General features: G+C 44.1%; 5 protein-coding genes and 2 long non-coding RNA genes across 71 annotated transcripts; 3 read left to right on the top strand and 4 right to left on the bottom strand.

Moving 5' to 3' along the window:
* Nucleotides 1-248: 248 nt before the first annotated feature.
* LOC118357694 (mitoferrin-2-like) lies at nt 249-15,793 on the top strand. The gene is made up of 4 exons (XM_052477911.1): nt 249-882; nt 6,546-6,774; nt 10,869-10,925; nt 14,488-15,793. Exons 1-4 carry the CDS (start codon nt 541-543, stop codon nt 15,042-15,044), a joined length of 1,185 nt encoding a protein of 394 aa, XP_052333871.1. The 5' UTR covers nt 249-540; the 3' UTR covers nt 15,045-15,793.
* Nucleotides 6,918-10,909, top strand: LOC127911407 (uncharacterized). Of its 14 annotated transcripts, none has more exons than XM_052477908.1 (5): nt 6,918-8,020; nt 8,141-8,261; nt 8,384-8,421; nt 9,804-9,886; nt 10,359-10,909. In XM_052477908.1, exons 1-5 carry the CDS (start codon nt 7,555-7,557, stop codon nt 10,728-10,730), a joined length of 1,080 nt encoding a protein of 359 aa, XP_052333868.1. In that variant the 5' UTR covers nt 6,918-7,554; the 3' UTR covers nt 10,731-10,909. The 14 variants fall into 14 exon arrangements, 3 of the variants coding, with proteins under 3 accessions (XP_052333868.1, XP_052333870.1, XP_052333869.1); XR_008078322.1 differs by lacking the exons at nt 8,141-8,261; nt 8,384-8,421; nt 9,804-9,886; nt 10,359-10,909 and adding exons at nt 8,262-8,302; nt 8,460-8,540; nt 8,623-8,663; nt 8,703-8,894 and having other exon boundaries at nt 7,932-7,980; XM_052477910.1 differs by lacking the exon at nt 9,804-9,886 and having other exon boundaries at nt 6,918-8,060.
* Nucleotides 15,794-39,060: 23,267 nt separating the features above from the next.
* LOC127911497 (uncharacterized) lies at nt 39,061-44,218 on the bottom strand. 12 transcript variants are annotated; one of them, XR_008078740.1, is made up of 4 exons: nt 40,469-44,218; nt 40,305-40,345; nt 40,059-40,099; nt 39,061-39,894 (listed from the first exon to the last, which is right to left on the bottom strand). It is a non-coding gene; the product is annotated as an uncharacterized LOC127911497 (long non-coding RNA). The 12 variants fall into 12 exon arrangements; XR_008078739.1 differs by lacking the exon at nt 40,059-40,099 and adding an exon at nt 40,018-40,058; XR_008078742.1 differs by lacking the exon at nt 40,305-40,345 and adding an exon at nt 40,223-40,263.
* An 11,313-nt stretch (nt 44,219-55,531) lies between these two features.
* Nucleotides 55,532-62,367, bottom strand: LOC118402785 (homeobox protein zampogna-like). Its single transcript, XM_035801034.2, has 2 exons — nt 61,808-62,367; nt 55,532-61,249 (listed from the first exon to the last, which is right to left on the bottom strand). Exons 1-2 carry the CDS (start codon nt 62,154-62,156, stop codon nt 60,726-60,728), a joined length of 873 nt encoding a protein of 290 aa, XP_035656927.1. The 5' UTR covers nt 62,157-62,367; the 3' UTR covers nt 55,532-60,725.
* A 5,279-nt stretch (nt 62,368-67,646) lies between these two features.
* On the bottom strand, nt 67,647-70,599 carry LOC118402784 (homeobox protein Nkx-2.5-like). The gene is made up of 2 exons (XM_035801032.2): nt 69,888-70,599; nt 67,647-68,860 (listed from the first exon to the last, which is right to left on the bottom strand). The coding sequence occupies exons 1-2, from the start codon at nt 70,255-70,257 to the stop codon at nt 68,223-68,225; spliced, it is 1,008 nt and encodes a 335-aa protein (XP_035656925.1). The 5' UTR covers nt 70,258-70,599; the 3' UTR covers nt 67,647-68,222.
* Nucleotides 70,600-97,285: 26,686 nt separating this feature from the next.
* On the top strand, nt 97,286-112,824 carry LOC118402783 (aspartate aminotransferase, cytoplasmic-like). The gene is made up of 9 exons (XM_035801031.1): nt 97,286-97,578; nt 105,588-105,769; nt 106,057-106,180; nt 107,945-108,057; nt 108,297-108,401; nt 109,588-109,738; nt 109,819-109,984; nt 110,356-110,498; nt 110,829-112,824. The coding sequence occupies exons 1-9, from the start codon at nt 97,470-97,472 to the stop codon at nt 110,966-110,968; spliced, it is 1,233 nt and encodes a 410-aa protein (XP_035656924.1). The 5' UTR covers nt 97,286-97,469; the 3' UTR covers nt 110,969-112,824.
* LOC127911406 (uncharacterized) lies at nt 112,821-117,484 on the bottom strand. Of its 41 annotated transcripts, XR_008078312.1 has the most exons (14): nt 117,365-117,484; nt 116,805-116,924; nt 116,325-116,724; nt 116,165-116,244; nt 115,805-115,924; nt 115,565-115,684; nt 115,165-115,404; nt 114,405-115,124; nt 114,285-114,364; nt 114,085-114,164; nt 113,685-114,004; nt 113,285-113,484; nt 113,085-113,164; nt 112,833-112,964 (listed from the first exon to the last, which is right to left on the bottom strand). It is a non-coding gene; the product is annotated as an uncharacterized LOC127911406 (long non-coding RNA). The 41 variants fall into 41 exon arrangements; XR_008078275.1 differs by having other exon boundaries at nt 113,085-113,244; nt 113,405-113,484; nt 113,685-114,364; XR_008078283.1 differs by having other exon boundaries at nt 113,085-113,204; nt 113,405-113,484; nt 113,685-114,364.
* Between the last annotated feature and the right edge of the window lie 4,412 nt (nt 117,485-121,896).

Below are 121,896 nucleotides of genomic sequence, written 5' to 3'. Positions count from 1 at the left end.
GTTTTTAAAATGACCACCAACCAGCTCCATAGGGCTGTATTGGACAGGATCCACATGGCCATATCTCCATAAATAATTGGTATTGTATGTATCCTTTAAAGATTTTGTAGAAAAGTAGCGAAAAAGTGCCAAAATATATACCCAAATTACTGATTCTTTAACATCTAGCCTGCATTTACATTTTATCAGACACTCTTATCCAGAGCGACTTACAGTTGGTGCATTCATCTTAAGATACCAGACAACCAACCACATTACGTTAACGTCCAAAAGCGGCCGTCGCGTCACAGGCTCTCTTCCCACTTCCCCTGAAAACCGGAACATCCGGTTGTTGGGGTTTCGGCAGAGGCAAGCCTTTCTCAAACACTGCGTGGACCTGTCCGCTCTGGGGACTGAGGGAGGCGGGGGCGTGGAAACGGTGTACGACCGGTAAACATCTGGGACGGGAATGTAAAAAACTACCAACGGTACGCGAACACGAACCCGCCTTAGACGGAGTGCCATCGGGGCATAAAGTAAAGACTGTCCATCGAGATTCCAATGGAAGCGGATGGTTTCCCGAGAAGGCATCGGATGACAGCGGAGACAGCAGGCGGGAACGCCGGGGTTGCTGGAGCCTCAGCCGGCGCAGAGGTCCGATGGTTCAGTGGAAGGATCTGGGGAGTGTCGGAGAGCCTCGTTGGGAATTTGTCTCCCCGAATCGGAGGCGAGGCAGAGATCCAGACTGTTCAGTTTAGCGGTGGCCCTCCTGAAATAGCAGATGCTTCGGAACCGGAGTATGAGGGTTTGCCGCAAGGCGCTTCCACCAGCACCCACATGTTTGCAGGAGCAGTGGCTGGGATCATGGAGCATTGCCTGATGTTCCCCATCGACTGTGTCAAGGTAACGCGGTAGGCTATGTTGGGCTAGCGTTAGCCGCTAACTTAGATAGTTAACCGACTGGTCTTGGAGCTTGGGCACATTACATTGGAGGGTTAGAAATTACTTTGCTCGTCATGATGTGGCTTCAGCAATCATGCGAATCCGATTGCTGGCCACCTTGTCAATAAGTTTGTCAGTCACAGCACATATGAGGCAAGGTCGAAACCAGACAGGCTAACATTTCAGCTAGGACGCTAACTTAGCATGCTAACGAGCTAACTTCCATCCACTACGAATATCAGTGGATTGAGCCTGCTCTACTTGCTAGATTAGGTAACGTTACCTAGCTAGTCAGTTACTGCAGTGCACACAAGTTAGATTTGTCACATAATTAGTCGCCATATTCATTAACTTAACTTTGGCATACAGATTTTTTTTTTTAAATGGAAAGGTAAACTTTTAGGAAGTGAATATTGCCGTTGTTGTCATCTTATTAGCTAGCTGTCTAACGTTAGCCATTTTAGCTGGTAGTTAGCTAACCAAAACCGCAAGGTCGGCCTCTGGCTGTGCATCGGCTCGAGTCTGGGGTTGAATGATGATTAGCTAGTACTGTAGCCAGCTATTTAGTTGGCGCCTGATATAATGGGTTTAGTTTAGGCTTAACATTTTCCTACTGCAACTTACTATGGTCCCTATTGCCATTAGTGTGCACCCCCAGGTAGTTTTCATACTAATAACACGCAAAGTTATTATTCGCTTTGAGAAAGGAGACTGTTAGGTGGACTGAAGCAGCACATGTGTGTGTATACATGGACAGGAAATGGGGCACATCACCCGCTGACTGTTGCCCACCAGCTGCCCACCAGCTAGCGAGGTGAACAGTAACCGTATGTGATCGATTAGTAGCTAACGTTACATTTGAAAACGTTCTAAACTGCTTTTAGCATGCAATATGGCTTCGAGGTGTAACTCCCTGTATTTCCAAACTGTCCCTGTATTCAAAGAAGAGAACCCATAGGTTAGTACAGGCACCCTGAATTCTGTCAAAAAGTATTTGATTGTCAATGGGTGAGTTAGTTTTGCATGGCCCGGTTCCCCGGTGGAAAGGAGATTCAATAGAAACCAATGGTGTACAATGTGGGACTCCGCCCACCCAGGGCATCGGGCCATGCAAAACGAACTTGCAATGCTAATTGCTACCTGGCAGCATTTAGATGGGCTAGAACTGTTCTTTGTTTACAGAAAATACCAGGCTGGATGTCCTGGGATTAAGAGCACAATGCTTCTATGTTGCTGTGCTCATTATGCAGAATTAGGCTGACAGGTTGGCTCTACCACTGCACACTCTTAGAACCATAGTTCTGTTTATTGTTATAAGACTTTAAATTTGTGTTGGATGAAGTGCTTAGCTGGGATGACTTAGGTGTTATGTAAACAAGATGTGTTTACGTTACATTAGCCTATGCTGTTTTGACAGGCCCACTCACTGATTTAGGTCTGCTCTGCACATGAGAGCCCAGCGTTTTGTCTGGTATATTTTGTGGTCCCTGTAGAGAGACTCATGAGTTGGTCACTGATGGAAATGATTGGTGGTGTTTGGGAGCATCAAAACCGTGATATATCATCGGTAAATTGTGACTGACTGATCTACAAATAATATTGAGTAGTTAATTAAGATTCCGGGAGATTTGTAGACCGCTGCGGTCATTGTGTACAACTATGCAGTTAGCAGAGACAGAGCAACCGAGTCAGAGCGGTCAGGTAGGGAGACAAGTCAGCTGTTAGTGTCAGGTGGGAGAGCAGGGCTCTCTCAGAACAAAGCGGAGATTCATCTGTCTTTCCCAGCTGTATTTCCTACCTCTGATCCAGGTGCTGCTCACACAGCTTGGGCTTCGTCTCAGTCGTCTAAAATGGCTTCCTCTCCCCGTCTCCTCTCTTCAACGACATGAAAGAACAGGACAGTCGAAAAAAAAGCATGTTCCCAGTTGGCATCCAGCCACCGTGTTGCTTTCACATATACTGAGTTTTCAAATGCGCGCAGACGAAGTAAAGGAGACTAGGAAAGCATGTGTCTTTTAAAGTATTGAGGTGCAGCCCAGACAGTGAAACAGTCTGCTTGCAGAGGAAGGGCAGCCTGAGACAGACTCACTGATCTATAAATCATGTCACCTGTCAAACAACATGGCATTGACCGTCTTTACTTATAAACACATTAGCAGATCTCTACAGAGGGGACCTAGCTCAAGCTGACAGCTGACCCCAGTGGACTAACAGTTGATAATCCTCTGAAAATAGCTTGCACTGGTTGTCACACAGATTGCACAGTAGAGATAATGTCAACTCGTTGTTTACACTCATTCCAAAGGTTGAGGTTAGAAAGGCTCTTTCTAGACAAGCTAAGCTCTCTGCAATACACAACCATAGGCTACATATCGTGTGTCGTGGCTGAGAGAACTGTTCTCATTTCCTTTAACATTGATTCATACCGAAGTCTCATTGAAACATTGACATCAAATATCTTGCAAGATGGCGATGTTCTAAAGGTTTCCAACCCATCCTGGTACTGCTACATTATGCATGGTTGGTTGACGTGTAGGAGTCTGCTCTCTTACAGGCCCGGCATTCCACAGTGCAGTTCCTGTAACACACTGACATACACAGTGCAGCAAGCAATCAGCATGTGTTGTCCATTCAGCTGTAGCCCGGGCCTCTCCTTTGGACGTTATTAGAAGACCCTCTATGCGTTTCACAGCACTAGCTGGTCCCTAGCCTCACAGAGAGAGGATGAACCCTGAACCTTGACACTGGCCCCTAGCCTCACAGAGAGAGGATGAACCCTGAACCTTGACACTGGCCCCTAGCCTCACAGAGAGAGGATGAACCCTGAACCTTGACACTGGCCCCTAGCCTCACAGAGAGAGGATGAACCCTGAACCTTGACACTGGCCCCTAGCCTCACAGAGAGAGGATGAACCCTGAACCTTGACACTGGCCCCTAGCCTCACAGAGAGAGGATGAACCCTGAACCTTGACACTGGCCCCTAGCCTCACAGAGAGAGGATGAACCCTGAACCTTGACACTGGCCCCTAGCCTCACAGAGAGAGGATGAACCCTGAACCTTGACACTGGCCCCTAGCCTCACAGAGAGAGGATGAACCCTGAACCTTGACACTGGCCCCTAGCCTCACAGAGAGAGGATGAACCCTGAACCTTGACACTGGCCCCTAGCCTCACAGAGAGAGGATGAACCCTGAACCTTGACAATGGCCCCTAGCCTCACAGAGAGAGGATGAACCCTGAACCTTGACACTGGCCCCTAGTCTCACAGAGAGAGGATGAACCCTGAACCTTGACACTGGCCCCTAGCCTCACAGAGAGGATGAACCCTGAACCTTGACAATGGCCCCTAGCCTCACAGAGAGAGGATGAACCCTGAACCTTGACACTGGCCCCTAGCCTCAGAGAGAGGATGAACCCTGAACCTTGACACTGGCCCCTAGCCTCACAGAGAGAGGATGAACCCTGAACCTTGACACTGGCCCCTAGCCTCACAGAGAGAGGATGAACCCTGAACCTTGACACTGGCCCCTAGCCTCACAGAGAGAGGATGAACCCTGAACCTTGACACTGGCCCCTAGCCTCACAGAGAGAGGATGAACCCTGAACCTTGACAATGGCCCCTAGCCTCACAGAGAGAGGATGAACCCTGAACCTTGACACTGGCCCTTAGCCTCACAGGGAGAGGATGAACCCTGAACCTTGATACTGGCCCCTAGCCTCGCAGAGAGAGGATGAACCCTGAACCTATCTCTGATGGCGGGCCGAATGGTTGTGGGCAAGGAATAATTAACTAGATCTCCATCCCTCCACCAGTATTCTACAAGAGCACAGACACAAGGGACAACAGACACACCGGTCTCTACATTGCAGATGAGCTGAAGGCAGTCATCAATGACCTTGGACCACAGAAGGTATTTGCACTGGTGACAGACAATGCTGCCAACATGAAGGCTGCTTGGTCTCAAGTGGAGGAGTCCTACCCTCACATCACACCCATTGGCTGTGCTGCTCATGCATTGAATCTGCTCCTCGAGGACATCATGGCACTGAAAACACTATACAAGAGAGTCAAGGAAATGGTTAGATATGTGAAGGGTCATCAAGCTATAGCAGCAGTCTACCTCAAAGCAAAGTGAGAAGAATAAGAGCACCACATTGAAGCTGCCCAGCAACACTTGTTGGGGTGGTGTTGTCATCATGTTTGACAGTCTCCAGGATGGGAAGGAGTCTCCAAGAAATGGCCATAACACAGTCTGCCGATATGAACAGCCCCATCAAGAGGATCCTCCTGGAAGATGTATTTTGGGAGAGTGGTAAGCAGAGGGAAACCTATAACAGTAGCCATTGCACAGATTGAGGAAGACAATGCCATCCTGTCTGATGTTCAGACTCGGGCTTGCAGATGTAATATAATAAATCCATACTGCCCTGCCCACTTCACTGTTGTGCCCAGCAGAGGGAACTACAGTTTTGAAATGCATCAAAAAGCATGAAGACTTCTGCCTGAAGCCCATACACACTGCAACGTACATGTTGGACCCCAAGTATGCTGGCAAGAGCATCCTGTCTGTTGCAGAGCTCAACAAGGCCTATGGTGTTATCACTATTGTGTCTCGCCACCTTGGCCTGGATGAGGGCAAGGTTCTTGGCAGTCTGGTGAAGTACACTTCCAAGCAAGAGCTTTGGGATGGTGATTCATTATGGCGGTCATGCCAAGATATCTCATCAGCCACCTGGTAGAAGAGACTTTGTGGATCTGAGGGTCTTTCCCCTGTTGCCTCCATCATCCTCCAAATCCCACCAACATCAGCCACCTCAGAGCGCAACTGGTCCTTGTTTGGGAACACACACACCAAAGCACACAACAGACTGACCAATACAAGTTTTTGGGCAATACGATGGATCATTGGAGATAATTCAATATTCCCTTTTGTTGTTCAGTGAAATCATCCCATGTGAGGAGTCAACTCATTTCATTAAAGTTAAATTTGTCACTCAATTGTTTTTTTCTATTGGAAGGATTTAATCATTTGCAATTATGTCTTATGATAAGGTAAAAGGTTTATGTATCTGTATGATATGGTAAATATATCCAATGCAAATAATTCCAGTTTAAATGGTATTCATTTTCATATATTTCTGTTAATTCCCATGGACAGTTTCCACCTCTGGATATTCCCCAAAATGTGCGACCCCAAGCCTCACGGGATGAACTCTGAACCTGGACACTGGCCCAGCGAAAAGGAGTGTGTGTAGGGGCAGGGCGTGTGAGTGCTGCTGGGGGGAGCGGCTCACAGAAAGGCAGCTTATGTCCCTCTGACCTTGGGTCTCCTTATTCAACACGTCCTTCTGTTTAACACTAGGGGTGGGCACGACCACTCAAAATGTTCAAACGTGAAACTATTTAGCATGTGGAAGCACTGCCAATATTATGACTTGGCTTTTTTAATATATTACAACTACTGCACTCATCCCACCTCTGCTAAGATTTTATTCCAACATGGAAGTTTCTCAAATGTAATTTAAACATTCTGGTTAGATTATGGTATGGCGAGAAGTGTGTGGTTAGGTTATGACTTGGGTAACTAGTAGGTCTGTGACCTCTAACCTCTCCCCTGTGTAGACGCGAATGCAGAGCCTACAGCCTGAGCCTGCCGCCCGCTACCGGAATGTGATGGACGCGCTTCGACGAATCATAACCACAGAGGGTGTCTGGCGACCAATGAGAGGGCTGAATGCCACGGCCGTGGGGGCAGGACCGGCGCATGCTCTCTACTTCGCCTGCTACGAGAAACTGAAGAAGAGTCTGGGTGACATCATCCATCCCGGTGCTAACAGCCACCTGGCCAACGGTATACCGGGAAAACGCAGCACACACAAGGCATATACATGCAAAGCACACGCACAAAATGCACCTGTGTGCACCAAGCCTGTACATCTCCTATGCAACCTACATACAGTAAATTACCTTGTTTCTTTCTTGTAAACACTCATTTCATTTAGTGTTTCCAATATTATTCTTAGCAACTCAATCAAGTAGTGAATTATTTAGTTCTGTAGTCCTGTAATCTTGGTTCACACTGCAGAGAGGGAGAGGCCCTTTTCTCCCCTGGGCACTAAGCAGATGCTACTTGGACTAACCTAGATGAACCTTGCTCTCAGACACTGAGTTGGGTGGGTGAGTCAGCCTGCCACCTGGAGCACAGTGGCTGAGGAGTGGTGCTACATTGTTCCTATAGCCCCATTCTGTGGACAGTAGACAGGACTACTGCTTGAGCTCCAGGCTCTCTCATACCCAGACAGTAAGCAGGCCCTGGTTTCTCTCTTGGTTTCGTCCTAGGTTCCTGTCTTTTTAGGGAGTTTTTCCCTAGCTACCGTGCTTCTGCATTTCTTGCTCTTTGGGGTTTTAGGCCGGGTATCTGTATAATTGCTGATGTAAAAAGAGCTTTGTAAAATACATTTGAATTGATTGATTGGCCTGAAACTAACTTGTTGGTCCACTCGCCAGTGTGATGAAAAACATCACCAGCCACTCTGGCGGGGTATGAGCTGGTGGTGGGTTCTAATTCTGGCCCTGCAGGCTAGTAGGAGTGGTATCTATCTGGCCGCGCGGCTGATATGACCCCGTATGAATGGTCAGCATTCTGCCGAGTCAGCCACATTCACAGACTGACTGCATCAGAGACCTTCAGAGGGTAAAGAAAGACACTATTATTACTGCAGGAATTGTTTCTGTCCCCCATAGAGTTGTAACTAGCTTTATTAGAGAGCATGTGAAAGGAAAGCAGACTGCAGAACCAGACAAACAGTCCTCTGAGAGTTCACTAAGTAGCTGCCATCAAGGTCTGTCCACACACAGTTCTAATTTGCACGACAAGAAACTTGAAACACAGTTTGCTCAGACAAAGCAAGTACTAGAGAATATTTCTCTATTTATCCCTGTTTCTGTTCTCTGCTTTTCCTCTCTCTTCTTCCCAGGTCAGCTGTCTTCTTTGCTTTTTCTCTCTCTTCTTCCCAGGTCAGCTGTCTTCTCTGCTTTTTCTCTCTCTTCTTCCCAGGTCAGCTGTCTTCTCTGCTTTTTCTCTCTCTTCTTCCCGGGTCAGCTGTCTTCTCTGCTTTTTCTCTCTCTTCTTCCCGGGTCAGCTGTCTTCTCTGCTTTTTCTCTCTCTTCTTCCCGGGTCAGCTGTCTTCTCTGCTTTTTCTCTCTCTTCTTCCCAGGTCAGCTGTCTTCTCTGCTTTTTCTCTCTCTTCTTCCCGGGTCAGCTGTCTTCTCTGCTTTTTCTCTCTCTTCTTCCCGGGTCAGCTGTCTTCTCTGCTTTTTCTCACTTCTTCTTCCCAGGTCAGCTGTCTTCTCTGCTTTTTCTCTCTTCTTCTTCCCGGGTCAGCTGTCTTCTCTGCTTTTTCTCTCTCTTCTTCCCGGGTCAGCTGTCTTCTCTGCTTTTTCTCTCTTCTTCTTCCCAGGTCAGCTGTCTTCTCTGCTTTTCCTCTCTTCTTCCCAGGTCAGCTGTCTTCTCTGCTTTTTCTCTCTTCTTCCCAGGTCAGCTCTCTTCTCTGCTTTTTCTCTCTTCTTCTTCCCGGGTCAGCTGTCTTCTCTGCTTTTTCTCTCTCTTCTTCCCGGGTCAGCTGTCTTCTTTGCTTTTTCTCTCTTCTTCTTCCCGGGTCAGCTGTCTTCTTTGCTTTTTCTCTCTTCTTCTACCCAGGTCAGCTGTCTTCTCTGCTTTTTCTCACTTCTTCTTCCCAGGTCAGCTGTCTTCTCTGCTTTTTCTCTTCTTCTTCCCAGGTCAGCTGTCTTCTCTGCTTTCTCTCTCTTCTTCCCAGGTCAGCTGTCTTCTCTGCTTTCTCTCTCTTCTTCCCAGGTCAGCTGTCTTCTCTGCTTTCTCTCTCTCTTCCCAGGTCAGCTGTCTTCTCTGCTTTCTCTCTCTTCTTCCCAGGTCAGCTGTCTTCTCTGCTTTTTCTCTCTCTCTTCTTCCCAGGTCAGCTGTCTTCTTTGCTTTTTCTCTCTCTTCTTCCCAGGTCAGCTGTCTTCTCTGCTTTTTCTCACTTCTTCTTCCCAGGTCAGCTGTCTTCTTTGCTTTTTCTCTCTTCTTCTTCCCAGGTCAGCTGTCTTCTTTGCTTTTTCTCTCTTTCTTCCCAGGTCAGCTGTCTTCTTTGCTTTTTCTCTCTCTTCTTCCCGGGTCAGCTGTCTTCTTTGCTTTTCTCTCTCTCTTCTTCCCAGGTCAGCTGTCTTCTTTGCTTTTTCTCTCTCTTCTTGTCTTCTTTTCCGGGTCAGCTGTCTTCTTTGCTTTTTCTCTCTTCTTCTTCCCGGGTCAGCTGTCTTCTTTGCTTTTTCTCTCTTCTTCTTCCCGGGTCAGCTGTCTTCTTTGCTTTTTCTCTCTTCTTCTTCCCGGGTCAGCTGTCTTCTTTGCTTTTTCTCTCTCTCTTCTTCCCGGGTCAGCTGTCTTCTTTGCTTTTTCTCTCTCTCTTCTTCCCGGGTCAGCTGTCTTCTTTGCTTTTTCTCTCTTCTTCTTCCCGGGTCAGCTGTCTTCTTTGCTTTTTCTCTCTTCTTCTTCCCGGGTCAGCTGTCTTCTTTGCTTTTTCTCTCTTCTTCTTCCCCCGGTCAGCTGTCTTCTTTGCTTTTCTCTCTCTTCTTCTTCCCGGTCAGCTGTCTTCTTTTTCTCTGCTTTTCCCGGGTCTCTCTCTTCTTCCCAGGTCAGCTGTCTTCTCTGCTTTCTCTCTCTTCTTCCCAGGTCAGCTGTCTTCTCTGCTTTTTCTCTCTCTTCTTCCCAGGTCAGCTGTCTTCTTGCTTTCTCTCTCTTCTTCCCAGGTCAGCTGTCTTCTTTGCTTTTCTCTCTCTTCTTCCCAGGTCAGCTGTCTTCTTTGCTTTTTCTCTCTTTCTTCCCAGGTCAGCTGTCTTCTTTGCTTTTTCTCTCTTCTTCTTCCCGGGTCAGCTGTCGTCTTTGCTTTTTCTCTCTCTCTTCTTCCCGGGTCAGCTGTCGTCTTCACTTTTTTCTCTCTTCTTCTTCCCGGGTCAGCTGTCTTCTCTGCTTTTTCTCACTTCTTCTTCCCGGGTCAGCTGTCTTCTCTGCTTTTTCTCTCTCTTCTTCCCGGGTCAGCTGTCTTCTTTGCTTTTTCTCTCTCTTCTTCCCGGGTCAGCTGTCTTCTCTGCTTTTTCTCTCTCTTCTTCCCGGGTCAGCTGTCTTCTTTTTTCACTTCTTCTTCCCGGTCTTTTCTCTCTTTTTCTCTTCTTCTTCCCGGGTCAGCTGTCTTCTTTGCTTTTTCTCTCTTCTTCTTCCCGGGTCAGCTGTCTTCTTTGCTTTTTCTCTCTCTCTTCCCGGGTCAGCTGTCTTCTTTGCTTTTTCTCTCTCTTCTTCCCGGGTCAGCTGTCTTCTTTGCTTTTTCTCTCTTCTTCTTCCCAGGTCAGCTGTCTTCTTTGCTTTTTCTCTCTTCTTCTTCCCAGGTCAGCTGTCTTCTTTGCTTTTTCTCTCTTCTTCTTCCCGGGTCAGCTGTCTTCTTTGCTTTTTTCTCTCTTCTTCTTCCCGGGTCAGCTGTCTTCTTTGCTTTTTCTCTCTCTCTTCTTCCCGGGTCAGCTGTCTTCTTTGCTTTTTCTCTCTCTTCTTCCCGGGTCAGCTGTCTTCTTTGCTTTTTCTCTCTTCTTCTTCCCGGGTCAGCTGTCTTCTTTGCTTTTTCTCTCTTCTTCTTCCCGGGTCAGCTGTCTTCTCTGCTTGCTTGCTTGCTTGCTTGCTTGCTTGCTCTCTCGCTTGTTTCCAAGTCAGGGGAGAGGCAGGGTAAGAGATTGCAGACATGCCCAGTAGAGGAAGATAAGTTTTAACTCTGGTCCATCAGCAGTGATGATGTCCTGTTTTACCACTAGAGAGAACTAGAGGATTTCTCCTCTGCTTTTTCGTTCATTCTCTGCAATCTTTCTCTCTCTCTTGTTGTTCACCATTGGGGTGTGTGTGTGTTACAGGTACGGCAGGGTGTGTAGCCACATTGCTTCATGACGCGGCCATGAACCCATCTGAAGGTACATTTCTCTGTCTATAAATAATCTATCTTTTTCCCTGGGTGAAGGCCAGGTCTCGCGGCACTGCTTTTCTCCTTCTGATGGGGTGTATTAAACTTCTTGACCACCCATCCCTTTAGCGGGATCATTTTCATCAACACCCGCTGAACTGCAGAGTGCCAAATTCAAATTAAATTACCAAAAATATTTAATTTTCATGAAATCACAAGTGCAATATAGCAAAACACAGCTTAGCTTGTAGTTAATCCACCTGGCGTGTCAGATTTCAAAACAGCTTTTCGGCGAAAGCATAACAAGCGTTTATGTAAGAACATCTCTCTCAGTAGACAAAATATTACAAATAGCTCGCAGCCAAGTAGATTGGTCACGAAAGTCAGAAAATCAATAGATTAAATCGCTTACCTTTGATGATCTTCGGATGTTTGCACTCACGAGACTCCCAGTTACACAATAAATGTTCCTTTTGTTCCATAAAGATTATTTTTATATCCAAAATACCTCCATTTGGTTGGCACATTATATTCAGAAAGCCACAGGCTCGAGCGGTCACGACATCGCAGACAAAAATTCCAAATAGTATCCGTAATGTCCACAGAAACTTGTCAAATGTTTTTTTTATAATCAATCCTCAGGTTGTTTTTAAAATATATAATCAATAATATATCAACCGGGACTGTCGCTTTTTCAATAGGAGAGGGAGAGACAATGGCTGCCCCACTCTGTTGCGCAAGCAAAACTCTGCGAACACCCAGCTATCCACTGACGCGATGTTATCTTTCTCGCTCATTTTCTCAAAATAAAAGCCTGAAACTGTCTAAAGACTGACACCTTGAGGAAGCCATAGGAAAAGGAATCTGGTTGATATCCCTTTAAATGGAGGCAAGTCATCCAATGGAACAGAGAGCTCTCAGGAAAAACAGCACTTCCTGGTTTGATTTTCCTCAGGTTTTCGCCTGCAATATCAGTTCTGTTATACTCACAGACAATATTTTGACAGTTTTGGAAACTTTTGTGTTTTCTATCCTAATCTGACAATTATGCATATTCTTGTTTCTGGGCCTGAGAAATAAGCAGTTTCAAATGGGTACGTCTTTTAGCCAAAAACGGATATCCTGCCACCTACACTCAAGAAGTTAAGGACACTGAGATGTTGTTTGCTGCAGATAAACCACTGTGTCAGAGCTCCCTCTGCAGGTGTAGCACCTTGTACCTCTAGGGCCTAGCTTGTTTACTCTACCTGCTAGCTAGGTGGAGGGGGAGATTGGGGGTGGGGGGCAGGTTGAGGGTGAGGTGGGGGAGCAGGTTTTTAGCTTCAACAGCCTAAATAAATCTGTTAAATCCTTTGAGGAAGTTATGACTGTGCAGATTTTTTATTTGGTCAATCATTTTGGTATTTCTTTTTCATTCTCTGGACTCTGTTCCTGGTCCCTGATGATGGAAATACACCTGGCAATCCTGTCTTTCTAATGCTCCATCCCTCCCTCCCCTCTACTCACCTGTCCCTTCCTCCATCTACCACCTGTCCCTTCCTCCCTCCCCCTCTACCCACCTGTCCCTTCCTCCATCTACCACCTGTCCCTTCCTCCCCCCTCTCCCCTCTCACCTGTCCCTTCCTCCCTCCCTCTACCCTCCTGTCCCTTCCTCCCTCTACTCACCTGTCCCTTCCTCCATCTACTCACCTGTCCTTCCTCCCTCCTCCATCTACCACCTGCCCCCCTCTGTCCCTCACCTGTCCCTGCCCCCCCCTCCCCTCTACTCTACTCACCTGTCCCTTCCTCCCCTCCCCCCTCTACCCTCCTGTCCCTTCCTCCCTCCCCTCTACCCTCCTGTCCCTTCCTCCCTCCCCTCTACCCTCCTGTCCCTTCCTCCCTCCCCCCTCTACCCTCCTGTCCCTTCCTCCCTCCCCTCTACCCTCCTGTCCCTTCCTCCCTCCCCTCTACCCTCCTGTCCCTTCCTCCCTCCCCTCTACCCTCCTGTCCCTTCCTCCCTCCCCTCTACCCTCCTGTCCCTTCCTCCCTCCCCTCTACCCTCCTGTCCCTTCCTCCCTCCCCTCTACCCTCCTGTCCCTTCCTCCCTCCCCTCTACCCTCCTGTCCCTTCCTCCCTCCCCTCTACCCTCCTGTCCCTTCCTCCCTCCCCTCTACCCTCCTGTCCCTTCCTCCCTCCCCTACCCTCCTGTCCCTTCCTCCCTCCCCTCCTCTACCCTCCTGTCCCTTCCTCCCTCCCCTCTACCCTCCTGTCCCTTCCTCCCTCCCCTCTACCCTCCTGTCCCTTCCTCCCTCCCCTCCCTACCCTCCTGTCCCTTCCTCCCTCCCCTCTACCCTCCTGTCCCTTCCTCCCTCCCCCTCTACCCTCCTGTCCCTTCCTCCCTCCCCTCTACTCCTCCTGTCCCTTCCTCCCTCCCCTCTACCCTCCTGTCCCTTCCTCCCTCCCCTCTACCCTCCTGTCCCTTCCTCCCTCCCTCCTCTCCCTCTTGTCCCTTCCTCCCTCCTGTCCCTTCCTCCTCCCCTCTACCCTCCTGTCCCTTCCTCCCTCCCCTCTACCCTCCTGTCCCTTCCTCCCTCCCTCCTACCCTCCTGTCCCTTCCTCCCTCCCCTCTACCCTCCTGTCCCTTCCTCCTCTCCCCCCCTCTACTCACTTGTCCCTCCCCCCCTCTACTCACTTGTCCCTCCCTCTCCTCTACTCACTTGTCCCTTCCTCCCTCCCCCTCTACTCACTTGTCCCTTCCTCCCTCCCCTCTACTCACTTGTCCCTCCCCTCTACTCACTTGTCCCTCCCCTCTACTCACTTGTCCCTCCCCTCTACCCTCTTGTCCCTCCCCTCTACTCACTTGTCCCTCCCTCTCCTCTACTCACTTGTCCCTCCCTCCCCTCTACTCACTTGTCCCTCCCTCCCCTCTACTCACTTGTCCCTCCCTCCCCTCTACTCACTTGTCCCTCCCTCCCCTCTACTCACTTGTTCCTCCCTCCCCTCTACTCACTTGTTCCTCCCCTCTACTCACTTGTCCCTCCCTCTCCTCACTTGTCCCTCCCTCTCCTCTACTCACTTGTCCCTTCCTCCCTCCCCTCTACTCACTTGTCCCTTCCTCCCCCCCTCCCTCTCCTCTACTCACTTGTCCCTCCCTCTCTACTCACTTGTCCCTCCCTCCCCTCTACTCACTTCTCCCTCCCCTCTACTCACTTGTCCCTCCCTCCCTCTACTCACTTGTCCCTCCCTCCCCTCTACTCACTTGTCCCTCCCTCCCCTCTACTCACTTGTCCCTCCCTCCCCCCTCCTCTACTCACTTGTCCCTCCTCTCCCCTCTCTACTCACTTGTCCCTTCCTCCCTCTCCTCTACTCACTTGTCCCTTCCTCCCTCTCCTCTACTCACTTGTCCCTTCCTCCCTCTCCTCTACTCACTTGTCCCTTCCTCCCTCTCCTCTACTCACTTGTCCCTTCCTCCCTCTCCTCTACTCACTTGTCCCTTCCTCCCTCCCCTCTACTCACTTGTCCCTTCCTCCCTCCCCTCTACTCACTTGTCCCTCCCCTCTACTCCCTCTTCCTCCCCTTTTCTCCCTGCCCAGTGGTGAAGCAGCGTTTGCAGATGTATAACTCTCCGTACCGTGGCGTGATGGACTGTGTGCGTGCCGTGTGGCAGAGCGAGGGCCCTGGGGCCTTTTACCGCTCCTACACCACCCAGCTCACCATGAACGTCCCCTTCCAGGCTCTCCACTTCATGACCTACGAGTACCTCCAGGAGCTGCTCAACCCCCACAGACAGTACAACCCCTCCTCACACATGGTGTCTGGAGCCCTGGCCGGGGCCATCGCTGCTGCAGCCACCACCCCTCTGGATGTCTGCAAGACCCTGCTCAACACCCAGGAGTCCCTGGTGGGGCTCCCCGCTGCAGGCCAGGGTGGAGGTCAGGGGACACACAGACACATCACGGGCCTGGCCCATGCCTTCCGGACAGTGTACAGGCTGGGTGGCCTGCCTGGGTTCTTTAAAGGAGTCCAGGCCAGGGTGATCTATCAGATGCCCTCCACAGCCATCAGCTGGTCCGTCTATGAGTTCTTCAAGTACGGAATCACCAAGCACCAGCACGAGAAGAGGGTCGCGCTGCAGCGGGAGGAAAAATAAATCATGTCCTATTTCATTTCAGCCATATCTCTTCACCATCTCTTCCTTTTTTAATCTATCAACCTCCTTCCTATTCCTTTGGAGCAGGTGTTCAGAGCGAGGGAGAAATGAGGAAGAATCGATACGCACATAAACCAACCAATACCCACCTGTTATTTACCCCGTTCAGACTGCCAATAAGACACTTCCATCTGTGGCTCAACCATCAACATCTCTGCTAAACTGTTTGAAACTGAGGATTTACAATACACTATGAAAGTGAATATGTGATGTATTGACAGTACGTGTTCAATGTATACCCATATAACGCACATAAACGTCAACCTGAAAGAGATGCTTCTGTTTTACTCCAGCGGATTTAGTTGTGAAATATGTGAAGTGTCCAGCAGCTTTCATTGATTATTGTTGGGATGAATTTGACGACAGCTGTTCTGTCGGTGTTCTTAAAGGCAGACTATGACCTCATCATACAGACAGTTGGCCACTTCCTGCTTTCGGAAATTAACAACAAGATAGTCTAAATTGAGGTGCAGATTGGAAATGGCCAGTAGTGGCGGTCATCTTGGCAGATTTGGATTCTGTTATTGTAATGTGTTAGCGGGAAGTCGCCCAGCTTTGTATGATGATCTATTACGGAGTCTACCTGTAGTGTTAATTCTTGCGTTTTAATGTATCTGGATGAGAATGTTGTTCACTGTAAGGCCCACCAGGGGGCACTGTGACCATCCCAATAAAGCTCTTGAGTTATATCATTTGGCCAGGTGTGAGTGACAGTGGACCTTTAGGGGGCATTTGTGTAAACCCAGACAATTGTTTATAGGCTTCAGGTACAAGATCACCTTAACCCCAGACCTAGTATCAGTTTGTCATTTCGTGAACTGGTAGAGACGTAAACCTCGAGGTTTGAAATCAGGAATTTCTCTCAAAATATAGACTTAAATATATAGCTGCCAGTAAGTTGTAAAGTACAGTAAATATATTCTGAGAGGAACTATTGAGTTAAAGTGATTCCTGAACCCCTACAGTACTAACGTTGGTTGGCGTTGGCTTTGGAGTATAGAAAGAATGGAGAGAATCACCATGGATCTTTGGACAATTCATTGGAAGATAAATTCCATCTTGCCTTGTTATTTGCACTGATGTAAGGAGAGGGGGGGTTGCCCAGATCTCACTTTGTACTTTTGCTTTGAGTAGATCAAATTCTTGGATGGGTTAGCCCACACAGGTGACAGGTAGCTTAGCGCTTAAGAGCGTTTGGACCGTAACCGAAAGGTTGCTGATTCAAATCCACGAGCCGACCAGGTTTTAACATGTACTGATGAGACCTTGAGCGACGCACTTAATCCTGATTGCTCCTGTATGTCGCTCTACATTTGACTAAAATAACTCTAATGTAAACACACTTCAGTTTACAGTCACACCCTTGTTTTACCTGACTGGCTGTTCCTGTATTAAAGAGAACACATGAAGGTTTAGACAGGACGGGTTGGCTAAAACAGGCTGACTGGCACACACACAGAATATGGATTCCCACGCATGAAGCAAAATCCACACTACAGAAACATGTTCACATCATGTGAATGTTACGGTCTGGCTCTGACTCGAAAGGGTCAAGAAGGAAAGAGCTCGTGCTTCAGGGGAACTTTGAAACATTGAAAGGTTTCTGCACAAGTCATCTGTTTGTTTAATAAGCCGTTCTGAAGACTTCAGGTAGAAGTAACTGTTGGACACAGATCTAGGATCAGCTTCCTCTCCCGAAATACTAACTTAACCATTGGAGAGAATGCTAAACTGGCCTTAGATCAGTGGCTAGGGGTGTGACATCATTATACTGTTGTGTATGAACTATTACATGAATTGATTGATTAAGGGACGTATCCATGACACTCGGTGTGTATGGCTGTGTTTATACAGGCAGCCCAATTCTGATCTCTTAACAATAATTGGTATTTTTACCAATCGGATCAGATCTTTTGCCGATAATTGGACACACGGTCAGAATTGGGCTGCCTGTGTAAACGTAGCCTATGTGGCCTCAGCTGTGTGTGTGGATGATGAATGCAGCTGATCAGTCTTCTTAACCTCTGTCTGACTGTCCCCTGTAATCCTGTCTGATCAATAAACAGAGCAGTAGACTCCCTCAGGTTGCCCACAGCTGCTGTTACACTTGTTTGCATTGTTTGTTTTCGTACACACAGACACGTATACCTTTCCTCTCAGCAACAACAAAACAACGCAGTAGACTCTCACATACTGCGATCAAAAGCTTAAAGGACGTTTTTATATCGATATCAAATCATTTGTGGGTAACAATTAAGTACCTAACTGTAATAGTTTTACATCAGAATGGTTGAAAAGAAGAACAAATATTTATTTTTAGCAACAAAGAATTATACTATTCCTCAAGCAAGAATTTTGCTGGGAGGGGAAAACTATCTGTTATTGGCAGAGAGGTTTGGAACTCTTAACTAATGTACTGCTTGGTGAAGTCCCAGGCAAGCTGAAACTCCACCTTTGCAAAACCCGCCGATTAGAAGGTCCATTGCATATTCTAGTTTCAACCAGAAACGAACAGGAAATAACACTGATTAAATGTTTTCAAACTTTTACAGTGTTATATTCATCAGCTTTACAAAATGATACTAGACACAGGATTAACAGGATTTTGACTGCAATGGACCTTTAAACAGCTGTTTGTGTCACCTATATATCTCTATTGTCATAGTAACACATATGGCAGGGGAATACAGAAAGTTTGAAGTACTTCCTGGAAAGCCTGCTGATAAGAAAATAAAGTCATAAGCAGTTGGATGATGTTAGAGAGTGATCTCCCCCAGTGTTTTCCATTGTAAGGTTATTTGATGTGTGTGTAGGGTTTATTTGTCTGTGTCAAGAGGATGAAGGGTCTGATGCATCCCACCCATAAGATGTGTCTGTCTGGCTGTCTGGCAACCAGGCTTGTGTCTGATATTTATCTTTTTTATAATTCAGGTCAGTTGCTATTATGTTTTAAAAATAGTAATAATATGTGTGTGTTTGTGTGTGGACTTGTACATGGCTCAGGTATTTGCTCCCCTGTCACACACACACACACACACACACAGCTCTAAAGGCTGTCTGTTGGTGACAGGTATTGTGTTTAGGCTGAGGCACAGGTGCAGATCTGAACTTTCACCCTGCGACCCAAAACATAACCGCCTCGCTCACACAGCTGGGTCTCCTTTACCTGTGAGTGTATCACAGGAGGTTGGTGGCACCTTAATTAAGATACCTAAATAGAGAATGACTCAAGTAAAAGTCACCAAGTAATATACTACTTGAGTAAATGTCTAAAAGTATTTGGTTTTAAATATACGTAACTATCAAAAGCACATGTACTGACTAAAATATACCACAAGTAAAAGTATCAAAAGTAAAAGTATAAATAATTAAATGCCTTATATTAAGCAAACCAGACGGCACCATTTTATTTGTATTTTTTATTTACAGAGAGCCAGGGGCTCCAACACTAAGACATAATTTACAGATAGCCAGGGGCTCCAACACTAAGACATCATTTACAGATAGCCAGGGGCTCCAACACTAAGACATAATTTACAGATAGCCAGGGGCTCCAACACTAAGACATAATTTACAGATAGCCAGGGGCTCCAACACTAAGATATAATTTACAGATAGCCAGGGGCTCCAACACTAAGACATAATTTACAGATAGCCCGGGCTCCAACACTAAGACATAATTTACAGATAGCCAGGGGCTACAACACTAAGACATCATTTACAGATAGCCAGGGGCTCCAACACTAAGACATCATTTACAGATAGCCAGGGGCTCCAACACTAAGACATCATTTACAGAGAGCCAGGGGCTCCAACACTAAGACATCATTTACAGATAGCCAGGGGCTCCAACACTAAGACATCATTTACAGATAGCCAGGGGCTCCAACACTAAGACATCATTTACAGATAGCCAGGGGCTACAACACTAAGACATCATTTACAGATAGCCAGGGGCTCCAACACTAAAACATCATTTACAGATAGCCAGGGGCTCCAACACTAAGACATCATTTACAGATAGCCAGGGGCTCCAACACTAAGACATCATTTACAGATAGCCAGGGGCTACAACACTAAGACATCATTTACAGATAGCCAGGGGCTCCAACACTAAGACATCATTTACAGATAGCCAGGGGCTAACAAAGACATCATTTAAGATAGCCAGGGGCTCATTTATCAGACAGATAGCCAGGGGCTACAACACTAAGACATCATTTACAGATAGCCAGGGGCTCCAACACTAAAACATCATTTACAGAGAGCCAAGGGCTCCAACACTAAGACATCATTTACAGATAGCCAGGGGCTCCAACACTAAAACATCATTTACAGATAGCCAGGGGCTACAACACTAAGACATCATTTACAGATAGCCAGGGGCTCCAACACTAAAACATCATTTACAGAGAGCCAGGGCTCCAACACTAAGACATCATTTACAGATAGCCAGGGGCTCCAACACTAAAACATCATTTACAGAGAGCCAGGGGCTCCAACACTAAGACATCATTTACAGAGAGCCAGGGGCTCCAACACTAAAACATCATTTACAGAGAGCCAAGGGCTCCAACACTAAGACATCATTTACAGATAGCCAGGGGCTCCAACACTAAAACATCATTTACAGATAGCCAGGGGCTACAACACTAAGATATCATTTACAGATAGCCAGGGGCTCCAACACTAAGACATCATTTACAGAGAGCCAGGGGCTCCAACACTAAGACATCATTTACAGATAGCCAGGGGCTCCAACACTAAGACATCATTTACAGAGAGCCAGGGGCTCCAACACTAAGACATCATTTACAGAGAGCCAGGGGCTCCAACACTAAGACATCATTTACAGATAGCCAGGGGCTCCAACACTAAGACATCATTTACAGAGAGCCAGGGGCTCCAACACTAAGACATCATTTACAGATAGCCAGGGGCTCCAACACTAAGACATCATTTACAGATAGCCAGGGGCTCCAACACTAAGACATCATTTACAGATAGCCAGGGGCTCCAACACTAAGACATCATTTACAGATAGCCAGGGGCTCCAACACTAAGACATCATTTACAGATAGCCAGGGGCTCCAACACTAAGACATCATTTACAGATAGCCAGGGGCTACAACACTAAGACATAATTTACAGATAGCCAGGGGCTCCAACACTAAGACATCATTTACAGATAGCCAGGGGCTCCAACACTAAGACATAATTTACAGATAGCCAGGGGCTCCAACACTAAGACATCATTTACAGATAGCCAGGGGCTCCAACACTAAGACATCATTTACAGATAGCCAGGGGCTCCAACACTAAGACATCATTTACAGATAGCCAGGGGCTCCAACACTAAGACATCATTTACAGATAGCCAGGGGCTCCAACACTAAGACATCATTTACAGATAGCCAGGGGCTCCAACACTAAGACATCATTTACAGATAGCCAGGGGCTCCAACACTAAGACATCATTTACAGATAGCCAGGGGCTCCAACACTAAGACATAATTTACAGATAGCCAGGGGCTCCAACACTAAGACATCATTTACAGATAGCCAGGGGCTCCAACACTAAGACATCATTTACAGATAGCCAGGGGCTCCAACACTAAGACATCATTTACAGATAGCCAGGGGCTCCAACACTAAGACATCATTTACAGATAGCCAGGGGCTCCAACACTAAGACATCATTTACAGATAGCCAGGGGCTCCAACACTAAGATATAATTTACAGATAGCCAGGGGCTCCAACACTAAGACATAATTTACAGATAGCCAGGGGCTCCAACACTAAGACATCATTTACAGATAGCCAGGGGCTCCAACACTAAGACATCATTTACAGATAGCCAGGGGCTCCAACACTAAGACATCATTTACAGATAGCCAGGGGCTACAACACTAAGACATCATTTACAGATAGCCAGGGGCTCCAACACTAAGACATCATTTACAGATAGCCAGGGGCTCCAACACTAAGACATCATTTACAGATAGCCAGGGGCTCCAACACTAAGACATCATTTACAGATAGCCAGGGGCTACAACGCTAAGACATCATTTACAGATAGCCAGGGGCTCCAACGCTAAAACATCATTTACAGATAGCCAGGGGCTACAACACTAAGACATCATTTACAGATAGCCAGGGGCTCCAACACTAAGACATCATTTACAGATAGCCAGGGGCTACAACACTAAGACATCATTTACAGATAGCCAGGGGCTCCAACACTAAGACATCATTTACAGATAGCCAGGGGCTACAACACTAAGATATCATTTACAGATAGCCAGGGGCTACAACACTAAGACATCATTTACAGATAGCCAGGGGCTCCAACACTAAAACATCATTTACAGAGAGCCAAGGGCTCCAACACTAAGACATCATTTACAGATAGCCAGGCGCTCCAACACTAAGACATCATTTACAGATAGCCAGGGGCTCCAACACTAAAACATCATTTACAGATAGCCAGGGGCTCCAACACTAAGACATCATTTACAGATAGCCAGGGGCTACAACACTAAGACATCATTTACAGATAGCCAGGGGCTACAACACTAAGACATCATTTACAGATAGCCAGGGGCTACAACACTAAGACATCATTTACAGATAGCCAGGGGCTCCAACACTAAAACATCATTTACAGAGAGCCAGGGGCTCCAACACAAAGACATCATTTACAGATAGCCAGGGGCTCCAACACTAAGACATCATTTACAGATAGCCAGGGGCTCCAACACTAAGACATCATTTACAGATAGCCAGGGGCTCCAACACTAAGACATCATTTACAGATAGCCAGGGGCTCCAACACTAAGACATCATTTACAGATAGCCAGGGGCTCCAACACTAAGACATCATTTACAGATAGCCAGGGGCTCCAACACTAAGACATCATTTACAGATAGCCAGGGGCTCCAACACTAAGACATCATTTACAGATAGCCAGGGGCTCCAACACTAAGACATCATTTACAGATAGCCAGGGGCTCCAACACTAAAACATCATTTACAGAGAGCCAGGGGCTCCAACACAAAGACATCATTTACAGAGAGCCAGGGGCTCCAACACTAAGACATCATTTACAGATAGCCAGGGGCTCCAACACTAAGACATCATTTACAGATAGCCAGGGGCTCCAACACTAAGACATCATTTACAGATAGCCAGGGGCTCCAACACTAAGACATCATTTACAGATAGCCAGGGGCTCCAACACTAAGACATCATTTACAGATAGCCAGGGGCTCCAACACTAAGACATCATTTACAGATAGCCAGGGGCTCCAACACTAAGATATAATTTACAGATAGCCAGGGGCTCCAACACTAAGACATAATTTACAGATAGCCAGGGGCTCCAACACTAAGACATCATTTACAGATAGCCAGGGGCTCCAACACTAAGACATCATTTACAGATAGCCAGGGGCTACAACACTAAGACATCATTTACAGATAGCCAGGGGCTACAACACTAAGACATCATTTACAGATAGCCAGGGGCTACAACACTAAGACATCATTTACAGATAGCCAGGGGCTCCAACACTAAGACATCATTTACAGATAGCCAGGGGCTACAACACTAAGACATCATTTACAGATAGCCAGGGGCTCCAACACTAAGACATCATTTACAGATAGCCAGGGGCTCCAACACTAAAACATCATTTACAGATAGCCAGGGGCTACAACACTAAGACATCATTTACAGATAGCCAGGGGCTCCAACACTAAGACATCATTTACAGATAGCCAGGGGCTACAACACTAAGACATCATTTACAGATAGCCAGGGGCTCCAACACTAAGACATCATTTACAGATAGCCAGGGGCTACAACACTAAGATATCATTTACAGATAGCCAGGGGCTACAACACTAAGACATCATTTACAGATAGCCAGGGGCTCCAACACTAAAACATCATTTACAGAGAGCCAAGGGCTCCAACACTAAGACATCATTTACAGATAGCCAGGCGCTCCAACACTAAGACATCATTTACAGATAGCCAGGGGCTCCAACACTAAAACATAATTTACAGATAGCCAGGGGCTCCAACACTAAGACATCATTTACAGATAGCCAGGGGCTACAACACTAAGACATCATTTACAGATAGCCAGGGGCTACAACACTAAGACATCATTTACAGATAGCCAGGGGCTACAACACTAAGACATCATTTACAGATAGCCAGGGGCTCCAACACTAAAACATCATTTACAGAGAGCCAGGGGCTCCAACACAAAGACATCATTTACAGATAGCCAGGGGCTCCAACACTAAGACATCATTTACAGATAGCCAGGGGCTCCAACACTAAGACATCATTTACAGATAGCCAGGGGCTCCAACACTAAGACATCATTTACAGATAGCCAGGGGCTCCAACACTAAGACATCATTTACAGATAGCCAGGGGCTCCAACACTAAGACATCATTTACAGATAGCCAGGGGCTCCAACACTAAGACATCATTTACAGATAGCCAGGGGCTCCAACACTAAGACATCATTTACAGATAGCCAGGGGCTCCAACACTAAGACATCATTTACAGATAGCCAGGGGCTCCAACACTAAGACATCATTTACAGATAGCCAGGGGCTCCAACACTAAGACATCATTTACAGATAGCCAGGGGCTCCAACACTAAGACATCATTTACAGATAGCCAGGGGCTCCAACACTAAGACATCATTTACAGATAGTGTTGGAGCCCCTGGCTAAGACATCATTTACAGATAGCCAGGGGCTCCAACACTAAGACATCATTTACAGAAAGCCAGGGGCTCCAACACTAAGACATCATTTACAGAAAGCCAGGGGCTCCAACACTAAGACATCATTTACAGAAAGCCAGGGGCTCCAACACTAAGACATCATTTACAGATAGCCACGGGCTCCAACACTAAGACATCATTTACAGATAGCCAGGGGCTCCAACACTAAGACATCATTTACAGATAGCCAGGGGCTCCAACACTAAGACATCATTTACAGATAGCCAGGGGCTCCAACACTAAGATATCATTTACAGATAGCCAGGGGCTCCAACACTAAGACATAATTTACAGATAGCCAGGGGCTCCAACACTAAGACATCATTTACAGATAGCCAGGGGCTCCAACACTAAGACATCATTTACAGATAGCCAGGGGCTCCAACACTAAGACATAATTTACAGATAGCCAGGGGCTCCAACACTAAGACATAATTTACAGATAGCCAGGGGCTCCAACACTAAGACATCATTTACAGATAGCCAGGGGCTCCAACACTAAGACATCATTTACAGATAGCCAGGGGCTCCAACACTAAGACATCATTTACAGATAGCCAGGGGCTCCAACACTAAGACATAATTTACAGATAGCCAGGGGCTCCAACACTAAGACATAATTTACAGACAGCCAAGGGCTACAACACTAAGACATCATTTACAGATAGCCAGGGGCGCCAACACTAAGACATAATTTACAGATAGCCAGGGGCTCCAACACTAAGACATCATTTAGAGATAGCCAGGGGCTCCAACACTAAGACATCATTTACAGATAGCCAGGGGCTCCAACACTAAGACATCATTTACAGAGAGCCAGGGGCTCCAACACTAAGACATCATTTACAGATAGCCAGGGGCTCCAACACTAAGACATCATTTACAGATAGCCAGGGGCTCCAACACTAAGATATCATTTACAGATAGCCAGGGGCTCCAACACTAAGACATCATTTACAAATGAAACGTGTGTTTAGTGAGTCCGCCCGATCAGAGGCAGTAGAGATGACCAGGGATGTTCTCTTGATAAGTGCGTGAATTGGACCATTTTCCTGTCCTGCTAAGCATTCAACATGCAATGAGTACTTTTGGAGTAAAAAGTACATTATTGTCTTTAGGAATGTGGTGAAGTAAAAGTAAAACATTTCTAAATTATCAATAGTAAAGTACAGATACCCCCCAAAATGACTTACGTAGTACTGTAAAGTATTTTTTACTTAAGTACTTTACACCAGTGCCTTCCAGCCATTCTTCAGACTTTTCCCCTCAGCAGCCTCTAATGGAGTGTGTAACTGGTCACAGACCACATTCAGAACAATAGAATATTACCAATTCATGAATTTCTCAACCTGGACAATAACATTATTGATGAAACGATTGTGATGATCATGGTTTTCCCCCTTCCTGATGAATGAACTTATTGTACAGTGAATCACTGTAGTATCTGCTAACTGATTTGTTAACGTTGAACAGAGAGGGGTATATAGAAGTAGCTCAAAGCAAGGGGTCCTCTCTGGTTTGCTACAGTAAGGCGAACAGTGATGTTTAAGACAAGCAGCTTTAAGAAGAATCAGCTCCTTTTCACACAGCTTCAAGTGTAGAGTGATGTCTCACTGGCTAATCTCACACACACACACATGCTCACACACACACATGCTCACACACACACACATGCTCACACACACACACATGCTCACACACACACACATGCTCACACACACACACATGCTCACACACACACACACACACACACACACACACACACACACACACACACACACGCTCACACACACGCTCACACACATGCTCACACACTGTCTCTTGTCAGCCAGACACCTATTCAAACAGCGAGTGTTAATGAGCCATCTGTCTGTCTGTCTGTGTGTGTTTGACCCGTCACTTCTCTTCCTGTCTGTGGTGTAGCTAGCTGAAGCTTGCCCCACCAGGCCGCTGCAGATACTCCTCATGAGAGCCTGACTGCGTGTGTGTGTTGTGGGGGAGGGGGGATTTGTGTGTTTGCCGTCTCTTGCCTACCTATCTCCTAGCCTAATGTAAACTATTTAGTCTGAAGCTAAGCCCTGTTGATGTGTGTGTGTACATGCGTTTGTTACTAGTTTGAAAAGGATGAAGAGGAAGACCACGGGACAGCAGTAGTAATGGTAGCTGACAGTGTGCCTGCTGTACAGTATAATTTTGAGTCAACAGAAGCTGTGGCTGGAGGAGCCCACAGCAGGTCTGTCACTGTGACTTTATTCATGATATAGCACAGCCTCGTGTGTCTTACTGCTGTCACTGTGACTTTATTCATGATATAGCACAGCCTCGTGTTACTGCTTAAAGATGTGCTCTGGAACTTTGGTGACGACTAAGTATTTTGAAACTTCTCGCTTTAGTGGGACTGTCATTTGTTTTTCAACAGGACAATGACCCAACACACCTCCAGGCTGTGAAAGGGCTATTTGACCAAGAAGGAAAGTGCTGCATCAGATAACCTGGCCTCCACAATCACCCGACATCAACCCAATTGAGATGGTTTGGGATGAGTTGGACCGCTGAGTGAAGTAAAAAGCAGTTAACAAGTGCTCAGCATATGTGGGAACTCCTTCAAGACTGTTGGGAAAGCATTCCAGGTGACTACCTCATGAAGCTGGTTGAGAGAATGCCAAGAGTGTGCAAAGCTGTCATCAAGGCAAATGGTGGCTACTTTGAAGAATCTAAAATCTAAAATATATTTTGATTTGTTTATCACTTTTTTTGGTTACTACATGATTCCATATGTGTTATTTCACAGTTTTGATGTCTTCACTATTATTCTACAATGTAGGAAATAGTAAAAATTAAGAAAAACCTTTGAATGAGTAGGTGTGTCCAAATATTTTACTGGTATTGTCTATTAAACTATATTTGCATTCGTGGATTATTCTAGCCTACGACAACCCGATGGCTTTCATGAAAGTTTTTGCTTGCGTATTCGTAAATGAAAACGTTCATAAAAGGCATCGGGGAGATGTAAATTATCCCACAAATACTGTACAAATATAATTTGATGTATATCTTAAACAACCACATGTTCATGCATTTGACGAGACAGACCTCTTACAGTATGTATAACAACTCTCTTTCTCTCTTTATAAATAAACTACATGACCAAAAGTATGTGGACACCTGCTCGTCCAACATCTCATTCCAAAATCATGGGTGTTAATGTGGGGTTGGTTCCTCCTTTTCTGCCACAACAGCCTCCACTCTTCTGGGAAGGCTTCCCACTAGATGTTGGAACATTGCTGCGAGAATTTCCTTCCATTCAGCCACAAGAGCATTAGTGAGGTTGGGCACTCATGTTGGGATTAGGCCTGGCTCGTAGTCGGAGTTCCAATTCATCCCAAAGGTATTCAGTGGAGTTGAGGTCAGGTCTTTGTGCAGGTCAGTCAAGTTCTTCGACACCGATCTTGACAAACAATTTCTGTATGGACCTCGCTTTGTGTACAGGCGCATTGTCATGCAGAAACAGGAAAGGGCCTTCTCTAAACTCTAGCCACAAAGTTGGAAGCACGGAATCGTATAGAATGTCATTGTATGCTGTAGCATAAAGATTTCCCTTTACTATAGCCCGAACCACTAAAAACAGCACCAGACCATTATTCATCCTCCTCCAAACTTTACAGCTGGCACTATGCATTCAGGCAGGTAGCACTCTCCTGGCATCCGCCACACCCAGATGGTGAAGTTTGATTCATCACTCCAGGGAACGTGTTTCCACTGCTCCAGAGTCCAATGGCGGTGAGCTTTACTCCACTCCAGTAGACGCTTGGCATTGTGCATGGTGATCTTAGGCTTGTGTGCGGCTGCTCGGCCGTGGAATCCCATTTCATGAGGCTCCCGACGAACAGTTCTTGTGCTGACGTTGCTTCCAGAGGCAGTTTGGAACTGGGTAGTGAGTAAGGCAAACCGAGGACAGGCTAATTGTACGTGCTATGTGCTTCAGCACTCGGTCGATCCCTTTCTGTGACTTTGTGTGGCCTACCACTTCACGGCTGAGCCGTTGTTGCTCCTAGACGTTTCCACTTCACAATAACAGCACTTACAGTTGACCGGGGCAGCTCTAGCAGGGCAGAAATTTGACGAACGGACTTGGAAAGGTGGCATCCTATGACGGTGTCACGTTGAAAGTTACTGAGCTATTCATTATGGGCCATTCTTCTTCCAGTGCTTGTTTATGGAGATTACATAGCTGTGTGCTTTATTTTTATACACCTGTTAGCAACAGGTGTGGCTGAAATAGCAGAATCCACTCATTTGAAGGGGTGTCCACATACTTTGGTGTATCATCTTGAAGCCCAAAGGCGGTCACTTTCCCACCGTATTTTACCACAGCGTTGTTAAATAATCATTTCTGATTTGCTAAATGGTTAAATGGTGTACTTACACTGTGCATTCATGTCAGATAATGGGACAATTCTAAAAGTTATTGTATAGATCCATTACTCTAAATCACTGCACCAACGAGACAAGAGACAGAAAACGACAGCAACAACCACACAAACACAAATTGAATACGTCGTAAATGCAGGTCCAACAAGGACGAAATTTGCTAGCATGCATTTGTTGTTGCAGAGAGCAACTGCCGTTGGCTTTACGTAGCAGCCAATGGTGGCGGCTGCATTTTCTTTTATGCTTCTGATTGACCAGCTGCTGACCCATAAGCAGTGGACCATAAAATGTGGATGGGGTGTGAGACAGTATGTCCTGCCCTCACGGAAAAACAACATGAATGTCACGGGATCACATGTGAAGTGTTCCAAAAACACGTTTTCATGTGATCACATGATCTTATGTGAAGGCAATGTATTATTGTGACAACATGTAATGGAACATGTGCTGACATAAAACTACACGTGATGACATAAAACTACACATGTGCTGACATAAAACTACATGTGATGATATAAAACTACACGTGATGACATAAAACTACACATGTGCTGACATAAAACTACACGTGCTGACATAAAACTACACACGTGATGACATAAAACTACACGTGATGACATAAAACTACACGTGATGACATGATTATTGTGACAACATGTTATGGATCATGTGCTGACATAAAACTACACGTGTGCTGACATAAAACTACACACGTGCTGACATAAAACTACACGTGATGACATAAAACTACACGTGATGACATGATTATTGTGACAACATGTTATGGATCATGTGCTGACATAAAACTACACGTTTGCTGACAAAACTACACATGTGCTGACATAAAACTACACGTGATGACATAAAACTACACGTTATGACATAAAACTACACGTGATGACATAAAACTACACACGTGCTGACAAAACTACACATGTGCTGACAAAACTACACATGGGCTGACAAAACTACACGTGATGACATAAAACGACACGTGATGACAAAACTACATGTGATGACATAAAATTACACATATGCTGACATGAAACTACACGTGATGACATAAAACTACACATGTGCGGACATAAAACTACACGTGATCAAAAAAACACACATTTTCACACCATTTAAAATGTGCTATTTCTTGTGAGATGTTCCATGTGAAATCATGTGGTTTTTCTGTAAGTCTACAGTGCCGGTCTTCGCAAGAGAATTAAAACAGGGGAAAGTGTTATCAAGGCCTCAAACACACCCACACCCTTCTCCCCTGTGTAAAGGGGAGAAGGAAAGAAGGCCCCACACACACACACACACTCTCTCCCAGGAGTCATGGTGTAAGCCCCTGTTTTGGAAACCAAGCCTCGGGTCAGTGACATTCACAGCTCACACCTGTGGAAGGGGCTGGTGACACACACACCACCCCCAGGCAGGCACGCACGCACGCACACACACACACACCACCCCCAAATCAAATCAAACCAAATGTTATTGGTCACATACACATGGTTGGCAGATGTCAATGCGAGTGTAGCGAAAGGTAACAACATCTTCTAGTTTTTTTAAAATTATTATTATTTTTTTTACCTTTATTTAACCAGGCAAGTCAGTTAAGAACATATTCTTATTTTCAATGACGGCCTGGGAACAGTGGCCTGTTCAGGGGCAGAACGACAGATTGTCAGCTCGGGGGTTTGAACTCGCAACCTTCTGGTTACTAGTCCAACGCTCTAACCACTAGGCTACGCTGCCGCCCCGACCATGCAGTAAAATCTAACAATTTCACAACAACTACCTTATACACACAAGTGTAAACGATTGAATAAGAATATGTACATATAAATATATGGAAGAGCGATGGCCGAACGGAATAGGCAAGATGCAATAGATGGTACAAAATACAGTATATACATATGAGATTAGTAATGTAGGGTATGTAAACAAAGTGGCATAGTTTAAAGTGGCTAGTGATACATGTATTACATAAAGATGCAGTAGATGATATAGAGTACATTATATACATATACAAATGAGATGAGTACAGAAGAGGGCTCAGAAAGCACCCTTGTGGGGCCCCAGTGTTGAGGATCAGCGGGGTGGAGATGTTGTTACCTACCCTCACCACCTGGGGGCGGCCCGTCAGGAAGTCCAGTACCCAGTTGCACAGGGCGGGGTTGAGACCCAGAGTCTCGAGCTTGATGAGGAGTTTGGTACTATGGTGTTAAATGCTGAGCTGTAGTCGATGAACAGCATTCTCACATAGGTATTCCTCTTGTCCAGGGTTATGGCAGTGTGTAGTGTGGTTTTGATTGCGTCGTCTATGGACCTATTGGGGTGGTAAGCAAATTGGAGTGGGTCTAGGGTGTCAGGTAGGGTGGAGGTGATATGATCCTTGACTAGTCTCTCAAAGCACTTCATGATGACGGAAGTGAGTGCTACGGGGCGGTAGTCGTTTAGCTCAGTTACCTTAGCTTTCTTGGGAACAGTAACAATGCTGGCCCTCTTGAAGCATGTGGGAACAGCAGACTGGGATAAGGATTGATTGAATATGTCCATAAACACACCAGCCAGCTGGTCTGCGCATGCTCTGAGGACGTGGCTGGGGATGCCTTCTGGGCCTGCAGCCTTGCGAGGGTTAACACGTTTAAATGTTTCACTCACGTCAGCTGCAGTGAAGGAGAGTCCACAGGTTTTGGTAGCGGGCCGTGTCAGTGGCACTGTATTGTCCTCAAAGCGAGCAAAGAAGTTGTTTAGTCTGTCTGGGAGCAAGACATCCTGGTCCGCGACGGGGCTGGTTTTCTTTTTGTAGTCCGTGCCTTGCGGAGGGAATAGCTACACTGTTTGTATTCGGTCATGTTTCCGGCCACCTTGCCCTGATTAAAAGCAGTGGTTCGTGCTTTCAGTTTCGCGCAAATGCTGCCATCAATCCACGGTTTCTGGTTTGGGAATGTTTTAATAGTTGCTGTGGGTACGACATTGCTGATGCACTTGCTAATTAACTCGCTCACTGAATCAGCGTATTCGTCAATGTTGTTGTTTGACGCAGTGCGGAACATATCCCAATCCACGTGATGGAAGCAATGTTGAATCGTGGAATCAGATTGGTCGGACCAGCGTTGAACAGACCTGAGCGCGGGAGCTTCCTGTTTTAGTCTCTGTCTATAGGCAGGGAGCAACAAAAGTCGTGGACAGCTTTTTCAAAACGAGAGCGGGGGAGGGCCTTATATGCGTCGCGGAAGTTAGAATAACAATGATCCAGGGTTTTACCAGCCCTGGTAGCACAATCGATATGCTGATAGAATTTAGGGAGTCTTGTTTGCAGATTAGCCTTGTTAAAATCCCCAGGTACAATGAATCCAGCCTCAGGATATGTGGTTTCCAGTTTACATAGAGTCAAATAAAGTTAGTCCAGGGGCATCGATGTGTCTCCTTGGGGGGAATACAGTATCGCAAAAAAGTATTTAGTCAGCCACCAATTGTGCAAGTTGTCCCACTTAAAAAGATGAGAGAGGCCTGTAATTTTCATCATAGGTGCACTTCAACTATGACACGCTTCTACCTCTCTTTCTCTCTTTGCCTCTACCTCTCTTTCTCTCCCTGCCTCTACCTCTCTTTCTCTTTTTCTCCCTGCCTCGACCTCTCTTTCTCACTCTACCTCCCTTTCTCTCTCTGCCTCTACCTCTCCTTCTCTCCCTGCCTCTACCTCCCTTTCTCTCTCTGCCTCTACCTCTCCTTCTCTCCCTGCCTCTACCTCTCTTTCTCACTCTAACTCTACCTCTCCTTCTCGTTCTCACTCTACCTCTACCTCTCTTTCTCACTCTAACTCTACCTCTCCTTCTCGTTCTCACTCTACCTCTACCTCCCTTTCTCTCCCTGCCTCTACCTCTCCTTCTCTCCCTGCCTCTACCTCTCCTTCTCTTTCTCACTCTACCTCTACCTCTCCTTCTATTTCTCTCTCTGCCTCTACCTCTCCTTCTCTCTCTACCTCTACCTCTCCTTCTCTTTCTCTCTCTACCTCTACCTCTCTTTCTCTCTCTACCTCTACCTCTCTTTCTCTCTCTGCCTCTACCTCTCTTTCTCTTTTTCTCCCTGCCTCGACCTCTCTTTCTCACTCTACCTCTACCTCTCTTTCTCTCTCTGCCTCTACCTCTCCTTCTCTCCCTGCCTCTACCTCTCTTTCTCACTCTACCTCTACCTCTCTTTCTCTCTCTAACTCTACCTCTCTTTCTCACTCTACCTCTACCTCTCTTTCTCTCTCTACCTCTACCTCTCTTTCTCTCTCTCTCTGCCTCTACCTCTCTTTCTCTCTCTACCTCTACCTCTCTTTCTCTCTCTACCTCTACCTCTCTTTCTCTCTCTGCCTCTACCTCTCTTTCTCTCTCTGCCTCTGCCTCTCTTTCTCTCTCTGCCTCTACCTCTCCTTCTCTCCCTGCCTCTACCTCTCTTTCTCACTCTACCTCTACCTCTCCTTCTATTTCTCTCTCTGCCTCTACCTCTCCTTCTCACTCTAACTCTACCTCTACCTCTCTTTCTCTCTCTCTCTGCCTCTACCTCTCTTTCTACCTCTACCTCTCTTTCTCTTTCTCACTCTACCTCTACCTCTCTCTTTCTCTCTCTGCCTCTACCTCTCTTTCTCACTCTGCCTCTGCCTCTCTTTCTCTTTCTCACTCTGCCTCTACCTCTCTTTCTCTCCCTACCTCTACCTCTCCTTCTCTTTCTCGTCCTTATCCTATCTTTTGTCTTTCTCATCTAGCTTTATGTATGCCCCACTTTGACACTCCCCCTGACTCCTAACTCCCTCACCTACTCATAATGAGTTAGAGGGTGAGTCTCTCTCTCTCTCTCTCTCTCTCTCTCTCTCTCTCTCTCTCTCTCTCTCTCTCTCTCTCTCTCTCTCTCTCTCTCTCTCTCTCTCTCTCTCTCTCTCTCTCTCTCTCTCTCTCTCTCTCTCTCTCTCTCTCTCTCTCTCTCTCTCTCTCTCTCTCTCTCTCTCTCTCTCTCTCTCTCTCTCTCTCTCTCTCTCTCTCTCTCTCTCTCTCTCTCTCTCTCTCTCTGTTCAAACAAACATGTTTACATTGCCAAAGCAAGTGAAATGGATAAACAAAAGTGAAATAAACAAAAGTGAACAGTAAACTTTACACTCACACACATTCCAAAAGAATATAGACATTTCAAATGTCACATTATGTCTATATACAGTGTTGTAACAATGTGCAAATAGTTAAAGTTAATAAGGGGAAATTAATAAACATAAACATGGGTTGTATTTACAATGGTGTTTGTTCTGGTTGACCTTTTCTTGTGGCAACAGGTCACACATCTTGCTGCTCTGATTGGACACTGGTATTTCACCCAGTAGATATGAAAGTTTATCAAAATTGGATTTGTTTTCAAATTCTTTGTGGATCTGTGTAATCTGAGGGAAGTATGTGTCTCTAATACAGTCTTTCATTTGGCAGGAGGTTAGGAAGTGCAGCTCAGTTTCCACCTCATTTTTGCACATAGCCTGTCTTCTCTTGAGAGCCAGGTCTGCCTACTGCGGCCTCTCTCTCTCGCTCTCGCGCGCGCGTGCTTTCGGCCAGCTCTGGCGTTAATGTGCTGCTGCCTGGCCCTGTATGTATTGGATGAGGGGTGAGTCACACACATACACACACACACACACACACACACACACAGATTGTGGTCCCACGCGTTCTTCAAGGGTGATGCTGGATGGAGGAGCTTTGGATAATAACCCACCTGCCTGTTTCTCTCACTCCCACATCAGGAGCCAGGAGAGGACAGGAGGGGGTAGTGATGGGAGACTGGTGCTCTTAGATGTGCTCTGTGTCTGTGTGTGTAAAAGCTGTAGCTAGTTCTTTCTCAAGAGGGGCTGTGTGGACTGTAATGCAGATCACTGTTAGTCTCCCTGTACTAAATCTACTCTCTCAGCCTTCAGCTTGTCTCTATTCAAAAACCCTAATGGATGTTAAACTGCTAATGGGTGACGACTACGGCTTTATGATTAATTCCTTACTGGCAACAAGCACAATATCACACACACACACTGGACATATCTGACCACAGAGACAATGTGTGGTGAGGGAATGAGAGAGGTGTGTTTTATGTTAAATCCCCGTTATTGACCACAGGAGCAGGCAGGACAACACAACCTGTAACCATCAGACAAGATAGAGTTCACATCAAGTCACATTTTAGATTAACAGTGTAGACTAACAGTGTAGACTAACAGTGTAGACTAACAGTGTAGACTAACAGTGAAATGTTTACTTACAGTTACTCTGAACGAAGAGCAAGCTTTTCCTGCATACAGTCGAGGAGAGAGAAATAAAGTAATCATGAGTTTCTCTGGACAGAAAGCTGTAACTTCAATATTGGCAAATTCTTCCCACCACCACACACACACACACACACACAGAGAGAGAGTGAGAAACACACACACACACACACACACACACACACACACCTGTGACTTCATCTGACCTTGAACTGTAGAACAATGGGGCACAGCTGGCTTATCTGTGTGTCTATGCTATGGAAGGTGTAATGGAATCATGTGCGTGCGTGCTTGTGTGCGCGTGTGTGTGCGTGCGTGCGTGCATACACGTTTCTGTGTGTGTGTGAAACAGGATACTTCACACTTCTTCCCCATTAGAAGACATCATGCTCGCCTTGCAGTGAATAGACGGCCCAATGAATCCAACTGTTCAGAAAGACATGCCACAGCTAATGGGCTACAACCGGGAGGGTACAGTCAATGGTGTGTGTGTATGTGTGTGCGTGTGCGTGTGTGTATGTGTGTACGTGTGTACATGTGTATGTGTGTGTGAGGAAGAGCCCCCATACAGGTGTGGGTTGTACAGTGAATGGTGTGTGTGTGTGTGTACGTGTGTGCGTGTGGGTATGTGTGTGTGAGGAAGAGCCCCCATACGGGTGTGCGTGGTACAGTGAATGGTCCTGCATTAGCTAAACTGATTTATTGCCACCCCACAGCATGCTGGCTTCAGCAAGCAAATACTAATGGTGGTCCCTCTCTGTCTCTCTCTCCCTCTCTCTGTCTCTCTCTCCCTCTCTCTGTCTCTCTCTGTCTCTCTCTCTCTCTCTCTGTCTCTCTCTCTCTCTCTCTCTCTCTCTCCCTCTCTGTCTCTCTCCCTCTCTGTCTCTCTCTCTCCCTCTCTGTCTCTCTCTCTCCTCTCTCTCTCTGTCTCTCTCTCTCCCTCTCTGTCTCTCTCTCTCTTTTCCCTCTCTGTCTCTCTCTCTCTCTGTCTCTCTCTCTCTGTCTCTGCCTGATTCTCTCTCTCTCTGTCTATGTCTGTCTCTGTCTGTCTCTGTCTCTCTCTCTCTCTCTCTGCCTGTCTGTCTCTCTCTCTGTCTGTGTCTCTGCCCGTCTCTCTCTCTGTCTGTCTGTGTCTGTCTGTCTGTGTCTGTCTGTCTGTGTCTGTCTGTCTGTGTCTGTCTGTCTCTCTCTCCCTCTCTGTCTTTGTCTGTCTCTCTCTCTCTGTCTCTGCCTGTCTCTCTCTCTCTGTCTCTGCCTGTCTCTCTCTCTCTCTCTCTCTGTCTCGCTCACCTCCCTGGGCATTAAAGGTGAATGCAGATGAATGCAGGTGTCCACCACTCTCTCTTTCCACCCTTTCATAAACTCCTCCTCTTCCCTCTGTCCCGCCAACCCTTCCCTCCATCTCAGATGTTGTGACAAAATTCCTCAAATCTTCTGACAAGCTCTTTAGTGAGCAACAGCACACGCACACACACAAACCCCGCCACAGGCTTAAAACAAGGTCACTGATCTGTCAGAGGTGTGGACAAGACTGAAAGGTGTGTGTGTGTCTGTCTTTCGCACAGGTGCAGTCAGGGACACAGAGAGAGGCTGTCTGCACTTTGAATTTGAGCTTTAAAAGAAACAGTCTTCCTCTCCTGTCGAACAAGTACATCTGCCTGAAGCACTAGTCAACCGATGAGGCCAGGAGGACCGAAGTAGGCTATTCTGTAGGTGATGAGGATATAGAGTTTATAACTTTAACTAACACCAGTCTGGAATACTTCCTCATTCCTCAACACATTTTTGCTTTGGCTACTCGAACTGCATAAATAATCTCTGTCTTCTCATGAATACCGTTTAAAGATATGTTTAGAGACACTGGATTCTAACATGTAACCTTTGGCTCTTTGGAACCAGAGCCAAATGCTTGTGTTCATCCATCATCCCAATCCACAGCAACTAGCAAAATCAAAGCCTACTTGAAGGTAACACTGCTCACTGCTGCCCCTAGAGGCTGGTGTCCCTGTCATCTCCCGATGTTCTCAGACATGGATGGACGTCGAAAAAAATGACTTGTATCACAGGCAACCTGGCTGTTATCACTCCGTGTCCTAAAATGTACAATAGCAGTTTTATCTGCAGCACTCCTTTCCTGCAGAGTCTTACAGAGGAATGTGTAGTAACCTCCCTGTCTCGCTCTGCTACCCCCTAGACTGGTGTGTGTGTGTGTGTGTGTGTGTGTGTGTGTGTGTGTGTGTGTGTGTGTGTGTGTGTGTGTGTGTGTGTGTGTGTGTGTGTGTGTGTGTGTGTGTGTGTGGGTACCGGTGCGTGCCTGCTTATGTGTGTTTGTACCTTCTATGTGACTAGGGACAACTTTAGTTCAAGGTCAGATGTGAGCTCTCACACACACACACTTGTCCAGGCCTTGACCTGTCCGTCACTGTGTATCTCTGTCACCTGACCACACTCACTCAGGGGAGGAGTAGAAGGATAGAGGGAGGGAAGGAAGGAGGCTATGAGAAGAGGAGGGAGGGAAGGAAGGAAGCTGTGAGAATGGAAGAGGAGAGAGGGAGGGAATGAAGGAAGGAGGCTGTAAGAATAGAAGAGCGAGGGAAGGATGATCTGAGAATAGAAGAGGAGAGAGGGAGGGAGGGAATGAAGGAAGGAGGCTGTAAGAATAGAAGAGCCAAGAGGGAGGCTATGAGAATGGAAGAGGAGAGAGGTTTGGAGTCTCAGACCTGTTAACCAGTCGTGATTCGTGAGAGGCAGTAGGTAAGGCCTGAGTCGGGAGGACTAGGCGGACAGGGGGAGTAGAGGGAGAGAGGGATGTCTCAGGTCTGTTAGGCAGTCCTGAGAGGTTGTAAGTAGTTTCTGTGTAAATACGGCTGCTATCTGTTTGTGATAGTGTATGTTACTCTGTGTCAGAGCTTCTCAATGCTTTCCTTGTCTCTGCTTATCATCACTAATTAAAACATCTCAATTCCTCTGGCCAAACTCTAGGGCTGAAGGAGTGTGTGAGTGTGTGAGTGTGTGTGCGTGTGTGCGTGCCAGTGTTCGTGCATGTGTGTGTGTGTGTGTGGTGTGTGTGTGTGGGAGCGGTCGGAGGGAATGTAGCAGGTTGGAGGATATCGTCCACTTAGCTGGCCTTCTATGGACAGGAGGGCTCTCAAATATTCAACCAGGTCTGCCCTGCCAAGAGAAGGTCCGTTTCCACACAAACACCCAACGCATGTCCAAGGAAAATACAGATTTCTGTGAGAGGATCCCTCCTGAGAGAGATTCATTTAAAAAGTGTAGTCATGAGTTTCTTTTTAAGTTGGGAAAGATTTCTTTATACAGTATGTCCAAGCGAAGTAAATAAACAACACATGGGGCTCTATTTCCCTACCAGCTCTCACAGTCTCACATCAGAATTAGATGTTCATCCATTTTTCTCAAACGTCAAATTTAGTGTTTACGGTTAGGTTTAGACATTAACTCCAAATTCTTAAGGTTACACATTAACTCTGAACGGTTAAGGTTAGGCATTAACTCTGAACGGTTAAGGTTAGGCATTAACTCTGAACGGTTAAGGTTAGGCATTAACTCTGAACGGTTAAGGTTAGGCATTAACTCTGAACGGTTAAGGTTAGGCATTAACTCTGAACGGTTATGGTTAGGCATTAACTCTGAACGGTTATGGTTAGGCATTAACTCTGAACGGTTATGGTTAGGCATTAACTCTGAACGGTTATGGTTAGGCATTAACTCTGAACGGTTATGGTTAGGCATTAACTCTGAACGGTTAAGGTTAGGCATTAACTCTGAATGGTTAAGGTTAGGCATTAACTCTGAATGGTTATGGTTAGGCATTAACTCTGAATGGTTATGGTTAGGCATTAACTCTGAATGGTTATGGTTAGGCATTAACTCTGAATGGTTATGGTTAGGCATTAACTCTGAATGGTTATGGTTAGGCATTAACTCTGAATGGTTAAGGTTAGGCATTAACTCTGAATGGTTAAGGTTAGGCATTAACTCTGAATGGTTAAGGTTAGGCATTAACTCTGAATGGTTAAGGTTAGGCATTAACTCTGAATGGTTAAGTTTAGGCATTAACTCTGAATGGTTATGGTTAGGCATTAACTCTGAATGGTTATGGTTAGGCATTAACTCTGAATGGTTAAGGTTAGGCATTAACTCTGAATGGTTATGGTTAGGCATTAACTCTGAATGGTTATGGTTAGGCATTAACTCTGAATGGTTAAGGTTAGGCATTAACTCTGAATGGTTAAGGTTAGGCATTAACTCTGAATGGTTAAGGTTAGGCATTAACTCTGAATGGTTAAGGTTAGGCATTAACTCTGAATGGTTAAGGTTAGGCATTAACTCTGAATGGTTAAGGTTAGGCATTAACTCTGAATGGTTATGGTAAGGGTTAAGGTTTGGGATAGGCTTAAAACAAAAATATAAAAACCAACTTTCTATTGCTGTATTTGTAGTTAGTAAACCAAGCAAAACCCAAACTTACTTGAAGGTAACAGCGCTCACTTTTGCCCCTGGTGGCAGGTTTCCAAGCCATCTCCCGATATCATCAGACATGGATGGATGTCGAATACTCACTTGTAATCACAGGTGACCTGGCTGCTATTTACCTAACACAGATAGTTTGCAATTTCAGCATGTAAAAACTGTCGCTCTGGCGTTTTCCAACCCATGCACCAGGTTCATCAATTTACCTGTCAATATCAGCTCGCTTGCGCTAAGGTGGGAAGAGTGGAAATATTTCAGATGTGTCATTTTAAAATAAGTGGCAATTTCATGTGGTGCATATTGGGAGATTTAAGACCAATGAAAAGCAGGTCTTAAGCCTCATTCACATTACCCATAAGCACTCTGTTACGTTGCACCGCATGTCATGCATTTCAATGGAGACGTCCACAATGGTGTGAAAACGCAACGCCCCCTTGAGGTTCAAGACTCCGTTGTGAGACGGACACCGCAACTTTTACATTTTTAAAACTTTGAGTCGTCTTCAGTAAAGCCAGAGTCCATCGAAGAACAGGGAGTTACCAAAACATAGAAGAAGATGAAAATATGTGTTTTCTGTGATGGCTTTATGGGATAGCTAGCAATTTGTAAGCAATTACCAATTTCTATAAGTGAATACCATTTTAATAGTAATGTTAAATAATAAACATGGACTGTTAAGCCAAGTACTATATATGACTTTTTTTTTTATATTTGTGAAGTTATTTTTAATGCTAATTGTTAGGTGGAGGTCGCTAGCCACAATTTAATCTTCAACCTAGCCTGGCTTTTAGCTCGCTAGCTGCTCTGCGGTGCAACCTAGCCTGGCTTTTAGCTCGCTAGCTGCTCTGCGGTGCAACCTAGCCTGGCTTTTAGCTCGCTAGCTGCTCTGCGGTGCAACCTAGCCTGGCTTTTAGCTAGCTAGCTGCTCTGCAGTGCAACCTAGCCTGGCTTTTAGCTAGCTAGCTGCTCTGCAGTGCAACCTAGCCTGGATTTTAGCTCGCTAGCTGCTCTGCGGTGCAACCTAGCCTGGCTTTTAGCTCGCTAGCTGCTCTGCAGTGCAACCTAGCCTGGCTTTTAGCTCGCTAGCTGCTCTGCGGTGCAACCTAGCCTGGCTTTTAGCTCGCTAGCTGCTCTGCAGTGCAACCTAGCCTGGCTTTTAGCTCGCTAGCTGCTCTGCGGTGCAACCTAGCCTGGCTTTTAGCTCGCTAGCTGCTCTGCAGTGCAACCTAGCCTGGCTTTTAGCTCGCTAGCTGCTCTGCGGTGCAACCTAGCCTGGCTTTTAGCTCGCTAGCTGCTCTGCGGTGCAACCTAGCCTGGCTTTTAGCTCGCTAGCTGCTCTGCGGTGCAACCTAGCCTGGCTTTTAGCTCGCTAGCTGCTCTGCAGTGCAACCTAGCCTGGCTTTTAGCTAGCTTGACTTGCAATAAAGTTACAGAAACAAGTTGAGGAAAAATAAACTAAACATATCATGTTTTATTATCACCTGAAACTATATATTCATCCTGTCTCGAATGAAAAGGTCATACTTTGCAATCTCCCCAAATAAATGTGATCTCTCAGCAGAGACAAGCTCTCCTCCATCTTGCTTTACAAACATTACCTTTGTCCATTCAGTACTCTGTTCAATGCATTTTGGTACACCACAAGTACATTCATTTCCAATGGAATGCTGCAAACACAACATTGCATTGCAGAGGCAGTTGCAGTGTGTTCTGTGTGTTGTATAAATTTGATTTATCGAATGTATGTGTCAAACTGTATGTGTAGATGGCTTGACAGAAATGGTAGCAGAAGGTGAATGTTGAACTTTTGTTGCAAACATATCCAGATGGCGCTGCTTTGCACCACACCAAACGCAGCGTTTAATTGGATATTAATGTACTTCTGGTGAACCACATCTGGTACACCACATCATTGCATTTTGGTACACCATAATTACATTAATTTCCAATGAAACGCTGCGTTTGTGCGTTCGGTGTGGTGCATATGTTGGATTTACCAAAATGCAAAAACACTGTCGGTGTGATCGAAGCGTTAACATGGTGGTTTGTGACGGCATGGATTTTGTGAGTGAAAGCGCAACCTATCCAGCCACAATGCACAGTGCCCAAGAGGAGATGGTAACCCTCACATTAATAAACATCAAAAACGACTGTTTTTCTTCTCCATTTGGTTTTATTTGATTTAAAACCAAGCGTTATATGCCCTCAATGAAGGCATTTTGGGGGGGTCCTGCCCAATGCGTTCGCAAAGTAGTCAAGCTTATCAATCAAGGATTTGACTCGTAAGACTGCTTTGAAATAAATCTTAATTAAAGTTAAGCAAAAAAAATGAACGGAAATCCCTTTTGATCTAGGCCTACATTGTTTTAGCCCGTGCGTAAAACCCCTCCATGTAGGCTATCTGTCCATTTGCCATCATGAAAAGAGAGATGAGATGATGCTGGTGACCCTTGTATTCAGAACTTATTTTCCTGAAACAATGGCTTGTTTTTCGTTTAATTTGATTAAAAAACAAACACCGCCCTGGCTTTATGATGAAAATGTCCAGCTCGCATGCAATGGAATTTAGGAACAGTCTGCTATTTCTGGAGAAGCGTGAACACGATCTGTAAAATGGGGTCCAATATGTTTATATGTCAATGGAGGTTTATTTACCCGAGTGCTGTCCTAATTCTGTTCTTTGGATTATATACGAGGATCTAGCACCCGATGTAAATTCATATAAGGTGGAGTCGTGCACGTTTATCTTTCCATTATGTTTATAAAACATTATATTTGGGATCAGTAGAAAGGTGAGTGGAAATGCTTTTTATATTGGATCTTTGCCCAGCGTCTGTGAAAAGTTGGGAAATGCATAAGAAGCTCCACGTTCTGCGTTACGGCGATATTATATGCCCACGGGGAGCAATTATGGTGTCTGTAGCTGTATTTAGCCTATTTTAAACAAGTTGTTTCGTTTTTAATTTGATAAGAATGATTCACTCTTTTTTTATGCCTTATCAATAGTGAATTTCATCTTGCTTATTGACTATGGTTGGCATGTCCATGGCTCAGCCTTTGGCTCAATCATCCAGTTTGCTGACAACATCACAGAGCCTTGTTCACACTGTTTGAAGTGACTCAAATCCTAGTTTTTTGCATATCTAATTCTAATCTGTTATTTTTACCTGCAGTCTGAACAGCCAAAAGGCACATGGAATCAGATATTTCAAGCAACACCTTCATAGGTGGTTTAAAATCAGATTCAAATCTAATTCCTGGACATGTGACTTGTGTCTGAACGGTCAAATCTGATTGATTTGCCCTCAAGTGTTTTTTAGACTGTCATTTGGCAGATCTTGTGCTTGCTACTCAATTGGCAGTTTGACAAGAACATTTGGTAGCTAACTAGCTTGTTAATTGTTTACGAACAAATGAGTGAGTGACTGTGCTAGAAAGTTAAATAGCTGTACCTAGCTAGATAGTTGATTACAGATTAGTGTCCCGCTCTTTGAAAGCGACAGCTCTAGCCCTTAGCTCAATAAGGATGTTGCCTGCAATCCATGGCTTCTTGTTGGTATATGTACGTATGGTCAATTAAGCCGGGGACTGATGTCGTAAACTCCTCAATGCCATCAGATGAATCCCGGAACATATTCCAGTCTGTGATAGCGAAACAGTCATGTAACTTAGCATCCACTTCATCTGACCATCTATTGATCACGCCCCTGGTACTTCCTGTTTGGAAGGAAGATAGAGTTATGGTCATATTTTCCAAATTGAGGGCAAGGGAGAGTTTTGTATGAGTCTCTGTGTGTGGAGTAAAAGTGATCGAGAGTTTTTCCGTCTCTCGTTGCACAGGTGACATCATGGTAGAAATTAGGTAAGATGAATTTCAGTCTACAGATTGTCATGAGGTAACTCAGACGAACAGAATCTCAAGACTTCCTTAATATTAGAGATCACGCACCAGCTGTTGTTAGTAAAGAGACACACACCACCCTCCTTCGGACATGACGCTGCCATTCTGTCCTGCTGATGTATAGAAAAACCAGCTAGATGTGCAGTATATTTATATTTCCCCTGTCCTTCTTCAGCCATGTCCCGGAGAAACATAGGACATTACAGTTCTTCAGATCACGTTGATACGATAGTCTTTAACGAAGCTCGTCCAGTTTATTCTCCAGTGATTGCACGTTCGCCAATAGAACGGAGGGTAGAGGCGGTTTATCTACTCTACGACGTAGTCTCATCAGGTATTCCACATGCCTGCCTCTATAACGCCTCTTACTGTGGTTATAGATTTTTATCCTGCATATCTTCATGTGTATGTAAAGTGATTTTGGGTGTTGTGAAAAGTAGTATGTATTATTGTTAAAACACACAAGCTAACACACGCACACTCCGCACTCACATATACACACGCACACACATCCAATGCTGCTGTCCCATGTATATATATGAATATACATTCAACTCTGGAACTTATCTTTTATACAGTTTTCACACTGTCTATTCATATACTGTATTATTGTTAAACTGTTTATATACACCACCTGTATTTATATACTGGATTCTTGACATAGCTCACTCTAATATATCTACTGCTGTACTGTACATATAATTCGTAGTATATCTTTTTGGAGTATACACATATATTTAATTTGGATAACTGATACGGTGTTCTTTAGGTTGTAACTGGTTTCATCCTGACATTTGTGATTTCTTGTTTTTTTAATTATTTTTATTATTATTTGTTAACTTGTTTGACATGTTTACTGCCTTTTTAGGAGCTGGTAATACAAGCATTTCGCTGCAACCATTATAACATCTGCTAAACTGTGTACACAACCAATACACCTTTATTTGATTTACAGTAGGCCGAGCCAACTGTTATGTTTATCAATACATTTCCATATTGAAGCCATGCAATTACTTAGAACAATGTGGACAACAAAACATGTTCAACGTAGTTAGCAAATATGGGATAGGCCTACATTTTGTAACTTTGTTTCTGTATGCTCTTTAAAGGTCCAATGCATCCGCTTTTATCTTAATATCAAATCATTTCTGGATAACAATTACATACCTTACTATGATTGTTTTCAATTAAAACATTTAAAAAGACTCAAAAAGTGCTTATTCTGTCACGTTCTGTCCTTAGTTCCTTTGTTATGTCTTTGTTTTAGTTGGTCAGGCCGTGAGTTGGGTGGGTTGTCTATGTTCCTTTTTCTATCATTTGAGATTTCTGTGTTCGGCCTGGTATGGTTCTCAATCAGAGGCAGCTGTCAATCGTTGTCCCTGATTGAGAATCATACTTAGGTAGCCTGGTTTCACTTTTGAGTTGTGGGTGTTTGTCTTCCGTGTCAGTGTTTGTTGCCACACGGGACTGTTTCGTTTATTCACGTTTATTGTTTTGTTCCAGTGTTCTGTTGTGTTTGATTAAACATTATGGACACTTACCACGGTCCTCCGATCCTTGTTCTGTTGTGTTTGATTAAACATTATGGACACTTACCACGGTCCTCCGTTCCTTGTTCTGTTGTGTTTGATTAAACATTATGGACACTTACCACGGTCCTCCGTTCCTTGTTCTGTTGTGTTTGATTAAACATTATGGACACTTACCACGGTCCTCCGTTCCTTGTTCTGTTGTGTTTGATTAAACATTATGGACACTTACCACGGTCCTCCGTTCCTTGTTCTGTTGTGTTTGATGAAACATTATGGACACTTACCACGGTCCTCCGTTCCTTGTTCTGTTGTGTTTGATTAAACATTATGGACACTTACCACGGTCCTCCGTTCCTTGTTCTGTTGTGTTTGATTAAACATTATGGACACTTACCACGGTCCTCCGTTCCTTGTTCTGTTGTGTTTGATTAAACATTATGGACACTTACCACGGTCCTCCGTTCCTTGTTCTGTTGTGTTTGATTAAACATTATGGACACTTACCACGGTCCTCCGTTCCTTGTTCTGTTGTGTTTGATTAAACATTATGGACACTTACCACGGTCCTCCGTTCCTTGTTCTGTTGTGTTTGATTAAACATTATGGACACTTACCACGGTCCTCCGTTCCTTGTTCTGTTGTGTTTGATTAAACATTATGGACACTTACCACGGTCCTCCGTTCCTTGTTCTGTTGTGTTTGATTAAACATTATGGACACTTACCACGGTCCTTGTTCTGTTGTGTTTGATTAAACATTATGGACACTTACCACGGTCCTCCGTTCCTTGTTCTGTTGTGTTTGATTAAACATTATGGACACTTACCACGGTCCTCCGTTCCTTGTTCTGTTGTGTTTGATTAAACATTATGGACACTTACCACGGTCCTCCGTTCCTTGTTCTGTTGTGTTTGATTAAACATTATGGACACTTACCACGGTCCTCCGATCCTTGTTCTGTTGTGTTTGATTAAACATTATGGACACTTACCACGGTCCTCCGTTCCTTGTTCTGTTGTGTTTGATTAAACATTATGGACACTTACCACGGTCCTCCGATCCTTGTTCTGTTGTGTTTGATTAAACATTATGGACACTTACCACGGTCCTCCGATCCTTGTTCTGTTGTGTTTGATTAAACATTATGGACACTTACCACGGTCCTCCGTTCCTTGTTCTGTTGTGTTTGATTAAACATTATGGACACTTACCACGGTCCTCCGTTCCTTGTTCTGTTGTGTTTGATTAAACATTATGGACACTTACCACGGTCCTCCGTTCCTTGTTCTGTTGTGTTTGATTAAACATTATGGACACTTACCACGGTCCTCCGTTCCTTGTTCTGTTGTGTTTGATTAAACATTATGGACACTTACCACGGTCCTCCGATCCTTGTTCTGTTGTGTTTGATTAAACATTATGGACACTTACCACGGTCCTCCGTTCCTTGTTCTGTTGTGTTTGATTAAACATTATGGACACTTACCACGGTCCTCCGTTCCTTGTTCTGTTGTGTTTGATTAAACATTATGGACACTTACCACGGTCCTCCGTTCCTTGTTCTGTTGTGTTTGATTAAACATTATGGACACTTACTCACCTTGTTTAGCGCGCACTGCGCCCGGCCCGCCACAGGAGTCGCTGGTGCACGATGAGACATGGACATCCCTACCGGCCAAGCCCTCCCTTACCCGGATGACGCTAGGCCAGTTGTGCGTTGCCGCACGGACCTCCCGGTCACGGTCGGTTACAACAGAGTCTGGGCGCGAACCCAGGGTCTCTGATGGCACAGCTGGCGCTGCAGTACAGCACCCCTAACCACTGCGCCACCCAGGATATTCTTCTACATATTCTTAATCTCCAATTCAGCTATGACTGTCTTGAAGTGGTCTAAGTGGGGAGAGGAAAACTGAAAACTACCAAAACAGGCTGATAATTCAGGGGGTGTTGTCAAACACTAATATGGCATTATTATAATTTTCACAATTTCACAGTATTATTACAACATAGTGTGAAATTATATATAAAATACACACAGAAGAAAATCACATTTTTCACTGCACTGGGCCTTTAACGAACAAGTAAACGGTCAAGAAAAAGTATAATTAGGTAATACCTCTGGGTTTTGAACCAAGATCAACTGCACAACTCAAGCTCTTTCAGATCTACTGTTGCTGTTGTTATCAGACTGAGCAAATGTCTGTCTGTCCAGTCTAGTGCATCCTATAGTGTCTATCTACCTGAAGATGCATACTTCCTCATAGTCTAATGGACTCCACTCACTCACTAGGGCCTTTCTAGCGATCCTAAATAACCCTGTTCTCTCCTTACCCTGGGTGGGGTCACCTCGACTGACCCTCGCTATGACCCCTCCCAGTGCTTTGGGACACACACACATACACACACATACATACATAACTGAACTGCCATTCACTGCTGTTACTTCCAGCACTATGGGTGCAAACAAGGTAGAATTGCAGGTTTAAATAGAAGGGGGGTGACATTTCCAGCTTCCGAATGACAGGAAATCAGAACAAGTTAGTTTGAGAAAGGATAAATCCTTCAAACATATTTAAGACAGAATGTGTGAATTCAATCAAAGCTGCATCAAGGAAATGTTAGCGAGTATGGAGTACAGTCAGTTTGGAATACAATCTAAAAGATATGTTTAAATCTAAATTGTTATTCAACAGCATAAAATAAAATCTCACTGCTGCCACCAATTAAGAATTAGAGGAAATCGTGTATCATGAGAAACCATTCAATAAACCATCCATTTAGTGAAATATGAAAGAAAGTCATTGTCGGGGGGAAAGTGTGGTTGTCTGTGATGGATACAACACACCCAGGGGGGACTAAGATCTCTTATGGTTTTACTGTAAATGTTTACATTCCTACGTGCTGTGATGCTATCAGCTAATAGTTTCTGGAACACAGCAGAGCAGTCCTGAGTGGGAATATTGGCCCTGTGTGTGTGTGTGTGTGTGTGTGTGTGTGTGTGTGTGTGTGTGTGTGTGTGTGTGTGTGTGTGTGTGTGTGTGTGTGTGTGTGTGTGTGTGTGTGAGAGTGAGGAGCCATAATGCGGCAGGGGAGACAGGGTCAGGGGGAAGCAGCTCTGTCTTTTAAACAACGCTATTAACCATGACCTGTCTCCTTCCTGAGTCCTGACCCAAGTCTGCCGTGGGACAACACATTAACGCCTACAAGCATGCACACACACGCACACACACACGCACGCACGCACGCAGGCACACACACACACACACACACACACAAACACACCACCCTTTTCAGCTTTAAACAATACACACACTCCACCTTTAGTAGACCTAGTTAAATCTCTTTGGACAGATTTATGTTGTTCCATCCTCACTCAGCATCAGCGTCATGTGAGGTTTGTAATGGAAGTATCCATTGACAGTCAGTGAGCAGTAGAAGTGCTGACAGCCATTGTATACAGATCATCTACTGCAGTTTCAAAGAGAAAATAATTACTGTTGCAAAATATTTACAGGAAATGCTAGTGTAATTACAGCTTGGGAACAGTGTGAGATCTCTGAGCCTAGCTCTTACACAAGCATTGTAGCGTAGCAGAGACTGCAGACAGTGTGTGCGTACGCACGTCCCTGCATGTGTTTTGTCTGTGTGTGTGTGCTGACTGGGTGGGGGTTTCATCGTATCTGTCTCCCCCTCTGTACATTTCACCAAGCTGAGAGCTGAGCAACTGTAGCAAAGACTTTTAAGACAACAATGGATTAGTGTTTCCACTACAGATAATAAATCTATCAACTTTAAATCATCGTCATTTAATTTAGCTAAGATCAGGTACATTCTGTCCAGGCATTTTGTTAAAACAGGTTGAATATAAATCTTGCATTTTTTTCTATACATCGACAGGACAGAACAGCTGCGCCTGGGAAGCTTAGTGGAGGGGGTGTATCTCTTTGTTAACAACAGCTAGTGCGTGATCTTTAATATTATGGCAGTCGCAAGGTTCTGCTCGCCTGAATTAGAATAGCTCATGATAAGCTGTAGACCACACATGTCACCTGTACAACTAGGGTTCACTTTTACTCCACACACAGAGACACATACAAAGCTCTCCATAAATATATCCTCCTGATACCTGCTTAGAAGCAAAAATTCTAAAAGGAAGTACCAGTGATGCCAGCAGCATTGGGAAGTTTGGATGAAAAACATGCCCAGAGTAAATTGCCTGTCACTAATGCATATAATGCATATAATTATTTGGATAGAAAACACTCTGAAGTTTCCAAAACTGTTAAAATAAGGTCTGTGAGTATAACAGAACTCATATGGCAGGCAAAAACCTGAGAAAAATCTAACCAGGAAGTGGGAAATCTGAGGTTTGTAGTTTTAAGTGATTGCCTATCCAATATACTGTGTCTATGAGGTCAGTTTGCACTTCCCCGGGCTTCCACTAGATGTCAACAGTCTTTAGACAGTTGTTTCAGGCTTCTATTGTGAAAGGGGAGCGAATAAGAGCTGTTTCAACAAGTGGTCAGGATGAAAGTCTTTAGTTTAGTCTCGCACGTGGCAGTGAGTGTGAGCTCCGCTCCCTTTCCTTTCTAATGAAAACAGTATTGTCCGGTTGAAACATTATTGAATATTTATGATAAAAACACCATGAGGATGGATAAGAAACATTGTTTGACATGTTTCTACGTACTTTAATGGAACTTTTTTGACTTTTCGTCTGGACTTTGTGAGTAAACTTGGTGCATTTGGATTACTGGACTAAACACGTGAACAAAAAGGAGGTATTTGGACATAAAGATGAACTTTATCGAACAAAACAAACATTTATTGTTTAACATGGAGACCTGGGAGTGCCATCAGATGAAGATCATCAAAGGTAAGTGATTCATTTTAACGCTATTTCTGACTTTTGTGATACCTCTCCTTGGTTGGAAAATGGCTGTATGGTTTTCTGTGGCTAGGGGCTGACCTAACATAATCGCATGGTGTGCTTTCGCCGTAAAGACTTTTTGAAATCGGAGACTGTGACTGGATTAACAAGAAATGTATCTTTAAAATGGTGTGTAATACTTGTATGTTTGAGGAATTTTAATAATGAGATTTCTGTTGTTTGAATTTGGCGCCATGCAATTTCACTGGCTGTTGGCGAGGTGGGACGCTCACGTCCCGAACGCTCCCAGAGAGATTAATATGGAAGTGGTCCGATGAAACGGATGCTAAACCACAGGACTGTTTCACTAGCACAGACTGGAATATGGACCGAGGTTCATCCGATGGCATTGAGGAGTTTACCACATTAGTCACCCGCTGCATTAATAACTGCATTGATGATGTCGTCCCCACAGTGACCGTACATACCCCAACCAGAAGCCATGGATTACAAGCAGCCTCCGCTAGAGCTTTCGCTTTCAATGAGCCGGACAATATTCCAGAAGCTTGTAAGAAATCCCACTATGCCCTCCAACAAACCATCAAACAGGCAAAGTGTTAGTACAGGACAAAGATCGAATCTTACTACATTGGATCTGATGCTCGTCGTATGTGGCAGTGCTTCCAAACTATCACGGATTACAAAGGGAAACCCAGGCGTGAGCTGTCCAGTGACGCAAGCCTACCAGACAAGATAAACACCTTCTGTGCGCACCTTGAGGCTAACAACACTGAACTATGCATGAGAGCACCAGCTGTTCCTGACTATTGTGTGTTCACGCTCTCTGTAGCCGATGTGAGAAACACCTTTAAACAGGTTATCATTCACAAGGCCGCAGGTCCAGATGTATTACCAGGACACGTACTCAGAGCATGCACTGACCAGCTGGAAAGTGTCTTCACTGAGATTTTTGACCTCTCCCTGACCGAGTCTGTAATACCTACATGTTTGAAGCAGACCACCATAGTCCCTGTCCCCAAGAACGCCAAGGTAACCTGTCTAAATGACTATCGCCCTGTAGCACTCACAACTGTAGCCATGAAATGCTTTGAAATTCTTGTCGTGGCTCACATCAACACCATCATCCGAGTCACCCTGAACGCACTCCAATTTGCATACCGCCCCAACAGATCCACAGATGACGCAATCTTTATTGCACTCCATACTGCCCTTTCACACCTGGACAAAATGAACACCTGTGTGAGAATGCTGTTCATTGACTACAGCTCAGCATTCAACACCATTGTGTCCTCCAAGCCCATCACTAATCTAAGGACCTTGGGATTAAATACTTCCCTCTGCAACTGGATACTAGACTTCCTGAAGGTCCGCCCCAGGTGGTGAGGGTAGGTAACAACACATCCGCCACGCTGACTCTCAACATGGGGTCCCATCAGGAGTGTTTGGTCCCCTCCTTTACTCCCTTTTCAACCACGACTGCATGGCGGTGCATGACTCCAACACCATCATTAAGTTTGCAGATGACATGACGGTGGTAAGCCTGATCACCGACGATGATGAGACAGCCTACAGGGAAGAGGTCAGAGACCTGGCAGTGGGTAACAGGACAACAACCTCCTCCTCAATGTCAGCAAGACAACGGAGTTGAGCACACCCCATCCACATAGACGGGGCTGTTGTGGAACAGGTTGAGAGCTTCAAGCTCATCGGTGTTCACATCAATAAGGAAATATCATGGTCCACACACATCAACACAGTCCAAGAGGACAATACAAAGCCTCTTCCCCTCATGAGGCTGAAAATATTTGGCATGGGCCCTTAGATCCTCAAAAAGTTCCACAGCTACACCATTAATTAAGAGCATCTTGACTGGCTGTATCTCCGCTTGGTATGGCAACTGTTTGGCATCTGACCGCAAGACTCTACAGAGGGTAGTGGGTACAGTCCTGTACATCACTGGGGATGAGCTCCCTGCCATCCAGGATCTCTATAACAGGCGATGTCAGAGGAAGGCCCTAAAAATGGTTAAAGACTCCATTCAACCAAGTCATAGATTGTTCTCTCTGCTACCGCATGGCAAGTGGTACTGATGCACCAAGTCTGGAACCAACAGGACCCTGAACAGCTTCGACCACCAAGCTATAAGACCGCTAGTTAGTTAAATATTCAACCAATAACTACCTGGAATATCTGCATTGACCCTTTTTGCACTAATCTCTTCTGACTCATCACATATGCTGTTCTTACTGTTAATTATCTATCCTGTTGCCCAGTCACTTTATCACTACGTACAGGGCCTTCGGGAAGTATTCAGACCCACTGACTTTTTCCACATTTTATTATGTTACAGCCTCGTTCTAAAATGGATTAAATAGTTTTTTCCTCATCAATCTACACACAATACCCCATAATGATGAAGTGAAAACAGTTTTCTATACATTTTTGCAAGTGTATTAAACATATAAAACAGAAATACCTTATTTAAATGCAGTGATAGTTTTCTACGAGACTCGAAATTGAGCTCAGGTGCATCGTGTTTCCATTGATCATCCTTGAGATGTTTCTACAACTTGATTGGAGTCCACCTGTGGTAAATTAAATTGAGTAGGCATGATTTGGAAAGGCACACACACTGTCTATACAAAGTCCCACAGTTGACAGTACATGTCAGAGCAAAAACCAAGCCATGAGGTCAAAGGAATTGTCCGTAGAGCTCCATGACTGGAGGCACAGATCTGGGGAAGGGTACCGAAACATTTATGCAGCATTGAAGGTCCCCAAGAAAACAGTGGCCTCCATCATTATTAAATGGAAGAACTTTGGAACCACCAAGACTCTTCCTAGAGCTGACCGCCCGGCCAAACTGAGCAATCAGGCAACAAGGGCCTTGGTCAGACAGGTGACCAATTTCCCAATGGTCCCACTGACAGTGCCAAGCTTGTAGCATCATACACAAGAAGACTCGATGCAGTAATCGATGCAAAAGATGCTTCAACAAAGTACTGAGTAAAGGGTCTGAATATTTGCAAAAAAATTGCTAAAATTTTAAAAACCTGTTTTTGCTTTGTCATTATGCGGTTTTGTGATGTCATTATGGGGTATTGTAATGTCATTATGGGGTATTGTGATGTTATTATGGGGTATTGTGATGTCATTATGGGGTATTGTAATCTCATTATGGGGTATTGTAATGTCATTATGGGGTATTGTAATGTCATTATGGGGTATTGTAATGTCATTATGGGGTATTGTAATGTCATTATGGGGTATTGTAATGTCATTATGGGGTATTGTGATGTCATTATGGGGTATTGTAATCTCATTATGGGGTATTGTAATGTCATTATGGGGTATTGTAATGTCATTATGGGGTATTGTGTGTAGATTGATGAGGGGGGGGAAACTATTTAATCCATTTTAAATTAAGGCATTAACATAATAAAATGTGGAAAAAGCTAAGGGTCCTGAACACTTTCTGAATTCACTGTATACTGTATGTACATATCTACTTCAATGACCTTGTACCCCCGCATGAACTTGGTACTTGTACCCCGTGTATATAGCTAAGTTATCGTTACTCATTCCTCTTATTTTTCTTCTATTTTTTTTCTTCTCTCTTTTTTCTCTCCCCATTGTTGTGAAGGGCCAATGAGTTTCCCTGTTAGTCTACACCTGTTGTTTATGAAGCATTTCCCTGTTAGTCTACACCTGTTGTTTATGAAGCATTTCCCTGTTAGTCTACACCTGTTGTTTATGAAGCATTTCCCTGTTAGTCTACACCTGTTGTTTATGAAGCATTTCCCTGTTAGTCTACACCTGTTGTTTATAAAGCATTTCCCTGTTAGTCTACACCTGTTGTTTATGAAGCATTTCCCTGTTAGTCTACACCTGTTGTTTATGAAGCATTTCCCTGTTAGTCTACACCTGTTGTTTATGAAGCATTTCCCTGTTAGTCTACACCTGTTGTTTATGAAGCATTTCCCTGTTAGTCTACACCTGTTGTTTATGAAGCATGTGACGGATAACATTTTATTTGATTTGATCCCTAGTCTGTCTGTCTTTTTGTCTGTCTGTCTGTCTCCGCCCCTCCCCTCGTCTCCCCTACCCTCTTTTTCTCCCCCTACCTCTGTTTTATGAGCCTCTTCAAGTCAAACAGCTGGGAAGCGTGAAGCTGATGCTTTGCTTTCTCTCTCAGACTAAATGTTTACAAACTTGTGAATTATACACTATATATACAAAAGTATGTGGACACTCCTTCAAATTAGTGGATTTGGCTATTACACCCACACCTGTTGCTGGCAGGTGTATAAAGTCGAGCACACGGCCATGCAATCTTCATAGACAAACATTGGCAGTATAATGCCCTTACTGAAGAGCTCAGTGACTTTCAATGTGGCACCGTCATAGGATGCCACCTTTCCAACAAGTAAGTTGACCGGGCCAGCCCTACTAGAGCTGCCCCGGTCAACTGTAAGTGCTGCTATTGTCAAGTGAAAATGTCTAGGAGCAACAAAGGCTCAGCCGCGAAGTGGTAGACCACAATAGGCTCACAGAACCGTACTACCGAGTGCTGAAACGCATAGCGCGTAACACGTTCCCTGGAGTGATGAATCACACTTCGCCATCTGGGTTTGGCGGATGCCAGGAGAACGCTACCTGCCTGAATGCATAGTGCCAACTGTAAAGTTTGGAGGAGGATGAATAATGGTCTGGTGCTGTTTTTAGTGTTTCGGGCTATGCCCCTTAGTTCCAGTAAAGGGAAATCTTTATGCTACAGCATACAATGACATTCTATACGATTCCGTGCTTCCAACTTTGTGGCTAGAGTTTCAGCATGACAATGCGCCTGTGCACAAAGCGAGGTCCATACAGAAATGGTTTGTCGAGATCGGTGTGGAAGAACTTCACTGGCCTGCACAGAGCCCTGACCTCAACTCCATCAAACAGCTTTGGGATGAATTGGAACGCCGACTGCGAGCCAGGCCTAATCACCCAACATCCGTGCCCAACCTCACTAATACTCCTGTGGCTGAATGGAATCAAGTCCCCACAGCAATGTTCCAACATCTAGTGGAAAGCCTTCACAGAAGAGTGGAGGCTGTTATAGCAGCTAAGGGGGGACAAACTTCATATTAATGCCCATGATTTTGGAATTATATGTTTGATGAGCAGGTGTCCACATATTTTTGGTCATGTAGTGTATATTTATACATAAACACAAAGTTAGATTGCTGTCCCAGGTCTTCTCTCACCTGTCCAGCACCAAATGGAGCTGTAGGGTCTAGACCACTGGTCTCTAACTTCAGTCCTGGACAGCTAGTACATGTGCAGCCTTTTGTTCCAAGGTCCGAATAGCACTAACACACCTCAACAATCCCTTAATCATGGTCTTCAGTTGGGAGTTGGGACCATGACCAGGATCAGGTATGTTAGTGCTGGCTGGAACCAAAACCTGCACACCCATTAGGTCTCCAAGACCGGAGATCAACCAAAAAGCAAGTACTCTCCTGTGCCATAGTGGTCCAGACATCTTGTATATTTTACACTATGCTTATAGGGACCCTACAATAATAATAATATTATAATAATATATAATAATACATGTCATTTAACTGACAAGCTCTTGTATTCAATGTGTTATAGCCACATAAATATAGCTACCCAGAGATATGATCTTTGTCTTTAACATTTCAAGTTGACAAGGATGTTGTCAATTCTATAATGATAACTCTAGTCACCCATGTTACTAGTCACATGAATGTAACCTCCCTGTAAATGTCAGTAGATAATAATGATGGATGGGCTCGTTAGTCATGGTTCGTCAGTCACAAGGAGTTGTGTTGTCTCTTTTTCCGAGAACCATGTGTGTGCAATGCCAGCCACGTGCGATAGCTTAGAGTGATTAGTCTGATCTGAGAGAGATGAATGAAGCTTGGGCAGCTGTCAGTCATGCCCAAGGAGAAACTCTGTCTGACAAACAGGTTGGAGGCCTAGGTGGTGTGTAACGTGTAGGAAGCCAGACAGGGTGTTGGAGTCTTTCACTACAGCTGCAATACTACCACTATGACAATGCATTGGAATACTTCAATTAATGATGAATACTTTATTTATGTGGTTAGGGAGAAAAAAACGTGTGAAATAGTACTGATATAGCACCTAACTAAGTGATGCCACGGCAGCCATTTTGTGCCCCATTTTTCACCACACATCAGCTACGAGGGAAGTGAATCGTGTTCTACTCAAGTAGCAGACATAGCATGAGGTGTGAGAAGCACTCTAAAACCTGACTAAACTGGATAGCTGCCAACGCAGGAAATCTGTGTTTGTTTCGGGCTTTTTAATGCAAACCTCTAAATCTGCATTGAAAACGCAATCATTTAGCCTACAGCCCCATGCACTCATCATTTATGTTATGAGAGTGATACAAAACCCTATGTAGAGTTTGTATATATATATATATATATTTTATTAAGGATCCCCATTAGCTGCTGCCAAGGAAGCAGCTAAACTTCCTGGGTTCCAATAAACTTAAGGCAGTTCTATACAATTATAAAAACACTACAATACATTTCACAAGATATTTCTCAGCACATTAAGTATATACCCTCAGACCACTACTCTACTACCACATATCTACAACACAAAATACATGTGTGTGTGTGTGTGTGTGTGTGTGTGTGTGTGTGTGTGTGTGTGTGTGTGTGTGTGTGTGTGTGTGTGTGTGTGTGTGTGTGTGTGTGTGTGTGTGTGTGTGTGTGTGTGTGTGTGTGTGTGTGTGTGTGTGTGTGTGTGTGTGTGTGTGTGTGTGTGTGTGTGTGTGTGTGTGTGTGTGTGTGTGTGTGTACATGCTTTACAAAGTTCCCATTTTGAATTGGCCTAATGCTTTCAGCATTCCTCATTCCATTTTGTCTCCCCCACCAGATATTCCATTGCCACTTAACTCCATCCAACATAGATATTTATATTTGGTTAAACTGCAGCAGCTAACTCCTAGGCAGGGTATTTTACAGTGAGGTGAGGGTTTAGTCTGCACAGTCTTTTCAGCATAGCATGATGATAAATGTGGTTCTGTCCTGAGGAGAGAGGCTGTATGGTGCAACATCAACTTGCTCCATCTGACTCATGCATCTGGGCCAGAGCAGGGGATTCACAACAGCAGTAAACACATTCATAACCATAGAATTGAAGGATTAATGGTATGGGATGGTGTTTGTCAAATTGAACAGCACTCTATATGACTACACACCCAAAATTAGCATGACAATTCAATTAAGTTTTTGCTTTTGGGTAGAGGGATCTTTGTTATTTTATTTTAACTATTTATGTATTATTATACAGTGCCTTCGGAAAGTATTCAGACCCCTTGACCTTTTCCACATTTTATTACGTTATTTTAAAATTCATTAAAAACAAATTCTTCATCAAACACACAATACCCCATAATGACAAAGCAAAAACAGGTTTTTAGACATTTTTGCAAATGTAATACAAATAAAAGCTGAAATATTACATTTACATAAGTATTCAGACCCTTTACTCAGTACTTTTGGCAGTGATTACAGCCATGAGTCTGTAATGCTAAAAGCTTGGCACACCTTTATTTGGGGAGATTCTCTTATTCTTCTCTGCAGACCTCAAGCTCTGTCAGGTTTGATGGGGAGCGTCGCTGCACAGATATTTTCAGGTCTCTACAGAAATGTTTGATTGGGTTCAAGTCCAGCCTCTGGCGGGCGGGGTCACTCAAGGACATTCAGAGACTTGTCCCAAAGCCACTCCTACATTGTCTTGGCTGTGTGATTAGGGTCATTGTCCTGTTGGAAGGTAAACCTTAGCCCAGATCTGAGGTCCTGAGCGCTATGGAGCAGATTTTTATCAAGGACCTCTCTGTCCTTTGCTCCGTTAATCTTTGCCTCGATCCTAACTAGTCTCCCAGTCCCTGTCGCTGAAAAGCATCCCCACCGTATGATGCTGCCACCACTATGCTTCACCGTAGGGATGGTGCCAGGTTTCTACCAGACACAATGATTGACATTCAGGCCAAAGAGTTCAATCTTGGTTTCATCAGACCAGAGAATCTTGTTTCTCATGGTCTGAGAGTTTTTAGGTGCCTTTTGGCAAACTCCAAGTGGGCTGTCATGTGCCATTTACTGAGAAGTTGCTTCCATCTGGCCACTCTACCATAAAGGCCTGATTGGTAGAGTGATGCAGAGATGGTTTTCTTTCTGGAAGGTTCTCCATTCTACCCATAGGAACCTTAGAGCTCTGTCAGAGTGACCATGTGGTTCTTGGTCACCTCGCTGACCAAGACCCTTCTCCCCCGATTGCTCAGTTTGGCCCGGGCCGGCTTGCTGTAGGAAAAGTCTTGGTGGTTCCAAACATCTTGCATTTAAGAATGATGGAGGCCACTGTGTTCTTGGGGGCCTTCAATGCTGCAGACATTTTTTGGTACCCTTCCCCAGATCTGTGCCTTGACATAATCCGGTCTCAAAGCTCTACGGACAATTCCTTCGACCCCATGTCTTGGTTTTTGCTCTGACATGCACTGTCAACTGTGGGACTTTGTATAGACAGTGTGTGTGCCTTTCCAAGTCATGCCTACTCAATTTAATTTACCAAGTTGTAGAAACATCTCAAGGATGATCAATGGAAACAGGATGCACCTGAGCTCAATTTCAAGTCTCATAGCAAAGGGTCTGAATACTTATGTAAAAAAGGTATTTCTGTTTTTCATTTTTAATACATTTGCAAAAATGTCTGAAACCCTCTTTTTGCTTTGTCATTATGGGGTATCATACTGTGGGAATGATTTCATTGGCAGGGACTGGAGACTAGTCAGGATCCAGGGAAAGATGAACAGAGCAAAGTACAGAGAGATCCTTGATGAAAACCTGCTCCAGAGCGCTCAGGACCTCAGACTGGGGTGAAGGTTCACCTTCCAACGGGAGAACGGCCCTAAGCACACAGCCAAGAAAACGCAGGAGTCTGTTTTTTTTATTTTATACATTTGAAAAAAAAAATCTAAAAACCTGTTTTTGTTTTGTCATTTTGGTGTATTGTGTGTAGATTGATGAGAGACTGTTTTTTTTTGTAAGGCTGTAATGTAACAAAATGTGGAATAAGTCAAGGGGTCTGAATACTTGAATTCACTGTACATGGTGATTTTCAGTCAAAACTATTATAGAACATCACCTTTTAAATCCACCCCTCAACTACTCTTAGACCATCCCCCTCTCCTGTCTGTAGACTGCCCACTCATGATTTCCATGTGACATATATTTTTCAACTGTGCTGTGATGTTTCAAATAAATTCAGAACCTGTCTAATCGCATGGAATCTACAGATTGCAAGTTAAAGATGACTAAAAGTACTAAAAGTATTATTATATTGTTGATTGACTGTGGCTTTCCAAATTCTCCAACTATGCTATTTGTTGTGTTATTTTAAGATTACTGTTGTGATTTTTCAGCCATTAGTGAACTTGTGACCAGAAATCACAGGGGGCTATTTTACTTGTTGTTATTTTATTTGACCTCTCAGACTCATGCAGCTGCAGAACTAGCATAAAATCAAATCTAAATGTATTTGTCACATGCGCCGCATACAACACGTGTTGTATTGTGATTGGCTCTGGATAAGAGCGTCTGATAAATGACTAAAACGTAAAATGTAAACATGTGTGCTTAACACGTTTTGCCTTTCGTGTAAAGTTCACGTTTTAAATTCCTGAACATTTACACGTTTTTTTATGTAACTTTTTTTATCAAGGTGTATTAGGTCAGGATTAAAGTTAGTAAATGTAGCCTATGTTTAGGGTGGTTTGCATTTTTGCTACTCAAATTGTACATTTGAATATGTATCTAAATGATCAACAATTATGATTTTATTACGATTGGTTGTATCTGTATTATCAATGAGTGAATAGGGAAATGTATCAGTATATTAATATGACATTGATTTACCATTCAACCACGGTCACTATTTATGGTCCATAATGTCAATACTATCAGAGATCTGTTTGGAAAATCCCTTGGAGAAGGTAGAAGCCATATTTGCACACTTGAACCACAAAACAAATCGGGGCAGTGTAAGCAGCAGGTACCGTATTTACATGAATTATTTTGGCTCAACATTTTGAAAACGTGAAATCTTCTGGAATTTAAATTAATAAAATATAAACTTGCCTAATTAGATAGTTCATAATAAATTACCTTTACATTCTAAGCCTCATATTCAATTATAAAAGTTGATTATTTTCAAACCCAGCATTTTTAGATTGTCTGTTGTTAGATGTAGTTACTTTAACTTGTAGGCTTCATTCAGGCTTCGCGACCATAATATTAACAGCCATATTCACACTCATCACGTCCTCATCGGTGCAAAGTCGTTTGGATCATCTTGTTGAGGGCTACAGATTTCTGTCCTTGTGGGTTCAATGTTTAACAAGCACGAATATAATATCTCGATATCCATGTTTTTTTGCTGATTCGAATATGATAATGAAGATGGCTGTTGGCTTGAATCGGAGAAAAACAACTTTAGTTTACCAAGATATTTGTTATAACGAATCTACTGCATGTATCCGAATGTGAAAAGTTATTTTAAAGTTCAAGGCTTAGATCGAAAATACTGTCAAAAGTGTATTAACATTTTAGAAATGTAAATTGGTTTTCATTTCGATTTTAGCACTTGATATTAGCCTATATTGTTTCATAATCCTAATCCTACATTCCTCCTGTTTTATAATAAGAGTTATATGTGTTTGTGTGAGTAAATAAATTAAATGGGGATATTTTAATTTTTTATTTTACCTTTATTTAACTAGGCAAGTCAGTTAAGAACAAATTCTTATTTTCAATGACGGCCTAGGAACAGTGGGTTTAACTGCCTTTTCAGCGGCAGAACGACAGATTTGTACCTTGTCAGCTCGGGGGTTTGAACTTGCAACCTTTCGGTTTTCTAGTCCAACGCTCTAACCACTAGGATTCCCAAATTCTATACATTCCTGCGTAATAATTTCAATATTATTATCTAGGCCTTCTACGTTATTCAGGACCTGTATTTCATTTATCTGTATCCTCAATGTTGTCTGAGGGATGTCGATAGGATTGTCCTTGCAGGTGTAGGCTACAGCATCAAAAAGGCTCTCCACGAGAGAATAAAAAAAATATTTACACAGAAACGCATGTAGAAATCTCGACCCAGTGTCTTTGTCTTCTTCTAGTAGGCCTAAATCCATAAAGTTAATGAATGTCATGTTTTTGAGGCCTGGCTACGCCATTGTGTCAATGCATGCCCCCACAAAGTGCATTGCTAGAGAGCCATGGCTGGAAGCAGAACATGTAGGGGTAGTATCCATATTGGTAGGCCGGGTAGAGAGGCATAGCTGGCGGACTGGACAGGTCATCCTCACTGTACTGTCTTTGATCGTCTCGAACCAGGACCTTCACCGCAACTTTCTTAGCTAGTGTGGCTGGTGCAGAGTAGTTACGGGAGGCTAGTTCGGCCGCCATCTGCCGCCGTTTGGTCTTATATCTCCGGTTCTGGAACCAGATTTTCACCTGGGTTTCCGTGAGCTTCAGGGCGCCCGCCAGGCCCGCCCGTTCAGGACCAGACAGGTAGCGCTGCACGTTAAACCGGCGCTCTAGCTCGTAGATCTGCGCGTGGGAGAAGGCCGCACGGGAGCGCTTCTTGTTACCAGATATGGGTTGGCCTACGGTGCTGTAACTACTTTCCCTCTCCTCCTCCTCCTCCTCTTCCTCCCTCTGTTTGTCTTGATCCAGACTGGGTAGTTGTTTGTTGTTTATGTCTGTATTGGAGGAAAAATGCCTTGTTGTTATTTGGCAAACAGGCGACCTCTTTATGCTTCAAACACCAACAACGTATGCTAGTCTATGTCGCTCCAACACAGCTTGTTTCCACATTACGTCTTTCTGGTAAACATGTCCACAATTACTTTCACTGATGTTTATTACTCAATACATTACAAGTTCAAAGCCAGTAAGTAGGGTTATAATTTGACTCGTAATCATGTGATTATTAAGCATGATTCCTATTATATACAGCCTATAATACAAATCGAAAGCCATATCAAATGTAGGCCTGGAAATAACCAAACAGATCGGACATTTTTCACTATATATGGAATTTAGTTTGTTCAAAGCTGAATTGATTTTGTTCACTGTCGGCCGATATAGGACAGTTTGCTCACTGTATATGACTATGGTTTAGTGAGACAAAGCGTTATAGTCTGCAGTAGCCTATTGATCAGCATAATCGCATTCCATCAACAAACCTATGTCATGATTGCATTTAGATTCCTGGTCGATATCAATAATCTTATAAACAGACTGAGACGGTGACGTACCTTTTCTGCATGACATGTATTCCGTCTCTTCTCCGGTGGACTCTTCACTACCGGCCTCAGACGTGGGGTTCCTGATGTCGCCCAAACCGGGAGAGGAACGAATATTTCCTTGGCGGATGTGTATCATCTCCATCTCATTCCGTTTGTGCTCCTCACTGCAGTCCGACGTGGATGAACCGGGGCCCCTAGATGTCCCATCTCTGCTCTCGGTTGGCTGATCCCGGTTGATGGTGGCCAGTTTTAACGCGCATAGATCTGTCAGATCCCGTGAAATTTGAATGTTGTCTCGTGTGTCACGTCCCCGGGTGAGGATGTCGTTGATGGAGAAAGAGGGGCGGCCCAGCGCCATGATGACATTTACGCAAAACCAACTTTTATCACAACGCAAGTTTTATTAGGATATCCTCTCAACCCACTCTCGAAAGTAGTGCGGCCCGCAGATACAGAACCCCTCAACAATGAAACCTCTCCAGGTATTGATTGGGTTGTCCCCTCTGCTCTTTTCTCTCGATCTTCTCCTGATGTCATTTAATTGCGGTGAAACAGCCTCTGGTCTAATCAACAGCGGATGTGTCAGTATATGTCATGTCTGCTTTACAACTCTCACTACTGCCAGTGAAGCCTGCGCTGATTGGCTGTGTGAGCTGATTATCCCCGCCCTGGACCGCCTTGTCGGGTAAAGTCTATCCCTCAAGCGCTTGACTTTAATTGATGACGGAGAGATAAACTGGCTACTTGGGCGTCATTTGGAGACCAGGAGCAAAAGCCTGTAGTGATTGTATAAGTGTTATGGACTATGATGGATGGAGGTAGCACAAATTCAGCCTTTTTTACACTTTTGTTTGAGTTTGACACTGTTGTTAGGAATGAGGAGAACTTAGTGACCCTCAGGCAGTTAGGGGAACGGCCTGTTGTTATGTGAGGGGATTTTGTTGGGGGCAATATGTGAAGGGCTATTGCAAGATCTAAGAACATTGTATTTGTGTACTGTATGGCTCTTATCTGGTTTTAATGTGTTTTGAAGGATTAATAACTATTGATGTGGAGACTGTCGTACGCTATTGCCTCACCGCCTCTGGCCTCTTAGGCTATCCATACTCACTATAGAAATTCCATGGGCCTACGCATTTCAAGATTAGTCTACATTAATTTGTTTGGTAAAGAGTGTGACATGAAAACAGTATTTTATTTATCTTATTTTAGTCCACAAATGTGTACTGGGAGCCTCTGTCCATTTTGTTGTAAGTAATAACAAAAAGTTACGTTCATAGAAGGTTCCTTGTGCATTTTTATCATGGTTTTAGAGTTTTTTTCTGACACTAATTTGAATTTGTACTGTCTTTATCACCTATCTTGTGCTTTTGCCTTGATGTGGATTTGAAGCTAAAATGGTGCTTAAAATGTTCCCACAGTCCTACAGCTATACAGTACATGTCCCACGTATCAAATGTTCCCACAGTCCTACAGCTATACAGTACATGTCCCACGTATCAAATGTTCCCACAGTCCTACAGCTATACAGTACATGTCCCACGTATCAAATGTTCCCACAGTCCTACAGCTATACAGTACATGTCCCACGTATCAAATGTTCCCACAGCCCTACAGCTATACAGTACATGTCCCACGTATCAAATGTTCCCACAGTCCTACAGCTATACAGTACATGTCCCACGTATCAAATGTTCCCACAGTCCTACAGCTATACAGTACATGTCCCACGTATCAAATGTTCCCACAGCCCTACAGCTATACAGTACATGTCCCACGTATCAAATGTTCCCACAGTCCTACAGCTATACAGTACATGTCCCACGTATCAAATGTTCCCACAGTCCTACAGCTATACAGTACATGTCCCACGTATCAAATGTTCCCACAGTCCTACAGCTATACAGTACATGTCCCACGTATCAAATGTTCCCACAGTCCTACAGCTATACAGTACATGTCCCACGTAACAAATGTTCCCACAGTCCTACAGCTATACAATACATGTCCCACGTATCAAATTTTCCCACAGTCCTACAGCTATACAGTACATGTCCCACGTATCAAATGTTCCCACAGTCCTACAGCTATACAGTACATGTCCCACGTATCAAATGTTCCCACAGTCCTACAGCTATACAGTACATGTCCCACGTATCAAATGTTCCCACAGTCCTACAGCTATACAGTACATGTCCCACGTATCAAATGCTTCAAAACTTTCAGCGACATAACTGTTCAATCAAAGTAATATTATAAGTTTACTTGTGTGGCCTTCATAACGGATCAAATGTCAGGTGAATATAATACGCCTATATACATCAATGTTGGGTACAATGCGTGAAGCGGTTATTACCGTCGTGGTTTTCTCTTTTCTTAGGCCTTAGTCGTTTGTGTGTGAGAGGACTTGAGATGTGGAACTGTATTAAGAATTCACTATTGTCTGCAGATGGTTTTCAGAGTTGTAACAACAACATATCTTAGTTGGTCCAGTGGAGAAAAGGATGAAGAAACCAATGTACACCTCATTTACGCATTAGCTTTTTTTGAAATGTGAAAGTGAATTAATTGTAAGCGACTGCTGTTCGTTTAGAAACTATACAATTTCAACAACAGAAAGAGCTTGGTCACCCATCTTACAGTAGCTCTTCTGGTAACCATGGCGAAGAGGCTGATGCATTTGGAAACGAGAAGACGAAGGGGATCATTACGTGTAAATGTAAAACATTCTTGAAGTAATCCGCTCACTTTCATTTGAATAATAATTGTTAAAAACACCTGTAGCTAGCACCTGTAGTCTTAACTAGCTGTTCATGTTAGTTAGTTCATGAGTAAGTAGCGTCACCCTGTGGTAGTAATGATTACCACACTCAGCATAATTGCTCAGCTATTGGGTTTGGGAGAGTATGCAAATACAGTCCGGTGCCTTGAGGAGAGGCTCCACCCAGAACTGACGGGTCTTCACGATAGAACAAAATAGTTTGAATAAAATCAAGACAATACTGCAATCAGTATCTCAAATTAAATAGGTATGGGAGACTGTTTACATAAGACTTAATAATTGTTCTGCCTTTCTTGGATTTTTTAAAATAACTTTTTGTCTTACATTTTCAGTTCTATATATTTTTGTCCTGTCATTAGCCCTATCTCAAGTGTCATTTTCCGGAATAAGCAATTAGAAAAATTATCAATAGCATTTGAAATAGTATTCATTTGAAAAAATGTAACAGATTACCTTGATGGGCAGCAACTTGCAGTCACCCTCCGCATGCGCGCACACACTTCTCTGTGTCTATATTGTGCAACCTTCAAGCCTACGTTTCATTGATGAGATGATGTGATGACAGATGACTGAGCTTGCACCTTGGTTGTGTTGTATTTTCTTCCACTAACTAAACAGAGAGTCTTTCTCTCTCTCTCTGCTCTGACTACAGAGAACACACAGCCCAGAGGTGTCAAAACATGTCTGGAGGAGAAGTCATGGACATGTTGTGAAAGTAAACCTGCAGGTGTTCATGGTATCCGAAATGACTGGATCTATGTAGGCTATTATATGATTCACATTTAATTCAGAAGCATTGGCAAACCTATTACAAACATATAGCCTACATAGGCCTATGCAATTTTCAAACATAGACATGTTTATCTATGCCTCTACTCTTTCCATCTTTGTGGGGATCCGGTGCGCATCGCTGTGGTTCCCTAACTCCTCCGACAGTTTCTGCTGTTCGGGTAGACCAGGCGGAGAGAGTGAGGTGGGCCTTCAGTATTTCAGTTCCTCCGCCTGTAGCTGTCTGTATACTCTATTCTATATTTGGCCTTTGTTTTCTGTAACCCTCTTGAAGGGTTGCCATGGGTGACTTTGTTTTGGGAAACTCCGTGAGCGCCGTGCTCCTTGTGGATGAGCTGCTATCTTTGGCAGCGGTAGATAGCAATCACCGCTCTGGCACTCTCTCTCCACACACGCATGCACGCACACACACAGACACACACCGCGTCCTCAGGCATCGCCCTCCTGTCGCCGACTCTATTTACTTTAAGGTCTCCCTGCCACTTACCCTGACACAGGTATGTCATCTACCATCTACACGCAGTGCAGTAGCCAGGGGAAGCGGCCTCGCGCCTATCGCTGGAGACAAACACTTTGTTTACGTTTCTATCCATCTCCATTAATGGCGTCCCGTATTGGATCAGTTCTGTGTATAGGGAGAGACAGGGCGTTTGTTTAAAACGGTTAACTATCTCTAATGAGCGGTGATATGGAGACCTCAAAGTGATAGGAGTTCCTCTGTGTGTAAACCCAAACCCTGTTACTCTCTCCTCCCATTGAACTGCATCCTTTATTTGAGAATCTGTAATGGAAGACCATGTTTACCATTGTATAGATTGGAAATTGGGTGGAAGTTACCATGAGAACACAGCAACATTTCCTCAACGACAAAAAGGAATTGAATAAGTGGCAATCGTCTATGTAATCAGTGTTTTTAATTGGTCTAGGCCTACACCCAGGATACATCGAATAAAGGAAAGTCAGTCGGCATGAATCTGATGAGTGAATATGGTTTGAAATTATGTGTGTACCTATAGCTGATTTACGAAATTTAAGTTTCCAGTTTATCATTCTGAATTTAAAAAGTATTATTTTTATTCTTCATCACAATATTCGTATCTAAATGATAATAAATCGCTTTTTAAATTGCATTTTAACATTACAAGGCTATTAATACGAGATCAGTTCAGACTAAGCAGTATCCGTGTGGGCCTCACGCCCTCCGTGGATGCGCAACCAGACTGTTGTAGCGCGTTGTCTGGATAATGTCCGTCTCTGGCCGAAATTCCCCATTCTCCATTATGTATGTCTGAGTTCTGGCTCTTGTCTGTTTCTGTCTGTCTTCCTGGCCTGCTCTTCTATCTGACTCTCCCCTCTATCTGACTCTCCCCTCAACTCTCACACAGCGAGGGCTGGAAAACGGCCTTCAATGGCGATCAGTATGCTGGCAGAGCCATATCTTTTGGCAGGACTTTAACATATGCTCAGTAGAGAATAATTAGCATTTTGGGGGGAAATAAAATAGGCCTAATTATTTTTGCTTTAATCGTATAATATTAAATGTTTCCAAAGTTGAATTGTATCTTTAGATTACAAATAATCAGCATAGGCATAATTGACGGCCTGAATTTGTCTAAAGCAAACCAGAGACCAAACGCTCCTCCTCGAATACCTCTAAAAACCCAAAGCCGATAAGAAGAACATATCACGAAATAGGCCTACCCCTTCAACCACCGTCAACCAAAGCATTTAAATAACTGTATACATATATCCGAAATTAGTGCGCACATATGTATGTGTGGGCCTACTACAAACACAGCACACCTTTTAGAAATGAGATTGAAAGAACGCGGCTATTCATTTCTTTATCAACTCAAAACCAGCCACAAACAAATGTCATAAGGAATTTGCAAGGTTTCTTTCTCTTCCTTTCTTTCTTTCTGTCTTTCTTTCTTTCTTTCTTTCTTTCTCCCTCCCACACACACACGCACACGCACACACACAATTGCAAGTGTATTGTGTTTCCCTTAGCAAGTTCCCAAGAGAACGTTTATGCCCTTCGTGGTAATGGAATTTGGCGGTCCTATAGACAAACAAAGCAACATAGGACACTGAACTGTACCAACGCCCTCTTTCAGTTACAGTATATATCAGCCGCATTATAAACTATTTTCGAAACTGCGACCGTGAGTGTAAGGATACGGCAATTTTATTTTCCCTCAGAAAATATTATCAACTCGTCTGATTTTTGATACCCAAATATTTCACTTTATTTGTCAATATATGCTAATTTTCTAAAAACCGCAGCGGGCATTGTTTAAGTGCAGAATATCTCAAATAAGTGACTAAAAAGGCAGCAGCAAATGGTCAATTCGAAGTAACAACAAATAATCCTCACACATGTTCGGTATTTTATTTAAGGAGTTTATGTTATGTTGTTGAAGAATAATGTTTTCACTGGTAAAGACCAAGTAGGCTACTGGTAAAGTCATATTTTAGATGTAAATAGCTCAGATATAACCATTGCCAATGTTTGCCATTCACATCCTTGGTTCACGAGCACCCAACAGCTTTAAGGCCATATTACGCACGGTTGCGCACGCGTTTTAGTCCGTCTGCAATGTTGCCATAGTATATATCTATCTATATCCAACAGTGACTCTGGAATAGTCCAAACATGTTTTTGCCGCGTTGATGAGGAAACAACTAATATATTCGTACAAGGTGATCGAGTCTCAATATGACGGTTTTCAATGAGAAATCCTTCTATTTTGCTGCATGGGACACAGACAGGTTTTCCCTTATCCCAAAAATACTGTAGGCAAGTGATCGACGTGATCAACTATAAATCAACAAGCAGATCATCACATTCAGCTACCAGGCCCGAATGCCCTGCAGAGTTCCTTGGCAGGCTGTTCCCTGCGGTGTTTGGGCCTGAGATTGCGACGCGCCCAGGTTCGCCAGACCCATATTCATAAAAGCGTTAGCAGTAGAGTTGGGTGCTAGAGTAGGCAGGCTAGAGTACGTGCATGAGTATGTGTTAGTATACACTGGATTATTGTAGGAATAAGCCGGATAGCCGTTATAACTATAGGGGCTGGCCGCTCCAACACTGTAGGATGTATTATAGTTCTGAGATCCAGCCAGGCAGGGCTTCCCATCCCGCACCAGCACCGGGACTGCCACTCTCCTAGGTGGGGGAAGATGGTGAGGGTGTCCGGCCATTTCTAGGGTCTTGTCCTGCCGCTGCCGTTTACACTTATACCTCCTGTTCTGGAACCAGATTTTGACCTGTGTGGAGGTCAGTTTCAAAGTGTTCGCCAGGTGTTCCCTCTCGGGGGCGGATAGGTAACGCTGCTGCTTGAAGCGCCGCTCAAGCTCGAACACCTGCGCCTGGGAGAAGAGCACGCGCGGTTTCCGCCGGGTCCTCTGCTGTTTTGGGAGTCTCTCCAAGTCTGAGTGCGCCTGCGGGGACTCTTCACAGGCCCTCACCTCCATTGCGCCACAAGCTTCTGTAGAAATAGAGGAGAGAGGGATTTTAGTCATCTAACTTTGACAGATTAATCGAAATGTGCTATACATAACAGATATTCTAATCCTGGAGGTCCGCAGTAGGCTACATGCTGTTTTTGCCTGTGTTTTCTATAATTCCCATAGGCACTGATTCAGACATTGGATACCAGCAGTGAGGATTATTTGCCTAATCAATTACACGAATATCCATTAACCACAAGGGGAAATTAAATCAGATACCCATGTTTGTTCTTGAAATATAGTTGTTTTCATGTCGTCATGTCCTATGTGTTTATTTTTTTTTTATCTTAATGGAATCCTCTCAATAAAGGGTAGGCCTAAATACATTAAATAATTAGGTAATATTCAAACATATTCAATCAGTAAATACATTAAATAATTAGGTAATATTCAAACATATTCAATCAGTAAATACATTAAATAATTAGGTAATATTCAAACATATTCAATCAGTAAATACATTAAATAATTAGATAATATTCAAACATATTTTATCAGTAAATACATTAAAAAATTAGGGCCTAGTTAAAGTTGGTTCAATAACAAATACGGTAGACTAGTCTAGTCATTTCAGCCCATTGTGTAGCCTAAGTGTGTAGCTGACAACAACAAAACATGGCTCTTTAAATTATTTTATAAAACTGATCATTTAGGATTGTATTATATCTGGTGATTGCATAATTGTCAAAAAACGTTTTTTTTCTTCTCCAAAACGATGTATCCTTTATTTACATATGATCCCTGTATGTAGATGATATCGTCGTTAAACTGAAGTAGTCTAGTCTGAGGTAGTCTAGTTAAATGGAAGAAGAAATATGAATGAATCAGGTCTATATTTATGGGTGCATTGTGGGGGAATTATCATGAAACCGAATTTAATACATGAGACTGATAACCTAGACTAATGCAATCCTACTGAACCTAAAATAATATAATATAATACAATACTTTCTTTCAGAGTTAAATGGATAGGCTATGTTGGTAATCCAGGAATCACCCACTCACTGGCGTCTATGTCCTCTTGCTCAACCTCCAGACTGGTGTCGGCTGAAATGAATATCTCCCCGGCTGGACCCGTCTCCATCAGCCGTTCCTGAACCGTCAGACTACTCAGGTAGGCCATTCTCTCCTCTTCTTCCGAGAGCCCGGGGCTGGGGCTGTTCCTGTCCCTGCCGGCCAGCATACAAGACGGGGGCGACTGGAGGGTGTATTGGTGCTGCTGTGGACCCAGGTGAGAGCGCTCATGGTGCGGCCCAAGGTGTGAGGCAAGCCGCTGTTGTTGAGCATGCTGCTGAAGCTCCAACTTTAGTATGTCCTTGACTGAGAACGGCGTGGTGGAGGCAGAAATAACAGGGCTAGGAAGCATTATTATCATAGGCTCCGATTCGTTCACATGAAGTAGGAATTATAGTCCCTTGGTGAAGTGGCTCATCCGAGCATAAAGAACTCCTCAAGCAGGTGTTTGTTTGGATAGACGGTATTGAAGGTAAACGGATCCAAAAGGGGGTCTATTCGTCTCTGAGAAAAAAAAACTACAGTTGCCTAAATGATTGCTGCGCCTTGCTTTTTATTCGTGGAGTTATGCGAAGGAGGACTGGCTTGTTTCGTGAAGTGACAGCTCTCATCTCTCTACTCTGTGCTCTCTGCCTTGGCTGCTGTGTGTGTTTAGCTAGCTGAGGGATTTGGTTAGACCCAGTTTCTGTTTTGTTGGCGGACCCAAGACGGACGCTCCTTTCCTCCGTTACGTCACGATAAAATGGGATGGGTGACTGCATGGCGCGAGGGCGCAAGCTCTTCTCTGTATTTAGCGTTTAGAGAAGATTATCAAGTAGCAACTATTGAAATGTTTTATTATGTTACAGGATCCCTACGCCGAAATAAACACATCGCGTTATTTCAATTGGACATTTAAAAAGAAGTAGGATCTAGGCTAGAATAATGTGAATCTGGTATCAGCCCTCAGAAACGCTTCATGCAGTATCTGGACAGGCAGGAAACCGGTTTTAATCATGGATTGCATATAGTCCACATTGAATTATGTATAAATGGAATAGTAACCGTATGAAACTATAATGAACTCAACATAGTTGCAGCCGTCCTCATTATACAAATAGAAGACGAATGTGTCGGTGTGTCTAGAGAGAGAAATTTGAGTCAGTGTGTGTGCAGGCCTGCACGGCTGAGACTGTTTCTTTTTGACTGTTTTAATAGGCTAATAAAACCTATCTGCTGATAAGAGGAGTATGGATAGGTTATTAACGACAGCTTATTAAAGACACATTCATTACCTGTTGCTATCAGTCTTGTTTCCGATTTAAACGCACTCTGTATCTTTCAGGGCTACTCTTCCCATCATCACAAACTCATAGATAATACAAATCTCATTTTCCTCTTTCCACACGCCACATGTGTGTGTGTGGAGGGGATGTGTACCTCGTATTTTTTAAAAACAAAATGCTGATATTTTCTCCGTACTTTAATACAACAGATACATAAAGACTAGGGAATCCTGGTAAACTATAAAGCGCATTAATTCAGACACATTTTAGTTTCCATCACATCGGCGCTTAAAGTTGGAAGAAACATTTCCTTTTTCTTCATAGATTTGTGTTGAAAATATGATAATGAAACGTTGCCTATAGATTGTATTTATATTACATTGTTCCAAAAGATAATAATAGGCATACGTATGAATAATAAGATTAGGTCTACAGGCATTTACGCTGTTATTTCACAGTCTGTCATTTTGCATGCTTGTGTGAGTAATTCATTTTGTCGTTTGAATTGATGAAGTCAAACATATAGCTCTGAAGTTCTTATACACATTGGCTCATCTAAATTGGAACAATTTCAATAATGTGTTGCAGATATGTTTTTGGCCGAGTTGATTGGTTCACGACTGAAAGTTAAACACGCAGTTTATTGTGTAGATTTTGGCTGCATGTGTATGTGGACAGGATCCAGACTTGACAGTTTCTCACCCTATATTATCCACTGGGTCTGCTGACTCCACTCGCCTCTCGCCGAGGACAGACAGAAAACAGAGCACAACTGAGACTATTTGCAATATTATTAACTTTTCTTAATGCCTTGGTCCTCTGATTTGGACCATATACGTCTTAGTCTCAAGACAGATGCAGGAGAGGGGCCAAGACTGTACAACATAAACAACTAGACCCATACATGGACGATGATACAATACAGTGGAACACACACACACACGCACACGCACGCGCACGCACGCACACACACACACACACACACACACACACACACACACACACACACACACACACACACACACACACACACACACACACACACACACACACACACACACACACACACACACACACACTGTTTAGGGACCGCGATTTAATAGCCTGTATTGGTGTATTATGTCTTCTCAGTAATATCTGTCCCACTGTCTGCGAGCAAACGTCATCGTAGTTCCAGAGAGCAAATCAGAGATGTTGTATTAGTTGTAATGCGACACCTCTCCTCTCCTCTCGTCGCCTGTCTACAGTGGCCAGGACAGGCGCCAGGGACAAAAGCCCCGGTAGCGCCTAAACCATGCGGAGAAAGGGGGAGAGAAAGACAATAATAATCCCATCCGCTCGCCATCAGCAGAGTGTTGTTTAGATTAGAGGAGCGTCTCCCCCAACCACTCAAGATGTATGTCTTTAAAACTGCCCATTTGAGAGATCGAGAAGGGAAAGACTGGAAGAGAGGACAAGGGGAGAGAGGGGGAGGGTAAGGGGAGGGCTATAAACACCATCCGTGCACTTGTGTTTCCCAAAACAAAGTCCTCCATGACGGTTTTAGTTGCTTGTATTAGCCTATATTGGCTAACTGCAATGTGGTTACGCCGCAAGGAAAATGTGGAGCAATCTGACTGAAACAGAGGATGTTTATGGGTATTTTAACCTAGCCTATTTAAGGGACGCAGAAAATTTAGCCTACACATGCATTTAGGTGGATTTATTGACTCCCAAAACACGACCGGGTGAGCCAAAGGTTTACACTCGTCTGTTTATTTACAATTGTAATACTTCACTTTTACAAGCCATGGCAAAATAACGTTTGTGAAAATATGTTTGAACTGTTATGGGAGAGATAATGTCGAGTATTTTCCTTTCTCCGGGCCTAAATACGCTCTGACGGCGTGTGTTCAATAGTGCGAGGCAGGCAGACATGGTTGCTAGAGATATTTCTAATTCATCATGAGATAGGCCTATCTCACCACTGCTGACATCAGGATCCTAGGCGGCATGGTTGGACTGTAAAGTCGGTTACTTTCTGACGAATGATTTTAGGTTTATATCTCTATACCTCATCATACCACCAAACAATATTATTATTTCAATAGCCTAATAGAATAGCATAAGAGTTACACAAATATTAATTAGTATTGACCTATAGGGCAAAAACGAGTCCCATTTCTATAACGTGCGATTTTTAGGTTAATTATACTCGTTTTGATGTCCTTCTATCGCGTTTTGTCGAGTTAATGTTGTTTATGTATGTGTTTAACAGCTATTATCGTGTCAATCAGAGCAACCTCGCGGCCTCTGCCCTCCCTGGTCAGCTAAGCGTCACGGATCACTAATGCACCTTGCTAATGGTGTTATTAGCACTGCAGATTGCCGGCGCGCGCGCACACACACACACACACACACACACACACACACGACGCAGGGCGAGATACGGCATAATTAAGTTAAAAACAAACAATCGAGCAACATTAGGCCTAAAGCATTAGCCTACAGAAAACACCACAGCTAATGCAACGGTTTGAAAGACTGAAGAAAGAATGCCATTTAGCAGACGCTTTTATCCAACGCGAATTACAGTCATACTTGCAAATAGCTAACAGTTTGATTTATATTTCATCCAATACGCACGTCATTCCATTGTAATTATCCACTTTTCAGCTTTGTGTAAACAAACACGGGGATGAATGGTGTTATAATAATGAGATAATTGAAAGTGTTCTGAAGATGCCTTTTCATTTCGTCCTTACACCATTTAGCCTAATACTATTCTTAATAAAATCTCTCTCTCTCTCTCTCTCTCTCTCTCTCTCTCTCTCTCTCTCTCTCTCTCTCTCTCTCTCTCTCTCTCTCTCTCTCTCTCTCTCTCTCTCTCTCTCTCTCTCTCTCTCTCTCTCTCTCTCTCTCTCTCTCACTCTCTATCTTTATATATATATATAGAGTATCATTGGCAAAATGACTCCATAATATACATCGAAATAAAACTTCAACGAAATTAAACTTCAACGTGAATTGTATTTACAGATATAATTGTAATGACTGCAATAATAGACCTATAAATCGAAATTAAACTTCAACAGATAGGCAAAGCTCGATTCATCACGTGCCTCCTGGCAGCGCCAATGGTCATGATTTCGACATAAATCTGTCAAAGAAAACAGACGAAGGCATTAATAAAATATAAACTAAGACATTTACACTAGGGGCCACCGCCCCCCGCTAGGAACGTAGCTTTCCCAGAGAGAAGGGAATAGCTGTTAACGTTATCAGTGCTCCTTGCGTGCTACCTCAGCCCTGCCGCTGTCCCGTTCTCAGCTACGTGTTTACCGGGCGGAAGAGCCTGATTCCGGTCTCGAACAAACCCCAGAAGGACCCGCCATGGTGTCCGCGAGGCGACCTGAGGTGGATGTGACATTGACACACCGATACAACATCTCAATCATGATTCGGATAGGTGGAGGTTAGGCTGGGAGGTCAGGGCAAGACAGAGCTGAGAGATAAAGACATATGCCTATAAGGATGGACCTCAAGCCCAAGGTTTCCTATGTCTCAATCTTCAGCCCAAGACCCACTTAAAAGACAGACGGGGTAGTCAGCAAAACAATTAAACATCCTTAAGAGATGATCCTCCAAATGAAGCACAGGAGCTGTATACAAAATGTAATGAAATAAAGTGAGAACAAACATCATACCACACTGGGGAGCAGCAAACAGTGCAAGTACATTTATTTAATTTGCAATGTAGCTAGTAGCGCTAGTTCACATCAACTCACGAATGACTAAAGTAGGTGTCTCACTCTCTCTCCATAAGATAATTACACAGACATAATTAAGATAATTACACAGACAAAATTAAGATAATTACACAGACATAATTACATTCATAAAATATAGAGTTACATGTAGCTCAACAAGGTATGATGAAGCACCAGTCATCCCACCTGGCCAACTTCCACATGTTAGCACCTGTTCTCTCTGACATAAGAAGGCTAACACCTACACACACACACACCTACACACCCACACCCACACACACACACACACACACACACACACACACACACACACACACACACACACACACACACACACACACACACACACACACACACACACACACACACACACACACACACACACACACACACACACACACACACACACACACACATACACACCTACACATACACACCTACACACACACACACGCACGCACACACACACATTTTATATTCACATATTAGTCATATAGCAGACGCTCTTATCCAGAGAGACTTACAGATAGTGCATTCACTTAAGATAGCTCGGTGGGACAACAATAAAGTAGCTATCAGAAAAGTAGAAGGGGGAGGGGTCAAGTGCAAGCACCAGGGTCAGCTGTACCCCCTCTAGCACCAGGGTCAGCTGTACCCCCTCTAGCACCAGGGTCAGCTGTACCCCCTCTAGCACCAGGGTCAGCTGTACCCCCTCTAGCTCCAGGGTCAGCTGTACCCCCTCTAGCACCAGGGTCAGCTATACCACCTCTAGCACCAGGGTCAGCTGTACCCCCTCTAGCACCAGGGTCAGCTGTACCCCCTCTAGCACCAGGGTCAGTGCACTCTCAAATGTTGTTTTGTTGCCATCATTGTAAGCCTGCCACACACACTATACGATACATTTACTAAACATAAGAATGAGTGTGAGTTTTTATCACAACCCGGCTCGTGGGAAGTGACAAAGAGGTCTTATTGGACCAGGGCACAAATAATAACAATATAATAGTCAATAATTTTGCTCTTTATTTAGCCATCTTACATATAAAACCTTAATTGTTAATCAAAATTGTGAATAACTCACCACAGGTGAGGTTAACAGGCAGTTAACCCACTGTTCCTAGGCCGTCATTGAAAATAAGAATTTGTTCTTAACTGACTTGCCTAGTTAAATAAAGGTAAATAAATAAAAGGTTAATGAGAAGGGTGTGCTTGAAAGGATGCACATAAATGTTGGGTTGTATTGCAGAGAGTCTCAGTCTTAAATCATTTTCCACACACAGTCTGTGCCTGTATTTAGTTTTCATGCTAGTGAGAGCCGAGAATCTACTCTCACATAGGTACCGGGTTGCAAAGGGCATTTGCCAAGGCAAGAAACTCTGAGCGCAGCCCAATCCAGATATCTGGCAGTGGCTTCTGATTAAATAAAATTTTCACAAAACCACTTGTTGCAATTTCGATGAGGCTCTCTTGTTCAGATATTGGTAAGTGGACTGGAGGCCGGGCATGAAAAGGATAACGAATCCTGTTGTTTGTGTCATCAGTTTCAGGAAAGTACCTGCGTAATTGTGCACCCAACTCACTCAGATGCTTCGCTATATAACATTTGACATTGTCTGTAAGCTTGAGTTCATTTCCACACAAAATATCATACAATGATGGAAAGACCTGTGTGTTGTCCTTGTTAATGAAGACAGAAAAGAGCTACAACTTCTTAATCATAGCCTCAATTTTGTCTCGCACATTGAATTTAGTTGCAGGGAGTCCCTGTAATCCTAGATTCAGATCATTCAGGTGAGAAAAAACATCACTCAGATAGGCCAGTAGTGTGAGAAACTCGTCATCATGCAAGCGGTCAGACAAGTGAAAATTATGGTCAGTAAAGAAAACTTTAAGCTCGTCTCTCAATTAAAAAAATGTCAATATTTTGCCCCTTGATAACCAGCGGACTTCTGTATGTTGTAAAATCATTACATGATCGCTGCCCATATCATTGTATAATGCAGAAAATACACAAGTGTTCAGGGGCTTTGCTTTCACTGTAGTGTCCAAAACGTCTTTCAAGCTGTCAGGCATTCCCTTGGCAGCACAGGCTCTCGGTGGATGCTGCAGTGTACCCAAGTGGCGTCGGGAGCAACTAAAGAGTATGTGGGGAAGTGTTCCATAGTCTGTTATAGAGAGAGTATTGTCTGCGTTGTCTTCGATGGAAATAGTAACATATATGTGGTGTCTTTTCCCAGAAGAAGATGTAAAGAGCGTCAGGGTGATGGATTGTAGGATTGATGAGGGGGGAGAGGTATCTGGGTTGGAGGACTTAACAGGTCTGTAAGATACATTACACCTATGGAGAGTAGCTTCTTATCAAATAGTAAATGCATTGGGAAATGTTCCCAAAATGTCCCTCAAAATAGGTTTATTATCAAAGAGCAATACTCAAATTGTATGAAGTGCAAAAGTGGGCATTGCTAATTTGACATACATCACAAAACGTATCTTCTCCATAACCCTGACCGACCTTGTAAAGAGCTCCTAAGCAATTTTACCTTGGCATCATCCCAGTGAATATGAGAGAGACCGGACTGTATATCTGTTGTGGTTGAGACACTTCCAGTCCCCTTCCAAGGTGCCGGAAGCCGTGTGTTATCAGCAGGGTGTGTGAGAGGGGCTGAGCACTGGGTAAAAGGCCCAGGCCATTGTGTGTCTGCACGGACCAGCATGACGGATGGCCTCCGTCTCTTTGAAGGAAAGGACATGGCTGGAAGGGAACTCGGCCTGGGACCAGAGTTGCAATGCAACCCAGCTCTCGTCCACACTCCTGGGTTGCACTAGCCAGTGGTTCAACCGTTCTCCAATGGTGGGTAGGGAGTGTGGACCCACTGATGAGTTACAGAACAATCCTGGCTTGGGGATTGGTTCCTGTAGGTTGTAGATTGGTGTCAATACAGTAGAAATACAGCAGAAATACAGTTTTCATTATTTGGTGGGTAAGAAGAAAGGTCAAAAGTTAATCTCATGGGTGAAGTTTACAAACCACAACCGGAACAGCATCAGGGCCGGAGGTCTGTCTGTGAACCAGAGGAGGAAGTGAGGTTAGGTCTCCAGACCCCCCCAGACCCCGCTGCCCCTGTGGAACTCATCACTCAGGCAGCTGTAGTCTCTAGGCGGCCTTGGTCCGGCAGGTGTGTGTTTGTATATATGACCCACTAGTAGGGGATGTGAGGCCTGTAAGGCTGTGATCTATGACACTGGGAATGAGACATGTTCAGTCTGTGTGTGGGGTTGGGGGTCGGGGGTTGGTGGGTGGGGGTTGGGGGGTGGAATGCAGTAGTATAGGAGGAAGCATGCAACCTAAATATGCTTATCCTCCCCACTGCCTCACTACAGGGCTATAGAGATACAGAAACTGCTGTGAAAAACACAGTAGAGTGTGTGTGGAAAACAAAAACAATTAACACCCAGAACTTTCCTGCGCTAGCACTTGGCTTATCTTACTAGCACTGACTTTTCACAGTTTTTTTGAGGAAAACATGTCATTACTGATGATATGTGGTGCTCGTACCTAGCTAGCTAACTTACTTTTTTGTATCGCTTTGGTGCCGTTTTCACAAGTCTGTGATACATTTTCACAACACTTAGTACAACACTCAAAACAGATCATCAAAAAGGCAGCTGTTTCAGTCTAAGATCATTTTCAATTGACTAAGTACAACACACAAAATCATACAGACACTTTTTCACCAAACTTAATAAGTGTTTCATCTAGAAATCCATGTTTCACATTGCAATGTTTATATATTGTAAAGTAATTGCCTTTCACAATGCAAGGCTCACATTACTTTTGATATGATTCTCTTTTCTTTTAAAATACATTTTACTGTTACTTAATTCAGTGTTGACACTGCTTTACTAAAATGTCATTGGCTAATACAGCACTGTAGGCAGAGCTCCTCTGTCCAGTGTCTGTGTTCTTGTGCCCATCTTAATCTTTTCTTTTTATTGGTCAGTCTGAGATATGGCTTTTTCTTTGCAACTCTGCCTAGAAGTCCAGCATCCCGGAATCGCCTCTTCACTGTTGACGTTGAGACGGGTGTTTTGCAGGTACTATTTAATGTCTACACTGTATTTCTGATCAATGTGACGTTATTGTCATGGACAAAAATGAGCTTTTCTTTCAAAAACAAGGACATTTCTAAGTGACCACAAACTTTTAAATGATAGTGTATATATAAAATATATAAATATTTTGTAATATATTTTCCTTTATTATTTTCCCCTTACCCTACCATCCCTCCCATAATTGGAGTAAACTAATGGACAACCATTCTTATGCTTCTACTTCCAGCTTATACAAACTATATACATTTTACGGACACATATTTTACAATAGTTATCTTTTGTTTGTTTTTATTCCCATCCTTCAGCTCCACACAACCCCTCACATCTATCTCTAAACACCATCCAGTCCCAGCCTTCAACTCCACACAACCCCTCACATCTATCTCTAAACACCATCCAGTCCCAGCCTTCAGCTCCACACAACCCCTCACATCTATCTCTAAACACCATCCAGTCCCAGCCTTCAGCTCCACACAACCCCTCACATCTATCTCTAAACACCATCCAGTCCCAGCCTTCAGCTCCACACAACCCCTCACATCTATCGTTGAACACCATCCAGTCCCAGCCTTCAGCTCCACACAACCCCTCACATCTATCGTTGAACACCATCCAGTCCCAGCCTTCAGCTCCACACAACCCCTCACATCTATTGTTGAACACCATCCAGTCCCAGCCTTCAGCTCCACACAACCCCTCACATCTATCTCTAAACACCATCCAGTCCCAGCCTTCAGCTACACACAACCCCTCCCATCTATCGTTGAACACCATCCAGTCCCAGCCTTCAGCTCCACACAACCCCTCACATCTATCGTTGAACACCATCCAGTCCCAGCCTTCAGCTCCACACAACCCCTCCCATCTATCTCTAAACACCATCCAGTCCCAGCCTTCAGCTCCACACAACCCCTCCCATCTATCTCTAAACACCATCCAGTCCCAGCCTTCAGCTCCACACAACCCCTCCCATCTATCTCTAAACACCATCCAGTCCCAGCCTTCAGCTCCACACAACCCCTCCCATCTATCTCTAAACACCATCCAGTTTTGATAACTATTTCCCATATATTTTTCTACTTTGCTGTGATGTTTCACAAAAGTTCTGAACCTTTCTATTCTCATAGTTTCTACAGATTGTAAATGAAAGATAATTTTTTTTGCTAAGAGTGTTATTTTATTATTGATCGATTGGCTATGACTTTTTAAATCACCCAGCAGTGCTATTTGCAGAGTTAGCTCCAGTGCTATTTGCAGAGTTAGCTCCAGTGCTATTTGCAGAGTTAGCTCCAGTGCTCTTTTTAGAGTTAGCTCCAGTGCAATTTTCAGAGTTACCTACAGTGCTCTTTGCAGAGTTAGCTCCAGTGCTATTTGCAGAGTTAGCTCCAGTGCTATTTGCAGAGTTAGCTCCAGTGCTATTTGCAGAGATAGCTCCAGTGCTATTTGCAGAGTTAGCTCCAGTGCTATTTGCAGAGATAGCTCCAGTGCTATTTGCAGAGTTAGCTCCAGTGCTATTTGCAGAGATAGCTCCAGTGCTATTTGCAGAGTTAGCTCCAGTGCTATTTGCAGAGATAGCTCCAGTGCTATTTGCAGAGTTAGCTCCAGTGCTATTTGCAGAGTTAGCTCCAGTGCTATTTGCAGAGTTAGCTCCAGTGCTATTTGCAGAGTTAGCTCCAGTGCTATTTGCAGAGTTAGCTCCAGGTAAATGTCGCAATTCTTTGGCCATTCCTGAACCTGCGACCAAAAACAAGCTACATATTTATTTTTTATTTAACCTTTATTTAGCTAGGCAAGTCAGTTCAGAACAAATTATTATTTACAATGACGGCCTACCCCGGCCAAACCCTAACACGGTCGACGCTGGGCCAATTTCCGCCACCCTAAGGGACTCCCAATCACTCTGGCACTGAGATGCAGTGCCTTAGACCGCTGCGCCACTCAGGAGCCCCAAAAATGGACCGTACCAAAACAAATGATCTAATGATTCTGTCTCTTCGCAACGAAACCTGTAGAGCTGGGATGGTTGTATCCTCCATTTATATAACATTTTATTGGTTGCAAGAATTTTGTATAATCATTTAAATAGAAAAACTCAGTTCAAAACTATGTGCCATGGAATCGGTACATCGAACATTTTACAATCTATATGGCCCAGCTGTCAATTTTTTGGTCCTTAAATTAAACTGGTATACTTTTTTATTTATCACAATTTTATTTAGCCAATATTAGTTTTTAATGCAGGGTCGATAGACAAGTTCCTTATTTTCTCCCCCTTCCGCTTGCCTCTTCCATTTTTGCGGTAATGCTGCAATGAGTTGGTTGTAATTTGAGTAGAGCAAACATTTACATATAGAGTGCATTTGAAAGTATTCACATCCCTTGATTTTTCCCCACATTTTGTTACGTTACAGCCTTATTATAAAATGGATTGAATCCTTTTTTAAATTCCTCAATCTACGCCCCTTAATGATAAAGCAAAAACATTTTTTTTTTAATTTTTGCAAATGTTCAAAAAATTTAAAAAAATTAAATATCAGATTTACATAAGTATTCAGACCCTTTACTCAGTACTTTGTTGAAGCACTTTTGGCAGTGAATACAGCCTTGAGTCTTGGGTATGACTCTACAAACTTGACACACCTGTATTTGGGAAGTTTCTACGCCATTCTTCTCTGCAGATCCTCTCAAGCTCTGTCAGGTTGGATTGGGTTCAAATCCGGTCTCTGGCTGGGCCACTCAAGGACATCCAGAACCTTGTCCCGAAACCATTCCTGCATTGTCTTGGCAATTGCTTAGTGTCGTTGTCCTGTTGGAAGGTGTACCTTCGCCCCAGTCTGAGGTCCTGAATGCTCTGGAGCAGGTTTTCATCAATGATCTCTCTTTACTCTGTACTTTGCTCATACTTTCCATCTTTCCCTCGATCCTGACTAGTCTCCCAGTCCTTGTCGCTGAAAACATCATGCTGTCAGGTTGCTTAAAGACATGCCGCTTGGCATTCAGGCTAAAGAGTTCCATCTTGGTTTCATCAGACCAGACAATCTTGTTTCTCATGGTCTGAGAGTTATTTAGGAGCCTTTTGGTAAACTCCAAGCGAGCTCTCATGTGCCTTTTACTGAGGAGTGGCTTCCATCTGGCCACTCTACCATAAAGGCCTGATTGGTGGAGTGCTAATGGGTGTCCTTCTAAAAAGGTTCTTCCATCTGCACAGAGGATCTCTGGAACTGTCAGAGTGACCATCGGGTTCTTGGGCACCTTCATGACCAAAGCCCTTCTCCCCCGATTGCTCAGCTCTAGGAATAGTCTTGATGGAGCCAATGATGGAGGCCACTGTGTTCTTCGGGACCTTCAATGCTGCTTACATTTTTTGCTACCCTTGCCCAGATTTGTGCCTTGACACTTTCCTGTCTCGGAGGTCCACTGACAACTCCTTCGACCTCATGGCTTGGTTTTTGCTCTGACATGCAGAGCCGCCTCACCTGTTTAGCAAAATAATTATATACATTTAAAAAAATATATATATTGCCTGTTTTGCATATTATTTTGGCATTAACACATGTCACATATCAGTTTGCAAACAAAGTAAAATAACCGGATAAAAACATGGTCTCTTTTTAGCTTTCTTGAGTAAGGCAGCTCTGAAATGCAGGTGTTTCAGCCTATCTCAGTGCTTTCTGTGGTGGTGGGGCAGCCAGTGGACAATATGAATTGTAGGAGTTGGTAATGTTCTCTAGTTGCGTGTTGATTGGCTCAGTGTTCTGTCACTCATGGGGACAATACGTCACTGCAAAATATACGGGGAGAGCTCAAAAATTCAACCCCTTGGGTGCTGCCATAAAGTTACATTAGATGTGCCCATCCAAGAAGGCTCAAGGTCATTGGCCACAGATAAAATTATGTGAAATCACATTATGTCTACCATAGCTTTGATTGGACTGATCATGTAAACATCATACTTTCAAAATCTTAGCTGGTAAGCTAAACAAGCAGTCATCATCATGAATGACGTCGACAATCTACTTTTCAATCCTTGTCATAAACTCAGCAAAAAAAGAAACGTCCTCTCACTGTCAACTGCGTTTATTTTCAGGAAACTTACCATGTGTAAATATTTGTATGAACATAACAAGATTCAACAACTGAGACATAAACTGAACAAGTTCCACAGACATGTGACTAACAGAAATTGAATAATGTGACCCTGAACAAAGGGGGGGTCAAAATCAAAAGTAACAGTCAGTATCTGGTGTGGCCACCAGCTGCATTAAGTACTGCAGTGCATCTCCTCCTCATGGACTGCACCAGATTTGCCAGTTCTTGCTGTGAGATGTTACCCCACTCTTCCACCAGGGCACCTGAAAGTTTCCCAGACATTTCTAGGGGGAATGGCCCTAGCCCTCACCCTCCGATCCACCAGGTCACAGACACTTCTAGGGGGAATGGCCCTAGCCCTCACCCTCCGATCCAACAGGTCCCAGACATTTCTGGGGGGAATGGCCCTAGACCTCACCGTCCGATCCAACAGGTCACAGATGTGCTTAATGGGATTGAGATCCGGGCTCTTCGCTGGCCATGGCAGAACACTGACATTCCTGTCTTGCAGGAAATCATGCACAGAACAAGCAGTATGGCTGGTGGCATTGTCATGCTGGAGGGTCATGTCAGGATGAGCCTGCAGGAAGGGTACCACATGAGGGAGGTGGATGTCTTCCCTGTAATGCACAGCGGTGAGATTGCCTGCAATGACAACAAGCTCAGTCCGATGATGTTGTGACACACCGCCCCAGACCATGACGGACCCTCCACCTCCAAATCGATCCCGCTCCAGCGTACAGGCCTCGGTGTAACGCTCATTCCTTCAACAATAAACGCGAATCCGACCATCACCCCAAGTGATACAAAACTGTGACTCATCAGTGAAGAGCACTTTTTGCCAGTCCTGTCTGGTCCATCGACGGTGGGTTTGTGTCCATAGGCAAGTTGTTACTGTTGATGTCTGGTGAGGACCTGCCTTACAACAAGCCTACAAGCCCTCAGTCCAGCCTCTCTCATCCCAATCCGGACAGTCTGAGCACTGATGGAGGGATTGTGCGTTCCTGGTGTAATTCAGGCAGTTGTAGTTGCAGTTGTTGTTGTCTTAACGACTGTTCCACAGGTGCATGTTCATTAATTGTTTATGGTTCATTGAACAAGCATGGGAAACAGTGTTTAAACCCTTTACAATGAAGGTCTGTGAAGTTAGTTGGATTTTTACGAATTATCAGGGTCCTGAAAAAGGGACGTTTCTTTTTTTGCTGTGTTTATGAAGGAAACAGGATGCACCTGAGTTCAATTTCGAGTCTCATAGCAAATGGTCTGGATACTTATGTATACATTTGCAAACATTTCTAAAAACCTGTTTTAGCTTTGCCATTATGGGGTATTGTGTGTAGATTGATGAGGAAAAATAGATTTAATAAATTTTACAATAAGGCTGTAACGTAACAAAATGTGAAAAAGGCGAAGGGGTCTGAATACTTTCTGAATGTCCTGTATTTTTGTTTGCTGCATGTGTGACATAACTGCATCAGTCCTATTTATGATCTCATTTACAAACATTGTACCTTTAAAAAATTAAAATCCCAACATATAGTTTTTTTTAATCAATTACTATATTTAAGATGAACCATAATATTTGTTGTAATATTTGATCTGTTTTGTTTTTCAGGTGGATTAATCTGAAATTGCAACCAACTTTCTGAGGCTTGTTTTAAAAATAGCAATACTTTGAAGATTATTTCATTTTCAAATAACCAACAGTGAGAGGTTGTAATCGGAATAAAGGGAAAGGTCCATTCTTGAACATGGGGTTCTCCAATCAGCTGGAGAACCAGTTCAGATTTAAGAACAAATTGTGTATGACTGAAGCCTTTAGTAAGAGGTCTAATGCTTTAATATTTAATCATTTCTGCCCTCTGAATTCATATTCATTATATAAATAGGCCTGTTTAATTTTGTCTGGCTTGCTGTTTCAAATAAAATGGAATACTTTTTACTCATAATTTAAAAAACAAGTCACTAGGTGTAGGCAAGACCATAAGCAAGTAGATAAACTGTGATATGACTAAAGAGTTAATCAGGGTGATCTTTCCACAAATAGACAGGTTTTTTTCCCCCACACGTAACAAGATCTTATCTATTTTTGCTAACTTTCTTTGATTTTGAGATATTTTCTTTCTTTCGGGATATGGAAACCGAGTCTGTCCACTTCGCCGTCAGACATTGCTATTGGTTAATTAACTACACAGTACTGTAAAGGTTTTTAGTTGTTGTGATCCAATACATAATATAGTGCATTTACTATAATTTGGTTGTAATCCAGAGAGGTTAGAAAAACGATCTAGATCCTCTATGAAGCTGTGTAGGGATCCAGATTGTGGATTTAAAAGAAAACATGAATCATCAGCGTACAATGGCACCTTTGTTTTTAAGCCCTGGATTTCTGGGCCCTTGATATTATTGTTGGATCCGATTTTAATAGCTAACATTTCGATGGCCATAATATATACATTTAAGTCGATAGTGGACAACCTTGGTTTTTGTATTTTGTATTTTGTATTTATGATGGATCCCCATTAGATGCAGCAGCTACTCTTCCTGGGATTAAGGCAGTTTACACAATTTTCAAAACATTACAATACATTCACAGATTTCACAACACTCTGTGTGCCCTCGGGCCCCTACTCCACCTCTACCACATATCAACAGTACTAAATCCATGTGTATGTATAGTGCGTATGGTATTATGCGTGTGTGTGTGTGTGTGTGTGTGTGTGTGTGTGTGTGTGTGTGTGTGTGTGTGTGTGTGTGTGTGTCTGTGCATATGTCTGTGCCAATGTTTGTGTTGCTTCACAGTCCCCCACTGTTCCATAAGGTGTTTTTAATCTGTTTTTTTTTTTATCTAATTTTACTGCTTGCGTCAGTTACTTGATGTGGAATAGAGTTCCATGCAATCATGGCTCTATGTAGTACTGTGTGCCTCCCATAGTCTGTTCTGGACTTGGGGACTGTGAAGAGACCTCTTGTGGCATGTCTTATGGGGTATGCATGGGTGTCCGAGCTGTGTGCCAGTAGTTTAGACAGACAGCTCGGTGCATTCAACATGTCAATAATACTCATAAATAAAAGTAGTGATGAAGTCAATCTCGCCTCCACTTTCAGCCAGGAGAGATTGACATGCATATTATTAATATTAGCTCTCTGTGCACATCCAGCCGTGTTGCCCTGTTCTGAGCCAATAGCAATTTTCCTAAGTCCTTTTTTGTGGCACCTGACCACACAACTGAACAGTAGTCAAGGTGTGACAATACTAGAGCCTGTAGGACCTGCCTTGTTGATAGTGTTGTTAAAGAAGGCAGAGCAGCGCTTTATTATAGACAGACTTCTCCCCATCTTAGATACTACTGTGATAATATGTTTTGACCATGACAGTTTACAATCTATGGTTACTCCAAGCAGTTTAGTCATCTCAACTTGCTCAATTTTCACATTATTTATTACAAGATTTAGTTGAGGTTCAGGGTTTAGTGAGAATTTTGATCAAAATACAATGCTTTTAGTTTTAGAAATATTTAGAGTTAACTTATTCCTTGCCACCCACTCTGAAACTAACTGCAGCTCTTTGTTGAGTGTTGCAGTCATTTCAGTCGCTGTAGTAGCTGATGTGTATAGCGCTGAGTCATCCGCATAAATAGACACTCTGGCTTTACTCAAAGTCAGTGGCATGTCGTTAGTAAAAATGTAAAAAAGCAAGTGGCTTAAACAGCTACCCCGGGAAATTCCTGATTCTAACTGGATTATATTTGAGAGGCTTCCATGAACCTTTCTGGCACAGGCATTCCGCTAGCGACCCACCTCGACAACATCCGGTGAAATTGCAGAGCGCGAAATTCAAATGACAGAAATATAAATATTTAACATTCATGAAAATACAAGTGTCATACGTCAAAATAAAGCTAACTTCTTTTTAATCCAGCCGCTGTGTCAGATTTCAAAAAGGCTTTATGGCGAAAGCACACCATGCGATTATCTGAGGACAGCGCCCCGCTTACAAAAGCATGAAAAACATTTTTCAACCCGGCAGGTGCTCCACGAAAGTCAGAAATAACGATATAATAAATGCCTTACCTTTGAAGATCTTCTTCTGTTGGTACTCCAAAAGGTCCCAGATACATCACAAATGGTCCTTTTGTTCAATAAAGTTCTTCTTTATATCCCCAAAAACTTCATTCAATAATCCACCGGTTTCACTCCTTCAAAATGCATACAAAAGGAATCCCAAACGTTACCAATAAACTTCTCCAAACAAGTCAAACAACGTTTATAATCAAACCTCAGGTACCATAATACGTAAATAAATTATACAATTTAAGACGGAGAATCGTTATTGTCTTTACCGGAGATAAACAACAAAGAACGTGCTCTCATCCACGCGCATGAAAACACTACAGCCAAATGGGGGCCACTTCGAAAAACTACAAATTCTAGCCCATTTTTCCAAAACCTTTCCTTCTAAAGACTGTTGACATCTAGTGGAAGCCATAGGAACTTCAATCTGAGAGGATTTCGCCTCATAATAAACATGACAGCCATTGGAAACAGTGGTAGGCTGAAATTAGATTTTTTTGGGATGGTTTGTCCTCAGGGTTTCACCTGCCATATCAGTTATGTTATACTCAAAGACATGATTTTAACAGTTTTAGAAACTTTTGAGCGTTTTCTATCCAAATCTACCAACACATGTCCTAGCTTCTGGGCCTGAGTAACAGGCAGTTTACTTTGTGAACACTTTTCATCCGGAAGTCAAAATACTGCCCCCTATCCCAAAGAGGTTAAGAACACCCTCTGTGTCAGTTAGACAAGTAACTCTTTATCCACATTATAGCAGCAGGTGTAAAGCCATAACACATCCGTTTTTCCAGCAGCAGACTATGATCGATAATGTCAAAAGCTGCACAGAAGTCTAACAAGACAGCCCCCACAATCATTTTTCCATCAATTTCTCTCAGCCAATCATCAGTCATTTGTGTAAGTGCTGTGCTTGTTGAATGTCCTTCCCTATAAGCATGCTGACATTCTGTTGTCAATTCGTTTACTGTGAAATAGCATTGCATCTGGTCAAACACCATTTTTTCCAGAAGTTCACTAAGGGTTAGTAACAGGCTGATTGGATGGCTATTTGAGCCAGTAAAGGGGGCTTTACTATTCTTGGGTAGTGGAATGATTTTAGCTTCCCTCCAGGCCTGAGGGCACACACTCTCTAGTAGGCTTAAATTGAAGATGTGGCAATATCGTCTGCTATTATCCTCAGTCATTTTCCATCCAGATTGTCAGACCCCGGTGGCTTGTCATTGGTGATAGACAACAATCACTTTCTTTCACCTCTTCCACACTGACTTTATGGAATTCAAATGTACAGTTCTTGTCTTTCATAATTTGGTCCGATATACTTGGATGTGTAGTGTCAGTGTTTGTTGCTGACATGTCATCCCTAAGTGTTCTCATCTTGCCAATGAAGAAGTAATTCAAGTAGTTTGCAATATCAGTGGGCTTTGTGATGAATGAGCCATCTGATTCAATGAATGAGCCGAGTTGACTTTTTCCCCCCGAAATTTAATTTGAGGTGCCCCGAAAGCTTTTTACTATCATTCTTTATATAATTTAACTTTGTTCCATAGTGTAGTTTATTTTTCTCTTTCTTTAGTTTAGTCACATGATTTCTTAATTTGCAGTACGTTTGCCAATCAGATGGGACTTCATTTCCATACCTTTTTCCTCATCCCTCTCAACCATACAATTTTTCAATTCCTCATCAATCCAAGGGGATTTAACAGTTTTTACAGTCATTTTCTTAATGGGCGCTGCTTATTAGTTACTGGAATACGTAGTTTCATAAATGCGTCAAGTGCAGCGTCTGGTTGCTCCTCATTACACACCACAGACCAGCGGTGTCTGGTTGCTCCTCATTACACACCACAGACCAGCAGCGTCTGGTTGCTCCTCATTACACACCACAGACCAGCAGTGTCTGGTTGCTCCTCATTACACACCACAGACCAGCGGTGTCTGGTTGCTCCTCATTACACACCACAGACCAGCAGCGTCTGGTTGCTCCTCATTACACACCACAGACCAGCAGCGTCTGGTTGCTCCTCATTACACACCACAGACCAGCAGCGTCTGGTTGCTCCTCATTACACACCACAGACCAGCGGTGTCTGGTTGCTCCTCATTACACACCACAGACCAGCAGCGTCTGGTTGCTCCTCATTACACACCACAGACCAGCGGTGTCTGGTTGCTCCTCATTACACACCACAGACCAGCAGCGTCTGGTTGCTCCTCATTACACACCACAGACCAGCAGCGTCTGGTTGCTCCTCATTACACACCACAGACCAGCAAATATTATTTACATGATCAACATATGAATCTCTACAAAAACTTATTGTATGAGCTGTTATACACTATATTAGGTCCAGCCTTTGAAACTTTGGTTTTCCTAGATATGGCTATTATATTGTGATCACTACATCCTATGGATTTGGATACTGCTTTAAAGCAAATATCTGCAGCATTAATAAAGATGTGATCAATACATGTTGATGATTTTATTCATGTGCTGTTTGTAACTACCCTGGTAGGTTGACTGACAACTTGATCCATGTTGCAGGCACTGGTTACAGTTTGAAGTTTTTTCCTAAGTGGGCAGATTGATGAAAGCCAGTCAATATTTAAATCACCCAGAAAATATACTTCTCTATTGATATCACATACATTATCAAGCATTTCACACATATTATCCAGATACTGACTGTTAGCACTTGGTGGTCTATAGCAGCTTCCCACAAGAATGGGCTTTAGGTGAGGCAGAGGAACCTGTAGCCATATTACTTCAACAGTATTTAACATTAGATTGTCTCTAAGCTTTACAGGAATGTGGTTCTGAATATAGACCGCAACACCGCCTCCGTTGGCATTTCTGTCTTTTCGGTAGATGTTATAACCATGTATTGCTACCATTGTATCATCAAAGCTATTATCTAAGTGAGTTTCAGAGATAGTCAGAATATGAATGTTATCTGTTACAAGCAAGTTATTGACTTCATGGACCTTGTTTCTTAGGCTGCATGTTAATATGGGCTATTTTTGAATACTTGTCTGTGTTGCTTGATTGTTTTAATGCTTTTCTGGGAAGCTTATCAGAGGTAGACTTACTCATGTTATTTACATTGGAGCTGATAGTGCTGGGTGAGCTGCATAAAGTGGTCTTCCTACTATTGCACACCGCCTCAGTGCTAACAGTGTAAATCTGGTTTATAGGGTCATGATTGCTGCTTACAATAGCTGTAGGATAAACATATGTATTCGGTGCAATTAGGGTACATACATTAAATTACTTACATTGTGTTTGCCAATGCCCCTAAGATTATGTACATTTGATGCAGCATTATGACGACTCATTGTCAGAATGGTACGGATTTACTGAGATGGTCTTGGATCATTTTTTCAACGCAGCCTTGAAATGTGTGGACAAGATGACTTGGATGGACTCCGTCATTCCTGTAGAGTATCTTCTGTTTCCAGAAGGTGTCAAAGTTATCAATAAAAGTGACTCCTCTTGACAGTTGAAAACTTTCTGAGAAGTAGCCATTATTTACTATTTTACACCTGAGGTTACTATACATAACTTTAAACCATTGTATGAGAGATTCTCCAAAATGGAAATATTCCAGGCATTTATATATAGAGGTGTCACTACAGACCCTCATTCGTTCCGAGGCTGTCACAACCGACCGTGACTGGGAGTCCCGTAGGGCAGCGCACAATTGGCCCAGCGTCATCCAGGTTCAGGGAGGGTTTGGCCGGGTGGTAGGCCGTCATTGTAAATAATTATTTGTTCTTAAACTGACGTGCCTAGTTTAAAGAAAGGTTCATCCCACTGGGATTCTCTGCCTCTAACCCTATTAGAGGGGCAGAGTCACTGACTTACTGGTGCTCTTCCATGCCGTCCCTAGGAGGGGTGCGTTACTTGAGTGGCGCCAACCCTTCCTGTCGGGGTTGGTGCCACCCCTTGGGTTGTGCCGTGGCAGAGGTCTTTGTGGGCTATACTCTGCCTTGTCTCAGGGTGGTAAGTTGGTGGTTGAAGATATCCTTCTAGTGGTGTGGGGGCTGTGACTTGAATTGCTTCTGCTTTAAAGATGAGGCTTGAATTGCATGGGCTCTGAAGGCACATTTAAGTGTCCCATACAAGAAGGGGATCTGCTGTACCTACTGTATGTTATGTTGGAAAAAGTCAGTTATAAATACTTCTGTCCTTGTCATCCAGTAGGCTTTGATTAAGTTTCCAATATCCTCGCCCATGTGGAAATTCCGTAAGAGTAAAGTATATGCGAATTATGTGATGGTCCGATCGCATTCTGTCCCCTATCAACACTTGCCAGCGAGAATTACATAAGAAAGTATTCAAGAAGACTAGCTTAATTGAGCCTCCACCATGTATATCTCACTAGGTCAGGATATTGAAGCCTCCACCATGTATATCTCACTAGGTCAGAATATTTAAGCCTCCAAATATCCACTAGCTTCATTATATATCCACCATATCCATGATCTTCATTATTTGCATAATTTTTTGTTTGATTTCCTTTACCGTCCATTGAGGTATATAAAACCATATTATAATCTCCCACCATAATAATAGAGTCTGGTATTGCTTGTAGGCTTGATAAATTATTATATATATTTTCAAAGAAGCGTGGATCATCATTATTTGGACTGTATGGATTAATGATCCAAATCTGTTTATGGTCCAAAAATATATTTAAAACAGCTCTGGTGTAGCTAGTGCAATGCTCTTATGAACTGAGCTACATACAGGACCGCTTAAACATGTACAGTGCCTTCGAGAAGTATTCAGACCACTTGGCATTTTCCACATTTAGTTATGTTACATCCTTATTCTAAAATCTAAGATTACATTTGAAAAAAGTCCTCATCACACTACACACAATACCCCAAAACGACAAAGCGAAAAATTCTCTGCCGAGCATCACGTCTAGAGGAAATCTGGCACCATCCCTACGGTGAAGCATGGTGGTGGCAGCATCACGCTGTGTTTTTTTTTCAGTGGAAGGAACTGGGAGACTAGTCAGGATTTAGGGAAAGATGAACGGAGAAAAGTACAGAGAGATCCTTGATGAAAACCTGCTCCAGAGTGCTCAGGACCTCAGACAGGGGCGAAGGTTTACCTTCCAACAGAACAATGACCATAAGCACACAGCCAAGACAATGCAGGAGCGGCATCAGGACAAGTCTCTGAATGTCCTTGAGTGGCCCAGCCAGAACCCTGAATTGAACCCGATCGAACATCTCTGGAGAGACCTGAAAATAGCTGTGCAGCAACACTCCCCATCCAACCTGACAGAGCTTGAGCGGATCTGCAGAGAAGAATAGGAGAAACTCCCCAAGTACAGGTGCGCCAAGTTTGTAGCGTCATACCCAAAAAGACTTGAGGCTGTAATCGCTGCCAAAGGTGCTTCAACAAAGTACTGAGTAAAGGGTCTGAATACTTATGTAAACGTGATATTTCAGTTTTTTATTTGTTATAAATTTGCAACAATTTCTAAAAACCTGTTTTTGCTTTGTCATTATGGGATATTGTGAGGGGAAAAAAACAATTTAATCCATTTTAGAATAAGGCTGTAACTTGACAAAATGTGGAATAAGTCAAGGGGTCTGAATACTTTCTGAAGGCGATGTATATTCTGCATTGAGAATATATATTTATGTTTTGGTGATTAAATCAGTGTACTCCTTTTATTTCATAGTCACATTTTTGATCAATGATTGTGTGGTGAAAGATGTCTAGAAACAAAATGAATGCACAATGAAAGGTTTTGAAGGTAAGACTGGCTGCGTTACAAGTGTTTGGATTTTTGTGCTAAGAGTTTTTAAAATTCACCACATAATTGTAGAAATAGTACCAAAGCGATTTAAAAAAAACTGTAAGATGAATACAAGTCGCTCTGGATAAGAGGGTCTGCTAAATGACTCAAATGTAAATGTAAAAATGTGTTCATAGGATGTGTGGACAGAGGTTCCCAGTCTTTGGCCTGCTGCTGCTGTGCTCCTGTATCAATAAAACATCTGTCTGGTCTGGACAGCCATGTTGGAACAAAATCGAAAGGTTGACTTGAGTTCATCTGGCCACAGGCATGTAGGACAGTTTATAGCAATGGTTGCACTCAAACACGGTTGTTATGAATCACACACACACACACACACACACACACACACACACACACACACACACACACACACACACACACACACACACACACACACACACACACACACACACACACACACACACACACACACACACACACACACACACACACACAAGGTAAACATCTTGCTGAGAAAATGCTTGTGTTGATCCATTACTATGACAGCTTATTTACTTTAAGTCATGACGTCCCATTCTTAAGTATTTAACTCTGTAAATAAATACAGAACTGGAAGAGAAGCACACAGTGCGCTCTCTCTCTCTCTCTCTCTCTCTCTCTCTCTCTCTCTCTCTCTCTCTCTCTCTCTCTCTCTCTCTCTCTCTCTCTCTCTCTCTCTCTCTCTCTCTCTCTCTCTCTCTCTCTCTGTAAATTTCAATACAGCAACGATGAGGCATTAACATCATTGTTCATTGTTTAAAATCAATCAGGTTGAATTATGAGCTGTTTGGAGCGAAAGGATGAGTTGAAGACCATGGTTATAGGTCAAATATAATATAATTCATAGAGACGTACAGTCAAAGGATGGACGTAGGAACGCAGACATGATCCTACCACTTCCTCCTATTGTTACAGCAGTGCATAGCTACACTGATCTCAGGTCAGTTCAGTCAGAGTCAGCTAAACTAAACACTACATCAATCAATTACTGTAGAAGTAAATTTAGTAGGAATCCACGCCTACTACTTTCCCACTTGTGGAGGTCAGGGCTAGTGTGACCGACTGGGTGCAAATCCAGGTTTCCTGTGTTCCACAAGACTATGTTCACTTGGGGACCTGAAGCCTAGGCAATAGTTCAGGTAAAAAACATGTTTACGAAGGGTATTTGTTGGAGAGGGAGAAAAAGAGAGACAGTTATAGAAATAGTGAGGGAGAGAAAGAGAGGCTTGCAGGCCAACATTACTGTATACTACATTGAATATCCCTCTCAAAGCCATCCCAACCTTTCAAAAGTATTACAACATACATGTAAACATCCTATGTAAACCATTGTCATCTAATGTGGTTTGAAGCTATTGCAACAATGTGGTAAGTTTGTCAGAGTCACTTCCATATATTCTAATATACAAGCATCCCCTGGTCTATATTTGCATTGCAAATCATGTTAAATGGTGTGTTGTAAATGCGTGAGGTGATGTCTGGGATTTCTCAGGTGTGACGGAATGTGTAGACAACTAGGTTTGCATACCTTTGATCAATGGGCCCTGGAAGGGAAGACACGTCTAGCTACTGCATGGATGCAACATCCGTCACTGAACACACACACACACCCACACACACTGAGGCATGTCTGGCTACTGCATGGATGCACCATTATTCAGGATCGCTGCATACAAGGGAGGTCCCTGTGTCTCTGTTGTTGGTGTGTCTGATCCCTTGTTGCAGAATTGATGACACTGTCTCAGGAAAACAAACAGTGCGGGAAGCTGAAAGACAGTCACTCAACACAGATCACTGACCCACAGACACACAGGGCAACACAACATGTGAGCCACGCCAAAAGGTCCCCGCTAGAATTCAGCAGTGTGTGTGTGTATATTCTCGTGGTTGTGTTCTATACCTCCAGTGGAATGTGGTTGTGGCTGTGTGTGTTTGGGCACACGTTTGTGTGTGTGAGTGTTTGGGCACACGTTTGTGTGTGTGTGTGTGTGTGTTTGGGCACACGTTTGTGTGTGTGAGTGTTTGGTGTCATTGTCTGACATCCGACACAGTCCCTGATAACCTGAAACCCAAATAAAATCACTCTATGAAACAAACAATATTTTCTTCATAATTCTTTCTATAAATGTTATTGGACTGAGGAGAAACGAAAACTCACTCACTCACACCCACCCACCCACCCGCCCATGCCCACAAGCAGACACACACCCAGTGACTGACAGGGGAGGGACTGACAGCCCAGACCTTGGCCCCCCTTGTCTTCTCGGTTGTTTCCAGGCTCCTCTTGGCCCCAGGCCTGAAGCCTGCTCTGCTCAGGGAGCTTAAATCCTATAATTGCTGGCCTGACAGTGACAGGTAACACACACACTGATACCTGGTCTCACCTGGTCGGAAATAATGAAAACATCTATTGTTTGAGGGGGGGGGTTCACCATGGCCTTCAAAAAGCCAGACCCTCTTCTGGCAGGAAGGCCCACTGGGGTTACCCAGCACCTGGCCTGGGAAGTGAGGTGAGAACCATAGAAATCCCCAAACCTAGAAGCCTTTTTGGGTCAGATGTTGCCTTTCACTAGTGGCCCCAACCAAATGCAATCCAGTATGCTAAGTAAGCTACAGTAAATGACCTTATACAGAACCGTGAGTTGGTTAGTATGCCATCAGACCAGCCTTCCAGATACCAATAATAAAAGTACTGTCAATAAAATGTTATTTTAAGTAACCCACTAACAACAGACACCGAGAGAGTATTGAAGCATTGAAGCATGACACATGGTGACTCTTCTACTGAGACCTGAGAAATGTTCCGTTCTAGTCCAGGAGACCCGAGGGATGACAGAGCAGAGTAAAGTGGCCTTCATTTATCAACCACTTCACCTCAGACAGACAGCTGAGGGAGAGAGTACACACACACACACACACACACACACACACACACACACACACACACACACACACACACACACACACACACACACACACACACACACACACACACACACACACACACACACACACACACACACACACACACAACTCTGGAATCAACACAGTTTGGGTTGGATTCAAATCTGCATTGGCATGTTTGCATTCAAACAGAGTTGACACAGGGATTTTAAACCTGTCAATGGAGCCATGCTGGAAATGTGTCATCATTATTAAGGTGTACTTCAGTAGTCTACCTGCACCTAAAGCTTATAGTTCAGTGAAGGTGGTACTTGGTGGAATGAGGAAGAAACAAAAACACTTATTATGTTTCTCTGTTGAAGAAGTTGCCATAAACACTGATATATGGTTAATGTTGTGTTCCTTGACCAAGGTATGATGTCCCTTGGACAACATATAGTAAGTATAAAGAGAGGTTGATCTGTGGCCCAGGGCAGAAATCATGGTGGATCACGAATAACAAGCTTAGGGTGCCACCTTGTGGATAGATAGAGAAGTGATTTCAAAAGGTTGGGGTGTGTGACGTTACATTTTGACATAGCGTAGCAGAGGTCGTGTTCCCCTGCTCAGATCTCACAACGCCTAGACAGGAATTTTACGTATCAGTTTACCACATGATATGTTATAGCAATCTGGTGCGCAAGGGCGTCGTCGATTACGTGGCACGCAACCACTTATTGATGCATGCAACGCCTGAGCAGAGGAATACGACACAAATATTTTTGATTAAAATGCGAATTAGCAAATTCATTCGGATGCCTGTTTGTGAAGTGAACGCCTTTATCTACAGTGGATGTTATGAGGCGTTGTATTTCCCTGCAAAAATTTAGAAACCTCTTAGAAATAAATGTTATTACATAACTATGCAATATCATTGTAGCTATTTCCTAGAGGTTTGTACATTGAAGGGAATCGATTAAACTGCCCCGGGTAGAACTAGTTTATGGCCCGTCATGTGACCGGGCGATGCCAGCATCAAGGCATTTTTGTCAGAAAGTATATGACTTTCACATATGAAAACACAGAATCCTATTAATTACTTTGCTTTTAATTGGCCAAAACTGGGTACCTTGCTCACGGTTCCAAATCAAACGCAATAAACGCTAACACGGTCACTGGGTCATGCCCGGGGTATTCATCGAATCCACTCTTTTTTTGAAGGAAAAAAACAAAACATCGTTAAACCCGTTTATTCATATTCAGCGACCGAGATTTGCATATGAACGTGTCAATCTCCAATAATGTTTAGTCATTGGCACAAACTGTCAACCACGTCACATTATTTTCCCCTTTTCAATCGTCGCTAAGATTGGCTGATTTTTTAATCAAGCTGGTTGCTTTCAATTTCTATTGGTCAAATCTCTCACACCCATTTTCCACTGACCAAATCCATCCAAGTTGAAGGTGAAATTATTTTCCTACTTCGTCCATTAGACTGACCATTAGACTGAACAGCGGTTTGTCCCCGGTTGTTTTCCCGTTTTAGCTAACAATTCCGCCTCGGTAATATTCATCATCATGTCATTATTCGGTGAGGTTCCCCAAGCCACCCCGGTGGCGGTCTTCAAACTGTCGAATGATTTCAAAGAGGACCCGAACCCCATGAAGGTGAACCTCGGTGTTGGAGGTAAGACGTCTGATAATATGACCAGTCCCCCCTCTTTCTAATTTCCTTAATTTTGTCTCTAGAGTCAAATACTTTCTGTTGAAAGAACTTCACGTCAGGATAGACAACCGAAATGAATAATGATTGTATGTGTGTTATAGTAAAACATAGAGTAGGCAGTAAAATGTAGGCAAGCAAAACACATTTCAGAACAACTACTAGTCGAATAAGACAAATAGCCAAACCGAAAACTGCAGACATTACTATTGCGACGCGATCAAACCGCCATAAAAACATTTGATTTATTTCACCTTTATTTAACCAGGTAGACAAGTTGAGGACAAGTTCTCATTTACAATTGCGACCTGGCCAAGATAAAGCAAAGCAGTTCGACACAAACAACAACACAGAGTTACACATGGAGGAAAACAAACATACAGTCAATAATACAGTAGAAAATAAGTGTTTATACAATGTGAGCAAATGAGGTGAGATAAGGGGGGTAAAGGCAAAAAAAAAGGCCATGGTGGCAAAGTAAATACAATATAGCAAGTAAAACACTGGAATGGTAGATTTGCATTGGAAGAATGTGGAAAGTAGAAATAATGGGGTGCAAAGGAGCTAAATAAATAAATACAGTAGGTGAAGAGGTAGTTGTTTGGGCTAAATTATAGATGTGCTATGTACAGGTGCAGTAATCTGTGAGCTGTTCTGACAGCTGGTGCTTAAAGCTAGTGAGGGAGATAAGTGTTTCCAGTTTCAGAGATTTTTGTAGTTCGTTCTAGTCATTGGCAGCAGAGAACTGGAAGGAGAGGCGGCCAAAGGAGGAATTGGCTTTGGGGGTGACCAGAGAGATATACCTGCTGTAGCGCGTGCTACAGGTGGGTGCTGCTATGGTGACCAGTGAGCTACGATAAGGGGGGATTTTACCTAGCAGGGTCTTGTAGATGACCTCGAGCCAGTGGTTTTGGCGACGAGTATGAAACGAGGGCCAGCCAATGAGAGCGGACAGGTCGCATTGGTGGGTAGTATATAGGGCTTTGGTGACAAAACGGATGGCACTGTGATAGACTGCATCCAATTTATTGAGTAGGGTATTGGAGGCTATTTTGAAAATGACATCGTCGAAGTTGAGGATGGGTAGGATAGTCAGTTTTACAAGGGTATGTTTGGCAGCATGAGTGAAGGATGCTTTGTAGCGAAATAGGAAGCCAATTCTAGATTTAACTTTGGATTGGAGATGTTTGATGTGAGTCTGTAAGGAGAGTTTACAGTCTAACCAGACACCTAGGTATTTGTAGTTGTCCACATATTCTAAGTCAGAACCGTCCAGAGTAGTGATCAAATCAAATCAAATTGATTTATATAGCCCTTCGTACATCAGCTGATATCTCAAAGTGCTGTACAGAAACCCAGCCTAAAACCCCAAACAGCAAGCAATGCAGGTGTAGAAGCACGGTGGCTAGGAAAAACTCCCTAGAAAGGCCAAAACCTAGGAAGAAACCTAGAGAGGAACCAGGCTATGTGGGGTGGCCAGTCCTCTTCTGGCTGTGCCGGGTGGAGATTATAACAGAACATGGCCAAGATGTTCAAATGTTCATAAATGACCAGCATGGTCGAATAATAACAAGGCAGAACAGTTGAAACTGGAGCAGCAGCATGGCCAGGTGGACTGGGGACAGCAAGGAGTCATCATGTCAGGTAGTCCTGGGGCACGGTCCTAGGGCTCAGGTCCTCCGAGAGAGAGAAAGAAAGAAAGAGAGAATTAGAGAGAGCATATGTGGGGTGGCCCGTCCTCTTCTGGCTGGGCCGGGTGGAGATTATAACAGAACATGGCCAAGATGTTCAAATGTTCATAAATGACCAGCATGGTCGAATAATAGTAAGGCAGAACAGTTGAAACTGGAGCAGCAGCATGGCCAGGTGGACTGGGGACAGCAAGGAGTCATCATGTCAGGTAGTCCTGGGGCATGGTCCTAGGGCTCAGGTCCTCCGAGAGAGAGAAAGAAAGGAGAGAATTAGAGAACGCACACTTAGATTCACACAGGACACCAAATTAGGACAGGAGGGGTACTCCAGATATAACAAACTGACCCTAGCCCCCCGACACAAACTACTGCAGCATAAATACTGGAGGCTGAGACAGGAGGGGACAGGAGACACTGTGGCCCCATCCGAGGACACCCCCGGACAGGGCCAAACAGGAAGGATATAACCCCACCCACTTTGCCAAAGCACAGCCCCCACACCACTAGAGGGATATCTTCAACCACCAACTTACCATCCTGAGACAAGGCTGAGTATAGCCCACAAAGATCTCCGCCACGACACAGCCCAACCAGACAGGATGACCACAACAGTGAATCAACCCACTCAGGTGACGCACCCCCTGCAGGGAAGGGACGGCATGAGAGAGCCCCAGTAAGCCAGTGACTCAGCCCCTGTAATAGGGTTAGAGGCAGAGAATCCCAGTGGAAAGAGGGGAACCGGCCAGGCAGAGACAGCAAGGGCGGTTCGTTGCTCCAGAGCCTTTCCGTTCACCCTCCCACTCCTGGGCCAGACTACACTCAATCATATGACCCACTGAAGAGATGAGTCTTCAGTAAAGACTTAAAGGTTGAGACCGAGTTTGCTTCTCTGACATGGGTAGGCAGACCGTTCCATAAAAATGGAGCTCTATAGGAGAAAGCCCTGCCTCCAGCTGTTTGCTTAGAAATTCTAGGGACAATTAGGAGGCCTGCGTCTTGTGACCGTAGCGTACGTGTAGGTATGTACGGCAGGACCAAATCCGAGAGATAGGTAGGAGCAAGCCCATGTAATGCTTTGTAGGTTAGCAGTAAAACCTTAAAATCAGCCCTTGCTTTGACAGGAAGCCAGTGTAGAGAGGCTAGCACTGGAGTAATATGATCAAATTTTTTGGTTCTAGTCAGGATTCTAGCAGCCGTATTTAGCACTAACTGAAGTTTATTTAGTGCTTTATCCGGGTAGCCGGAAAGTAGAGCATTGCAGTAGTCTAACCTAGAAGTGACAAAAGCATGGATTAATTTTTCTGCATCATTTTTGGACAAAGTTTCTGATTTTTGCAATATTACGTAGATGGAAAAAAGCTGTCCTCGAAATGGTCTTGATATGTTCTTCAAAAGAGAGATCAGGGTCCAGAGTAACGCCAAGGTCCTTCACAGTTTTATTTGAGACGACTGTACAACCATTAAGATTAATTGTCAGATTCAACAGAAGATCTCTTTGTTTCTTGGGACCTAGAACAAGCATCTCTGTTTTGTCCGAGTTTAATAGTAGAACGTTTGCAGCCATCCACTTCCTTATGTCTGAAACACATGCTTCTAGCGAGGGCAATTTTGGGGCTTCGACATGTTTCATTGAAATGTACAGCTGTGTGTCATCCGCATAGCAGTGAAAGTTAACATTATGTTTTCGAATAACATCCCCAAGAGGTAAAATGTATAGTGAAAACAATAGTGGTCCTAAAACGGAACCTTGAGGAACACCGAAATTTACAGTTGATTTGTCAGAGGACAAGCCATTCACAGAGACAAACTGATATCTTTCCGACAGATAAGATCTGAACCAGGCCAGAACATGTCCGTGTAGACCAATTTGGGTTTCCAATCTCTCCAAAAGAATGTGGTGATCGATGGTATCAAAGGCAGCACTAAGGTCTAGGAGCACGAGGACAGATGCAGAGCCTCGGTCCGATGCCATTAAAATGTAATTTACCACCTTCACAAGTGCCGTCTCAGTGCTATGATGGGGTCTAAAACCAGACTGAAGCATTTCGTATACATTGTTTGTCTTCAGGAAAGCAGTGAGTTGCTGCGCAACAGCCTTCTCTAAAATTTTTGAGAGGAATGGAAGATTCGATATAGGCCGATAGTTTTTTATATTTTCTGGGTCAAGGTTTGGCTTTTTCAAGAGAGGCTTTATTACTGCCACTTTTAGTGAGTTTGGTACACATCCAGTGGATAGAGAGCCATTTATTATGTTCAACATAGGAGGGCCAAGCACAGGAAGCAGCTCTTTCAGTAGTTTAGTTGGAATAGGGTCCAGTATGCAGCTTGAAGGTTTAGAGGCCATGATTATTTTCATCATTGTGTCAAGAGATATAGTACTAAAACACTTGAGCGTCTCTCTTGATCCTAGGTCCTGGCAGAGTTGTGCTGACTCAGGACAACTGAGGTTTGGAGGAATACGCAGGTTTAAAGAGGAGTCCGTAATTTGCTTTCTAATAATCCTAATCTTTTCCTCAAAGAAGTTCATGAATTTATCACTGCTAAAGTGAAAGTCATCCAGTGATGCCCGCCCGTCCAGTGATGCTGGACGGGCGGGCAGGTGCAGGCAGCGATCGGTTGAAGAGCATGCATTTAATTTGACTTGTGTTTAAGAGTAATTGGAGGCCACGGAAGGAGAGTTGTATGGCATTGAAGCTCATCTGGAGGTTAGTTAACACAGTGTCCAAAGAAGGGCCAGAAGTATACAGAATGGTGTCGTCTGCGTAGAGGTGTATCAGAGAATCACCAGCAGCAAGAGCAACATCATTGATGTATACAGAGAAGAGAGTCGGCCCAAGAATTGAACCCTGTGGCACCCCCATAGACACTGCCAGAGGCCCGGACAACAGGCCCTCCGATTTGACACACTGAACTCTTATCAGAGAAGTAATTTGGTGAAGCAATCATTTGAGAAACCAAGGCTAACGATTTTTATTTAAAAAAAATAAAACGCAGCCTAATGTGATCATTGATAGCTGCCTTGAAGGACACCAAAAAATGCGCTCTGCTACTAAGATCAGTGAATGTAGGCTAAACTGACAACGGAGTGAAGAGTAGAAATCTCAACTAGCAAGCAACTCATAGCGGTGAAAAATGTAGTGCGTTCATGCGATGGGGGGTCGGGCGTATTCTGGTGGGGGAAGATTTTCGGCACAACAGTTATCAAGTAAACAGATGCTAAACAGTAACTAGCCATCTAACGCTACTAGTTAGCTAGCTAATCCTGTATTACTAACTATTAACTACAATATCCGAAAGACCTCCCGAGTTGTCTAGCGGTCTAAGACACTGCATCTCAGTGCTAGAGGCGTCACAACAGACTGGTTCGAAACCAGGCTGTATAACAACCGGCTGTGATTGGGAGTCCCATAGGGCGGCGCGCAATTGGCCCAGTGCCGTCCGGGTTTGGCCGGTGTAGGCCTTCATTGTAAATAAGAATTTTTCTTAACTGACTTGCCTAGTTAAATAAAAGTAAATAAAATGTTGCTGTGGTGCTGCTCCCTGTTTGAAAAAATGTGACCTCATCCCTCATCCCTCCCTGTGACATGACTGGATCTGTTCTATGTGGTAAAACCTTTCCAATCCATCATGTCATCCAGATCAGTGATTAGGCTAGCATACTTCTTCAAAGGAGGGAGAAGGTAAGGATGAACTCAGGCTGGACATGACATGCATGATGTCCTTGCTTGCTCTGCTGATTGAAATTTGACAGTAGATTCTGCACAATCAATCAATCACACAATCAATCACATTTATTTTATAAAGCCCTTTTTACATCAGCAGTAGTCACAAAGTACTTGAAACACCAAATGGCAACCAATGCAGATGTAGAAGCACAGTTGCTAGGAAAAACTCTCGAGACAGCTAGGATCCTAGGAAGAAACCTAGAGAAACCAGGCTCTTAGAGGTGGCTGGTCCTCATCTGGCTGTGCCAGTTGTAGATTATAAGAGTACATGGCCATTAAGGCCATGTCGTTCTTCAAGAAGTTCAAACGTCCATTGTTGACCAGCAGTGTCAAATAATAGTCAGTGGTTATAGAGGGTGCAACAGGTCAGCACCTCAGGAGTAAATGTCAGTTGACCTTTCATAGCTGAACATTCAGTGGTCGAAATAGCAGGTCCAGGACAATGTTGCACGTCCGGTGAACAAGTCAGGGTTCCATAGTTGCAGGCAGAACAGCAGAAACTGGATCAGCAGCACGACCAGGTGGACTGGGGATGGGGACATCCAAAGTTCATCAGGCCAGGTAGTCCTGAGGCAGGGTCATAACTCTCAGGTCCTCCGAGAAGGGGAGAAAGCGAGAGAGAGATTGGAGAATTAGAGGGAGCATACTTAAGATCACACAGGATACCAGATAAGACAGGAGAATTACACTAGATAGGACAGACTGACCTGAGCCCCCTGGCACATAAACTATTGCAGCATAGATACTGGAGACTGAGACATGAGGGGTCGGCACAGATAGCATAGCAAGGTCTATAACCTGTAGTTGGCAGTCATCCAAGGAAGTAGCTCTGTCATTGGCGTAGGAACAGACTGGAACAGGCCGGTAGTTGTTGATGTAGATAAATGCGTCATGGTCATATCAGTATTAGTTGTAGCTCGATCAATGAACCGTGGTCATAGAGCAATTCACTCCCATTCACGCTCTCTACGCTGATCCTATGAGAACACTAGCCAGAATACACCCCAGTAGTGCACTTTGGGGTGGATGGAGCCATTTCACACCTTGTGACTGTTCTTCTTACTGGATGTTGGTGTGGAGTGCTGTTAATATATAACACTGCAGCGCAGAGGCCAAAAGGCTGAAGTGCTGGTGTGTGTGCTGCCTGTGACTGCTTGCTTGGCCTCTCAGGACTACAGGGTTAGCATTGCGCTACGATAGAGAAATACCATGACATATTCATCTCATAATTCCACTGTCCTGCAGCCCAGGCAGGAAATTCATAAACTTAATCTCCCTCAGGCCTCAGAACAACCAGGAGTTCCTGGGTTCTCAGGCATTATTGCTTAAGTTATCCCTTCCTGTAGTAGGCTAACACTGTCACTGAAAATAGCCTAGATAACCTAGCTACACCATGTGTTAGCATGCACAGATATATTTTTATTTTACTAGGCAAGTCAGTTAAGAACACATTCTTATTTTCATTGACTGCCTAGGAACAGTGGGTTAAGTACCTTGTTCAGGGGCAGAACGACAGATTGCACCTGTAATTCTCCTCCTGGGTGGGTTTCTCAACAGGGCAGTAATGCCCCTCCTGGGTGGGTTGCTCACCAGGGCAGTAATGCTCCTCCTGGGTGGGTTGCTCACCAGGGCAGTAATGCTCCTCTTGGGTGGGTTGCTCACCAGGGCAGTAATGCTCCTCCTGGGTGGGTTGCTCACCAGGGCAGTAATGCTCCTCTTGGGTGGGTTGCTCACCAGGGCAGTAATGCTCTTCCTGGGTGGGTTGCTCACCAGGGCAGTAATTCCCCTCCTGAGTGGGTTTCTCAACAGGGCAGTAATTCTCCTCCTGGGTGGGTTTCTCAACAGGGCAGTAATTCTCCTCCTGAGTGGGTTGCTCACCAGGGCAGTAATGCCCCTCCTGGGTGGGTTGCTCACCAGGGCAGTAATGCCCCTCCTGGGTGGGTTGCTCACCAGGGCAGTAATGCCCCTCCTGGGTGGGTTGCTCACCAGGGCAGTAATGCTCCTCCTGGGTGGGTTGCTCACCAGGGCAGTAATGCTCCTCTTGGGTGGGTTGCTCACCAGGGCAGTAATGCTCTTCCTGGGTGGGTTGCTCACCAGGGCAGTAATGCTCCTCCTGGGTGGGTTGCTCACCAGGGCAGTAATGCTCCTCCTGGGTGGGTTGCTCACCAGGGCAGTAATGCTCCTCCTGGGTGGGTTGCTCACCAGGGCAGTAATGCTCCTCCTGGGTGGGTTGCTCACCAGGGCAGTAATGCTCCTCCTGGGTGGGTTGCTCACCAGGGCAGTAATGCTCCTCCTGGGTGGGTTGCTCACCAGGGCAGTAAAGCTCCTCCTGGGTGGGTTGCTCACCAGGGCAGTAATGCTCCTCCTGGGTGGGTTGCTCACCAGGGCAGTAAAGCCAGCTGCAGAGAAAGCCAGAGTTGGGCTACTGCAAAATGTACAACATAAAGTAAACACAACTCTAGTAAAAACACTTAGCTAGTAGGCTATATTAGGCCCATATATTGGAAACACTGTATCCCTCCTCAGCCGCTATAGCTAGCCTGTCTCTCCCCTCCAGCCTACAGGACAGATGAGGGCCAGCCCTGGGTGCTGCCCGTGGTTAAGAAGGTGGAGAAGCTCATCGTAGCAGACAACCGTCTGAACCATGAGTACCTCCCCATCCTGGGTCTGCCTGAGTTTAGGTCCTCTGCATCCAAGATCGCCCTGGGAGAAGACAGCCCTGCCATCCAGGAGAACAGGGTAGGGTAGTTTATGAGTTTGTGTTGGTGGGTTGTGTTGTGTGTGTGCTCGATCGTACATATATTGAGTTGAATTTGCATTTAAATTAGTACTGGTGAGCTACATTGCTCTTAAGCAGTTAAGTCACTTATCTAGTGTCTCTCCTCCACCCCCTCGGTCTCTGTCGCTCTCTCTCTCACCTCTCCCTATCGCTCTCTCACTCTTTCCCGCTCTTCTCTCCCTATCCTCCTCTCTCTCTCTCTCGCTCACTTTCATTCTGTATGTCTGTCTGTCTCTCTCTCTGTCAGGTGGGAGCGGTGCAATGTCTGGGGGGTACAGGTGCTCTGAAGATGGGGGCTGAGTTTCTCAGACGCTGGTACAACGGGAACAACAACATGAAAACACCTGTCTACGTCTCAGCGCCAACCTGGGGTAGGCACACACTGGCACGACAACTTAAACAGCTGTCTACATCTCTGCTCATACGTTTGATCCGGAGCTGTATAATCAGACAGATATGACGTGGCAGGGCGTGCAAACTATCACAGATTACAAAGGGAAACCCAGCCACCAACTGGAGCCCAGTGACTGGAGCCTACCAGACGAGCTAAATTCCAACACTGAACCATGCATGAGAGCACCAGCTGTTCCGAACAACTGTGTGATCTTTCTCTCCGTAGCTGACGTGAGTAAGACCTTAAAATAGGTTAATATTCACAAGACCGCAGGGCCAGGATGTGTATTCAGAACATGCGCTGACCAACTGGAAAACATCTTCACTGACATTTTCAACCTCTTTCTGACCCTGCCTGTATTACCTACATGGTTCAAGCAGGCCACCATAGTTCCTGTGTCCAAGAATGCCAAAGCAACCTGTCTAAATGACTATTGTCCCGTAGCATCTGTAGCCATGAAACGCTTTGAAAGGCTGGTCATGGCTCACATCAACACCATCATCCCAGACATCCTGGCAACAACATATCTGCCACTTTGACCCTTAAACCTCTTATGGCTGCATCCCTTGTTCTCAATTTCCGCCTGAAGACATACCCTAATCTAACTGCCTGTAGCTCAGCCCCAGAGGCAATGATATGCATATTCTTGGTATCATTTGAATGGAAACATTCTGAAGTTTGTGGAAATGTTAATTGAATGTAGGATAATATAACACAGTAGATCTGGTGGAAGAAAAGAGACGTTTTCTGTTTTTTATTGTTGTAGCATCATCTTTCACATGTACTAGAATAGGATGCTGGAGATAATTTTGATGGATAACACAAGAGGGCAACTGTAGGTGTGCAAAGTGAGACTGATAACTTCAGGAATGGGTGAGCTACATGACATTTAGCATGAAGTCACCCAGGTGTCCCACACAAGTTGCCCAAATGTACCCAAGTGACCGAATTGGTGAAATTACCTAGGGGTGTGTGCTTCGTCCCCTCCTATACTCCCTGTTCACCCTCAACTGTGTGACACCAACACCATCATTAAGTTTGCTGATGAGACAGCTTACAGGGAGGAGGTCAGTGACTAGCCAAGTTATTGTTACTCATTGTGTATTTATTCTTTGTTTTATTCTATTATTTATCTTTTTGTCGAGAGCCGTGTGTCCTCCGAAAAACAACCCCGCCAAGCCACACTGCTTATTGACACGCTGCTCACTTAACCTGGAAGCCAGCCACACCAATGTGTTGAAGGAAACTGTACAACTGGCGATTAAAGTCAGCGTGCATGTGCCCAGCCTGCCACAAGGAGTCGCTAGAGCACGATGGGACAAAAACATTCCGGACCGGCCAAACCCTCCTCTAACCCGGACGACGCTTGGCCAATCGTGCTCTGCCTCATGGGTCTCCCGGCTGTGGCCGTCAGCGACACAGCCTGGGAATAAACCCGGGTGTGTAGGGACGCCTCTAGCACTGCGATGCAGTGCCTTAGACCGCTGCATCACTCGAGAGGCCTTGATATGTTATGTTATCTCGAACTTATACTGCTGAGTTGTCCTCTTAATATTTCATTATTAGGTGATTTACAAATACAGCATGTTACTTTTTATTTTGGTTCATGGCTCTGCAATAGAGCCATCAAATAATTTCAGCTAATGTTACAAAGGAGGACTCAAAAACATGATTTGGAAAATAATTCTCTGTTAGGGAAAAGGCAGTGTTTTGTAAAACCTGCTCTACTGTTTGTTTCTAGAAAACCACAACTCTGTGTTTGCCAACGCTGGGTTCAAGGACGTCCGTCCCTATAAGTACTGGGACACAGAGAAGCGGGGACTGGATCTTGCCGGTTTCCTAGGTGACCTGGAGGTGAGCCGCTGACCTCTGAACAGGTGGTGTTGACATGGAGACCAGACCGGCTCCCGAACTCTGAGTTGACCTCACAATAGTGAATATTTAATATCAGAAATGGTCACGTCTACCTTGAAAGTAAATGAGCTTTTTACACAATGTTTAGCTTTAACGATACCAACTTCCTGTATCAGCTCCCAGTACTCTGTCATTTGGCTGTCCTGTAGTCTAACACTGACCTTTGACCCCGGCCCCAGACTGCACCAAAGCATTCCATCTTCGTTTTGCACGCTTGTGCCCATAACCCCACCGGCACAGACCCTACACACGTGGAGTGGATGCAGGTGGCTGAGGTCATGAAGGTAAGACTGTGTGTACACGTTATTATAAGAAAATAGCATTTGTGTTTTTGGCATCTTTTCTCATTTCTGAAGATGTTTTAATCTTTGTCCTTCTTCTTTTCTCTCTCCTTTTTTCTCCCCTTTTCTCTCTCTCTTCTTCTCTTTTCTCTCTCCCCTTTTCTCCTCTTTTCTCTCTCCCTTTTCTCCTCTTTTCTCTCTCCCTTTTCTCCTCTTTTCTCTCTCTCTTCTTCTCTTTTCTCTCTCCCCTTTTCTCCTCTTTTCTCTCTCCCCTTTTCTCCTCTTTTCTCTCCCCTTTTCTCCTCTTTTCTCTCTCCCCTTTTCTCCTCTTTTCTCTCTCCCCTTTTCTCCTCTTTTCTCTCTCCCCTTTTCTCCTCTTTTCTCTCTCCCCTTTTCTCCTCTTTTCTCTCTCCCCTTTTCTCCTCTTTTCTCTCTCCCCTTTTCTCCTCTTTTCTCTCTCCCCTTTACTCCTCTTTTCTCTCTCCTCTTTTCTCTCTCTCTTTTCTCTCTCCCTTTTCTCATATTTTCTCTCTCCCTTTTCTCATATTTTCTCTCTCCCTTTTCTCATATTTTCTCTCTCCCATTTTCTCCTCTTTTCTCTCTCTCCCTTTTCTCCTCTTTTCTCTCTCTCCCTTTTCTCCTCTTTTCTCTCTCCCCTTTTCTCCTCTTTTCTCTCTCCCCTTTTCTCCTCTTTTCTCTCTCCCCTTTTCTCCTCTTTTCTCTCTCCCCTTTTCTCCTCTTTTCTCTCTCCCCTTTTCTCCTCTTTTCTCTCTCCCCTTTTCTCCTCTTTTCTCTCTCCCCTTTTCTCCTCTTTTCTCTCTCCCCTTTTCTCCTCTTTTCTCTCTCCCCTTTTCTCCTCTTTTCTCTCTCCCCTTTTCTCCTCTTTTCTCTCTCCCCTTTTCTCCTCTTTTCTCTCTCCTCTTTTCTCTCTCTCTTTTCTCTCTCCTCTTTTCTCTCTCCTCTTTTCTCTCTCCTCTTTTCTCTCTCCCCTTTTCTCCTCTTTTCTCTCTCCCCTTTTCTCCTCTTTTCTCTCTCCCCTTTTCTCCTCTTTTCTCTCTCCCCTTTTCTTTCTCCTCTTTTCTCTCTCCCCTTTTCTCTCTCCCCTTTTCTCCTCTTTTCTCTCTCCTCTTTTCTCTCTCCCCTTTTTCCTCTTTTCTCTCTCCCCTTTCTCCTCTTTTCTCTTCTCCAGAGGAGGAAGCTGTTTGTGTTCTTTGACTCTGCGTACCAGGGTTTTGCGTCAGGCTGTCTGGATAAGGATGCATGGGCAGTGCGCTACTTTGTCACCCAGGGCTTTGAGATGTTCTGTGCCCAGTCCTTCTCCAAGAACTTTGGCCTTTACAGTGAGACAGACAGACCCGCCCCCCCACAATGCAATCTGTAAACTGCAGAGACCCGAAATGAAGATTCTGTCTCCTTTCAGATGAACGTGTGGGGAACCTGACCATCGTAGCTTGTGATGCTGACAACGTGAGGAGGGTTCTGTCTCAGATGGAGCAGATTGTCAGGGTAACCTGGTCCAACCCTCCCTCCCAGGGTGCCAGGCTAGTCGCCATCACACTCAACACAGCTGAACTCTTTGCTGAATGGTGGGAACACATTCAGGTCCATAGTAGTGTATCCACTCCCAACAGTTCTACATGAGTGTTCAAAACGTTCAAATCACAGGTGGCCGGTGGAACCTTTTTTGTGGAGGGCGGGCTCAGAGGAATGGCTGGAAGACAATCAATGGATTGGCATTGAACACCTCAAACACATGGTTTCCACCTGTTTGATGCCATTCCAGACATTACTATGAGGCACCCTCCCCTCAGCAACCTCCTGTAATTTGAAATATATCCTCTCTTCATCCCCTTCTCTCTCGTTCACTCGTTCTCTCATCCCTTCCTCTTTCTCTCTCTCTCTCCCTCCATCTTCCTTCTCTCCTCTTCTATTCCCTCCCCCCTTCTCTCTGTTGTAGGAAGGATAATGTGAAGACCATGGCAGACCGTGTGTTGTTGATGAGGGCTTCACTCCAGGCTAAACTGCAGGCTCTGGGAACACCAGGAACATGGGACCACATCACACAGCAGATCGGCATGTTCAGCTTCACTGGCCTCAACCGTGAGTACACACACACACACACACACCTTTTATCTCATCACATACGCTGCTGTTACTGTTTATTATCTGTCCTGTTGACTGGTGACTCTATCTCTACCTATATATACAGTACCAGTCAAAAGTTTGGACACACCTACTCATTCAATGGTTTTTCTTTATTTGTACTATTTTCTACATTGTAGAATAATAGTGAAGACAAAAACTATGAAATAACATATGGAATCCTACAGTTAAGGGCCCTGCTAGTCTACACCTGTTGTTTATGAAGCATTTGATAAATAAATACCATTTGATTTGTTCATACCTTTTTAATATTGTGTCTCTCTCCAGCTAAACAAGTGGAGTACATGATCAAGAAGAGGAGTATCTACCTAATGGCCAGCGGTCGTATCAACATGTGTGGTCTGACCACTAAGAACATCGACTATGTGGCCAAGTCTATCCACGAGACTGTTGTCAACGTCCAGTAGAAGACAACAATACCCTTAGCACCGGCCCCTGTCCACCACCAGCAGTGTGTGTGTGTATAATGTATTAGACCAAGGGGGAGCCAGGTACGGGCCACATCCGGCCTGCGAGACATTGAAAAATTAAATATTTTTTTATAAATCTTTTTTTCATGCTATCCAATTGGTAGTTATAGTCTTGTCCCATCGCTGCAACGTCCGTACGGATTCGGGAGAGGCGAAGGTCGAGAGCCGTGCATCCTCCGAAACATGACCCGACCGAGCCAACCGACCATGACCCGACCGACTCAGAAGCCAGCCGCACCAATGTGTCTGAAGAAACACTGAACACCTGGCGACAGTGTCAGTGCGCATGCGCCTGGCCCGCCAAACGAGTCGCTAGAGCGCGATGGGACAAGGACATCTCGGGCCTGCCAAACCCTCTCCTAATCCGGACGACGCTGTGCCAATGCCTCATGGGTCTTCCAGTCACTGCCAGCTGTGACACAGCCTGGGATCGAACCCAGGTCTGTAGTGCGATGCAGTGCCTTAGACCGCTGCATCACTCGGGAGGCCCCCGCAAATTAATTTGAACAAACAATTGGTCCCCCCAAAAATGCGTCTCTCCGTTGAATTTCAAAATCCCAATTTGTCACTCGAGACAGTTTGCCCACCCCTGTGTTAGACCAACACACAGAAGCCCCCCTCCTAACTACCAGCGCACCACTGTACGCTGAGCTGATAATGTCACTGCCTGTACAGATATATTCTATTTTAACCCTTAAACTAATGCACAAGGCATCGTAACAGTTAAAGACAAGTCTTAATCATTTGTCTGTGGATCTGTGTGTTTGTCATCCCTGTGTGTTTGTCATCCCTGTGTGTTTGTCATCCCCGTGTGTTTGTCATCCCTGTGTCTTTGTCATCAATACTGCTTGCAGCGGAGAGGGGTGTCATTTCCTTTTGAGTATTTGTGTTCAGTGGTGTCACGAATAAGCAGTCTGTGTCAGGACATTGTAGATGCTGTGTGGTTCCACACTAAGGCACTGACTGGGTGTCTCTCGACACTTTGAAATGGCTTCCTTTCCTCATCTCCTTCATTGAAACTGATGTTTCTTCCACCTGTCATGTACAGCCAGATCAGTGATCATGGAGGGAAGGACACAAGGAAAGGAGATATGTAAAATAAGCTATAGTGTTTAAACTATTGAGACACAGGCCAAGTGTATCTGGGTGTATTAGACTAGCTGGTGATTATGATCTTCCATTGCTTAATCATGTTATTAACATTACAATGTGGTTAGTATTGCTGGAGTCGTTCTTGAATTGCTGTGGCATTGGGGACTGGCGTTTTGGCAAAAAAATCTAGTTAATTATTCTAGATTTAGTTTATTTAAATATGTTTTGGTATATCCTCCCATTCAACATCAACTAAGATGACTGCTTAATGACATTATGATAACATTGTGCCATCGGTAGGAGTAGTAACACTAATGAGAAATGTTAGGTTATTTTCTTAAATTGATGCAACATATACTCAAATCTAAAGTCATTAGCTCTTTCAAAATCATTTTTGACATGATTAATAATTTAGCTCACAGTGTAATTTCCCTACATTTTAAATTGAATAACACAGAGGGACACTTTGGATTTCGACATACCAAAGTATCAATGGAATCTGTCAAATGTATGACATACTGGGTGTGATTAATGAACAATTCTCTTCAATATAGACCCCTCCCTGATACGTTCACCACTGGAGGGAATGTTCAAGGTTCTTGTTTATATTTGCAATGAGTGATTGTCAAGGCAGGAACACCAAAGACAGACACCTGAGGGACAGACATACTATTTTAAAATAAATAGTTATTTTAATAGCCTCTTTTTGTTTTTATTGATGTATATGATACATACATTTTTCTCTCTCACTTTCTAGCATTAAAAGTAATACATCTAAATCCCCAAAACATGTCTGTACACCACTACACATCACTACTGGGACAAGCCAATGTCTAAACACCTCTACACATTACTACTGGGACAAGTCAATGTCTAAACAACTCTACACATCACTACTGGGACAAGTCAATGTCTAAACAACTCTACACATCACTACTGGGACAAGCCAATGTCTAAACACCTCTACACATCACTACTGGGACAAGTCAATGTCTAAACACCTCTACACATCACTACTGGGACAAGCCAATGTCTAAACAACTCTACACATCACTACTGGGACAAGTCAATGTCTAAACACCTCTACACATCACTACTGGGACAAGTCAATGTCTAAACAACTCTACACATCACTACTGGGACAAGTCAATGTCTAAACACCTCTACACATTACTACTGGGACAAGCCAATGTCTAAACAACTCTACACATCACTACTGGGACAAGTCAATGTCTAAACAACTCTACACATCACTACTGGGACAAGCCAATGTCTAAACACCTCTACACATCACTACTGGGACAAGCCAATGTCTAAACACCTCTACACATCACTACTGGGACAAGTCAATGTCTAAACAACTCTACACATCACTACTGGGACAAGTCAATGTCTAAACAACTCTACACATTGGCTTGTCCCAGTAGTAATGTCTAAACAACTCTACACATCACTACTGGGACAAGCCAATGTCTAAACAACTCTACACATTACTACTGGGACAAGTCAATGTCTAAACAACTCTACACATCACTACTGGGACAAGCCAATGTCTAAACACCTCTACACATCACTACTGGGACAAGTCAATGTCTAAACAACTCTACACATCACTACTGGGACAAGCCAATGTCTAAACACCTCTACACATCACTACTGGGACAAGCCAATGTCTAAACAACTCTACACATCACTACTGGGACAAGTCAATGTCTAAACACCTCTACACATCACTACTGGGACAAGTCAATGTCTAAACACCTCTACACATCACTACTGGGACAAGTCAATGTCTAAACACCTCTACACATCACTACTGGGACAAGTCAATGTCTAAACACCTCTACACATCACTACTGGGACAAGTCAATGTCTAAACACCTCTACACATCACTACTGGGACAAGCCAATGTCTAAACAACTCTACACATCACTACTGGGACAAGCCAATGTCTAAACACCTCTACACATCACTACTGGGACAAGCCAATGTCTAAACAACTCTACACATCACTACTGGGACAAGTCAATGTCTAAACACCTCTACACATTACTACTGGGACAAGCCAATGTCTAAACACCTCTACACATCACTACTGGGACAAGCCAATGTCTAAACACCTCTACACATCACTACTGGGACAAGCCAATGTCTAAACACCTCTACACATCACTACTGGGACAAGCCAATGTCTAAACAACTCTACACATCACTACTGGGACAAGTCAATGTCTAAACACCTCTACACATTACTACTGGGACAAGCCAATGTCTAAACACCTCTACACATCACTACTGGGACAAGTCAATGTCTAAACACCTCTACACATTACTACTGGGACAAGCCAATGTCTAAACACCTCTACACATCACTACTGGGACAAGCCAATGTCTAAACAACTCTACACATCACTACTGGGACAAGCCAATGTCTAAACAACTCTACACATCACTACTGGGACAAGCCAATGTCTAAACAACTCTACACATCACTACTGGGACAAGCCAATGTCTAAACACCTCTACACATCACTACTGGGACAAGCCAATGTCTAAACAACTCTACACATCACTACTGGGACAAGTCAATGTCTAAACAACTCTACACATCACTACTGGGACAAGTCAATGTCTAAACAACTCTACACATCACTACTGGGACAAGCCAATGTCTAAACACCTCTACACATCACTACTGGGACAAGTCAATGTCTAAACAACTCTACACATCACTACTGGGACAAGCCAATGTCTAAACAACTCTACACATCACTACTGGGACAAGTCAATGTCTAAACAACTCTACACATCACTACTGGGACAAGTCAATGTCTAAACAACTCTACACATCACTACTGGGACAAGCCAATGTCTAAACACCTCTACACATCACTACTGGGACAAGTCAATGTCTAAACAACTCTACACATCACTACTGGGACAAGTCAATGTCTAAACAACTCTACACATCACTACTGGGACAAGCCAATGTCTAAACAACTCTACACATCACTACTGGGACAAGTCAATGTCTAAACACCTCTACACATCACTACTGGGACAAGTCAATGTCTAAACAACTCTACACATCACTACTGGGACAAGCCAATGTCTAAACACCTCTACACATCACTACTGGGACAAGTCAATGTCTAAACAACTCTACACATCACTACTGGGACAAGTCAATGTCTAAACACCTCTACACATCACTACTGGGACAAGCCAATGTCTAAACAACTCTACACATCACTACTGGGACAAGCCAATGTCTAAACAACTCTACACATTACTACTGGGACAAGCCAATGTCTAAACACCTCTACACATCACTACTGGGACAAGCCAATGTCTAAACACCTCTACACATTACTACTGGGACAAGTCAATGTCTAAACAACTCTACACATCACTACTGGGACAAGCCAATGTCTAAACACCTCTACACATCACTACTGGGACAAGTCAATGTCTAAACAACTCTACACATCACTACTGGGACAAGCCAATGTCTAAACAACTCTACACATCACTACTGGGACAAGCCAATGTCTAAACAACTCTACACATTACTACTGGGACAAGTCAATGTCTAAACAACTCTACACATCACTACTGGGACAAGTCAATGTCTAAACAACTCTACACATCACTACTGGGACAAGCCAATGTCTAAACACCTCTACACATCACTACTGGGACAAGTCAATGTCTAAACAACTCTACACATCACTACTGGGACAAGTCAATGTCTAAACAACTCTACACATCACTACTGGGACAAGTCAATGTCTAAACAACTCTACACATCACTACTGGGACAAGTCAATGTCTAAACACCTCTACACATCACTACTGGGACAAGTCAATGTCTAAACAACTCTACACATCACTACTGGGACAAGCCAATGTCTAAACACCTCTACACATTACTACTGGGACAAGCCAATGTCTAAACAACTCTACACATCACTACTGGGACAAGCCAATGTCTAAACACCTCTACACATTACTACTGGGACAAGCCAATGTCTAAACACCTCTACACATCACTACTGGGACAAGCCAATGTCTAAACACCTCTACACATTACTACTGGGACAAGCCAATGTCTAAACACCTCTACACATCACTACTGGGACAAGTCAATGTCTAAACAACTCTACACATCACTACTGGGACAAGCCAATGTCTAAACACCTCTACACATCACTACTGGGACAAGCCAATGTCTAAACACCTCTACACATTACTACTGGGACAAGCCAATGTCTAAACACCTCTACACATCACTACTGGGACAAGCCAATGTCTAAACACCTCTACACATTACTACTGGGACAAGCCAATGTCTAAACACCTCTACACATCACTACTGGGACAAGTCAATGTCTAAACAACTCTACACATCACTACTGGGACAAGCCAATGTCTAAACACCTCTACACATCACTACTGGGACAAGTCAATGTCTAAACAACTCTACACATTACTACTGGGACAAGCCAATGTCTAAACACCTCTACACATCACTACTGGGACAAGCCAATGTCTAAACAACTCTACACATTACTACTGGGACAAGCCAATGTCTAAACACCTCTACACATTACTACTGGGACAAGTCAATGTCTAAACAACTCTACACATTACTACTGGGACAAGTCAATGTCTAAACACCTCTACACATCACTACTGGGACAAGTCAATGTCTAAACAACTCTACACATCACTACTGGGACAAGCCAATGTCTAAACAACTCTACACATCACTACTGGGACAAGCCAATGTCTAAACAACTCTACACATCACTACTGGGACAAGTCAATGTCTAAACAACTCTACACATCACTACTGGGACAAGCCAATGTCTAAACAACTCTACACATTACTACTGGGACAAGTCAATGTCTAAACAACTCTACACATTACTACTGGGACAAGTCAATGTCTAAACAACTCTACACATCACTACTGGGACAAGTCAATGTCTAAACAACTCTACACATCACTACTGGGACAAGTCAATGTCTAAACAACTCTACACATCACTACTGGGACAAGTCAATGTCTAAACACCTCTACACATTACTACTGGGACAAGTCAATGTCTAAACAACTCTACACATCACTACTGGGACAAGCCAATGTCTAAACAACTCTACACATCACTACTGGGACAAGCCAATGTCTAAACAACTCTACACATCACTACTGGGACAAGCCAATGTCTAAACACCTCTACACATCACTACTGGGACAAGTCAATGTCTAAACAACTCTACACATCACTACTGGGACAAGTCAATGTCTAAACAACTCTACACATCACTACTGGGACAAGCCAATGTCTAAACACCTCTACACATTACTACTGGGACAAGCCAATGTCTAAACACCTCTACACATCACTACTGGGACAAGTCAATGTCTAAACAACTCTACACATCACTACTGGGACAAGTCAATGTCTAAACAACTCTACACATCACTACTGGGACAAGCCAATGTCTAAACAACTCTACACATCACTACTGGGACAAGTCAATGTCTAAACAACTCTACACATCACTACTGGGACAAGCCAATGTCTAAACAACTCTACACATCACTACTGGGACAAGCCAATTTGCTTACCCTAAGTACTTTAAAAAACAATGCATAAACAAAGTTTTGCAGTATTAAGGACAATATATGTTTTATCATAGATAAACAGTTCAAAACGTTTTTGGTTATATTGATGTGTAACTATTTGTCATTTTAAAGTGACTTTCACGGTTGCAAGAGACGCAAATACCACCACAATTCAAGAACGACCCGGTTGTAAAATGCACATTCCCTATTCTGTTTGACTTACCACCTGAATACGTTTTATAGGAGGAGTTGTTTGGGTCCACTTGAGAGCGAATGTCGCAAAATATGAACTGTGACCCAAGTAAAAAGTATTTGACTTGGAAAAAGTACTAGAGTGAAACAATCAATTGACCAAATCAGTCACACACTAAATATATGTAGGACGTTATATTTACAATCAAGTTTATTTTAGCGTAACGGGACTTGAAGTAAAAATCCTGTATTACCTCAGACCGTAGCTGTATGGAGCGCTCTGTTGGGGAAGCTGTTCTCAAAGTCCCGGGATGCGTTCAATAGGGACAAATAGGACTGTTCTCAAAGTCCCGGGGTGCGTTCAATAGGGACAAATAGGACTGTTCTCAAAGTCCCGGGGTGCGTTCAATAGGGACAAATAGGACTGTTCTCAAAGTCCCGGGATGCGTTCAATAGGGACAAATAGGACTGTTCTCAAAGTCCCGGGGTGCGTTCAATAGGGACAAATAGGACTGTTCTCAAAGTCCCGGGGTGCGTTCAATAGGGACAAATAGGACTGTTCTCAAAGTCCCGGGATGCGTTCAATAGGGACAAATAGGACTGTTCTCAAAGTCCCGGGGTGCGTTCAATAGGGACAAATAGGACTGTTCTCAAAGTCCCGGGGTGCGTTCAATAGGGACAAATAGGACTGTTCTCAAAGTCCCGGGGTGCGTTCAATAGGGACAAATAGGACTGTTCTCAAAGTCCCGGGATGCGTTCAATAGGGACAAATAGGACTGTTCTCAAAGTCCCGGGATGCGTTCAATAGGGACAAATAGGACTGTTCTCAAAGTCCCGGGATGCGTTCAATAGGGACAAATAGGACTGTTCTCAAAGTCCCGGGGTGCGTTCAATAGGGACAAATAGGACTGTTCTCAAAGTCCCGGGGTGCGTTCAATAGGGACAAATAGGACTGTTCTCAAAGTCCCGGGGTGCGTTCAATAGGGACAAATAGGACTGTTCTCAAAGTCCCGGGGTGCGTTCAATAGGGACAAATAGGACTGTTCTCAAAGTCCCGGGATGCGTTCAATAGGGACAAATAGGACTGTTCTCAAAGTCCCGGGGTGCGTTCAATAGGGACAAATAGGACTGTTCTCAAAGTCCCGGGGTGCGTTCAATAGGGACAAATAGGACTGTTCTCAAAGTCCCGGGATGCGTTCAATAGGGACAAATAGGACTGTTCTCAAAGTCCCGGGGTGCGTTCAATAGGGACAAATAGGACTGTTCTCAAAGTCCCGGGGTGCGTTCAATAGGGACAAATAGGACTGTTCTCAAAGTCCCGGGGTGCGTTCAATAGGGACAAATAGGACTGTTCTCAAAGTCCCGGGATGCGTTCAATAGGGACAAATAGGACTGTTCTCAAAGTCCCGGGATGCGTTCAATAGGGACAAATAGGACTGTTCTCAAAGTCCCGGGGTGCGTTCAATAGGGACAAATAGGACTGTTCTCAAAGTCCCGGGATGCGTTCAATAGGGACAAATAGGACTGTTCTCAATCAGAGAGCAATAATCACTTTTTCTTTTTGTTTTCATCATTTTAAATTAGGGTCTGCTCAATGTGGATGTCCAATCAGTCTGTTCTGTTGCTGTCTCTGTCTGTAGCATTATTATTGCACTATTATCAGTAGCTACCATCTCAATGATATACACGTAATGTTCAAAATTGCACAAATGAAATGCGCTCACAGCTAGTGTCTAAGTTAATACCTATGTATCTCAAGGGGCTTTGACTGAAGCCTTGAATAAACATCTACCCACCACCATGTGTCAGAGTCATGGAATGCTGTTACAACATAGAAACAACCTGGAATCAAAACAGGGTTTTTATGTGCTTATCCGTGTGTGTAGTGTTTTGGCCCAGTCAGTATAGGTCACTGCCCTCCAGTTTCTCACAGTATGTTGTAATTCTTAGGAAAGTTCTTCTGAGAGCCAGGACAGAAATAATATTTTGTTCGTGCAAGTTCTCTTTTTTTGAGTGTTTCTCATGACATTGGGAATGAAAGTGCAGGAAACAAAGAACAATGTCAATACAGGAGTCCAGAATCATCTTTTTATTGAGGAGTTTTTAAAACATTCATTGGGTGGTCTGATATCCTGAACCCTGATATTCTGAAGATCTTGTAAACTGTTGAACCATCCCTAAATTCCCACATAATCTATATAACAGAGAATTGGATATAATGATGAGAACTACAGTAACAGTCAAAAGTTTGGATACACTTATTCAATGGCTGCATCACAACAGGACGTGATTGGGAGTCCCATAGTGCTGTGATTGGGAGTCCCATAGTGCTGTGATTGGGAGTCCCATAGGGCTGTGATTGGGAGTCCCATAGGGCTGTGATTGGGAGTCCCATAGGGCTGTGATTGGGAGTCCCATAGTGCTGTGATTGGGAGTCCCATAGGGCTGTGATTGGGAGTCCCATAGGGCTGTGATTGGGAGTCCCATAGGGCTGTGATTGGGAGTCCCATAGGGCTGTGATTGGGAGTCGCATAGGGCTGTGATTGGGAGTCCCATAGGGCTGTGATTGGGAGTCCCATAGGGCTGTGATTGGGAGTCCCATAGGGCTGTGATTGGGAGTCCCATAGGGCTGTGATTGGGAGTCCCATAGGGCTGTGATTGGGAGTCCCATAGGGCTGTGATTGGGAGTCCCATAGGGCTGTGATTGGGAGTCGCATAGGGCTGTGATTGGGAGTCGCATAGGGCTGTGATTGGGAGTCCCATAGGGCTGTGATTGGGAGTCCCATAGGGCTGTGATTGGGAGTCCCATAGGGCTGTGATTGGGAGTCCCATAGGGCTGTGATTGGGAGTCCCATAGGGCTGTGATTGGGAGTCCCATAGGGCTGTGATTGGGAGTCCCATAGGGCTGTGATTGGGAGTCCCATAGGGCTGTGATTGGGAGTCCCATAGGGCTGTGATTGGGAGTCCCATAGGGCTGTGATTGGGAGTCCCATAGGGCTGTGATTGGGAGTCCCATAGGGCTGTGATTGGGAGTCCCATAGGGCTGTGATTGGAAGTCCCATAGGGCTGTGATTGGGAGTCCCATAGGGCTGTGATTGGGAGTCCCATAGGGCTGTGATTGGGAGTCCCATAGGGCGGTGATTGGGAGTCCCATAGGGCGGTGATTGGGAGTCCCATAGGGCTGTGATTGGGAGTCCCATAGGGCTGTGCACAATTGGCCCAGCGTCATCTGGCTGTGATTGGAAGTCGCATAGGGCTGTGCACAATTTGCCCAGCATCATCTGGCTGTGATTGGGAGTCCCATAGGGCTGTGATTGGGAGTCCCATAGGGCTGTGATTGGGAGTCGCATAGGGCTGTGATTGGGAGTCCCATAGGGCTGTGATTGGGAGTCCCATAAGGCTGTGATTGGGAGTCCCATAGGGCTGTGATTGGGAGTCCCATAGGGCTGTGATTGGGAGTCCCATAGGGCTGTGATTGGGAGTCCCATAGGGCTGTGATTGGGAGTCCCATAGGGCTGTGATTGGGAGTCCCATAGGGCTGTGATTGGGAGTCCCATAGGGCTGTGATTGGGAGTCCCATAGGGCTGTGATTGGGAGTCCCATAGGGCTGTGATTGGGAGTCGCATAGGGCTGTGATTGGGAGTCCCATAAGGCTGTGATTGGGAGTCCCATAGGGCTGTGATTGGGAGTCCCATAGGGCTGTGATTGGGAGTCCCATAGGGCTGTGATTGGGAGTCCCATAGGGCTGTGATTGGGAGTCCCATAGGGCTGTGATTGGGAGTCCCATAGGGCTGTGATTGGGAGTCCCATAGGGCTGTGATTGGGAGTCCCATAGGGCTGTGATTGGGAGTCGCATAGGGCTGTGATTGGGAGTCGCATAGGGCTGTGATTGGGAGTCGCATAGGGCTGTGATTGGGAGTCCCATAGGGCTGTGATTGGGAGTCC

Source organism: Oncorhynchus keta, chromosome 24 (genome assembly GCF_023373465.1).
Source record: "Oncorhynchus keta strain PuntledgeMale-10-30-2019 chromosome 24, Oket_V2, whole genome shotgun sequence".
Classification (NCBI taxonomy): Eukaryota; Metazoa; Chordata; class Actinopteri; order Salmoniformes; family Salmonidae; genus Oncorhynchus; species Oncorhynchus keta.
The sequence above is the reverse complement of the archived record's forward strand: the minus strand, read 5'-3'. Positions and strand labels throughout refer to the sequence as shown.

What these genes read in the sequence shown, in the direction of transcription:
- LOC118402783 (XM_035801031.1), top strand. Translation starts at nt 97,470, where the DNA reads ATGTCATTATTCGGTGAGGTTCCCCAAGCCACCCCGGTGGCGGTCTTC. An exon ending in CAAGAACTTTGGCCTTTACA is followed by an intron (nt 109,739 to 109,818) that starts GTGAGACAGACA and finishes GTCTCCTTTCAG; the next exon opens with ATGAACGTGTGGGGAACCTG. An exon ending in GCTGAACTCTTTGCTGAATG is followed by an intron (nt 109,985 to 110,355) that starts GTGGGAACACAT and finishes TCTCTGTTGTAG; the next exon opens with GAAGGATAATGTGAAGACCA.
- LOC127911407 (XM_052477908.1), top strand. Translation starts at nt 7,555, where the DNA reads ATGGTCAGCATTCTGCCGAGTCAGCCACATTCACAGACTGACTGCATC. An exon ending in TTTCTCTCTCTTCTTCCCGG is followed by an intron (nt 8,021 to 8,140) that starts GTCAGCTGTCTT and finishes TCTTCTTCCCAG; the next exon opens with GTCAGCTGTCTTCTCTGCTT. An exon ending in TTCTCACTTCTTCTTCCCAG is followed by an intron (nt 8,262 to 8,383) that starts GTCAGCTGTCTT and finishes TCTTCTTCCCAG; the next exon opens with GTCAGCTGTCTTCTCTGCTT.
- LOC118357694 (XM_052477911.1), top strand. Translation starts at nt 541, where the DNA reads ATGGAAGCGGATGGTTTCCCGAGAAGGCATCGGATGACAGCGGAGACA. An exon ending in TCCCCATCGACTGTGTCAAG is followed by an intron (nt 883 to 6,545) that starts GTAACGCGGTAG and finishes TCCCCTGTGTAG; the next exon opens with ACGCGAATGCAGAGCCTACA. An exon ending in TAACAGCCACCTGGCCAACG is followed by an intron (nt 6,775 to 10,868) that starts GTATACCGGGAA and finishes TGTGTGTTACAG; the next exon opens with GTACGGCAGGGTGTGTAGCC.
- LOC118402785 (XM_035801034.2), bottom strand. Translation starts at nt 62,156, where the DNA reads ATGGCGCTGGGCCGCCCCTCTTTCTCCATCAACGACATCCTCACCCGG. An exon ending in ATACATGTCATGCAGAAAAG is followed by an intron (nt 61,250 to 61,807) that starts GTACGTCACCGT and finishes CCTCCAATACAG; the next exon opens with ACATAAACAACAAACAACTA.
- LOC118402784 (XM_035801032.2), bottom strand. Translation starts at nt 70,257, where the DNA reads ATGATAATAATGCTTCCTAGCCCTGTTATTTCTGCCTCCACCACGCCG. An exon ending in GCAAGAGGACATAGACGCCA is followed by an intron (nt 68,861 to 69,887) that starts GTGAGTGGGTGA and finishes CTATTTCTACAG; the next exon opens with AAGCTTGTGGCGCAATGGAG.